At 36.9% G+C, this 144,179-nt stretch overlaps 1 protein-coding gene across 3 annotated transcripts; it reads left to right on the top strand.

Moving 5' to 3' along the window:
- The first annotated feature begins 30,954 nt into the window (after window positions 1-30,954).
- On the top strand, window positions 30,955-105,541 carry LOC308499801 (uncharacterized protein). Of its 3 annotated transcripts, none has more exons than XM_081053631.1 (5): window positions 30,955-31,184; window positions 70,371-70,787; window positions 72,317-72,543; window positions 72,792-72,911; window positions 88,598-90,007. In XM_081053631.1, the coding sequence occupies exons 3-5, from the start codon at window positions 72,362-72,364 to the stop codon at window positions 88,599-88,601; spliced, it is 306 nt and encodes a 101-aa protein (XP_080909757.1). In that variant the 5' UTR covers window positions 30,955-31,184; window positions 70,371-70,787; window positions 72,317-72,361; the 3' UTR covers window positions 88,602-90,007. The 3 variants fall into 3 exon arrangements, 2 of the variants coding, with proteins under 2 accessions (XP_080909757.1, XP_080909758.1); XR_013993637.1 differs by lacking the exon at window positions 70,371-70,787 and adding an exon at window positions 103,491-105,541 and having other exon boundaries at window positions 30,959-31,184; window positions 88,598-88,745; XM_081053632.1 differs by lacking the exon at window positions 70,371-70,787.
- The last annotated feature ends 38,638 nt before the right edge of the window (window positions 105,542-144,179 follow it).

The raw sequence follows: 144,179 nt of genomic DNA, 5'->3' as shown, positions 1-144,179 counted from the left end.
AAAGCTGCCAGCATTTACAGCTGTCTTCCCAGCCTAAAAGGCTTATCAAAGAGCCCCAAAATAAGTTCCATTAATCCAACCACATTCCTTCTCCCCACCTAATTATTACAGCAAGAGGACTTGGTAGAGAAAGCCTGGTCATTTTTAGGAAACATAGTGTTCCTGGAGCAAAGCACTATTTTATGTTCATATTGTGCTTGTATGGTGGACGGTTTGGTCTCCAAAGAATCATCCGTCAAATTGCCGTATTATTAGCCTGTTAGGCAACTACATAACTAGCAGAAGTGCAGTAAAAGAATAGGAGACTGGGGCAGAGAGAAGAGGTAGACCAAGCAGCCTGTACTCATACCACATAGCATGACAAGAATCTGTGAACCATATTCAAATTGAGTGGGCCAACAAAGGTAGTGTAGCTTGCTGGTATTCCATCAAAGAGAGCAGCTTCAGTGGCAGGAGGGGATCACCTGTGGGTGGTGACCCACCAAGGTGGGAGCTGAAGAAGAGGCTGATGAGAAATGTTAAGTCAGAGCTGAATCTTCTCACCAGTAACCATGCATTTAGGAGAACCCAATGGTTTCCTCTGAGGAACACGTGTGGCTTAGGGAACAGGCAGCCGCGGGACAACTGCCATGTGAAGACACTGGTGATTGGCCAGTGTGCTGGAGAAAGAGAGAGCAGCACTCAGCTCAGGAGGATATGTCAGCCTCACCATAGCAGTCCCCTAAGGAAAATCGCCTCTCCTATTTCTTCTCCTGGTCCTTGCATCTAAGGGAAAGAGCTGGGAAGAGGAAGTGTGTGAACAGCATACCTTCTTGCCTTTCTCTCAAACAGGCCTAGCCAGTACTACCTTTGAGGGAAAATGTACTTCTGCATAGATTTTGACAGTTTAGTTTAAAAATGGAGAGGAATGGATTTTAAATACTGAAAGTCACTCATTCATTCCACAAATATTTACTCATCACATGCTATATGCCAGTACTGCTCTAGGTGTATATAATAATTAGTAAACAAAAGATTCAAAGGAGACTGACACAGACTAATACTGAAAATGAGAGGAAAAATTATAAAACCTAAAAAAAGATTTCCTAAAAGGAACCAACAACTAGTGGGAAATGAGTTTCAACAAATTTGGTGGAGAGTTGTTTGAAAAAAAATAAAGCTATCTTATGTTGATATCCCAAGAAGCTGAGACTGTGCAAAAGACTGTTTACCTATTTTTATTAGCACACACGCATTTAATGGATGGATCCCGGAGGGAAGGAAGTTCAGATACTAAGAATAGAAGCAGCAGGACAAAGTAGGGGATGGGGCAATCAGGGAAGTACGAGGCCAGAAGATCACAGTTTTCTTTCTTAGGCTAATCTTGCTATCATTGCTGAGAAACCATGTTAGCTATTAGGGCTTCTAAAGAGAATGAATCCCCACCATCCGTCTTTCATTCCATAGTAACCTAATGAATACCACCTGCATGCAAGATGCTAACGGCGATGGAGCTTAATATGAAGAAGCTATGAAACATGCCTTAAGAGTCTAGTGGGGGGAACAGAGGTCCGCACATAAATTACAATGTCATTATCTTATATTTGCATAATGATTTCTAATGTACAAGATGTTTTCCCATGTTTGATTTCAGAACATTGCTCTCAGGTAGGCCATTCTTTTTTAGATGAGGAAATTCAAATTCAGCAAGACTAAGTAAATTGGCCAAGGCTCCCAGCTAGCAGCAAGTAGAGACCGGAACCACATCTTCTGAATTCCAAGTGTTATTTTCTATGACATCTCACTGCATCCTAGTGTTTATAAAAAGCATTGTGTGATAGTAGTGAATATATAATATTGTGCTAAAGGGCAGGGATGGGCAAACTTTTTCCTGAAGGTCCAGATAGTGTTTTAGGCTTTGTATGCTATAGGGTCTCTATTGTAATTACTCTACTCTGTCACCATAGTGTGAACAAATCGGTAGATGACACGTCAACAAGTGGGTATGGCTGTGTACCAATAATACTTTATATACAAAAACAGGCAGCAGTCCAAATTTGGTGTGTGTTTGCTATAGAGGGTCGTAGGAGGACAAGCTCATCCCTTCTTGGCAGTGATGTTTTGGTAAATATTTAACAACTGGATCTCTAAGGGTAAAAGAATGAGTAATGTAAAGTTTGCCAATTTCTATGATGTAAATACCCCCATCATGGCTGATTTCAAGCTACCAGCATGAAGTCTCTGAATGGTGTGTTGGGAAAATGTGTGAATAAGACATCCCCAACACATCACTGCCTCAGAGTGTCACTGAAGACTTTCTGTGGGTATGGGTAAAATATCAACAGGGGAAAATAGATTATGGGTGGAGGGAAAAGAACAAGGAGTACATCATAAGAGTGGACAAGTGCCAAACATGTTCTGGGAGTGACAGCCAGCTCAGTTGGGCTTGAGCACAGGGTGTGGGTAGTGGGTAAGTGGTTACACCAAGTTTACAGCGCACACAGCCTTAACTGTCAGCCAAGGAACTTGGGATTTATGGAATGGGTCCCTGTGGCCTGTGAAGCTTTTTAACCTGAGAACAGTTATGGTAAGAGCTGTATTTTATTAAGATGTCTCTAGCAGCCATCTGAAATTGGTGCAAGAGAAATTGGAGGGAGACCTGTTAAAAGAATGAACCTTCACTGAGATGCAAAATAGGACAGTAAGAGATGATAAATTAAAACAATCGATCCAGTTTGGTCAGCAAGGTAGGAGAAAGTAGAATAATTTCCCACCCAGAGTAGTCCTAGCCTGTATTTTTCCTTTTCCTCCAAACTTTCCTTCCTATTCATCATAGATTGGCTATAGTCTAGTGGGTCTCAAATTTGGGGGTACACCAGAATCCCCTGGAAGTCTTGTTGAAGGTGGGCCCTGTGAATTGAACCCTCATCTTCTGAAGTCCAAGTATTATTGTTTTCATGACATCTCATTTCTAGTATTCATAAAAAGCATAGTGTGATAAGTAGTGAATTTTAAATAGAAGAACATTGAGCTACAGAACAGGGGCTTCACCCCAAATTTCTGCGTCAGTAGGTCTGGGATGTGTCCTCAAAATATGCATTTGTAACTAATTCCTAGGTGATGTTGAAACTGCTGACTCTGTCACCACACTTTGAGAACCACTGTTCTAGCAAATACTATTGCTCTTCAATATAGATAGGTCTCAGTCACCTGAAACCCAGGTATGAACTACTGAACTCATTCTCTACTCTCTGCCAGACTCCTCTATTTTCCCTCATTATTGTAAGTGAAAGCACATTTCACCTGGTTTTTCTAGCAAGAAGCCTCAACGTTTTCCTTTTCTCTTCCCTTTCATTCCTCCTCCCCTGGCTAGTTAAATCATCAAGCCCTATTGCTTCTACTTACTAAAACTCTTCAACCCATCTACCATTTTTCAGTCCCTCTGCTGCCACCTTAGTTTAGCTGATATACACCTTCAGCTGATATTTCATAGGGACCTTTGGTATGGAATCCTACATACCCATTTGTCTTTTTCAAACATTCTCCACACTATGTGCAAGGTAATCCTATAAAACAAATATGATCATATTACTTCTCAGCTTGAAGTACTTTTCACTTGCCCTTGGAATAAAGCCCCAAATAGGTTACATGGTCTGTAAGGTTCTGTGTGTCACAGACTGCCTATTTCTTCACACTCACTTCAGAGCACACCTCTCCCTGTCTACACTTTCATCACACTGATTTTCTGTCAGCTTTGGGAGCCTGTCATTCTTTCTCTGGAAGCCAGACCTTTGGCATATAGCCTAGAACACTCTTGGCTTCACACTTGGCTTGTATAACTCCTAGCCAACTCTCAAATTTCAGCTTAGGTGTCCCTTCCTCAAGGAAGTGTTAATTTACCCACTAGATTAGGTTAAATAGGCTCATGATACTTGCTTATGGCAACTATGCTTCTCTCATAATGCCCTTTTCACAAGGAAATTACTTCTCTGAGTTATGGACTCCCAACTGGAGTCCAGCACTCCTTAAGGAAGAGACCGTTTTTCTCGTACACCACCTTGTCCCTAGCACTTAGCCTTATGCCCATTGCATTATAAGCACTCAATATTTGTTAAATTGTAGTCCTGCCTTCATTACTTCCTCCCTCTCTTAAAGATTCCTGCAAACATTAGTAGTTTCTTACTCAATATTTATTTCTTAGCCTTATTCTTTGCTTAACAGAGCACTAATTTTATTCAAGTTTCTGCCTTTAATGTGGCCAGAGATGGTGGCATTGCTGGAGAATAAGGGTTCTTGGTAAACATTACAGGAAGGAATTCCAGGATGTACTAAATAAGCAACACAAACAAAACCAAACAAACAGTGGATTTATTAAAAGAAAGGAGATAGTATATTATACTCTTAAGATGGTGGGGGAGTGGGCAGGCCCAGAAAAAGAACAACTGCCCTGAAGAACAAAGAAATTTAGAATTTTATCATCTTTAAAATGAGTGCAAGAAATATTCAAGATTTAGAGGTGGTATCGCAGGCATTCCCGGGCCGGTCCTTGCTGACCATTCCTTCCCATTGGGAGAAGTGGTTTTTGTCCTTATTTGGCCCTTGTCAGGACTATCATGCAACACAGGTAGAGATTTTTCTTGGCTGCATACTAATAATATAAGCCATTATAATACCTAAAGTTCACCTTGAGGGGCAAGATGGTGTCCTGGATCTGCTCTTGGCTACCAGAATCCAGTTCTGGCCAATCCGGTAGCTACACCTTTTTCTAAGGATGACTTCATCTCATTCATTTGTCTCCTCTCACCTCCTCCTTCCTTTCCTCCCCCTTCTCCCCCCGCAGCCCTGTTCTTTCTGCCTACAGTGACAGGGGGACCTCTTTGAGGAGATTCAATGAGGAGGAAGTTATTTTATTTCCAATACTGATGTAGAATTTAAAACAAAACAAAACCATCTACTAAATGTAAAGGCAACAAAACTATTGACTCTCCAGTATGAAACACTCATGCATTCATCCAATCACCCATCCAACAAGTATTACTATATGTGAAACAGGTAGTAGGCATTGGATATCAATAGTGAGCAAACAGATAGGGTTCCTTCCCTTATGAACAAGTAGAAATTGCCCAGGTTGTGTGTGTGTAGGTGTGTATGTGTGTGTTGGGAGTGTATGTGTGTGTTGCAGACAGAGGGGGCATCCTGTGTAAAAATCTGGAATTGAGAGTTTGCATGACTTGTTGGAGGAACTGAAAACAGTTCAGCTTGGTCAGAGCAGAGAACGAGGTAGAAGTGATATGTGGCCTAAAATGTACATTGAGGCAAAACATGAAAGGCTTTATTAGCCATATTGAGGGATTTATCCTAAAAGAAATAATGGGTGATTTGGGAAGAATTTGAATCAAGGCAGGTCATTTTAGCAGGATCCATCTGGTAGTTGTGTAGAGATTAAACTGGGAGGGGGAGAAGGGAAGCAGTGAAAACAGAGGAAGCTAAATTTTTCCCCATCATGGAACACATAAAAAATTGATGTTTTTCTATATATTGTATACACCTAAGGGCATTTGAAGCCTGATTAGGCTTTCAGCTGTTAGAGGGGATGGGCCTGGGGACCAGTTCTCCCAGGCCAGTAGACTGCTCCAAGAGCTGAAGAGCAGCAATATCTATAGGCATTTCAGCACACCTGTAAGCCATTTTGTGCACATCTGTTGGAAAGCTATGATTCAATCTTATCTATTGTGCTTACATTCTCACTTTTAAGAACATCAATGTGAAATGCAAATAACCTCAAAGATAAGGAGGATCTTTGGCTAAATTGCCACTGAGCCTCCCCCTTTCCAACTTCCTACACCCACCTCTCTCTGCCTGGTCCTCTACTTGTGGCTTCTAAAAGACTCAAGTCTTCTAGATAATTATGACTTCTAGATACTTTTCTCTACCTCCTTTCAACTCTGCACAGCAAACCTTCCACGCACACTCCCTCAGGGATCTACTTCAAGAAGATGACAGTGAGAACAACTGTGATAAAACCGATTAGTTTTATCACACTGATGCTTAAGTCAGCACAGTATTACCCTACCAGAATAACAACGCAAGGTGTCAAGAAGGTCATTAATGTGAAATTACATTAGTGGGATTTTCTGATGACTGGAGCACACTAAAATGATTGAGGTAGAAAAGTAGAGAGGAATTGGAAGGAAGGAACGAGGACACTCATAGAGCCCCTAATTGAAGCTTGCTGCTGGCTCAGTAATTTGCTAGGTGGATTAAGTTGGTGCTTAATTTGCATAAAAAAGGAGCTAGGCCTTTCCACCCCTGTGGTGCCTCCAGGATGTATCTCCTTATTAAACAATACTTCGTAGTTAAGAGAGTTTTGTTTCATCAAAAGGCTTCATGGAGAGCTTTAACAAGCATTTAGTAATTCAATTTCAAAACATCCTCGTGAAGCAAGCATTGCACTGTTTTTCTGCCTTGTTCAGAAGGAAACCTAGTGAGAGATGCAGAGGGCAGATGACTTGTGACAGATGGATGTCTTGGGAAGACTGGTCTCTTTATTTCTGTGTTTCACACAGCATCTGAAGAGGTGAAGGTTCAGTAAATGTCTCCATGAAAGTCAATAACATCAGAAAAAATTAAAGATGAAAACAGGGCAAGCAGACTAAATTCTATAGACCAGTGGATCTCGGACTTTGGTGACATAAGTTGTACCACCAGTCCTTATTAGATTTTTTTATACTTATAGCTGGGACCCTTGTACCTGGACATTCTCATTCAGTTTAGTGGGTTAGGATCAGGCTTGTTTATCTTTACATAAGTGTTTCTGAATGATTCTTAATATAGACTGCATTATTTTGGTAGGGCTGCCATAACAGAATACCACAGACTCTGTGGCTTAAACAATACAATTTTATTTTCCCACAGTTTTGAGGGCTAGAGGTCAGAGATCAAGGTGTCAGCAGGGTTGGTTCCTTCTGCGGCCTCTGTCCTTGGCTTGCAGATGACCATCTTCCCTTTTTATCTTCACATGGTCGTCTCTCTGTACTTGTCTGTGTCCAAAGTTTTTCTTTTTATAAGGACACCAATCAGATTTGCTTAGGGTTCACCTTAATAACCTCATTCTAACTTAATCACTCTGTAAAGTCTTTGTTTCCAAATATGGTCATGTTCCGATGTATTGAGGGTTACAACTTTTAACATGATTTTTCTGTTGGAGGGGGGACATAATTCACCTCATAGCATAGACCAAATATGTTTTTCCATTGCTCTGGACTGACTTACCAATTGTGAATGTTAAAGATAGAATAGGCTTTAAGACTAGCCATCCTTGCCCTTTGTTTTATGGATAAAAGAAGCCTAAAGACCAACACCTTTTGGAAGCAGAGTGACGATCAGTACCACATTTTCCCGTTGCAGTCCACAAGGGCAGAAACATTCCAGGTCTTATTCATTATTTATCCCCAGAGCTGAAAACAGTACCAGGTGCTCAAAACAGTACCAGGTGCTCAATCAATATAGGTCAAATGAAATAATCCATGGATGAATGAATGAGTGAATCTAGTGTTATTTCCCCTATAGCACTCTTCCTCATATCATCAGAAGAGGTTATTTTCAAGTTGGGAGAGGGAGAATTCGCTGGGAATTCAGAAAAACTAAATGATGTTCCTGAGTGGCAGTTTGGATAAGCTTGGTGGAAGGTGAGAGGCATTTTTTCTCTGGAGCTCTATTTCATTTTCTTGGAGAGAGATTCCTCCGTATAAGTGGAAAGGAAAACTTCCCTTGGCCAGAATCACCAGGAGATGGGAGTTTCTGCTTCTCTCCTTAACTTTCTCAATACCCGTCCCCCATCTTGTGCCGTTGGCTTGGTGAGAAATGTGTAGTCATGTGTCTAACTAAACCACAGCATATATGGCTTTGTCCAGGGCCAGGGGAAGGTTCCTAATCCCATTTTACGTACTACTGAAGTGAGGAAACTATTTGTAGCTTTGCTACTGAAGATGCCTACTATGTAAAGAAATGAGTACCCAGTAGTCCCTACCACCCCTCATTCTGTGTCAGAGGGGCTAGAGATTAGGAGGGCTTTGAGAGTGATAGCTCCTTGCCACATGGTGGTTATCCCTAAGCTTATACTTGCAAATAGTAGACTTATTGTTCTTATCAATTAGATTCAGAAACAAAGGGTTCTAGAATATCCAATTTATTTAACTCTGCCCATCTCTATTCTATCACACTTCCTTGACACCATGGAGACTAACCACACTTGCCCACTTGGCCTGGCAACCACAATCCCCATCCCATGGCACGTAATAAGTGGCCTTGGGGTTTTGAAGAGGCTGCAATGACCCACTGTGTGGCGGGTGTGCCCTCCTCTAGCCCTTTCACATGTAGTTTTAAAAGCAGTTGCAATAATTCACTACAAACATGCTACAAGGCTTTTGAACCTGAGAAATATATTGTTAATACATGATTTTACAAAAGCAGAGATGTGTCCACTATAAACCTCAACTACCACAGCATATGGAACAAGGATGTTGTGAGATCTCTGGCTGCCTTTCCAGAAAGGTAATGAATAGTTCTAACCAGGCCATGTGACCCTGCTGCTTTAAGAGACCACCGAAGAGGGAGACAGGTTTTCTTTAGTGAGATTTAGTCTCTACTCCATCTTTTATAACCCCTGCCTGGGAATTTACACCAGTGTCCTTCACACGCACATGTCTCTTCTCCCATGGACTCCCCCGTTTGAGGTTTGAGGCCACCAGGATATGGGAGCAACTTCCTCATCTTGGTGACTCCCCCCAGTCCCTCTAACTCAGTGGTTCTCAAATAAGGGCAGCTTTGCTCCCTGCCTCCTCTAGAAGATATTGGTAATGTCTGGAGACCTCTTGGTTGTCATACTTGGAGGCCTGTACTGGCACCCAATGGGTGGAGGTCAAGGATGCAGCTAAATATCCTGCACAGGACAGCCCCCCACAACAGAGAATTATCCAGCCCAACATGTTAACAGTGCTGAGGTTGAGAAACCATGCTGTAAGCAATGACTGCCTCCTCACCTTGTCCACAGTTCATGATCTAGAACTATGTCATGCTGTCCTCCACTTCCACTGGAAGAAGAGATCCCTTCCACTCTCTCCCCGTCTCCTTAATCCCTTCTTTCTTCCTCCAGGGCTTCCCTCCATCACACATCCCCCTCATTCCATCACACATAACTCCTCTTTCTCTTACATCCTTTATCATTCCTCCTCCTAGTCCTCATTTCCTCTTTGTCTATAAATATGGACCAGGTTTTCCGAACTTAGTACGAATCCCCAGAATAGATATTCAATGATTGACATCTCAGAAACTCTTCTTTAAACTCCTTGAAATGCACCCTCTTTTTCTGTACTGCAAAATTTCTCATATGAGTAAAATTGTTTTCTTCCCTCTGTCCTTCCCCACCCCACCATTCCTTATTCTGGTTTCTCCTAACACTTTATTATAGGGCCTCAACTTCAGTCTTCACTGGACATTCAGCATTACTGACCACTTGTTTTCCATGTGGCTCTCTTCTTCCTTGCCTGCTACGTATGCAGTCACCTACCTCTGAAACTGCTCTGCTGTCTCTTTTTAATAACCATTAATTGATGATACACTGATAAAATTCAGAAGTGTTTTTTAACTTAGTTTTCTTGCCACATGGTGTCGATAACACAACTCCCAGCATCTGCTATGTGAATAATGAATTGGCAACAGGTTTGGGGCAGCATTAGAAATCTCTTTCAACATCTTTATAAATCACAAATGGCTATCTCTGCCTTTGGGCTTCACTTTCTGCAGCAAAAAGGAGAGGTCAAAGTTTACTGTGGTTACCTCTCCATCTTTGACCTCTTAGTCACATTCCTTTTCCCCATGTGATTGGTTCATATAACATGGACTCTCAGATTTCATTCAGTAGCATGGTTTCAATTTTTAGTTTTATATGGATAATGCCTTATCTACATACCCAACAACAGTTTTTCTTAGAATCATAGAACTCCTATATTTTTCTCTGAAATTCTTGAAATTATTTGACCTAACTGTGTCTTTGGACTTTTTGCTGGCCTCTGCAGCAGGAGTGTCCAGACTGGTTTGCCCATTTGATTGGTCCCTGCTGAAGTATGACTTGTCCTTTTGGCTTTTATGAAGTGTTTTTCCAACACTCAAAGCCCTGTCTACTTGCTGCTGTCTTGAATTTCCTGCCCACAAAGGCATCTTCCATCTTTCCCTGAACCGTTGCCATTCTACAGGTTGTCTCAGAACTTCGTTATCTCCTCATGGACCACATAAAGATTTCTTGGGGCCCTTCACATCCTATGCAAAGTGTGGTTGGCAGAAATACTCTGGAGTCCTCTTTCCTCCTCCAGCCTTCTCCAATGCTATTACTTCTGTATGACCTTTGTCTTGGTGCCAAATTGTAGGCTGGGATTCCTCTAAAGGGTTGTAGGCCATGCTTCACTGTGACTAGAAGGCAGGCCTTCCACTCATCTAATGTTTCTCAAGTTTATTTCCTCCTGCCTCCCTATCACATCCTCCATCTTTCCAAGATTGGAGCACAGAATGAAGATGGGGGGTCGGGGGATAAAATACAGGCATAGGTTCCATTCCTGATCTCACTCTCTCCTTTTCCCCATCCTTATCCTTCAGATCTGAAGAACTGAGCTTTTTTTGTTTGTTTGTTTGTGCCTACCCTGGCATGGAGCAAGTGCAATAACCTCCACACTCACCTTGGAGGTTGGGTTGGTCCAGACTATTTTAGCCCTTGGTTATTGAACTCTTGTTTCTGAATACCTGTAACACTTTTATTCTATAACACTGAAAAATGATGCTGTACTGTTAATTATATTATGTCCATATCTTACCTCCACAACTTGGTTGCAAGACTTTCAAGGGCTGTAGACACTATGTGATATCATAGAAAGATATTTGGTCTTCATCCCCAGTTTCTGGCACAGAATTTCTAAAAACCCTTGGGATTTCCTAAGTGATAGAGTGATGGGAACATCTTTTGTTCTAAGGAGGTGACTCTTGATGAATCCCTAGAGTTTCAGAATGGGAGATGGTCACCAGAAAGACCAAGCATTGAAGTGGGAAATTTTCAGCCTCGCTCCTCAACCTTCCAGGAGGAAAAAGGAGCTGGAGATTGAGTTAATTGCCAATGGCCAATAATTTAATCAGTCATGCCTATGTAAGGAAATCTTTAAAGTCCCTAAATGATGGGATTCAGAAAGATTCTAGGTTGGTGAACACATTGATGTGCTAGGGAGTGGACACTTCCCCACCTCCATGTTTTATCTTATAAATCTCTTCCATTTGGCTGTTCCTGAGTTGCACCCTTTATAATAAACCAGTGAGTGTAACTAAAGTATGTTCCTGAGTTCTGCGAGCCATTCTAGCAAATTATCAAATCTGAAGAGGGGGTCGTATGAAATCCCAATTTATAACCATTTGGTCAGACTGAGTCCTCAGCCTGTGAGGTCTGTGCTAACTCTAGGAAGTTAGTGTCAGAATTAAATTGAACTGTTGGATACCTAATTGGTGTCTAGAGTATCAGAGAATTGGTTGCTGTGAGAGGACAGGAGAGGTGGGAAACCTCTCTTATGGTGTCAAGTGTATGAGTAAAAACAGCTCACTGTCATATATGTCTTTGTATTTCCAAGGCCTAGTTGTATACCATGCATTTCAGTAATTTTGATAGATTCTGCTAGTGTCAGAGAGAACACTTTGAACCACTGGTGGCAAGTTAGATGGGAAGACATTGTGGTAATTTTGAGTTGAAACTCAAGAAAAGAGAAACTACTAGTCAAACTGTCTTCTCACAAGGGATTTTTCTGTCTTCTATGAATCAATACCATTGTATTTTGTTTAAGAACAGGTGCTTAGCTATCTCAATTCCTCAGTAAATGGAGGTCACAGAGCCTCAGGATCATGATAGAATTCTCAGGTTCATTTGGCTTATGCAGTAACCATGAGTGACATAGAGGATCTCCATTTTAGGAGTCCAGTATTCCATGAATATGGAGTAGAAATAGTGGAAATGGGATGATGAGGTATCCTAATAAAATATAAATAATGATCCCAAACCATGATTTTGAGTGAAACTATCTGATTGGTAAATTACAATGAAACACATTGTTTAAAAACTATTATTGCCTTACACCAATTTTATTAATATCTGCCTAGCTTATGATAAAACTCTTTTTAAAAGCTGTTGGCTGATAAAGCATTCAGGAAATCCACCCTCGCCCCCAGAGTGCATTGCAGTGAAGAAGTAATGCCCAACATCTGATGTGTGTTTAATGAACGAACAGTAAGCTGTATGTCACTTGCAATCTCTACCCAAGGAAACCACAGGAGCCATAGACTGTTTACCTCTGCCATCCATCTAACATTCAGATAATTTTTCTTGATTTTCCAAAGAATAAATGTGACATAAATAATCCTATCTCTTTACTTAAATATAGGAAACTAATAATCTATCTGTCCTTTTCCTTGCTTCTGCCACCTAGCTACCATGTTTTCCTGAAAATAAGACCTCTCTGGACAATCAGCTCTAATGTGTCTTTTGCTCCCAGGTCTTATATAATATAATATAAGATCGGGTCTTATATTAATTTTTGCTCCAAAAGATGCATTAGAGCTGATTGCCCAGCTAGGTCTTATTTTTGGGGAAACACGGTATACATGAGGTCTCCCTAGGGAACTCACCAGTCATTCGACACGTGGAAAGAAGATAGATACAGGTAACTAGATTTGGTGTAAGTAATTTTGTTTCATTTTCTCCTCTGAGTCCCTCTCTATTTGTTGGATCCAAATGGAATATAAATTCTTTGAATTCATTAGAAACCCCACATGGTGGCCATCTGTTGTAGATATAGCTATTGGCTCACTCAATTCCATTTCATCCTGCTTGTCGCACGCTTTGCATCAGTTGTGCTGCGGTCTCCAGAACAGCAGCTTCAGCGTCACCTAGAACCTGTTAGAAATTTAAATTTTCGGTCTGCACTCCAGACCTACAGCATCTGAAATTCTGGAGGTGGGCCCCAGGAATCTGTGTTTGAATAAGCCCTCCAGGTGACTATGATGCCTACTCAGGTCTGAGAAGTGCTGCAGTACGTCTCTACTCAAAGTGTCATCTGTGTCAGTATCACCTGACAGCTTATTAGAAATGCAGACTCTTGGACCCTAACTCAGACCAACTGAGTCACACCCTGCATTTTTACAAAATACCCAGATTATTCACATGTACAATGAAGTTAGAGAAGCCATGCTTTGCATCTTTGGTTGCATATTGAATCACCTGTGGCATTGAAAAAACACCAACACAAACAAAACAAAACAAAAAGGAAGCCCTAAAGGTTTAAATTGACTTGTTGTGAGGTATAGCCTGGAATTTGAATTCTAAATCCTCTGAGGTAGTTCTAATATGCAGCCAAGTTTGAGAAACACTGCCTTATATCATGTTAGAGACTGGGAAACTAAATATTATATTTTCCAGCTGTCTTATATCTTCACGTGACCTAACGTCCTCCAAGTACAGTCAACCCTTGAATAACGGGTTTAAACTGCATAGGTCTGCTTATACCCAGAGTTTTCCCCATTGACCTGCTCAGTTTAAACCCCTGTCATTCAAGGGCCAACTGGTGGTTGGGAATCCGCACATGCCGAGGGCTGATGTACATTATACTTAGATTTTCGACTACACGGAGAGTTGGCACTCATAACCCCCTGCGTTGTTCAAACATCCCCTGGAAATGTAGCTGAGGGTGATTTGGAAGGCACCCGTGAAGCGGAGTCTGGCTGCGTTGGTATGCAGTCGTGGGTTCCCTGCAGCAGCAGTTCAATGGTCCCAGTGTGAACTGCTTCATGGGTGTCGGTAGGTGCGGCTTCTGCTTTACTGGGCTGGACCTCAGACAGGTGCAGTGGGACTAGAGCCTGCAGTTGCCACAGAAGCTCCCTGGTTTCCTGGGTACCTGAATAATGATGGAAGGCACTGGCCCTGGTGAGCACATTCTGCAGTGTAGCTCTATAAGTCATCAGTGCAAGTCAGCCTAGAATCCTTCTACCCATGTTGTAAGCAGTTAGTTCCTTTCAAATCATTTTCCACTAAAGACAGCTACAGTGGTTTCATTCTTTGCTACTGAATTCTGACTGACCCATCTATGTCAGATATAAATTCATGTCCGTGTCAGTCGTCGATTGTTCATGAAGTGGCTGAATGGAGCCATGTTCTGTGTAGCATGAGCCCTTTCTTACCACTTAAAAATTGAATTTTTAGCATCAGAAACAAAAATTAGACATAAGAAAACTACTGTGCAACCCGAACTTATGATCCTAGTTAAGAACAGCTCTTTTTTTAATGTTATCCCAACCCTTTCCACTCATACGCATTCCTCCCAGGCTGCTCAAGTCATATTTGGGGTGATCATAAAATCTTGTGATAGACCCTTGCCCCATCTAAATCTTAAAATCCCTACCCACTTGGAAAGGCAAGACTGATTCCTTCAGTGACTGGCTAGGAAATATAAAATGATTTTTGTTCATGTATTTCAGAAGTCAAAGCCAAGAGTGAGTTTTATCCTATAAGTTCATATGAGTGTATCTGCTTCATAGCTATCTACCAAAGAAAGAGAACCAAATTTAGTTTGATTCTCTAATGATGTTTGTGATGACTACATTATTTTAAAAATGATGTTTGTGATGACTACATTCTTTTACAAATGATGTTTGTGATGACTACATTCTTTTACATAAGGCATTTCTGATTTTTCAAAAGTGTTTTCTGCACATAAAGGGTAACAATGGCCTTTGGTGTCAGAAATTGATGGCCCAGCCAATGGACGGATAGGAAGACAGAAAGTAGGAAAAGGGGAGGGTGACAGGGAGACTGAGCAAAGTTGCCACAGATTATCTGTATATGTGAGACAGGAGTTGCGTTTTAAATACAGTTTTTAATTTTGGGTGTTTTTGGATATCCCCTACCACGTTGGTGGTTGGAAGTTATTAAAGCATTCCCCAAAAGCTGTTTAGATGAAATCTCCTGCATGGGGGTGAGTGGACATGCTGTATAGGATTTTCCCACAGTGACTATTATTTTAAAGAAACAGAGTAGTAGCCAGTCAGTGGGCCACCCTTACCAAGACTGTCCAAAGATATTTTTGTAGATTATCTCAGTGCCTTTCCAAATTGAACTTTGTTTACGGGCAAAGGAGGCAGGGTAGGTGGTTGAAGACAATTTCTTATTTGGGCTTTCCCAAGTAAAGAGGCTTCCTTTCCCCATTATTTTTGATCTTCCTTTAAAATCATCTCCAAGAGCAGCCCCCTATTGTACGCCAGCATTACTCCCAGATGTTGCTGGTGTACGTACATGTAGTTAGTATTGCAGCTACAAGGAAGGTAGATGAAGAGACCTGGCAACCTACACTGGACTGAGACAAATGTGATCTTTCTGAAGTCAGGTTCTCCGGATATATAAACATTCAAGATTGTCTTTATCTACAGTGAGTCCAGAGTAAATCCCATGTAGGGGTTGACATGTACTTGGAGATATGAGCTTGACTTACACGCTCCTATTGTGTTGATGTTTATCATATTTAATTTGTTGTTGGTTTTATGCATTATATTTCACTGGTTGTAAAGGTTTGTGGCTTGCCTTTTAACTTTGGTACAAAGGAAATTTTAGAACACTAAAACATTTTCCAGATAATTTCAAAATGAACTGGGTCCCCAACTAATTTGATTTGTAGGAAATAGAGAACAAAGGCTTGTTAACAGAGGGATTTAAAATATAATTACTCACACGTGCAAACATGTTTAAGTGTCGGCTCTCAACGAAGACATATCATGCAATACTTTTCATGCTCTCGCTGGTGCCCATTAAAAAACAAAAAAAACAAAAACCCTGTGCCATACGCAGGTGTGATTACACAGTCAACTGCCAATTCTGACTGGCTCAAGGATCCTTTTAAAAATGTCCAGATGGATATGAATGTCGAATTTGGCAGTTAAATTATGGAGCCCAATATAGCCCTTTTAAGTACTAAGACACTGAAGCAGAATAGTGATGTTTTCCCCCACCCCTAAACAGATTTCAAAAGAACAGTTTGGTTTTTAAGCTGGGAATTATATTTCCTCATTTCTTTTGAATCGCAGGGTAAACTCCCTTCTGACTTTTATCACTGTTCTTAACTCCGAGATACTTAACTCCAAGTATCTCATGAACAACATCAAAAAAAAAACCCACTTTTTTTTTATAAATAAGAAAAAATAAGTCAGAATGGCTTTTGAGGTAACCGGGTAACTTTAAATGACTGCACAGTGAAGGGGAAATAAAGCAATGACATCTTAGTTTCCCTGGGTAGCCCCCCAGAGTCTGTCATCTGCCTTTCAGAGACAGTTTGCAGGAGGAGTACATTAAAACAGAACAGAGGGTCAGGAAGACATCTCCTTGATTCTTGATGTTACAATCACAAACACGCATGTCTGCCACCCCCAAGAAAACAAGGCTCAGGGGCAACTTGCTATCAGCACTGCTATGGGAAAATGCCATAAATATCACTACTATTTCCTGTTGCATAGATCGCAAGTCCTCAGTGGTAGTGAGGAAACCCCAGATGATTGGTTCACTTTTCAAATAACTTGTGTGGCCGATGGAACGTGGTTTGCCTCATCTAATGTGCAAAGCAGGGCTTTCTTGTAGCAGACAGAGGCATCTGCAACATGTCCCTAGAGGATCGGCTAGGGAAGACCTCTCAACAACATTGCTGAAGTGGGACTCTGCCACATGATAGACCCAGTATAACATATTCCTGGGGTGCCAAAAAAATGTATGCAAGTGGACACTTTGGTCACCGTTGCTCAAGCAGTATTTCATTGTAATCAAGTGTCTGGAAGCTGATGGTAACTACTTTGAGCACCTCTTGTAATTACAGAAGTCAAACGTGACTTGTATTCATTTTTTTTTATCAGTATATATTGAGTATTACAATTTTAATACAGTTTTCCTTTCTTAAAATGTGTATACTTTTTTGGCACCCTCTGTCTAGGTGCTTCAGGCATGGGAAGGGGGTAAAAGAAAGGAAATGGTGTTTTCGTATAGTGCCTGGTTCAGTGTAGGTGTAAGGCAACCATGTGATAATATTTGGAGCGATGACATCAGGGTAAACTGCAGAGTACTCCAAGCTTCCCATTGTCCCCCAGCCAGGTGACAGCCAAACCTCATTGTTGCATCTTTCATATTAGGAAATAAGGTCAGAATGAACAATTTAGATGAACTGTAACAAGCAAAGTGGAAAGAAAAATCAGAGCCCTTAAACATTTGCCCTGGCTCCACTCCGACCCTAAGTAAAACCAGCTTAACTATTACTATTGGCTGGACAAATGAGGAAAATCAAAGTGACATTTGCCTTGTGGGTAACTTTGGCAAATTAATTGGCCCCTCTATGCCTTGGTTTTCTCATCTTTAAATTAAAGATGAATGATTTCTAGAAAAAACGTTTCATGTTAAAGAAGTTTGTGCTCCATATCTGAGTCTTTATTTCTTCTTCATTCTTCTACAGTGAAACAACGGATAGCAAAGCTTCTAGATATAAAACTCATTCAACATACAAAGATCTTTTTGCTATAAAAGGTTGATTTGATGTTATGTAATATCCAATTCCTACAGAAGAATGTACATATGTATATATGTTACATTAAAAAAAAGTGAACATCTATGAACCCACCACTGTCTGTCGAAGTTACATATGTGCTCCCCAACCCTGCCTCCTGCACGTCCCACTGACAAGAGGTATCCACTCTCCTGACTTTTGGGCCTTTATTTTTTGTCTCTTTTCCCAATGGTTTTACCACATATGTTTGCTGAATAACATCTCATTTAGCTTTCCTTATTAAGGGGCTTAAGAAAAAATGTAATCATTCTATGCATTTTCTTCTGCAAATCATTTATTTCATTTTTATTACATTTCTAAGGTTCCTCCATAATGTTGTTTATAGCTGTAATTAACTCATTTTCACTACTAGGTAATATTTTATCATATAAATAGTCTATAGTTTGGCTAACCAGTCTCCATTTGTTTGTTCTATTACAAAGAGTACAGCTGTGGACTCTCTTGTGCATGACTCATATTGTACCTATCCAAGAATTTCTCACCTAATACTGGAATTTCTAGAGTACATATTAGGAGATTATATATATATATAATATATGTATAATATATATAATATAATATATATTATATATTATATTATATATTATATATATAGTATATATAAATATATATATTATAATATATATGTTTTTAGAAGATGATGCCAAATTATTTTCTAAAGAGATTTTACAGGAGATTCTTCATAATGCATGTTGTGTGGGTCCTAGTGTATTAAGGCAATATTTGTACTGTATTCTACAAGCTGGACATGAGCGAAATGGTACTTGTGTAGTACAAACATCTCCACACCTAGCTTCTGTTTGCCTACCTGCCCTAGAAGTTGGACAGCCCTAACCCTAAACTTAGGGATAATGTCGGCAAGGCCAGTGTCCATTTCCTCACCTTCATCTCCATGAACTGCCCTTCGACTGTGACCTGGGGTCCCTGGTGCCTTCCTGCTCTTAGCCCCCTTGGATATGAAATGGGTTATTTACCCTGTTGGTGACAGCTCCCTGTCTGTATTTTCCCTGGTACCTGAGGGCAGTGAGGACCATGTATTCTACTTACTTGGCTTCTTTTAGAATGAGATGCACATTGTCTTTAGCAAAACCTTATTTCTCCTGCCAGTTGTCCCTTTCCTTTTTGCTTAAACTTTTCATTTCTTCTAGTAAATATGGATACATATTATGTTTTGTGATTCTTTGAGCAGTATTTTAATTAATATTGAATTTTAATTTATTTAATTCAATTTAATTTTAATAATGACTTTCAATGAATACTTATTGTAATATTTTTTATAGCCCATCATCACATTTTCTGCTTCACATAAAGACTTTCAGAACGTTTACTTTACACTGTGCTGGATACTGAAGTGAGTGCCATGGTTACAAAGATAAACACAGCAGCGGGGGCACAGGTGACAGACAGGTACCTCCGGTACAGTGTGATGAGTTCTATGTGGAGATGTGAGGAAACATGGTCCAGAAAGAACACTTTCTAGTTGGGACAATGAGAAAGAGGGCCACAGAGGTGTTAATGATCCTGCTGCACTTCAACATCTGGAGAAGTAAAAGAAAGGCAGCTAAGGAGAGCCAGCTCATCACCCCGGCGGTGAGTTGGTGTGAATATACTGGACTTCTGAAACATTCCTCACTGAAACCACACGTCACATAGTAGGCTGCACAAAGGAAAACTGGGATTGAGAAAAATCTGAATTAACAGCCTCCACTTGTCCACTGGTTTTCAGACAAGGAGGATTGTTCTACCCAGGAGGAACAAAAGCTGAATTGGAAGAAGCTGTCTTGGGCTGTGGGTCATCCTGACCGTGTGATTATACAGCATGACCCGACTGACTCAGGAGGCATCCTGGTAGATAGAACCCGTGCCCTTGGCTTTCACATCATCAGTGAGGAATGAGCTGAGGTCAGAGGCTGTTCTCTTAGGGGCCTTCGGAGCGCACAATTGCCAACCAAATTTTTCGTGCTAACAGACAAGTGGAATGTGTAGGAAATGGAAATCCCCAAGCTATGCTCAAGCCAGGACTTTCACTGCCATTCCCACTAAACAATCAATGAGCACTTTCACCAAGTTGAGCTGATTGGTTAGAAATTTTCCCCTTCCCTCTCTTGGAGGGAAAAGAATGGTTGAAATTAGCAAATAAAGTAGCAAATTCATTGCCTGAATGGCAGAGAATGGTGCATGCTCCCAAATTAAATTTATGAAATGAAGACTTTTATCTCTGCATATTTGCCTGGGACAGTTACCACTTTGTTACTTATTTAATTTCTTCCCTTTGAGTCCTGAATCAAAGGTAATGGGACTGAAATACATGGAAGCTTTTACTTTCGAAAATCTGAATTCCAACTTACTTTAAGGGCAGAAGTCAGTTTGTAGTCTTCCATTTTATTCCCCACCCACCACCCCCCATAGCCTTGTTCAGACTGACAAAACAACTACATTCTGTCTGGGAGAGACTGAGTCTCAGGGAGATGTATCCTTTCCTGCATTCACTACCCTGGTGAGAACTGAGCCAGCACACCTTTCTTCTCTGGTCTCCGTTTTTAATTCCTTTTTACCTTTGTGTCACCATTGGGTGAGGTAGTGTGAGCAGGTTAGAGTTAGCAGTTTCTTCCACAGCAGCTTCTTACATCAGGGACCTATAAAAAATCTCTGCAAAGTTCCATGCCTCAGCTAAATAAGTGGTTAAGGAGTTAAGCAAAAGAGGTTTTGAAAAAGAAATTGACATGTAAAATAAAGCCATGTTAAAAATGAAGAATAGGTTAGACTTTTTTTTTTTTTTTTTAAGCACTCTTTTCCCTACCCCTCCCTCTCTTGACTCAGAAGAAGCTAGCAAGTTCATACAGGCAGTATCATATCCCACTAAGGAAACGCATCAAATATTTTAGGATCTTTTCAAATGTGAAAGCATATAATAAAACCTAATGCCAATTTTGCATGTGAAATTTCACCACCTTTTTTTTTCCCTCAAATGGTTTGTCTTAGCATTTTTGCTGTAGAATTAAATTAGAAAGTTGGAGGAAAAAGAGTGAAATATTCTTTACATAGCTCAAGGAATCCAACAGTTATTGTGTTTCAAAATATATCTTAAAAATAATACCACAGTTTTTCACCTCATCTTTCTCAGCTTGTAATTTGCTATGTCACATGAATGACATACTTTGGAGCAAGTTGGGGTCTTACTCTTTTAAGTTCTGATTTGGAGAAATATAAAGAACACGGGCTATAAAGTAAGATAGACATGTTTATCTCTTGGCCCTGCCAGTAAGTAGCTGAGTGACAATGAGATATTATTGAATGTTCCTGATCCTCATTTTCTTCATAGGTATCATTCAGGTCAGGGGTTGACAAATGTTTTCTGTACAGGTCCAAATAATACATATTTTAGGCTTTGCAGGAAAAATGGTCTCTGTTGCAACTACTTACTTCTGCAATTGTAGCAGGAAAGCAGCCATAAACAATAATTAGCAAATGGGTATGGCTGTGTTCCAATACAACTTTATTTACAAAAACAAACTATAGGCTGGATTTGGTCCATGGGATGTAATTTGCTGAACCCTGGTATAAATAACAATGCCTTCCTCCCAGTATGATCATAAGGACTACGGGTTTGCTATATGTCCAGTGATAAGAACAGTGTCTGGCATAACATCAGTTCCCTTATCCCATGCCTCTGATTCCCTTTGCTGCCAATTATCACCAACTTAGAATGTGCTTGGGTAAGGAGAAGTGTTTGTCAGCAGGGCATCAAATTGTTCTGGAGAGACTTTCTCTTTGCATTTGTCTTATTAATTGTGAACGTATTTTTAAAGCTCTGAGCACAGCATGAATGCCAATTGTTATTTTTTTTCCTTCCTGGTGTCAAGGCAAGGAGAGGGAAAAGCATTCCCAAAGGAAGTGAGCCCTTGGCCCAAGGCAGCCTCTTTATTAAATCTTGCTGTAGAGCTTTGAGAAAAGCTGATTGGACAGTGTCTTTTTTTCCCCTTCTGGATAAGTTTTCTGATACTGTGATAAAGAAGGTCAAGGTGGATGTCAGATTTTAGTTTGAGAAAAATGTGAAATGATTGGAGAATTTCTGTTTAAGCCTCATCCCACATGACAAGATGAAGGAGATTTAAAGTAAAATATCGGTTTTAATTGAATTGATACCTATAATTGGTTTTAAGGAATAATTCTATCAATAACATATATTGAGAGGCCTTTATTTTTTAGAAAGTAATACATTTCTACTCTGGAAGTTTGGGAAATGTAAAAAGCATATGAGCTAAACAAACAAACAAACAAACAAACCTTAAACCTTTACTCTCCCAATCTAATATTGACATTAGGCCTTCTACTCCGTCTCGTCTTTTTTTTTTTTTTTTTCCCAGTTACAGTTGACATCCAATATTATATTAGTTTCAGGTGTGCAACTTAGTAGTTAGACATTTATGTAACTTACAAAATGATTCTCCCTGATAAGTCTCGTACTCACTGGGCACCATACATAGTCATTAGAATATTATTAACTACATGTCAATAATATGCTGTACTTTATATGTCAGTAACACACCTACGTATACTTTATATTGCTGTGACTATTTTGTAACTACCAATTATTCTTCTTCCTCCCTTCACCTTTTTCACCTAGCCTCTCATCCCACCTCCCATCTGGCAACCATCAGTTTGTTCTCTCTATCTATGAGTCTGTTTCTGTTTCGCTCTTTTATTTTGTTTTTTTAGATTCCACATGTAAGTGAATTCATATGTTTTTGTCTTTCTCAGTGATTTTTTTTCACTTAGCATGGTACCCTCAAGGTCCATCCATGTTGTTGCAAGTGGTAAGATTTCATTTTTTTCTATGGCAGAGTAATATTCCATCGTATACATGTATCACGTTTTCTTTGTCTATTGATGGGCACTTAGATTGCTTCCATGTCTTGGCTATTGTAAATAATGCTGCAATGAACATAGGGGTGCACATACCTTTTTGAATTAGTTTTTTTGGACTTCTTCATATAAATATTCAAAAGTGAAATTGCTGGATCGTAAGGTAGTTCTGTTTTTTAATTTTCGAGCAATCTCTATACTGTTTTCCATAGTGGCTTTACCAGTTTGCAATCCCACCAGCAGGGCAAGAGTTTTCTTTTTTCACTATCCTCCCTAACACTTCTCATTTCTTGATTTATTGATGATACCCATTTTGACAGGTGTGAGATGATATCTCATTGTGTTTTTTATTTGCATTTCCCTGATGATTAGTGATGTTGAGCATCTTTTCGTATGTCTATTGGCCAACTGTATGTCTTCTTTGGAGAAATGTTTATTCATATCCTCTGCCCATTGGATTATTTGGGGTTTTTTTTGGTGTTAAGTTCTTTATAAATTTTGGATATTAATTGGATTTTTTAATTGGATAATTTGGGGTTTTTTTTTGGTGTTAGGTTCTTTATAAATTTAGGACATTAACCCCTTACCAGATGTATCATTGCCAAATAGCTTTTCCCAATTGGTAGGTTTTCTTTCTGTTTTATTGTTGGTTTCCTCTGCTGTGCAAAAACTTTTTAGTTTGATGCGGTCCCATTTGTTTGTGTGTGTGGTTTTGTTGTTGTTGTTGTTGATTTTTCTTGGTTGTTTGTTCGTTTCCCTTGCTCAAAGAGATATATCCAAAATATATTACTGAGAGCAATGTCAAAGAGTTTGCTGCCTATATTTTCTTCTAGAAGTTTTATTGTTTTTTGGGTCTTTTAGTTAATCAATTTTGAGTTTATTTTTTATATGGTGTAAGAAAGTGGTCTAGTTTTAATTTTTTGCACGTAACTGTCCAGTAACCCCAACGTAATTTATTGAGGAGACTGTCTTTACTGTATTGTATATCCTCGCCCCCTGTGTCATAGATTAAGTGACCATATAGGCATGGGCTTATTTCTGGGCTCTTTAATTCTGTTTCATTGATCTATGTATCTGTTTTTATGCAGGTACCATGCTGTTTTGATTACTATAGCCTTGTAGTATAGTTTGATACTAGTGGGTGTGATGCTTCCAAGTTTGTTCTTTCTCAAGATTGCTTTGGCTATTTGAGGTCTTTTGGGGCTCCATATAAATTTCCGGATTATTTGTTCTAGTTCTGTGAAAAATGCCATTGGTATTTTGATAGGGACTGCATTAAATCTACAGATTGCTTTGGGTGGTGTGGACATTTTAATCCATGAGAACGGTATATGTTACCATTTATTTGTATCTTCTTCGGTTTCTTTCTTTAATGTCATAATTTTCTGAGTATGGGTCTTTTACCTCTTTGGTTAAATTTATTCCTAGGTGTTTTGTTTTTGTTTTTGTTTTTTGTTTTGATGCAATTGTAGATGTGATTGTTTTCTTAATTTCTTTTTCTGATTTTTCATTATTGGTATATAGAAAGGCAACCAACTCCTGAATATTAATTTTGTATCCTGCTACTTTACTGAACTCATTTATCAGTTCTAATAGCTTTTTGGTAGAATCTTTAGGGTTCTATATATATAGTATCATGTCATCTGCAAATAATGACAGTTTTACCCCTTTTTTTCTAATTTATATGCCTTTTATTTCTTTTGCTTGTCTGATTGCTGTGGCTAGGATTTCTAATATTAATATTGTTTTGAAAAAGTGGTGTAAGTGGACATTCTTAAGTTCCTGATCTTAAGGAAAACCCATTTCACTTCTCTCCATTGAGTATGATGGTAGCTGTAGGTTTGTTATATATGGCCTTTATTATGTTGAGATATATTCCCTCTATTCCCACATTGCTGAGAGTTTTTATCATAAATGGATGCTAGATTTTGTCATACTCTTTTCCTGCATCTATTGATATGGTTGTATGATTTTTCATCCTTCATTTTGTTTATGTGGTGTATCACATTAATTGATTTGTAGATATTGAACCAGTCTTACATCCCAGGAATAAATCCCACTTCATCATGATATATGATCTTTTTAATGTATTGCTGAATTCAATTTGCTAACATTTTTTGAAGATTTCTGCATCTTTGTTTATCAGGGATATTGGCCTATAATTTTCCTTTTTGTGTACGTCTGGTTTTGGAATCAGGATAATGGTGCCCTTGTAAAATGAGTGTGAGAGCCTCCATCCTTTAGAATATTTTGGAATAGTTTGAGAAGGATAGGTCTTAATTCTTATTTGAATGTTTGGTAAAATTCCCCAATGAAGCCATCCAATCCAGAACTTTGTTTGTTAGAAGTTTTTTGATTACTGATTCAATTTTGTTAGTAGTAATCGATTGGTTCATATTTTATGTTTCTTCTTGACTCAGTCTTAAAAGAATGTATGTTTTTAGGAATTTATCCATTTCTTCAAGATTGTCCAATATCTTGGCATATAATTGTTTGTAGTATTTTCTTATATTTCTGTGTATTTCTGTGATGTCAGTTGTCACTTCGCCTGTTTCATTTCTGATTTTATTTATTTAGTTCCTTTCTTTATTTTTCTTGATGAATATGGTTAAAGTTTTTCCAGTTTTGTTTATCTGTTCAAAAAATTATCTATGGGTTTTATCAATTTTTTGTATATTTTTTTACACACAATTTTGTTTATTTCCACTCTGATTTATTTTTTTATTTTTTAATTTTAGTCCTTCCACTCACTTTGGGCTCTGTTTGTTCTTTTTCTAGTTCCTTTAGGTGCAAGCTTAGATTTTTTTGTTTGAGATTTTCTTTCTTTCTTGAGGTAGGCCTATATTGCTATAAATTTCCCTGTTAAGGCTGCTTTTGTGTCTCACAGATTTTGGGTCATTTTGTTTTCATTTTCATTTGTCTCAAGACATCTTTTGATTTCTGCCTGGATCTCATTGTTAACCCATTTATTGTTCAGTAGCTCGCTATTTAGCCTCCATGTGTTTATATATTTTTCAGTCTTCTTCTTTTAATTTATTTCTAGTTTCATACCATTGTGGTTGTACAAGACGCAGATTTGGCTGTGTCGGGGGAGGGCTCAACACAGGTACAATGACAGCTGTTTCTCCAGCCCGTGCTTGGGAGTCACACAACTTAGTTTCTCCCTGCACATCTCTGGTACTCCCTCCTCCCCCAAGCCACTCTTCCTTCATTACAGCCCAAGAGTGAGCACCTGTGAGCAAGTGAATCTGTGTGTGGGCCCTTTTAGAGGATGCTTGGGTTTCCAGCAGCCATATATCTCACTCAAATGGATGGAATCCCCACTGGTTTTCATAACCAGATGTTGTGGGAACTCCTCTTCCCACAGTGCTCCAGGCTAGGGAGCCTAGTGTGGGGCTGGACTCCTTGCTCTTCGGGATGGGGGACCTCTGTGGTCAAGATATCCCTCCCAATTTTCAAATGCAACATGCGAATGTGGGGCCAAGCGGTTTCACATCTCCCCCTTTTCTACCAGTCTCATGTGGCTTCTTATTTATATCCTTAGTTATAGGTCTTCTGTTCATCTAGTCTTGAGATGGTTCCCGGGTTGATTGGTCTATAACAAAGTTGTAATTTTGATATGATCATGGGAGTATGTGAGCACACTCTATTATCTTGATCGGAACTAATTCCTTCCCATCTTTTACAATAGATGGGAACTCTCTTCATCTTTTTAGCTTGAATCCTACCCTGTATTCATAGGCTTGCATTTGTGAGCTGCTCTTTTCACAATAACAACACAAAGTGAACAAATTTTCATGCCTTTAAAAAACTTTTTATGGCAACACTTTTAAAGGCTGCAGAGGATTTGAAAGATTGAGATAACACATTGAATGCTGATCTTGCAAGACTGCCTTTAGGAACTTTCACTTCTCTACAGCACCTTTGTTGTAATTGGAGGAAAAAAAAAAAAGAAAGAGAGTGATTGAGATTCAAATCTGTTGTTTGTCTCCTTTTGAAAGTGGTGAAAGGTTGGTGCAGGAGAATTATAAGACAGCATGATTGTCCTTTCCAGAAGGGTCAGGTTAAAGTTGAAGCAACTGAGTATGAGTTTGATATGGCAATAGGAAAGCAGGATGACCATATCAGCTGCCAATCTCTTTTATGTGGGCCATTGCCCCAGCCACCAGGCTGCATGGTGACAATTCAGGAGTTGACAGCATCTGATCATATTGCATAGTCACCATATTCATGCCCTGTCTTGATTAATTATGTTGTTTCATCTTAGACATTCTCTTGTCACAGTACATTCTGTGCTTGTACCAGTGATAATGAGTTACCCCAGGGATAACCTCTTCAGAACAAATAAATCTGTAACTCTTAGAGTACTGAATAATCAGTCCCTCTCTAAAGATACAAAACAATGCATTAATAGCATTCAATACTATTACATGTATGTCTGGATGGGCATGAAATATTATAGGTTAGCAATTAACCCTTTTGTTAACAGCATTAATGAATGAGATTAGAATTGGATTTAAGGATTTTTTAAATGACATAGTCCAGTGACCTTAATTAATCTTATCTGACCGAGATGAATGAAATGTATTTCCAGCACATAAAATGGTAAGCATTGTGGCCTTATAATGTGTAAACTTTTGGCCAGATCTCTGATGTTAAAAAATAAAATAAAATGAGAAATAATGAAATGGACTAATTTATGCATAAATCTCCCAAAACAAAATTAAAGATACCTCAATTCTGGGTCATATAACATCTTTTTTCAATCCTTTTCTAATATTTAAATAAAAATAACTTCCTTGTCCCCAATTATAGATATTGCACCTACCCACTGTGAAAACAACAGATGATTAAAAAAAATAATACAAAGTGTAGCCACACAGATATAACCAATGTTCACATTTTGATTTATAGCCATCTGGGGAATTTTCTTCTATGCATATATATGTAGAAATATGTATTTATTTTCCTAATATATATTAATGGGATCATGTTATACATGCTATTTAATGACATTCTTTTTCCTGGTAGATAGTGTGTCCTGGGTTGATGTTCTCTTTTCCTCCCTTCAGAACACAAGGACTTAATTGCTTTTGTTCCTCTTCAGAGCAGCCCTTACCTCCCCAACTTCTTAAGGTCTCACCCCAAGACTCATTGCAGAAGACAATACAGCCTCTCCAGATTTTAATTTCCTCACTCTCCATGAAGTCCACCACACAGACCATTGTTAAGGATTTCCCTGCTCATTGAGTAAGGAAACAGATGATACAAAAATAACCATCATGGCAGGTTCTATAGATTTGACATACTTAGACTTCCTGGTTTCCCGGTCGGGTGGTCCCTGGGTAGTCTGAAAGGCTATTGTTTGTCATGTTTAATCCTGGGTAGAAAGCTCATCAAACCCCCTCACCTAGCCCTTTTCCTCCCTTCAGCCTCTGAAGATCAGTGATTTTCACGTTATCTGGGGGAAAGTTTCAGTTTCTGTTTTGTTTTCTTTTGTTTTTTAAGCATTTTTTTTGTGATAAAATACACATAGCATAAAATTTACCATTTTGCCATTTGTAAATGTACAGTTCAGGAGCATTAAGTACATTCACAATGTTGTACAACCATCACCACCTTCCACCTGCAGAACCTTTTTCATCACCCCAAACTGAAACTCTGTGCCCATTAAATAATAACTTCTCATTTGCTACTCCCCACAGCTCGTGGCAAACACCATTCTACTTATAGATTCTATCAATGTAACTATTCTAGGTACCTCAGTAAGGAGAATCATACAGTAATTGACTTATTTCACTTAACGTAATATCAAGTGCATTCATGTGATACGTAAGTCAGAATTTCCTTCCTTTAAAGGCCGAATAATATTCCATTGTATGGAATACCACATTTTTAATCCATTCATCTGTTGATAAATATTTGCGTTTCTTCCACCTTTTGACAATTGTGAATAATATTGCTACAAATGTGGGTGTACAAATACCTGTATCCCTGCTTTTAATTCTTTTGAGTATGTGTCCAGAGTGAAATTGCTGGATCATATAGTAATTCTGTTTTTAATTTTTTTGAAGAACTACCATGCTGCTTTCTACAGAGCCTACACCATTTTACATTCCCATTAGTGATGAACATGGCTTCCAGTTTCATTCTCACCAAGACTTGTTATTTTCTGGAGGCTTGTTGTGGTTGTTGTTTTTGATAACAGCCATTCTAATGAGTATGAAGTGGTATCTTATTGTGGTTTTGATTTGAATTTCCCCAGTGATTAGTGATTTTGAGCATCTTTTCACATGCTTTTGGTTACTTGCATATCTTCTTCAGTGAAATGTCTATTTAAGTTGATTGCTCATTTTTTAATTGAGTTGTTTGGGTTTTTGTTCTGTTTGGATGTATTCTGTTTTGTTTTTTTAAACTTCTCTTATATTGTAGATTGATTCTTTTATAAAATATGCTAAAATTACTATCAGTGAATTACTAGATATCAAGATAAAAGATGTTAAGATAAAGTCCTAGGATATCTGTCTGTAGCTATCATGAAGTAAAAATGTATCAATTCCATCTTAAACAATTAGGAAACCAGAAAAATATATGAAATGATGATTGTCAAATATTGGATAAAATTCCCTTTAGGAGTATGATCTTTTCAGAGAAGAGAAACAAACAAGGTGAGCTCTGCTATTGCCTGGGCTACTTTTAGGAGGCAGCCTAAAAGCATGCCTTGAGAGAATCAAACTGATTCTTGGTAAGGTAACTGCATAAAGTCCACTGCTACGGAAAGGAATCCAGCAGAATCCAGCACCCAATAGTGAAAATTATCTTTCCACAATCCAAAAAAGAAAAAAAAAGTACCAGATATGTAAAGAAGCAGGAAATATGATCCATAACTAGGGAAAAAAATATACTGTGAGAAGATAAATTATAATAAAAATAAAACAGAAAAAAATGACATATAAAATCTAAGCTGCATTTTTAAATATAATGGACATAGATAAATTACTATGTCAAATTGCTATAAATATTTCTAAATGCTTACTCCCAAGTTCTGTACTTATTTTTCCATGGACTGGTAATAATTCACAGGCCATCACCTCGTCTGTAGATCACACTTGGCAGCCCTGCCTAGACCAATTTTTGTTTTGTTTTGTTTTTAAACCCCAGCAGAATGAGTTGAATGTGTGGTTAGGGGGGAAAAAATTACATTTGAAAGTATGGCCATGCAAGAGCCTTGTATCCCTCAGTGAATTACATATCTCTAGGAATTCCATACTGAGTGACTCCCACCTCAGTGGGTTTCCAGTACTATGCCAGACCCAGAGGGAACACCTGAGGTGAAGACTGGTGTCCTCAGAGTGAAGTGTGGAAGGGAAATTTATGAGAGGCCTAATTGGCACAGTCATTTTCAGTAAGCAGAGACACAAAGTTTTAGCTAAAACCCTCCTGAGCCTAATAATTTCCTCTTTTAGTATGGACTTCAGAGGAAACTGCACTAAATCATTCTGGAAATAGGTCCTTGGTTCACAAGATGCTGAAAACTAATTATTTGACACATCAAATCGTATGCATATTAGAACTGCAAAGTATAAAGACATGATTAGAAGAGCCACTGCAGAGCTCTTTCCCAGCTACCTCTCTGAGGCAAATGCCCACAGACGCATGATTCTAGAAAATAATGGAATGTTTTATGTCCTGTTCATTGACAACAGCTTTCCCTTACAATCCTGAAGATTGCTGCTCAGCCTATCCTGGTTTAAAACTCATTTGTGGGATGAAGCTGGGAGGAGAAAGGAAACAAAGACAAAATAAATATGTACAAGTTGGGGATATGCAAATGTCATTAAATGCATTCTATTTGTTGTTTTCATTTTGGAGCTTGCTGCAACCCATCTATCAATGTCTTTTTCTATTCCTTTTGTTTGTCATCTATAAAAAGAATATAATGATAACAGTTACTACCTGGTAAGGTTTAAATGACTTAATATATGTTGGCGATATATATTGGCACAATCTAAGTGCTCAATAAATGTTAACTATATGTCTGTCTCTACATCTATAGATGTTTTCTTATCCTTCCATTCATTCAGATCCACTCAAAAAATATATAGTGTCTGAGCAATCTGAAAATTACATAAGTGAGTTTGTTAAATGGAGAGCTCTGGTATAATTTTATAGATGTTGCACTGTTGGACTCATGTGAGACAGGTTTCATTATTTTCTGTCTCCCCAAGGGCAAGGAGTTAATTCCTTAGGTGTGGGCAGTAGAATCAATCTGCCAGGTCAGGTTGCCTGACATCTACTTTATCATCTACAAAGGCTCAGCTTCCCGCAGAATCATTAGTGCCCATCTCCTATGACTGGGTTATTTTGGTCTATTGGCTTGAGAAAAACAGTTATGTGGCAGAGCCCTGAGTGATGCTTTCCTTGGCTGGGTGTTGACACTCACATCTAGACTGCAGAAGAATGACAAGCGATATGTTAATTAGGCTAGCTCAACAGCGAAATATGGCAACTAGTTTTTTCATTTTTTAATTTATTTCAAGTCCACATCCCTTTATCCTGCCATGCAAAGCAGAATCTCAGGGTGATTACAATAAGGGCTTAGAGGACTCCCTGCCAAGACATGTGAAGAGGTGTCCCTGATTTGGGCATTCATATCTGAAACTTTTGGTGAGTGCCTGACCTGGTTACAAATTGTAGCAAGTTTGCAAAACAGCACCTTTCCTGTTTTTACTGGGAGACTGACCTGTGGGTTGCTGAGTTTCTTCACGCATTTCAGTGGGTGCTCCCGGTATGAATAGGGAAACTTCTCATAAGGTGACAAGTATCCACTAGGGATGAATGTTTTACTGGTGACTGAATGGTTTTACTGAATGGTTTTACTGAATGTTTACTGGTGACAGTAAATAAAATTGTTTTGAACTGAATCAGAGGTCTTGTCTATAAAGAAAGGACTCTGAGTGATCCTTATGCTTGGCTAAAGCAGTTTTCTGAAATGAGCATGTAACATTCCCTAGAAACTACTAAGTAGTCATAGTGAATTATTTTCATTTAAAAATGATCATTTAGGGGATAGAGGTAAGGTCTTGTGCTAAACTAGAAGTGGCAAAAAAATTAGATAATAAGGAATTTACTTTCAGTTTTTATGCTTCTTCACTTTCTTGCTTAACGTTCTTTATATTTCTATCAGCAGTCCCTTTTTTTGTTGTTGTCTCCATGTTTTTTCTTGACACTCTCGGCCAGCATCTTGGTTTCAAATATCACCACTGATTTGTGAAAAACAGTTGTCTCTTTTTATAGCCATGGGATTTCTTGTTATGTGAGATAATAAATCTCTATCATCTAAGCCATCTTGGTTTGATATTCTCTTGCTTATATGTGAAAGCATCTTGATTCTTTTTCCTCCAAACAATTATGGGAGCGCATCCTCCTGGTTTTGGGAGAGAGCGAGATCTGTCCTTGGGACGCTCTGTGGCTTTTTTTCTCTAATATGACCTTCCCGCCACTCATTCTTGTTTTCTATTCTCCTTTAATTCAAAATCCCCGGGTGAATCTTTTAAATATGGGAGTGTAACAGATGCTAAAAGTTATCAAGGATTTTTTTGATTTTTTAAAAATTTTGTGGTTACTTTCTTCTTCTTCCCACGCACAAAACACTCTGAGTAACTTCCATTAAATTTGGTACAAATCCACTTGCTGGGGCTGTGACATCAGGAAAATGAAATAGAGTGTTTGTTATAATTTTTTTTAAAGAGTATTTTTAAGGCTCAATCCCAAAAGTGACTTCCATGAGACTCTTCCTGATCTTCCATGAAGACCGAATGTCATTTTCTTTGGAACTTGCTGCTGACACCAAACACTTTGTTCTTATAAAAAAATAAAACATAAAAATAATGTTTCCTATACATTGTAACTCTGTGACAGTTGGGTCTGAGTCTGATGCAACTTTGGACGCTTCACAGTGTTTTGCATATAGATGCTGGCTGAGTGTTAGGCAGATGCATGTTTTTTATTTTTTTTCTCTAACCACTTTAAATGATCCCCAACACAGGGGAATGGTAGAGAAGCAATGAAAACAAGTCTCACGAGTTGGGACATGACACTCAAGTTATGAAATTAGAAAAAAGTAGATGCCAGGAGGACATAACCTGAGCTATAAACAGCTTCAGAGAAACGAAGCAACAGGTGACAGAGGGGGTTGTAGGAGCTTACAAGGTGCTAAGTGTAAAAAGATACAGTTCCTAAAAAGGAAAGGGAAGTTTATCAAGTTTGCTTCTTCGCGGTGTAGTCAGGCAATAACAGGACATACTCTGTGTCTTAGTTCAGGCTGCTGTAAAAGATACCATACTAAGCTGTGTGTGTTCAACAACAAACATTTATTTCTCACAGTTCTGGAGACTGAAAGTCCAAAAATCTAGGCTCCGGGAGATTCAGTGTATGGTGAGAACCATCTTCCTGGTTCACAAAGGGCAGTTTCCTTGCTGTCTCCTCACATTGTGTAAGGGACAAGGGAGCTCTCTGGGGTCTCTTATAGGGGCACTAATCCTCGTGGGGTATCGATCCTCATGACCTAATAAACTCTCGAAGCCCCGTCTCCAGATACCATCACATTGGAGAAAAGATTTCAACGTGTGAATTTTGGGGGGACACAAATATTCAGTCTATAATACGGTGATTCTGTACTAGCTCAGCAAGCCCTCCTCCCCCCACCCCACATCAGACTTGTGAAAAGTCTTGCTGATGAGAGCCCACACTGCCGGCGGTGCCTCTTGCAGCTGTGGAAACTGGGGATTTTAATACAAATTTTCCTTACAGTGCTCCTTATAAGATTTTATTTATTTATTTATTTTTTATGTTTCCTGTACATTGTAACTCTTTGACAGTTGGGTCCGAGTCTGATGCAAAAGCTGGAGGTTAAAATTTTATCAGATTCAATGTCATTATAAAACGACTTTTTTTTGTGGCATTCCCAAATTAGTTTCTTATTCAAAACAGTTATTTCATTCAATCCCTACTTAGTTAAAATGAAGGCTTAGGAGTACAGAGTGAGCATGGTGAAGAGAAAAGGGCCTCTGTGTCTTTCCATTTCAGTATTCTGAGTACATGCTGACATCTTAGTTTTTTCCAGCCATCCTTTAAGTTACTATTTTCTATATTTTCTCTCTATTTACATTCAAGAATGAATCTTCTGAAGAATCTTCAAGTTAAAAATGTTTTCTATTAGACTTGCTTAGGTATCATGATGCTGGCACTCTGGAATTAGTCATAGACAAACAGGTACAATACATACGTGACTTTAAGAAATATTATTTCCAAGAGTCTTAGCTTCTAAATGTAGTGATAATGAGGAACCCCCGTGGCATTGCTGCTACAGTATGGGCACCAAACACAAGCCACAGCCACAGGAATTTTGTCACTCTCTATTACTCACAGGTGTACTCACTTTAAGTGAAACCAACTTAGGAAAATTTACACTTGCCAAACAGAAATGCTAGTGGAGTGATTATCTGCTAAAGAAAAGGATCCTTTGTCATGCCAGTATTTCAAAGAACAAGTTGCTTTAGTATATTTTAAAGTTAGAAAACATGTGTTTCCCCAGGAACTCTGGATTTTCTGGAAACACAATAGGCATATATTCTCTTCATTCTTCTAGCACAGACCTCGACAACTTCGGAAGCCAGGTAGAAGTAGGATGAACAGCTGATGGTCTGTGTGATGTACTGGATGGCTTGTGGGTCCAGAATAAGAAACCAAAGAGGAAGAAAACTGTTCTAGGGTTGAGTTGCTGTGAATCAATTTTGAACCTCAAAAGTCACTTTTATTTTGCTCACAGGGAAATTATATATTAAGCAGCCTTCTCCGTGTAAAGTAGTTTGAGTTTCTGCAAAGAAAGAAAATGCAGTTGGGTTTGGCAGAGTAGCACATTACATATGGGTGAAAGCAGATCATCAGACAATATTGAAGCTGAAATGGTTGCTAGCATTCTCTGAACGAATCCAAATCCTTCATATGGTAGCTGCAATAAGTATAGTGGACATCTTAGTTTTGTCTGCCTAGCATTTCTTCTATCTCCCCAAGCCAATCTTAAAGCTGGAGCCACTTCCAACGAAAAGTTCCAAAGGCGGACAGCTTCATTAGTACAAGCCTTCCCAGGTGGCTCCTCTGAAGGGTCTTGACTTAGGTCCCACTAGCTATATGTAGTTTTTTCATGTTTGGTGGGTTCCAGGGAAAAAACAGTTTATCATGTGAATTGAAAGAATGTTCCACATATATGATTGTCATCATATAAAGCAGGTTTTGGATTTTTTTTTTTTTTTGGTTTGATTTGTATTGCTTTGGCCAAAGGTGGGGTAGGGCAGAGAATGGAATTAGAAATTATGAAGCATAATGATACATTGACAGGCAAGCAAATTTAAATGTAGCTTTGACTGTTAATTAGTCTGCATAATGTCTAAACCACACAGTTCTTCCTTCTAGCTATAGTCCAACTGAAAAAGTAAAAGATAAAACAGTCTCTGGGTTGAGATCTATCTCCCTACCCTGTCTTATATGCTGATTTACGAGGATGTAGAATTTGTTGCACTGGCATGTTATAGAGACATGTTTTATCTTGGAAATAACTAAGATATTTCTGTTAAAAATAGATACAGAGATTAGTGGTGGATAAATCTCATTAAATTTAGAATCTGGGTTGACTTCATATGAGGGTTCCAGGAGTTGTGAGGCTTAATGACAGATTACAGAAGTATTTAGGGATTAAAGAGCTCATCAAATCCAGGGGGGAAAACAAAGCATGGCCTTAGGAAACAAGTACTAAGAATTATGAAATAGTACTAAGAACTTTGAAATAGTACTAAGCCTTTAACAGTTTAAGATTTGAGTATTTTGAGATAAAATAGAAAAATCATAAATAAAAAACAAAAACAAGCATGGCCTTTAAGGACTTTTTTTCCCCCTCCCAATACCATATATTTATACACACACAGACACACACACACACGCACACTCATGTATATGTATATATAAATATATGAATATACATATCATACATGTGTATATGTATATATGTGTATATATGTGTACATGTATAGAGGGTGCGAAAAATGTATGCACATCTTAAGAAAGGAAAAAACTATTAAAATTGTAATACTCAATATATACCAATAATAAAAGATGAATACAAGTCAGGTTTGACTTCTGCAATTACAAGAGGTGCTCAGAGTGGTTACCATCAGTGTCCAGACACGTCTGATTACGGCGAACTACTGCTTGAGCAACATTGACAAAAGTGTCCACTTGTGTACATTTTTTTGGCACCCCTGGTATATTTCAATATAGTTGAATGATTTACTAGATTTCTGATCTTGAGAATATTGCAAAGGTTTTCAGAACCGTAGTTTAAAAAAAAAAAATCAAGTCTTATATATTGTATATAACTGTATATGCTATACCGTTTTTTTCTTTTTATTTAAATTTCACCTTACTCCCTCCCCTTTGGCAACCATCAGCTTATTCTCTATGGGTCTCTTTCTGTTTCATTTTATTTATTTGTTTTAGTTTTGTAGTTTCCACATATACATGAAATTATGTGGTGTTTGCCTTTTTCTGACTTATTTCACTTAGCATAATGACCTCTAGATCCATTCATGTTGTCGTAAATGAAAGATTTTCATTCTTTTTTAATTGCTGAATAATATGCCATTGTATATGTACCATCTCTTCTTTGAACCTGTAGAATGGAAATAATAATACCTAATAAGTTTATTGTGAGAATAAGAATGCTGTGAGATTTAACACACACACACACACACACACACACACACACACACACACACATAGTATTTAGTACAGTATCTGACATAAAGTAAATAATCCACAAATAATCATTTAAAAAACTTAAACAGTGGGAGATGCTCTCTTCCTACCTATTGCCCCTAATGGACATTACATTGTAAAATTGCTCACTGATGCTGTTCTTTTCCACCCTCTTTATTGAAATATTCACAAACATCAAACTATAAAGCAAGAAATTCGCAATCTAAAAGTCACAATATACAAAATTTATCCAAAATGGGTGGAAGTGAAAGTATGAACGGAAGTAACAAGAATAAATATTTGCAAATTTTTACTGCATGAAAAGGGCTTTCAAAAACATCTAATAGAAAACTATATAAAAAAGGACATTAATCTGTTCATTCTTCCATAAAAAACCTGTAGCTAGAGTATGGTCCCTATTTTACAGATTAAAAAATATGACTCAGACAGGTGGAATTATTTTGGCAAAAATCATACAGCTTATAAGTTGCAAGTCCGGAACTCATGTTCAGGTCTTCTGATTCCATGTCCTTGGGGGTAGTTATTGGTGCAACTGGGGGCCAAGGAATCCGTGCAAGGAATCCAAGTGATTAACCAACCACATTGGTTGCATTATGGACCTGTCTCCTACTTGTGGATTTTTCTTTCTCACCAAGGATTATTAAAGTTATATAATCCTCTTCACAAATCTTCAGAAATTCCTGATTAGGTGACAGCTAATGAAGTATACAAGACTTCCTTTTGAATGGATTACAGAAGTTCTAGGATTTTGACAGCTACGATGAAGAGCCAGAATTTAAACAACTCTGCGTTGTCTAGGCTCTTTTGATTACTCATCAGGAGCTCTGCAGGGACAAGGACCACGTCTTACTCATCTTTGCACCACAGGGCCCAGCAGAAATCCTGGCACACAGGAAGCACCTGGGCGGGTTTGAGTACCAGGCTGACAGGCAGTGTGATGACTGATAATCAGTTAGCATCACCACTTAAGCTCCGCTTTCGCTGCGGCTATCAGCTGTCACGAGAAAACATCACATGGTGATTTTTCATTTTTAATTCTGAATCAAAACCACTGACCTGGACAATGAAATGACAGAGCACTCCAGCCTCTATATTTCCCATTTTCCTCTCTTTGTCATTCCTTTGCAGAAAGAGGTGTTTTTGTAGATGCCTGAGCCTGAACCAGAGCTACAAGCCTTGTTCGCCTCAATAGGGAAAATAATTTTAAAGTAAGGGCATTAAATCAGCTTATGTTTTGAGTCTCTTGAATGTCAGTGTTGACTTATACCTTCCCCATGGAGAAGAGTGGCACTGACTGACTGAGTGGTGAGGTGCCCTCAGCACCAGCTTGGAAAGGAGCTGTACTAGGTTGAAATCTGTGCATTGTCACATAACAGTGGCTGCATTTATTAGCCAGTTAGTGTGTTGGTCACTTCACACACATCATTCTATTTAACCCTTGGTGAAGGATTCTCATTATTATTCTCATTTCTAGATGAGGAACTTAGAACAGAGAGGTGAAATTATATGCCCAAGGTCGCAGAGAGTAAATTGCAGATCTGTGATGAAACAAAGCAATTGGACTTCACAGCTCATGCTCTTAACTAGACTGTGTGATTTGGGGCAAGTGAAGGGCCATCTCAGTACCTCCATTTCCTCATCAGTAAAATGAATGGAAGAACAACTACTTCCTTAGATTTAGGAATAGTCATTGAATAATACATGACACTTAGTAGGTGCTTGGGATATGTCAGTTCTCTCCCTTCCCTCACATAACCTGAGATTGAAGAGCATCACCTCTTGAGCAACCCTGTAGAATATAAAGCTAAATTTACTCCAAACCATGCCAGAGCCAATGACAATAAAGCTGATTTATTTAAACTTATTATTTTGTTTCAGTAAAAGACCTGTCTCCAGTTTCTTCAGCAGACCCACAGAGCCAACCCAAACTGAAAACATACACAGCGATTGCACACTAATTGTTGAAACATGACAGACACTTCAAGAACCAAGAAATTCCTTCTTAAAATGGCTTGCTTCTTCGCCAAAGCAGACATGATTAAACGATATAGCAGTGCAGCTGCGGCTTTCAGTGCGCACAGTGGGGCTTCATGCTGCTGGAGTGAATGGAAACATGGGGCCCCGCTTGCCAGCTGGCACTGACACTCCAGGGACAAGATATGCATGGCCTTGCCTTCCAAGTTGAGAGCAATTGCTGGCAGTACACCGTGAGCATGTCAAGTTAAGGGAATATTTTTTTAAAGGCCCATCACTGTTTTTCTTTCTTTAAATGGTAGCCACTGAAAAGTTATGCAAACACTTCAGCTGTGGAATATTTAATCTGACATTTGGCATGGCTCCCTTGTTGATCCAAGACATGAAGTATGCGGTATATGCCTCACAGTTGTTTCATTGTTTACTCTCAAAAGATAAACCAGATACAACAATTTAATTTCCCTTCTCTTCAGTTCTAACAGCATCCATGGGTCCCTAACCGGGGTCCATACTTGATTCCCAAGTAATGGGATAACAATTATGATCCACAAGGCCATTAGATGAATAGCTCATTTAACCAGGTGGGTGGATTTAATCCTTTTTTTTTCTTCTTTTTTTTTTTTGTTGGCCCTGCTGACAGCTTTAGGAGTCCCTGCGGTTATGCTTTTTTCTCAAGCATTTGGCAGGTCTTCTCTTTGGATCTGGGTTTCGTGTGCTCGCATGGAAACATTGCCAGAACTGTCTTCTCATCTTCTTCGTCACTCAGTTTTTAGTAAGAGGAGAACAAACATCTTGCTGGGTTCTTCCACCCATGCACACTTGGCAGGCATCCTGGCTTCATGTGCTCTTCCACTCCAGTGGAAGCTTGTCCACCCTGTTCCTTATTCTTTAACTATCTCACTGACAGATGTGTTTTCCTAAAAGTGGAATCTCCTGTGGCTTATCTTTGAATATCAATCACATGGTTTCTCATCCTCGACAGGTAAAGAATACATTGCCAGTCCTGAAAAACACACCAATACCAAAAAGCTGAGTTAGTGGGCAGTTCTTATTATGTGGAGGGAAGGATGCAGTACTAGTCAACATTCCAAAGGGAAGAACAACCTTTCCAAATGTTCCTCCACTGAATAGTTGGACAAGTTGCCTAATGTAAACAGACATAATTCCTAAGGTCCCATCCTTCCTGCAGGTGGGCCAGTAAGGCCTGAAAGCACTAGAAATCATAGTAAAATGCAGACTATACTTTTAACCTCCTCCATTTCTGGGCTCATTGTTATAACAATTCTGATTTAAACATTAAGTTGCTGTCATTTGGCTCGGCAATGGCATAATTCTGCTTCAGAGAAATACTGAAACAGTACTCATCCTTTAAAAAGAGATGGGTGATGGAAAGAAGAGAATCCAATGATGGAAATGCTAAAAACAAAACAAAAACCAACAGCAAAACTGCTATAGTAAACTTGAGACTGACAAATCTGGACATCTCCTTAGTTCTAATTCAAATTTCTGGGTCCCATTTCAAATAAAAGTATTTCTTTGTTTCTAATGGGAAATTTAAAGAACACAAATATGAGCATTAAAAACCATGTCTCAGTTTGTTCTTTTATGGTTTCAGAGCTTGAGGGATGTAATTAAGTGAGAAAGAAGCTTCTCAACCTCAAAAGCTTTAGCCAACGGATAAAAATGTGCATGAGGGCAGGGAAATGCTGTAAGAATGGGCCTTTCTAGCGGGTATAAAACAGTTATACGTTCCAATGCTCAATTTGTATTAAAAACACCTACATATAAATACTGTTAATGGCAATTTTTCAAAGATTGGACTAACGGGTCATTATTACTTTCTCTTTATAATCGTCCATCTCTGTCTCTCTCTGTTGTATAGTTTTTGACATAAACTATTTGTTTCTTATTTAAATGGGAAGATGGCAATTAAAAAATGCATTCTTTCTACATGGATCTAGTAGAGCACCTTTGCTGGGCGTGTGCTAGTAAGTCCCAAAATGAGTTTATTCTGACTGCCCTCACTATAATGAGGTGCTCCCTTTCAGGAAGCATCTATGGAAAGTTTCCGGCAGCACTTCTACTACAGGGCAACATTCTCAAGCTCTTTGACCACTTTTTCCTAGCCTTTGCTATGTAAGAAGGAATTGATATCATATCCTTATAATGGATCAGTTATAACTAAAATTAGAGATAAACTAAATTCCATAAGCCAAGAATATTTAATAGAAATTGCTTCCCAAAGTTTTCTCAAAATGTTTTCAGTTGTGAAGTGTCTTCAAGGAAGATGGCAAGGCATTTCTCAGTAAATAATTGGCAAGCAGTATAGGGTATTAAATGTTCCATTAGGTTTCTTACAATGGTAACCTTCTATGGATATTAAGTAACTCTTTCGAGTTTGGGATGGCAGATTAGCTGACCCTAATTGACTGGGGGCAGTTTCTGGAAGGCTCTGTTGAGAGAGAGTGGGAGGAGTGGGCTCAGTGGTGACATTCAGACACGATGAGTAATAGCTGCGATATGTCTGAGGTAGCATCATTGGTGGCACTATTGCTTTTGCATTGTCAAACCTAGTCTAGTATTTGACTAAATGAGTTTCTAATAATTTGTGTAGTGATCAAAGTGTCTTTCCCACAATATTTAGTTGGACATTGTCTAAGCCTATCCTAGGGGCAACTGAATCTACGTCTAGCTTCCTGCCTACTTGATTGTTTTTATTCATGTCCAGGAGCTTCAGTGTCACTGGCCAAGGCTGTCTGAGCACTAAATGATCTGCATTAGAGTCTGTAAAGTCTCAGGTAAGGTCTTGGTACACACTTTGGCCTTTCCTTTAGAGAACTGGCATTGAGAGCCTTTGATTCACATTTGATCTTAAAAGAAAGGGATAGGGTAGAAACAAGAGGTTTATAGAACACAAGAATGCTCCTTTTTTTTTTTTTTTTTTTGGTTTTCATCAATCAATATTTTTTTGTTTTGTTTCGTTTCTTTGTTAGCACTTTTTTATTAGTTTCAGGTATACAAAACAATGTAATAGTTAAACATTTATCATTTATATCTCTCACACAGTGACAGTGATAACAGTGATAACCTCCCTTCCCACATCTACTATCCCTCTGATATCGCACAGAGCCATTACATTTCCACTGTCTCTATTCCTAATGCTGTACTCCGCTTCTTGTAACTATATATATTATATATATATATAAAATTTTATAAATATATATAAAATTGTAGTTGACATATATATACATATATATAAAATATATATAAATATAAATATATATAAATATATTATGTACATATATATATAATTGTAGTTGACACTCATTATTGTTCAGCTTCAGCTTCAGGTGGACAGTGCAGTGATCAGGCATCTACATCATCCCTGAGGTGGTCTCCCTAATGAGACAAGTGTCCATCGAATACCCTACAAAATCTTTACATTATTCATTACATTCCCCAAATTGACTTTCATATTCCCATGGCAATCTTGTGGTTACTGACTGTGCTTTCTAGTCCCCTCATCTTCCCCCTTATCCCCACCCCCCTCCCATCTAGCAACCCTCAGTTTTTCCTCTATGTCTCTGAGACTGTTTCTGATTAGTTCATTCATTTATTCTTTTCTTCAGCTTCTACATATAAGTGAGATCATATGGCATTTGTCTTTCTCTGTCTGGCTTATTTCACTTAGCATAATGTTCTCTAGATCCATCCATATTGTTGCAAATGGTAAGATTTCATTCATTTCTTATGGCTGCATAATACTCCATTGTACCACAATTTCTTAATCCAGTCATCTATCAATGGGCATTTTGGTTGTTTCCATGTCTTGGCTATTGTGTATAGTGCTGCAATAATCATAGGGGTGCATAAATCTTTTCGAATTAGAGTTTTTGGATTTCTCTAGATAGATATTTCAGAGTGGAATTGCTGTGTCATAAGGGTCATTTCCAGATTTTTGAGATACCTCCATACTCTTTTCCATAATGGCTGCACCAATCTGCAATCCCACCAACAGTGCACAAGGGTTCCCTTTTCTCCACATCCTTGCCAGCATTTGTTTTTTGAAGAATGCTACTTTTAATAACTTACGTTTATGTTTGCATTTTCTGCAATTCCGTAACACTACCATCACAGGAAGTTTTGAAGCAGGATGATTGTATGAGAGCAGTATTAAAATATCTCTCATCATTCTTTGCCATTCGATTTCAAAATCTTTCCTATTTATATCTAGGTTGCAATGTATTCCATATATAAAGTGGAAACCTTAGAGGAATGAACTAAAACTATATTCTTATGGAAAAAATACTTTTCTTTCTATCATATTGCTGCAACAGAAATTTTATTGGCAAAGAAGGTTGCAATATTCCTCCTAGCGAAAGAATTCTGTGTAATAATAATAAAAAAAAACACACCACATAATCACCTCTTCAAAATCAAGAGAGGAAAAGTGAGCAAATTGGGTAGTGCATTTCCATAACCACAGTTGAACTACATATGTATTAAACTTAACTTATGAAAAGCCTCATTTATAGAACAGATAAAGAAAGTGGTGAATTGTCCCATCATACCCTATAAGGTTTAGGTCCATACAGGACTCTCTAAAAGAGAAACAAATGAAAAATATTTAGAACTTCTAATATTGAAAATACAAGGATTTAATGGAAGATAAAAGTAAAAGCAATTTTAAAAAAACTTTTATTTCTTTTAAGTGTGTTTTTCCAGGACCCATCAGCTCCAAGTCAATTAGTTGTTTCAATCTAGTTATGGAGGGCGCAGCTCACAGTGGCCCATGTGGGGTTCAAACTGGCAACCTTGTTAAGACTATAGCACTCTAACCAACTGAGCTAACTGGATGCCTCTATAAACAATTTTAGCAGTCCTTTTCTACTAGCCATATCAAAACCAACTGTTAGACTATAGAGAGGGAAAAATATGTAATAAAATTATACCAGCTCTTAAACTTTGTAATAGTGTCGATCTGGCACTACAAAATTTCTGGCATTTCTATCAGAAAAAAATGACCTTTGAATCAAAGCAAAGAAAAATTCAGTAAGCTACCATATAACTGAGAGAATAATGGGGCAGTGTGAATTGTGACAAGTAAGAAAACATTCTGGAAAATTCTTCTAAATATCCTTTAGTTTGAAAGGACAAATACTGAGAGAGTTGTGAAGCTGTGGGGAACACCACTGAAATTAGAACCCATCTCTGTGCTGTGTTTCGATGTCATAGATCGCATGAGGAAAGCATGGGCTCTTTCCCCCTCGTATCTTTTGTATCAGAAGGTGATTAACAATGGTAATATCGAGAAATAGTGTCTAGAATAGGGATCATTGAAGAGATGGGACTCAACTCACTTGGAGATATTTCTGCTGCTACATATTACAAGTGTAAGCACATGTGAAGGGGGGAAGCTGGTGGTGGGGGAAAAAAAATATATATATATGCCCCCTCATCAAACAATGGACATAGTAAAGGGAATTTCTTGATGTTGAATTTGCACCAGTATGGCTGGTAACCAGAGTCTACTGAAAAAAAACCATAATATTCTCTCAACTCAGTAGAATGCAAATTTGGTGAAATACTTTCAAAAATATATAGAAAAAGCTTACAGTCATGAAATTCTTTAATTATAATGGTTTTTAATCCCCAATTATCTCCCCAACCAAAGGCTGCTGAAGCAGTCTAGATTTGACAGCCTAGATTTGAAGGGGAATCAGGAAACTTACCCAGATACGGGAGGAAAAGCAAAAAGAATACATCTATGCTATTTATTTAATTATTGTTTGTTAGCTTGTTTATTAGAAAATGACAGTTATAGATAGCCTTGTCTCCTTTTTAATTGGAAAAATGAGAAAAATCTGCAATAAAAAAGAGGAAAATGCTATATTTCAAACAAACTATAGTTTTTGAAAATATGTATTCTAGGAAACTGAAAAAAAGTAAGTAATAAATACTTTCATTTAAAAGGGATAATAGAAAAAGAGAAATGTATGAAATCTAACAAAAAGGAAAGAAAAGATGAAATGAAAAGTAAATAGACTGAAATTTTAAAGTACCAGTCTAGTTATAAAAACAAGTTATTTCAAAATTTTAAATAGTGTTATAAGTCAAAAGAAACCATATCTATATCTATATCTACATATGAAGAGAGAGAGAGAAGATAAGGCAGAGAACAAAAATCAACAAAGCACAAAGACAAATCAATAACATGGAGGACTAACTGGAGGAAATTCTAAAGCATGCAGAGGGGTAGACAAGCAGAAAAAGAAGCTGGAAATAATCAGAGAAACTGTAGGATACAAAATGCAAAAACTGAAATCCTGCATATGAATCATGAGTGCTAATGACGTACTTAAAAAGGTTAAAAATACAAAAGAAAAAAACTGTATTTTAATTAAAAGAAGTTTTGATTATGCAGAGAAAAAGAATTACTCCACTAGGCAAAGTAATTGGAAAGCAATCAACAATTTCTTATGACATTCTGAAATTCAAAGGCAAAGAATTCTAAAAGCATTGAGACACAAGAAACAGATCACCTAAAATGGGAGAAAAAATCATGGTAGTTTCAGATTTCTATACATGTTCACCAAAAGACAACAGAAATAGCCCAACACCGTAATAATTGCTACAAGACTGGAAACTGTTCAAATGCCTATTAAGGGTAGAATGAGTACATCAATTTTATACTCACACAATAAAGTAGTATATAGCATTGAGATTGAACTATTTTCTATATGCAAAAATATAGATTAATCTCACAAAAATAATATTGAATGAAAGAAGCTAAAAATAAAAGAGTAAATGCTGCATGAATCCATTTATATCAAAGTACAAAATGAGGCAAAACGAATCTATGCTGCTAGAAGTCAAGTAACGGTCACCCATGGTGGGAAGAATGGGTGTGATTCCAGGATAGGAGGATTAGTGGGGATTTCCATGGGTGCTGACAAAAATCTGCTTCTTGATCTTCATGCGCTTTATACAGTGTATTTAATTATTCATTTTATGAAAATTGACCAAATTGTACACTTATAATATGTGTACTGAAAAAAATAACATGTTTTAAAATGTTGAAGTAACATTAGAGATACTCATATCAATCATTGACAATGGAAAAGATTCAACGTATAGACACTGTGGATACATGCTTTGTGTAGGAGGGGGCTAAAAATACTGAATAATATTGGACTTTGCCAAAAAGAATTTTAAAGAAGTATATCAATAATTGAATGGTAATAGCAAAATATGTAATAGCACTCCACAGCTTTGCAGAATAATAAAATAGTGAATAAAGAACATATCAAGTTAATAGAAAACAGGAAAGATATAAAAACTGAAAGAAAATGCAGAGTAAGCAGAAACTTATTTAAAAAGGTGTTAGGAATTACTCCAAATATGTCAATCTCCACAATAAAATATAAATGTGTCAAACTCACTTTTTAAAAGCCACAGATTATAAAATAAGATTAAAACATTCACAGTCTAAATCTTGTTTTCAAAATACAATGGTATTTTGAATCAATAAAAGTAACCAGGGCTACTTGGAGAAGTGGTAGATTTCAGACTTAAGGGAGGATAAATAAATATAAGTTCATGATGATGTAAATAATTGAAAGAGGACATAAGAATGAAGAAAATATTACTTTTCCTTACAGAAGAATTCCAATTACTAAATGTACAAGGAATGAGGAAAATAGAAAATCACCATAGAACGACATAGTAATAATTACTGCAGGCAAAATCTATCAATTATTGCTAAAATTGGTGGGTAAAGGCCTGAGAGAAACAGGATATTGCATAACTTCAAAGTATCATCTACCCCTAAAATACAGTGGAGAAACCTGGCAGATAACACCTTCACCAAATGATAATGGTTAACATCATCAATAATAAGACATACTCATACCGGCATCATTTAAACCCTAATATGTTACACTATGAAGTGAAATCTCTCTGGTGTTCTTCCCAATATGCATGACCTTAATCTAATCCTGAGAAAATATCAGACAAACTCAAATTGAGGCACATTTTACAAGAAACCTGACCAGTACTCTGCAAGTGTCTAATTCATAAAAGACAAGGAGAGACCAAGGGGCTACCAAGTACTGGAGGAAACATGACAACTAAGTGCGATACTCAGGATCCTGAATTAGATCCTGGAACAGAGTTAGTGAAAAAACTGGTGAAATCCAAACGAAGTTTATGGTTTAGTTAATAGTATTATAGCAATGTTAATTTTTGGCTTTTGCGTTGTTACAAAAGGGCTATATACGATGTTAACATTAGGGGAAAATGGGTAAAGGCTGTATGGGAACTCTGTCCTATTTTTGCAACTATTTTACAAGTCTAAAATTACCTGAAAATAAAAAGGGTTTTTTGTTTTGTTTTGTTTTTGTTCTTGTTTTTTTAAATCAGACTTTTTTAGGTTGTAGAGACCTCAGTACCCTTTGGATTTCCCTATTATAATTAGTTCATCAGAGTTCCTCCATATTTTTGAGTTAATAATTATAAAATATTCTTCTAGAAAACATAAATTGTAAAAATTGAAGAATAGACAATCTCAGTAGATCAATAGCTATCAGAGTTTGAAATTATAGCAAAAAAAAAAAAAATTGTTTTCTCACAAAAATACCCACCTGCCCAGATTTTCAGGCAACTTTTACCCAAACTTTAAGAAACAGATAATCCATACATTATAAATTCTTGTTAAAAGAATTTTAAAAATAGAGGAAAAATACCCAACTCATTTTGTAAGGATAGTATAACCTTGATAACCTAAATCATAAGAAAAGTATAAGAAAAAATACCTAGTCCAATTACTTTTATGAAGGTAGATGAAAAATATTAACAACATTAGTCAGTTGAATCCAGTGTGAGCATGTGTATATGTGAATATGTGTGTTTATGCTCATCTAACAGGGCTTATTTACAAAAGTACTAGGATCTTTCTAAAAGACACAAGAGCACACTTAAAAGTCTCTATTATGTTGACACTAAAGCCATCTTTCTAAGTAAGACTCTGCCTCACATAGAGTATTCAAACTCTTGGGCTTATACTTTCCAACATTCTCTACTCATGAGCTTCTTATCAAAAGGAAAAAAGAATATATGGTAAAAGATAAAAATAGAAATATAATTAGTACTTCTAACATAACCACTTTGAGAAAAGATGTAGAAAAAAAGCATTTGGCGTCTAGACCAAAAGGTGGCAAGGTCATGATCACCTTCAGCAGGAGGGGAGATTGGGAATCGGGTCTGTCCAGTTGATCCATTGCCAAAGAACACATCACATCAGCACTTTGAGATGATGACTGCACTTCATAGTCTAACTTCACATTTCATTAAATTACAAAATGTAATTCAATATGACTGAGGGAATGAGGCTTAATGTGTTGGCTTCCTACATGTGAATAGACGCAAATTGCTGGCAACCACAATTCAGCTACGCAGTATTGAACACAGAGCCTACCTGATTTTGAAACCTTTTTGTTCTCCTTTAAATTGTGAGATAGCAATTTTATTTCTTTAGGCACATCATGAATTTCCAACTCTGTATTTGCTACAACAATCTATAATCAGAAAAATAGCAGACTATTCTTCCATATTCAGTCTTTATTTCTTTTATCTTTGTCAAATAAAGAACATAGTCTTGGAAACCCTACCGCCAAGGTTCAAATTTTGGCCTTGCCATTTTTAGTTGTGTGACTTTGGGCAAGTCACATACCTTTTGGGTGAGCCTTATTTTCCTCAACTATAAAATTTTCTCATTTTATTAAATGAATTAATATATGTAAAGTACTTAGAACATTATCTGGAATTTAGTATGTGCTTAATAAATGTTAATTCTTTTGGTAGCAGTATCTGAGACAATGCTATTTAGGGGCCTGGCTTCTTCAACAAATGCAGCCTCATTTCCTAAATAAATGGAAATAAGTAGGCCTTAAATAAAACCTGACTGACATAAATTGATTATTATAGAGGATCTTAAATTTAACTTCCAACATTATTTTTGTTAGAGTATAAAAATGGAAAATATTTTAGCATTATTTTTTAATAATTCATGGGTGATTTACGCATCAACAGCTGAGCATAAGGATAGCTGACCTGAATAGCGCCACTGTGGTTGGGCTTGCTGAAACCTGCCTGTCCATGGAATTGCTGCTCCTTCCTGGACTGGACACAATAGGGCCTTATTTCTTTGGAGCCCTGTAGACTGACAAAAGAGCTCCACCTACCTTTTCTGCAAAATCAGCAGCCACATGTTGGTCTGAGAGGTGAGAGGCTCTGTGGCTGAAGACTTAGGTCATGCATGAAGGAGAACTCTGGAAACCAAAAACTAGTGTTTCATTAAACTAATATATCATACGGATTCATTCAGATAAATAGTGATGTTGTGTTACCATACATTGTTTTAGATCTTAAGTTCAATGACAGGCAGTAAGTGATAGTTTTTTCAATAATACATACATGAGAGCACCTCCCTAACTAAAAAGAAGTTTTATTTATTTCGAGCTTTATTGCAATATAATTGGCATACATCATTGTGTTAAGTGTAAGGTATACAACTTGTTGATTTAATACACTTACGTCTTGCAAAATGATTATCACCATAGCTCTGCTAACACCTTCATCATGTCATATAATTACCATTTAAATTTTTTTCTTCAACTGTGGGTTTTTTTTTTTTTTTAATTGGGAATATTGGGGAACAGAGTGTTTTTCCAGGGCCCATCAGCTCCAAGTCGTTGTCCTTCAATCTAGCTGTGCAGGGCGCAGCTCAGCTCCAAGTCCAGTCACCGTTTTCAATCTTTAGTTGCAGGGGGCGCAGCCCACCATCCCATGCGGGAATTGAACCGGTAACCTTGTTGTTAAGAGCTTGCACTCTAACCAACTGAGCCATCTAACCACCCCATTATCATTTAATTTTTGTGGAGAGAATATTTAAGATCTACTCACCTAGCAACTTTCAAGTATATAATACAGTGTTATTAATTCTAGTCACCGTGTTGTACACTAGATCTCCAGAACTTATTCTAAAAAGAATTTTTAATTTAGAAAAGGGGATAATGGTTTCCATAATTATTTTCATTCTTTATTTTTGTACAAAAATCTTTTCTTTCAGCAAATTCATGGTCTGCTAATAAAGTTTTATATAATACATTATTGCATTTTATTTACACACACACACACACACACAGTGGTACCTCGGTTTTCGAAAGTCTCCGTTGATGAACATTACGGTTTACAAAAGCCGTAAGTTTTTTGGATCTGTGGTATCATTAGATAGTAAAATTCATGCTAAATTTGCAGTCTTGGGGTTGATTTTAAAGGTCTGGAATGGATTAACCCATTTTGCATTACTTTCTATGGGGAAACCACACATCGGTTTTCGAATGTTTCAAAACTTGAATGGTCTTCCGGAACGGATTATGTTTGAAAACCAAAGCACCACTGTGTACACACACACACACACACACACACACACACATCTATCATATTACTACATCTTTATTCCTTTGCTAAGGAAAAATGGTATCTCATTTTTGTTTCAATTTGCATTCTTGAATTATTAGTGAAGGAATATTTTATTTCTTTATTTCATTTGTATTTCTTCTTTTGTGAATTTCTTATTTATGTTTCTGCCCTTTTATTTGTATTGGCTTATCTTTTTTAGGTTAAAAATTAACTACATTTTATGTTACATATTATTAATATATCCTTTTTGTTTTTTTTTTGTCTTTTATTGATGCTAATGTTGTTATTTCACATAAAAATATATTTTTTGTTTTGACTAATCTTTTATTATTCCTTTTACTGCTCTGCCTTTGATGTGAGGTTTATAAAAATCTTCTCTCATCCAGTATATACAAGTATATATAATAAGCAAATATTTGTTATTTTCTTTTACTGTGCTTTTAGGAATTTTTTTAACATATGCTTTTATTCTAAAATATATTTTGAGGTATGGTATACTGGAGATAGTGATCAGTCAACCTGTTACTGTATATTAAATAACATAACATTGCATGTTAATATTTTCAAAGATAATTTTGAGGGACATAGCTTTTTAAATAGCAGTCTTCTTATTTTAAAAGGAATATGGTCATTTCAGAAAAACTCAAAAACAGAATAATATAAAGAAAAAAATTATTATGAATTATATAAGCTAGAAGTAATTTAACTTTTTAAAATAGGAATAATTTGATAGAAATATATTTACTTAAAATGTGAAGAAGCGGAGTTGAAATTTTAAAAACTGTTCAACTTCAGCCAAAAATTCTTTAAAACTAGAGCAAAAACTATAACTGTTGGATCCTAAAACTTCCTCCTAATTTAAAAAGAGATTGTGAAAATTATTAAGATATTAGGGTTATTTTATTTTTTAAGCTACATGTTCCTTACATGAGAAAAAGTTTAAATTTTCCAGAAAGCAAAATTTGATCAGTTTTCTCTTTATAAATTTCAAGAGAAAATGTCATAAAATATCCTTTATGTAAACCTTTTTTTTTTTTAATAAAAGAAAAACAAATTTTAAGACACAAACATTTTTGGATGGTTTTTCTGTAAATGACTAAAAGGGAAAGACTGTTCTGTGAACAAATATGCAGTCAAAATTTCAGATCATTTTCAGGAAAAATACAAACCCATCACAAGGAAATGATTCTGTTTTCTGTTATTGGCCCAAGACATTACATATAAATTCTGAATGACTGTTGGTCATCTGCTCATTCCTAAATTACTAGACCAGTGGAGATGTAGTTTTGTGTTTCAGACAACACTTTTTTGAACATTATTTGCTAAAGATCATGCCATATTTGGGTGCTAATTTATATATATATATATATATATATATATATACATACATATATATATATATATATATATATATATATATATATATATTTCTAATGGGCTTGTTCTTATTTATCAGAAGAGATATATGCTTTCTTTTTTATCAATATCAGACTGTACTTCTAAATAAGATGATTTGTATAATGACACATATTTTCTTACTAAAGATATTCTTCCTGTAGCCCTGTTTGCTCTCATATGTACCATTTTGTCAGCCTGCTGCATTGTTGTCACAGTAGGATTTCTTGTATCCCTTCTTGGTTGCAGTGTACATTCTGTCTTATATTCTGAGTCTTTGTCTCTCTTCTGTCACATTTTGTAGCAGTTTCATCGAGACATAATTTACATACCATACAACTCACCCATTCAGTAGTTTTTAGTATAGTCACAGAGTTGTGCAACCATCACTACAATAATTTTAAAACAATTTCATCACCCCAAAAGAAACTACATACTCATTAGTGGTCATTCCTCATTTCCCACCCCCCACCAGCCCAGCCCTAGACAGCCACTAATCTACTTTCTATCTCTATATATTCACCTACTCTGTAAATTTAATTTAAATAGAATCACATACTTTGTGGCCTTTTGCATCTAGCATCTTTCACATAATATTTTCAAGGTTCATATATGTTGCTGCATCAATACTTCACTCATTTTTATTGAAGTATCATTTTGAAGTAGCAATACTTCACTCATTTTTATTGCTGAATAATACAGTAATTTGCCACTTAATGGTGGGGGTACGTTCTGAGAAATACATCATTAGGTGATCGCATCATTGTGTGACATCATAGAGTGCACTTAGATAAACCTGGATGGTATAATCTACTACACACCTAGGCTACATAACATAGCCTACTGCTCTTAGGCTACAAGCCTGTACAGCATATTACTGTACAAAACATGAAATTAAATCAAGCACAAGAAAAAAATGATGCAATCAAGAGACGCTGTAAAAACGACATGTAAGGAGCTGCTGTTGGTGTGAAGCAGCATACTGTTTTACAGTAATTGTTTTTAATAAGTAGAAATATTACACTATATGGTAACAATAAAAATTATAGTAAATGCATAAGCCAGTAGTAGTCATTTATTATCAAATGTTATGTGCCGTACATAATTCAATGTGCTATACTTTTATGTGCCTGGCAGCACAGTAGGTTTCTGTACACCAGCAACACAACAAACACCTGAGTAATACATTGCAATACAACATGATGATGACTACAATGTCACTGGATGATAGGAATTTTTCAGCTCCATTATAATCACATGAGACCATCATATATGCGGTCCCTCATTTACTGGAAACGTTGGTAGGTAGCACATGACTATATTCCATTGTATAACCATGTTACATTTTGTTTATCCATTCATCAATTGACAGATGTTTGGGTTGTTTCTACCTTTATCTTGGCTTTTACGAATAATATTACTATGAATGTTCATGTATAAGTTTTTGTGTGGACCTGTATTTTCATTTTTCGTGGGTATATACCTACTATGTTTCCCTGAAAATAAGACCTAACTGGAAAATAAGCACATGATTTTTCAGGAGGACATCCCCTGAACATAAGCCCTAATGCGCCTTTGGAGTAAAAATTAATATTAGACCTGGTCTTATTTTCATGGAAACACGGTAGGAGTGGAGTCGTTGGGTCATATAGTAAGTCTGAGTAAGTCTATGATAAACTTTGAGGAACTGCAGGCTGTTTTGTAAAATGGCTACATCATTATAAAATCCCCACAGCAGTGGCTGAAGGTTCCAGTTTCTCCACATCTTCACCAACACTTGTTATTATCTCTCTCTATTATTATAGCCATCCTAGTGGGTGTAAAGTGGTATTTCATTGTCATTTTGATTTGCATTTCCCTCATGACCAATCTTCTGTTACTTTCAAATTTTGTAGGAGTATATCCCAAAGTAATATTTTTAGAGAAAAATACTTGTATATGCCAAAATACCATTTGAGGAGAGTTCATAATTTGCTTTTTATTTTCATCTACTTCACATATTTAAATCACTTGAGGCATGTCTTTTTAGTTACTTAATTACTCCCTGTGAAATTACTATTTTCTAATTCCCTTGTTATTTGCTCTTTTTGTTTTTCTATAGAGCTGCAGTGACAAAGAAAATATTTGTGTTTAGAGGAAATGCATGCAGTGCATAAAACTGGCAGTACATTATACACTTATTTTTAAATTTTTAATTGTAACATTTTGATCAAAATGAAAACACACTTACCAAAAAGTGACAAGCTATTGATAAAAGAAGTGTATGTAGGTTCTAGAGTATTCTAGAAGCACAAGAATAGAGACCAAAAACAAAACAAAACAAAAAATACCTTACTGTTTACGTAATGATTTCTATTATCAGAAGCTACATCAAAAAAGATGGAATTTATAATTAAACAGGAACTTAAGTACAGTATTGACTGAGGCTTTTCCTATTTGTAGTGATGAAGGAGTAGGAATTTCTAAAATGGTCAGTTTAGCAGGACTGATGCATAATTGTCCAAGTCTGGGTACACGTGTGAAAGCATCATTCATGTTTCAGAGCTGCACACAGGCCTAGTAGAGCAGGAAAAATGAAAGTCTCTGATCAAGTCTGACCCTTTATTTTATAGATGAGGAAAATCAAGGTCTAGAAAGACTCAAGTCTGAAAGCTTGCTGGTTAGCAAGAAGCAACTGAATGTAGATCTCATGACTGCGTCCAATACTCTTTGAACTATCCAATGTTTTTGAAGGTAGTGAAACACTTCACATTTAATACACTCACACACAGACATCCACTCAGTTTCACAAAATCTCTGTTGAAATGCTGAGGCCCATCTATTGACCCCAAGTTAAAATATCCTCCTCATCATACCCTACTGATAGTTATGCGCTGCAGAACAAAATAAGATTTTAGTTATCTCATTTTCACTTCTAGTCACATCTATTTTAAAAAACTATCTCAAATGAGAATTTGTTTGGGCAGGCGGGTATCATTCCTGTTTATGTTTCAAACAGTTTTACGCATTGCATTCTACTGGGGACTACCACCATTATCTGTTATTTCCCAATTAATACATCTTGTTGGGCACTTATTCTCTGCCTAGAACTGTGACAAACACTCTTCTGGGTGGATGCCCTGGGATGTGTTAACTGACAAAATAATGATATTCACCCATTGTGACTGCTCTCATAGGCCCAGCCCGTGTTATTTCCCCACACTCCCTTCTTTATCTTTCAGTATTCTTCCTTCCAGACCTCTGAACAACCAGTGAAACCATTCACTGCTCCAAGAATCCACATAAAGTGGATGACAAGATGTATTGCTCCAAACTCCGCCCAACAGCAGGACTGTAACTCAGTGCCCTTTTTCTGGACCATCCCTGAGTAGGACTATACAGTAACAGTCTATTATCAGCTTGTACCCACGTTTGAACTGACTCATCTATGAATAACCTCAGTCTTTTAATTTCTCCTGCAGTTAGTCTAAAGACTCCCATGCAGCCTTAGACATGGTCTGAGGGAAAGAAGCCAGTGAAATAGTGGTTGATGATAGGGTAGTCTGGGCCACTTGATTGTATAGCTTACTTGTGTCTCCGGCCTTACTTGTTTTTAATCCTGGATGCACCATTTCCATCATATGGTGGGTTGCTATTGAGATTGCGTGACCTAGGACTTGGTAGATAGAATCCAGCTATGATGGACAGCTGTAGCTTCATGGTCATTTGATCACATAGGTCAGAAGCTCAGTTTCTACCAGGGCTACTAATATAGCAGGAGCTTTATTTTGAATGGTGGATGTGGTTCTAGACTTCAGATGGCCTGACTTGCTCCAGAACTGTAGCGGTCTACATTGTGATTTTCCTATAAGGGCTGGCTATTAGCTCCCCAGATGCCTCTAGTACCATAGCATTGACTGCATTTATGGTGCAATGTGCAAGGCTAATTGTACCATGGCCTGCATTTGCTACTTTGGGTTCCATCTCAAAGCTCTCACCCTTTGTATTATTCCCAGGTGTGAAATATGCGGCCTCTAGAACCAGTACTTCCTTCTTAGTGGAGGGCAGGCAAGACACAATCATCTGCCCTTTACTTAGACATAAAGGAATATCTAAGCATGCCCTGGGCCTCTGGGCTCTTACAAGCTTCACGGATAAGAAGTAAATTCAAATCATTATCATAGAATTTATCTCCCACCTTCAGGAGCAAAAGTGTTTTACAATGTCCTTCTAATCCAATTAACATGCCATCAATACAATGGGCCAATGTAATATTCTGTGGACTGTCCAGATGGTTCTGGTCTCTTCACACTACATTATGTCAGTGGGTTAGAAAATTGACAGAGCCCTGGGGCAAGGCCCCAGACCAGCCCTCCACCCAATTTCATAATCTTCCTGGTGGCTACTTTTCCCCATACTTTTCACACTCTTCAGGTATCACACCAACCAGTGCATTCTTTTTAGCTGATGTTCCATTTCACCTCACCACTGGTAGTAGTATTAGCAGTTGTGCCAAGACAGCACAGCAGGGGCTCTTAGTACCCTACCTACTACTGGTGATGGGGTTTTCATTGCCAGCTGGCCAGCAGATAATCATGTTCAAAAATTCCGTTTTAGAGTCTGCTTCCTAGGACCAGTCTCAGTATCAACTCTCTTTCATCATTTCCCCAGAAAATACACTCTGAGGTAGAGATTTGTATGGGAAAAGCTTGCAGGGGAAATGAGAGAAGCAGGCCTGGGAGATGGAGAAATTGAACTAAGATGTGGTAGCAATAGAGGCCTTAGCTGGTCTCACTGAGATCTATGGTCCTGGGATGGTGCTTCAGAGATCATCCAAATTGAGGCAAGGAGGCCACTGGAATCAGTCATTGGAGGCTGGCTGCCTCCAGGAGGGCTGTGCTAACCGGGGTGAGGCAGCTCTCTTTGTCTAGGGGCAAATGCTTACCTGAGATTCATCTGTGAGCTACCAGGAGCTGACTATCCTGGCAGCTGAGAAAATGACGACCTTGGTCTTGAAAGGGTCATCTGAGTGGCATATGGCAGTATCTACCACATCATGATCCCAGTGTAAAGATCCCAATGAGTACTACAGCAATTTTAGTCTTCTTTGGAATTTTAAGACAAAAATCTTTTGAATTTTATTGAAAAAAATCAGTCAAAGACAAGGAACCTGAAACTTAATGGAGCAAGAAAATAAATATCTGGCTAGGGCAATAAAAGCAAACTCTTTGTTCCGAGATAGCTCAGATTTCTCCTGGTTTATCTAGGAATTAGCCCAGACATTTGAAGAGTGAAATATGTTTTTGAAACTATGCTACCTGCAGATGGGGGAGGGGTGTAGGTTCCTGGGGATGGCTAGAGCTGTTTTGGGATAAATGTATACTCACTGTTCTCCAGCAGAAGTACCAATTGTGTTTGTCAAAGATATCATGAAGTTTCTATGAGTTCAGTCTTTTTCCTTCACCTCTGCTTTCCCCTTAGTTTTCTCTTCTCCATAAGCATGTGCCTCTGTGTGAGTCTCTCCAGCTGTTTTCACATTATAATCCACTACAGATTGGGGCTAGTTCAAAGTGGCCATGATGTCTGTTTTTCTAGGGTGGACACAGAACAATTAAGAGCATATCAAGAAACTGTAAAGAAATAGATAAGTAATGAAATGGAGCATTTAGATTCTAGTAACATTTCGACATTACGAAAGTCAGGGGGACATGATGTGCCAACCGTAAAGACAGACCTATCAAGTACTCAGCAAAAACCTACGGAGCTGTTAAGTGTCATGTTAGGGAGATACTTCCTTTGCCAAAATCTTAAAGATTTGGGTGGGGAGCAGAGGAATCTGAACTATGTAATCTCTACCTCTTTAAAAACGGTGGGAGAAAAACCTGTGAGACATTATATGAGTGTAGAAAAAAAGTCCCACAGATACATAGACATTATGTTAACAAGAAAATGTCGAGATATAGAATTGAGGATGGTCATTTATTTTACACACACACACACACCTCTCTTTCTCTCTCTCTCTCTCTCTCTCTCTCTCTCTCTCTCTCTCTCTCTCTCTCTCTCTCTCTGCAGAAGCAATTGTCTCAATGTCAAAGTACCTTGGCCTGGCCTTTATTATGTAAAGAATACAGAAACAGAAGCCCTAAGACAGTAAATTGGGGGTTGTAAACTGCTGTTCCTTACGTTATATCTGGTCCATTGATATATTGGGCGACATCTAGTATCAGTTTTATTAATATTCTGAGAAATCAGAAACACTAGCACCACTGGGCTTCCCTGTGTGAAGCATGGCTTCACCATTTCTTTCTAGCCGTCTCGCACAAGACCATCCCATTCCATTTAGGAACCTGAATTTGTAACCCTAGGAAAAAATATCAAAATGGCTAGGCAATTAGTAAATGAAGGTGACAAGAGGTTAAGGATGAAATATGTTGTTACTTACCTAAACTTAAGGATGTGATCAAGAAAAATAAACTAAATAAAAACCTTGTTGTATAAGGCCTCTCATGTAAATCAATTAATTTGACCAGTCATCCATACATGTGGTTAATAAATTAGACAATATATTCAGTTAAGGAAAGACAATGTCCTCTAGGTATCCATGTTGTAGAAGTTGTCATTTAATGACAAGCTATAAAACAAGTAAAAAAGAAAAAATAATTAGTATTTTATTCTAAGTAAAAAAATAAGATAGACAAAACAATTATAAACAAGTTCCTTCAAATTGTGATTATTAGCTGGGGCTTATTAACCACAAATACTAAGGGAACAGTTACTGCGTAATTGTACTAGGAACACTCTTATTAATTTAGAACCAATTCCAAGAACTAGGAGTAAGAACGAGCACAATTAACTAAAACTAGAGAGCTGTACTTGGGAGGATGAACTTGGGAAACCCAGGCCCTGTTGGATTGTGGAGACTTCAGAGAATTCATGGGGTCAAAACATTCAAAGTAGTTGCTTTTGAAAGCCTAACGTGAGGTTAAGCCATTGGTTTTGTGTGTTACAGAGGTCGCATCAGGTTCCTGGCAAGGTGGACTTGAATGAAGGAAGCAATTACCTCCTGACATTTGCCACCATATGGCAGGTAGAGATTTTTTCAGGATGCCATCCAACTTCTTCTTGGCACAGGAACTCTTCTAGGGAGAGTCATTTGATACCTGAACCTTGTGATGGACTTCAAATTCTCATAGATGATTACATTATCCAGAGGGGAGGGGGAAATACTACAACCTGAAGCTTTGCAAGTGCCAAGCCACACATACACACAAAAAAGTGGTATCTATAGTGAGAACTAGAAATTTGAACTAGAAATTCAAATGATTGAATTGAACTAGAAATGAACTACAAATTTGAGGCCCAACAAAGGCCATAGAAACAATTAGATTGATATTTACAGAGTTTAGAATGAAGTGGCTAAGAATGAGGGAACCAGGTTAGATTGGCGTTTAATATTGCTTCTGTCTTCTATTATTATTTTCATCATAATAATCACAATTACTATTTATCATGTATTTATAGGCCAGGCACTGTGCTTTCTGCTTTTTCTACTTTAGGATATTTAATGAGCATTTACTGAATGAAGGGATGAGATAATTCTTCCAGACATCCTGCAAGGTTTACAGATGAGAAGTTAAGCATCTTGTTTAAGCTGCCACTGCAAATAGGCAAGAAAGCTAAAAATCAAATCCAGAGTTGCCTCATTCCAAATCCCAGGAATTTGACACTCTGGTGGCTTGCATATGAAGCTGAACAAAGAGTAAAGTTGTAAGTCACCAGTAACCACTCAAAAGAGTAGTATTGAAGTGGAATAAGAAAGAGAGAGTCACTGAGAGGAGCTCAGCAAGGAGAGTCTAAAAAGTGGCTAGAGAGGTGGAAGTAATAGGAGAGGTCACACAGACAGATGGAAGCTCAGTAAGAGGAACATGCTGACCTTGGCTTAGGTGCTTGCCCTCTGACCTCAGACATTACAAACCTGTCTGACATGGGACATGATCTCCCCTAGGATGCTGGCTTGATATCTCTGGCTGTTGCTCTCTATAGGATATCCTATTGCTCAGGTTGAGAAGGCTGGGGAATGAATGAGAGGTTAGGCAGTGAAGCTGTAGTCCTGGGTGCAGGCTTTCCTTGACTCTGAATGCCCATGTGGTTGTGGCTCCCAAAGTCTGGGGTATGCAGGAGGTTTTCTCTCACTTGACACACGGAATGAGATGACAGGAAGGAGTGGTCCAAGCAGCCAACACATTTCACCTCTGCTTGTATCCCGATGAACTTTCAGCTGTAGCCAGCTGTGGGGATTATGAGCCGGGGAACTGAGGACCCATTTGGCATAATGCCTGCAACTCAGCATCACCCCTACCCCTTGCTTCAAAAATTTTCAAACACTTCCAATAATAATCCATCAAATATATTTATTCTCCAGGTGTGGGGGCCCTCTCTGTCCCAGCCACATAGCATCTCGCTTCACCCCATGCCAGTAGACATCACTGCAGACCGTATAAGTTATCATGTCAAGCTGCTAAGCCATTAGGCTATTTGGGTACCAGAGTTGATCTGTTACCAATGCCATCTTCCTAATATTATCCATTGTAGCACAAATGCAAGACTTTGAAGCCAAGCCAATGGACTTTGTTTGACAAATCCAGCTGGTTCTCAATTATCCTGACTAATGAGGCACAGAAACTGCCTGAGAATGACAGAGAAGTCTCCAGCTATATACGCATATAGCAAAGCACATCGTCTAGAGGAGGGCTATAACAAAGCCACAGAAAGTGTGTGTGACCCCAGGTGTAAGTGAGACATATAGACTGGATTTTGAACTTACCCAAGTCATACTAATATTGAACACATTGCAGCAAAAGCAGATGGACTTAACTCCAGAAAACCAAGGAAAACTGCCAGAGAACCCAACCTAACAGATTGCTGTAGCCATAGAAACAGGTCAAGTAGGACATCATGTATGCTTCAGGGAAAGTTCTGCGACTATATATGTATATATATAAATATATATAAAAATACATATAATATATATTTATATGTGTAAATGTATATTTACATATATAATAATATATGTAAAAAAATGAAATTTACACATATGTAAATATATGTGAATTGTATGTGTAAATATGTACGTATATAATTATATATATGTAAATATATGTATATATGTAAATATAATTATATATATATATTTGTATATAAATATAAAACTAAGCAGAAATTATTACCATGATATGGGTGAGGCCATGTATACCAAGGTCTGTCTGGTACTTGCAATAACTGGCTCTTTGGGAAGAGGTCTAACTTAGTCTCAACAATCCCAAATTCCATACAAGAGTTGCAAGGGTTATAGAAAAATGCTGTGTTTTGACTCTAGAGTACCAGCAAAGGAAAAGGCAACATGTTAAAACAATTCTGGGTAAAATTCCAAACATGGGCGCATTTCACCTACTTCATCATGGAAATCTTTTGCAATTATCACCAACAAAATCAAGTGTCTTCTATTAGTTAAGTCTGTTCCAGGGAAACATACATTGTTTCCAAATTACCATGACTTCCTCTGCTCTTGTAACCTACTGTAATTTTTTCCACAGGAGTTATTAAGTAATTTTGTTTGTCTAAAGCTGCCCAGAAAGTGTCCCTTCCAAATATTCTTTTAAATTTGTATTCAGAGTAGAGTGTGTTGAATGATGCCTCTTTGTATGGCCAGCTTTCTTAATCCCATTAAATAATGCAGTAATAGGGGGGTGGTTGGGGCCAGAGTGGGGGTTGTGGACAGACATATGAAAAAGATTTCCAGATACTCATAGTGGAAGGGGATCATTATGGCCTCTCCCAGCAAGGCAGGATTACATGCTGATTTTTCTGCCTTGGCATTGCCCAAAGTGACCCTTGATGGAAATCTACACCCTGTAGTATGTCACAAACTCTGTATCTCTAGACTTGAGACCCACCTCATTTATGTCACCCCATGCCTTTGCCTCCACTGCAGCTTCCAGGGGACCTCAGGTGGGTCCAAGTCCCATTTCAGAACCTTAATACTTAACCTTTTAGTGCCATAGAACAAACTTCTTTATTGAGGAGCACCTGCTATCCCTAAGCCTCAACCCATGTCTCTCATTCTATGATTCTTCTTCTCCTGCCTGGTTGTCCATTTTCCTTATTTTTACCCTCTTCTAAACTTGGACTTGCAACATGAAGATGAGAGTGCTGGGGACCCAACAAGAAGAGCCTTCTGAAAGATTATGTGCGATTAAGTAGGGTAATTTGTCTAGTTATTGCTTGTCATTTCCTATGCTCTGGCTTTCTAGAGATCAACGTAGTCAAGTGTATGGGGAGCTGGCTCTGAGGACAACAATTATAGTAGGTTTGACCTCAGAATTTGAGAGGTTGTGTGGGAAGAAAGCTGTCTCTTTCTTCTTTATGATGAGTGATTATTTGCTGTATACAATGAAAAACTGGCCTAGCTTAGCCTTTTCTCTGGGTTCTCAAACTATAAGTTTTTTTTCTTAAACTATGGGTTACAACCCATGAAATAAAATGAACTTATTGGACCCTGACCAGACTTTCTTAAATAACAGAATAGATCAATAATAAAGGTAGGTTCTTTCACATACATATAGAGAAAATGAGTGTGTACTGGACCAAGATGTAGAATGCATTTCTTACCATAAATTAAGTTAAACAAAACAAAACAAAACAAAAAACCAAGAGCCAAGGTTCTACACCAATACTAGCATACTCATATTCAGAGACCTACCTACAGGTAAAAAGCAGGTAACAAAAATTTTTACTTAGTCCAGGGACCAGTCAGAACAAGGCTGTGGGCATTGTAGATTACTAAAATGTTCATGCCCCATCTAAAGGCAAGAACAATTAAACAAAATCTGTGCAGATCTAAGAGACCACATCTACACAGCAGCCCTTTACTTCCTTCAGGCATCATTTCCTAAGATGTCATTTCCTGAGGGAAACCTTCTGCAAACTAGATGAGGATCCGATTTTCTATAATATTCTAGTACTATGTGCTTCCCACTGAACCACTTATCAAAATTTTACCTAATGATCGTTGTGACTACTTGTTTCATGATTGGTGATCTACAAAATCAGAGCCTGCATCTGCCCAGGTCACTCCTGTGGCCCCAATTCCTTATTTAGTACCTGGCACATAATAGGTACATAATAAATATATGTGGAGCGTATGAATAAATTCTTTAGGAAGGATATTAAGGAGTACAAGTTCAGTAGTACATAGTAAAAACATTCTTTTCAGAAATCATTTCATTTTTTACTAATTTATCTGGCAACAACATACTGAGCACTTACCAGGGTCTAAGTCCTACTCTGTATATTGAAAATAAAAACCAGATTATGTGGCAGCCACTGCCCTCATGGAGACTGACAAACTAATTATTCAATGTTTTTTAATTTTATTTTTAACATTTAAATATTACTGAACATGTGAAGATAATGAGTACCTTTTTAAAGTAAAAGAATGTCTCCCAAAGGATTTGTAAAATGTGGCATCTAGTTTACTCTGATTCTGCTTATTATCTTTATGATTTAATTTTCCATTGGTATGATCTCTTCACCCCTCTGAGTTATGGAAAAAATAAAAGCAACAAAATCAGAAACATACTTGTACAATACCAGCCAAATAAAAATAAAAGAAGGGGCTAATTTGGAATTACAAAAATATCAAGGCATTTGCATTAAATGTAACAGGATCTGAATCCCTTTTACCCCATTAGTAAATTCACTTGGGAAAGAGGCAATAAACACGTCCAATTATATTATGCAGTAGACTTCTAGAATAGGAACCAGGTAAAAGTAGAACTAGAAAATGCAGTTTGGCTGCCAACAATAGTCTAAACATGACTTTTTATGGGTCCTAGGGTCTTACAGAAGCAAAGAAAAATGAGGGGGATAAATGGTTTCCTTGGCCTTAGAAGAAGAGTATGATGGTAGAAATAAGTTTGGGTCTTAATCCTAATACTTCCTCATTACTATGTGACTTTGGACAAGTTACTTAAACATTGAGACTCAGTTTCCTCCTTTTCAATATGGGAATATTGAAACCAATTCTATAGTGAGGATTACAGATAATATATTTTAAATATATAACATATTGCATAGACCATAATATTAAGTGAGAACTTTATCATTCTGTGGTCTCCACAAAAGTAGCATAATTTCAGCTAATTTCAATAATTAAAAACAAATGAATTCAGAAAGGGAATTACAAACAATATTTTATTTTTACTTTGATTTGCTACAAATCCTTTGCATATTTTAAACAATTGTATAAAGGGAAGATATACGTTGGTTTGGAAGAGCTATTTGACAATATCAAAAATATTTCTGAAACCTACACTGAAAGCCTCAACAAATTTAAAAGGATAGAAATCATACAAAGTATGCTTCTCAAACATAGCAGAATAAAATTAAAAGTCAAAACACAGAAAAGAATTTGGAAAAATGTATAAATATCTGGAAATTAAATGGCATACTGCTAAATAGCCAATAAATCAATGAAGAAGTCACAAAGATTAATAGAAAACACATTGCGATGAATGAAAATGAAGACACAAAACTTATAAGATGCAGTTAAAGAAGTACGTAGAGCGAAATTCATCACTGTAAATATCTGTATTAAAAAAGAATCTCAAATCAATAACCTAAATAGTCACCGTAAGACACTGGGTGAAAAGCAAACTAAACTTAAAACAAGTGAAAGGAAAGAAATACTAAGGATTACAGTGGAAATTAATTAAATAAAGAATATATAAAAAACAAAGAAAATCAAAATGAAAAGTTGGTTCTTCGGAAAAATTTAAAAATTGACAAGACTTTTAGCTAGATTGATCAAGAAAAACAGAATAGAAAGAAAACTCAAATTACTAAGTCAGAAATAAATGAGATGTTATTATCAACTTAATAGAAATAAAAAGGTTTATAAGAGAATACTATGAAAAATTGCATGTCAATAAATTAGATAACTTAAATAAAAGAAACAAATTCCTAGAAAAACACAACTACCTAAATAGACTCAAGAAAAAACAGACAATCTGAATAGATCCATATCAAGAGAAGTGATTGAATGGGTAATCAAAAAACTACCACAAAGAAAAACTGAGGCCCTAATGGCTTTACTGATAAATTCTACCAAATACTTAAAGAATTATTGGTAATTACTTACAAATTCTTCCAAAAAATAGAAGAAGAGAAAACACTTCCCAAATCACTGATACTAAAACCAAAGGCAACACCAAAGGGGGGAGAAATCTACAGACCAATATCTCAGAAATCTAAACAAAAAATTCCTCATCAAGACACACACAAAATACTAGCAAACTGAATCCAGCAACATATAAAAAGGATTATACACCACGGCCAAGTAAGATTTATCACTAAAATAGAATTGGCTTAACATCTGAAAATCAAGTAATGAAATATACCATATCAATAAAATAAAGGGCAAAAACAACATAATCATCTCAATAGATGTAGAAAAAGTATTTGATAAAATCCAACACCCCTTCGTGATAAAAACTTTCAACAAACTTGGCATAGAAGACATTTCCTCACTTGATAAAGGCCATGTATAGAAAGCCCACAGGTAACATTGCAGTTATTTGCAATTGACATTTTGTATATAAAAAATTTTGAAAGAATCCATGCACAAAAAAATTTATACTTTGCCATCCGAAAATAAAATTAAGAAAATCCCATTTACAATGGCATTAAAAAGAATAAAGTGCTTAGTAATAAATTTAACAAAAGAAGTATAAGACTTGTACATGGAAAACTTACATTGTTGGAACAAATTTTAAAAGACGTAAGTAAATGGGAAGACATCCTATGTCCATGGATTAAAAGACGATATTACTGATCGATATATTCAGTACAATCCCTATCAAAATCCCAGCTGGCTTCTTCGCAGAAAATGGCAAGCTGATCCTAAAATTCATATGAATAGGCAAGGGATCCAAACATAGACAAAACAATCTTGGAAAAGGACTAAGTTGAAGGATTCAAACTTCCTGATTTGAAAATGTATTGTAAAGCAAATGTAAGCAAGATAATTGTCATAGTGATATAAGGACAGACTGTATGGATCAATGGACTAGAATAGAGAATACTGAAACAGACCCTCACGTTTATACTTAATTGATTTTGCACCAGGAGGCCAAAACAATGAAATAAGGAATGAAGAGTTTGTTTCAACAAACTGGTGCTAGGACAATTGGATATTTTCATGCAAAAGAATGAAGTTGGACCCCTACTGTATAGTACCTTACACTTTACCAAGTTAACTCAAAATGGATCAAAGAGCCTAAATGTAAGAATTAAAACTATACACTATTAGAAGAAAACATGGAGGTAAATTTTCATAACCTTGGCTTTGGCAATGACTCCTTAGATATGATACCAAAAGCAAAAATGAAAGATAAAATGGTTAAATTCAACATCAAAATAGAAAACTTTTGTGCTTCAAAGACCACCATAGGTAAAGTGGAAAATCAATCCGCTGAACGGGAGAAAATATTTTTGGATCACTTATCTGACAAGGGACTTAAATCTAAAATACATAAAAACACTTACAACTCAATAATACAAATGTTATAAACAGGCAATGAATCTGAATAGACATTTATCCAAAGAACATATACAAATATCTAACAAACACATGAAAAGATGCTCAACATTATTATTCTTCAGGCAAATGCAAATCAAATTAGTACATGCCTCTTGACACACACTAGGTTAGCTAATAAAAAAGATCATTAACAAGATTTGGTGAGAATGTTGTGAAATCAGAAACCTCAGATACTGCTGGTGGGATTTTAAAATGGTGTAGGCAATTTGGAAAACAGTCTAATATATTTTTTATTAATATGGTTCTACTTTTAGTACATGTTTTTTAAAATTTTTAATTTTATTTTTAAATTACGGTTGACATGCAATATTATATTAGTTTCAGGTGTGCAACATAGTGATTATATATTTATATAACTTACAAAGGGATCACCTTGATAAGTTAGTACCCATCAGGCACTATACATAGTTGTTATGATATTATTGACTATATTCCTTATGCAGCACTTTATATCCCCATGAGTATTTTGTAATTATTAATTTGTACTTCCTAATCTCTTTCCATTTTTCACCCACCACCCCAGGTTTTTTTTAAATGTTAACTATAAAGTTACTATTTGACCCAATAGTTCCAGTCCTGTATATATACCCAAGAGAAATGAAACCATATATTCACACAAAAATTTATACACAAATATTCATAGTTGTATTATTCATAACATTCCAAAGGTAGAAAAAAACCAGCTATCCTTCAACTAATGAATAGATAAATAAAATGTGTATCCATATAAGGGAATATTATTCAGCCATAAATAGATATGGAGCACTGATACATGCTACAATGTGACTTAATCTTACAAACATTATGCTGAGTGAAAGTGGCCAGACACAAAAGACCATAGATTTTATGCTTTCTATTATATGAAATGTCCAGAATAGGCCAATTCTTAGAGACAGACATAGATTAGCGGTGGACTAGATATAAAAAAGATGAGGGGATTGAGTGCTGATGCCCAAAGGGTACAACGTTTCTTTTTAGAGTGATGAAAATGTTCTCTGAATATACTAAAATCATTGAGTTGTATACTTTAAATGGGTTAATTGTATGGTATGTGAATTGAATCTCAAAGAAGCTGTTACCAAAAAATTATGTGAAAAACATGCATTTGTTCTTCAACTTCAAATTCTGGATATCCATCCTAGAGAAACACTTACATATGTTCATTATGAGTTGAATACAAGGATATTCACTTTAAATTTTTTTTAATTACACCAGTGGGAAGGATAAATAATTTATGGTAAATCTGTACTATGAAATACTACACTTTCCAGGATCATTAAAGAGAGACACAAATATCATTGGAGAGAGAGAGAGAGATTTCTGTATTAATCCAGGTAAACCTTCCACATTAAGTAAGAAAAGCAAGTTGTCAAAAAATATGTAAAGTATGATCCCATTCATAGAAAAACTGGTTTCATATACATATATGTATGTAAATACTCAGAGAAAGGAATGATAAACGTATATCAAACTATTAGCTGTCATTTTTTCTGGGGTGAAGATGTCAGTAGATAGATGGGAAATTCTATGGGAGAACCTTCATGATTCCCTGTATAAACTTCTGTATTGTTTGCATCTTTTCAACAATATGCATTTATGTATAACCAGTACAAAATAAAAACAAATAGAAAACTATGGATGATGAATGAATACATGGACCAAGTTCCAAGGCACTTCATACCATCACATTGTTGTGATGGTCTCGTTGAGCAGAATAAACCATAGTATCAGTGCAGGATACCCCTGTTGTTGGCTACCCTTCTTAGAGCAGCATTATAGTCTATGTGACTTTTTTTTTTGGTAGGACAAGAGAGATGCATGCTTTGATGAATGTTTTGTCGGCTGCATGCTCTGACCTTTGTATTTGCTATTCCCTCTGGAATGCTTTTCCTACAAATATCCACATCCAGTCCTCCCCACTGCTTTAGATCTTTGCTCAAATATTTTCTTCTCAGCCAAGTCTTGCCTGCCTACCCCACTTTGAACTTCAATATTCAACTCATCCGCCTTCCCTGCTTCATTTTCCTCCATAGCCTTTCAGCCATCTGACATCCTGTAGCTTCACTCACCTGCCTAATGTCCATCTCCTCTCATTGCAAGTTAAGTCTATGAATGCAGAAACATTTGTCAAATGTTTTATGGCTGTAACCAAGAATCTAGAATGATATCTGGCACATAGTATGTACTTAATACATTTTGGCAGAACTAATCAAAGAATGATTTAATAATGGCATTTGAATCAAGAAGACTGTGGTCGTAGGAGCTGCTAACACATCTGGGAGAGGAAAGGGTTGTTTCTCTGAACTCTCATCATCAAATCTTGTTTATTGAATGAAATGACAAAAAATCTATACATAAGTGGCAGCAAGAAGACTCCCAAATTTTCTTCAGGTAGCCAAAACCATTCACCTGCTGTTTGTCCCTGAGACTCACAAAGAGGAGAAACATGAGAACAGAAGTGCCATCTCCCTTTCTCCCTACTTCTAATCAAGCTGAACCAATCACAGAATCACAAGTAAATCTGGAATTTAATTGGGCACCGGAGAGTTCAGGGATTTCAAAGCTTAACTTCCAGCTCATTAGAGCACTGTGTTGCCCATCTGAGGTTTGACTTGAGATTAACATAGCTTTATCTCTATTGTAGTAAGCTGATTTTTCCATCCATCCATTAATGTTTCCTTCTCAGTGAGCCCTTATTTAAATCTACGTTTCTTTCTTTTCCATCACCATTCCTGGGTATGTCTGAACATGAAAATACTTTCTTTAATTTACAAGTCCAACAAACCAGATACAGTATAGCAACGGGGTGAGTTCCTGGATAATTCTTTACATTCGAACATACTAAGCTTGAAGGTATGAAATATTAAGCTGTTTTTGAAAGCACGCTGTATTTTTTTTTTTATTATTTCAGTTCTTTGTCCACAAAAGGACTATCTGAATGTATAGTGCAGAACCAGTTTGGGAAGAACAAACACAGAAGAAAGAGGAGCTTAAAGAGGATTATCAGCAAAAGCGCCCTAAGGAAGAGCACCTGTAGGTGGGATGTGAGGTGTTCATTGGGTAAGAGTTGGAAAACCGAATTTCTCCCTCATAAATCCACAGGGATTTTATAATAACAGAAAATAATATGGCGTTCTAGTCCTAAAATCATGAGGCACCAGTTAGTCTCAGACATGTCTTCCATATCTTCCAAGGTGCACTGAGTTTAGGTATTCCAAAATGGGAGAAAGCTAAATCTATCCTGTCATTGTTTAAAACTCCCCAAAGAGACTCTGAATTCTGTTAGACAAACCATTCTTCTTATTTTAGAGCCCTAAGCTCTTCAAATCTCATCTACATCTCTCTTGTGTTCCTTTCAATTTAATGCCTCTTTTATAGTGCTTGGAGTGGAGAGGCTGCTCCTTCTTGGTCAGTTTCTCATTGTCCCCCAGCTCTACAGTGGGTTGGGCATAGTGTTCTGTAAACATTTCTAAGAACTATTATAAAGTACTAAGTCTGCCCTGCCAATCAGATCCTAGAGGAGCTGAACGTTCCTCACCCTATCATAACAGAGCACATGTTGCCTGCAGGTCTAGCTATTAAAATGACAGAGCAATGCTCCTAAACAGGTTGGTTGGTACACAGGGGCCCCATGACTCACACTCAAATTAGTTCTAACAGACAGGTTTTGGAAGTGAGGCCAGTTAGAGTCTGACTAGGTGTATAGCACATGCTGCTCAGCCCTGTCTGTGTGGCTCAAAAGGAGTCTGGGGCCCTGTGTCTGGGTGAGGTGGACGTGGGGCAAATGAAGAACATGGGGTTAGAATAGGGGCAATGATTTCTAATCCTTGGTCAGTTGTGTGGATCCTAATGCCTCATTCAGTGAAAGTTTTAGATCAAGTTTGGGGAGGTAACCTGTTGTTTGGGCTGGTTTTTATCTTTTGGGTTTTGTACATATTTGAAAGTAATAAACACAAAAATCGGTATTTTTCTTTCATATCCTATCTCGTCCCATTCCCAATTTCAGTAGATTCCACTGTGTCAGCTGAATGAATGAAATACACAGTCTCTGTCCCATATTTCCATAATCATATGTTTTTGCTTATACTGCAAGGTAGTAATTATTCCAGTAAAACAATGAGGAAATATTAATAAAGATGAAACTATAAGACTGATACTACCAATGGCAGTATAAAGATTTTTTTTTTCTGTTAGTGAAGTGGTTTGCATTGTGCTTTTTGTCCAAGTCCTCAGAGATAATTAAAATTCTTTGAATCCACAAGTGTCTCATGAAATGTGTTAATCAGATTGTTTTCTGATATGTAAAAATATCCTGGCATGGTGTTTTAAATGCATGCTGCACACCCCTAATCAATTATCAAACAAAATGCAACAATTTCTCTTTGTCTATCACTTGTGTCTGAACAGACAGCATTAGACTCAACTGCATAATTCTGGTTTAATTTTCATGTCTGATACTATAGTAGTGTTGTGAGGCATTTACTTAGCAACAAGGGTAAGTGTTTGTTTTGAATGTGCTTTCCTTTCTTTAGCCTCTTTGGAAGTATGCCTAAATTAAGAAGCACTCCATCAGTTTCTTCAGAAGAGCGAGCATGTGTTTGCACACACACATCCACCTCAGCTTGTTCTCTCTCCCTCCCTGTGATTTTGATGAGGTGAGGATTTGTGCTAGCAAAATTCTGAAGTGTGGAGAAATTGTGCTGCACTTTTATTAATGCAAGATGGAACATTTTACTAAAATATTGCAGAGAATATAATTTATGTCTGCTCAAGCTTTGTATTCATTTGCCAGGGCTGCCATAACAAAGTACCACAAACTAGGTGACTTAAACAACAGAAATTTATTGTCCCGCAGTTCTGGAGGCTAGAAGTCTGAGATTGAGGTGTCAGCAGCCCTCCTACAGAGCGCTGTGAAGAAGAACCTGTTCCATGCCTCTCCCCTGGCTCAGGTAGTTTGCTGGCAATCTTGGGTGTTCCTTGGCTTGTAGATCTGTCTTTATCTTTAAATACCATCGTGTGTGTGTAAGTTTCCCCTTTAAGACACCAGTCATATTGGATTAGGAGCCCACCCTACTCCAGTATGACTTCATCTTAACTAATTACATCAGCAAGGACCCCATTTTCAAATAAGGTCCCATTCTGAGATACTGGGGATGAGGATTTCAACATATGAATGGTGGAGGGACACAATTCAAGCCATAACAAACTTCAAATAAATAATAGGCTATATAATTCAATGAATATATATTAAGTTGTAAGTTCAAAATAATAGAGGAGTTGTTTTCTTAAGATTAGTGTGATTTTTCTTTTTTCTTTCCAACTCCTAGTAACTCCTCCAGGACTCTTCTGTCTTCCTTTACCAAGCACTAGGAAGAAGAGTTATAACTGGTGGCAAAGGCCTTACTATCCACTGAACTTCGGTCCAGCCTTTCCCAGTACAATATATAAAAAAGACCTTATTACCAAGTTCTCTTCAGTTGCTGTTTCTTTCACCACTCCTGTTAATTTTGATAAACATATGAGAACATATGCTTAATAGAATAACACAGCCTTTATTGGGTGTCTGACAGTAAGCCCAGAGACCTTTCAAGGTTTGCTCATCCTTACAGTGCATTAAGTGAGAGATTTAAAACTCAGGAGGGAAGTCAGGCTTGAAGACACTACTTAAGGAGTCATCAGTGTATGGATGATATTGAAAGAGAAGTAGCTAGGTGAGATGACTTCCAGAGTAGTGTAGGTGGTGCAGCATCAGGACCCAAAGGACTGCCCAGTCCCCTTCCAGAGACCACTTATTTATCTGCCCCCTATCATGGCAAGACTCTCTAGTCTTTATCTCCCATTCTCTTCTCAACCCACTCTAAACAGACATCTATCCTCACTACTCTACTGAATCTGCCCCTGTTACGATCATCATTCCTTCCTTGTAACACAAAACAAATGGGTTTTAATGAAGGAACACCAGGCAGGAAAATTGGGGAGGATTAAAGCAGTATTACAGTGACAGGACTCCAAGAGAGAAAGATCAATGCCAAAAGAGTAAAAGTAGTGCTGATGAGGGTTTCCACCATATTTGAGAGCAAAATGGAAACATCACCACTTGGGTCTGACTTCTCAAATTTCAACTTCTTGCCTATGTTTCTGTTCACCATGAGCTCCTGGGTTGCCTAAGGCCAAGTTCCATTACCAGTCTGAATGTCTTCAAATTGGGCCTCCCCAGTGCTGTGTCAGCCTGATACGCCACCTGGCATGTTATCTATTGCATGTCTTTTCAGATATATTCTGCTGGCTAGACTGAACCTCTCTCACACCTACAAATAGATATATTCTTTTCCTAACATCTCTTATGCATTTCTATTCCTAATTCCTGACTTCTTTAATTTGTGCATCTTTCAATAATTAATGAGGTTTTGGTCAGCCATGTCTTTCAATATGGCATATACAATAACGAATCCAACTTAGGAAACTTTATTCTTTACAGCCTCTCAGAAACATTCGACTCCGCCAAGTGATAAGATTTGCTGACATGGTGCCATGCTCCTCCACTTCCATGGAGACTTTCAAGTGTCACACTCTACTGAGAACACAAATTCCTCCAGTTCAGACATGTAGTTTTAAGAGATTCTTATATGATCTTTGCTGCAAACACCTAACATCTTTAATCATACGGATGAAATCTGCAAGTTTCACTGAACTTAAGAACTTCAGGTAATTCTTGAGGAAACATGCATTTCTGCCCTAGACACTCAGATCCTGGAAGTAGTTTAGGTCTTCTCTTTCTCTGTCGGTATCGTAGTGATGGGCAGGAGCTGCATTCTTCCTTCCTTTCTTCTGTCCTTCTTTCCCTCCCTCCTTCCTTCCCTCCCTCCTTCCTTCCTTCCATTTTTTTTCTTTCCTTCCCTTTGTTTTCCCCTTCATCCCATCGTTACCCTCTCTCTTGTCTCTTCTTTCCACAGTAATTTAGTACCTACCATTGGCAAGCTTGATGTTCTATTTCAAAGACTGAGTTTAATGTACTACTTTGCTTGCCTTGAAGATGAAGAGATAGACATTGATTCACACGTTGTCAACTCCAGGTGAGTCTTCTCTTGCCATTATCTTTATGTCTCATTAAAACACTTCTGCTTCTTTAAAGGAAATTTAAACAGCTGTGAGATTCCATCTCAGCTCACATTTTCATGGCAAAAAAAGCAATGAATTCAAATGAGTGCATGATACATTCTGTGAAAATAAAATGCACTTAATGTACTCCATATCTTAATTTGAGCCGCAAATTTAGGTATGGTTTCTATACATTCATGAAAACTTGAGTTTTCAATAAAATTTGAGTGCTTATGCAGTGATTCAAGCTGCTAATAGGGTTACAAAACATAGGAAAACACTTCCTACCTACAAGATATACACTAAAGAAACATCAAGCCCTATTCTGTAATCATTACAACTAAGCTTATGTTACTTTTCCTTGTGTGTCATTTATAGTCACTAAATAATAAAGTAACTTCAGATCTGGCAAACAGTTTTCATCGAACACCTCAAAATTTGAGACATTTAAAGAAACAAATTCAGAGCTTCCTGTTCCTTAAATAATATGAATTAATTTACCTGAACCCATTTTCCCAAGCATATACAATACAACATTGTTCGACATGCATAATTGAGATACCAGGAAATGTAATAAAAATTCCCAGGTGGCAGGTAATTTGAAAATCAGGACATAATTTCATAAGTTAGAGCTGAAGCTTTGCAGGTTGATTAACCCAGGAAGAGGGGTGTGGGGGAGATCAGGGGTTAAGGTGTTGCTGATTCAAATACCCTAAGAGCTTTTATTTTAAGATGCTCAGAGTAATAGAATAAATCCCATAAGCCCATGAGAGGAGAGCTATAAACCTTGAAAGGATGTATCTCAGTAAAATACCGGACTGACAAATCTGTTCCCAGAGGCATGGAAAGGAAACAGGAAAGCTTATCTATCGCTGCCTAAGTTCCTAAGTAAGAATTTGTATTTGGTGTCTGTTCCACGCACAAATGTGAGGTTCAAATTTATACTACTCTCAAAGTTCTCAAGATTTATGAATCCCTACACTGAGAAATTAAAATCAATATGCGCCAGTATCAAAGATAATTCTGAGGCATATGTTAGACACAAAGATAACATGTGCTTCATGACTCCCACAGATAAAGTGACTCCCAAGTTGAACTTTCATAAGTAAATGACCCAACATGGATGAGAAACTAAAGACACACAGGTAGCAGCATTCGAAGATCAGTATTTTCACATATAGCATATTCTAACAGAAAATATAAAATTGTGGTCAAATAATTAAGGTAATAAAAAGAATCAAACCCATACGAAATACAGAAAAAATAAATAAAACCAAGCAGATTAAAACAAACCAAATAAAACCTCTAAAACTAAGCAATAAACAAATAGCTTATGGAGCATATTAGAAGCAGCTAAAGTAAAAATATTGAACTACAAGACAGGGCTGAGGAAATTAAGTGAAATGCAATTGAGGAACATGAGGAAGTAAAAGACATGACAGAGTCTGTGATACAAAGTGGAGAATGAGAAGGTTTAATATTTGTCTTCTAAACATGTAAGAGGAAAAAGAAAAGAATGATGAAGAGTCAAGTATTAACAAGACGATGGCTGGCAATTTTATAAAATTGATGCAAAATGTAAATCCTTAGATCCAAGAATACAGTTTTAAGAAAGATAAATAAAAGAAAAACTATGGACAATAGACTTCTCCTAGTAACACTAGAGGCCAGAATACAATTGAATTATATCTTCAAATTACTGAGAAAATAAAATTATAAACTAGACAAACTATCAAACAGAAGTAAAAATATAATAAGAACAACTTCAGACAAAAGAGACATGGGGACTTTACCACCCACATATCCTTGCTAAAACAATTATTAAAAGATTTACCCCAGAAAGAAGAAAATTGAACCCAGAAGGAAGAAGAGGGTTTCCAAAACCAATAGTGGGCAAAACAATTGGCAAACATAGGGTAAACCTAAACACATGTTAACAATATAAAAAATGAAAATAATTATGAACAATCTGAGGTTCATAAAAATAAAATTGAAGTAAAAACCTGAAAAAAATGACATTAAAAGAAGGGATAATCTGAGTTAAAGTTTCTAAAGTCTTTGTAATATTTGGAAATGTGATAAAATTATGGATTCACTTTGGACTTTGTTAAGACAGACATGCATATTTAAAATGAAAAGGTAAACCATAAAACTATAAAGATTAAATGTCTAATTCCCTAACCAATGAGAAGAAAGAAAGAGTTATGGAAAATAAATCAGTCTAATGCTTGTTTTTAGAGAAGACAAAGAAAAATATGTAATATAGAAAGCATAAAATAAAGTGTTAGAAATAAAAGCTATCAGGAGCAGAATAACCTTAAATGAACTAACCTCATCATTTAAAAGACAAGGATTGTCAGATGGGATTAAGAAAACAGAATCCATCTATTTGATATTTACAAAAGCTATAGTCTTGTTCTGGTTGTATTAATTGCCTCAGGCTGCCACAACAAAATACCAGATTGCGTGGCTTAAAACAACAGAAATGTATTTTCTCATAGTTCTGTAGTCTAAAAGTCCAAGATTAAGATATCGTCAGGGTCAGTTTCTACTGAGACCTCTTTTTCTGGCTTGTAGATGTTCACCTTCCTCCTATGTCCTCATATGGTTTTTTATCGGTGCATACCCAGAGAGAGGGAGAGGGAGGAGATAGAGAGAAAAAGGGAAGGGGGAAAGAGAAAGAGAGAGACAGAGAAGACAGAGACAGAGAGACTGGGCGATTGAGATGATTATAAGGGATTAGCTCAAGGGGTTATGGAGGCTGAGAAGTCCCAAGATCTTCAGTCAGCAAGCTATAGACCCAGGAAAGCCAAAGGTACAGTTCCAGTGTGAGTCTGAAGGCCTGAGAACAAGGAGAAACAATGGTATAATGCCAGTCCAAGTTCAAGTTCAGGGACAAAAAGCAGAAGGTTGATGCTGCAGGTGGCAGACAGGCAGAGTCTTCCTCTGCTGGTGGGAGGACCTCTTTGTTCTAGTCAAGCCTTCAATTGATTGGATGTGCCTACCCATATTAAGGAGAACAGTCTCTTTACTAGGTCTACCAAATGTTAATCTCATCCAAAAACACCCTCACAGATATATCAAATAGAAATTTGACGAAATGTCTGGACACCCAGGGACCAATCAAATTGATACATAAAATTAACTATTACAGATTTGTTTCTGAAATATACAAAGAACGCTTAAAACTCAACAATAAGAAAATAAACAGTCCAATTTAAAAATGAGCAAAGATCTGAATAGATACTTCAATGAAAAAGATATACAGATATGCATATGTTAAGATGCTTAATGTCACTTGTGATAAGGGAATTGCAAATTAAAACAACAATAAATAGTAACGCACACCTATAACTATAAATATTTTTTTAAATAACTGGAAAGAGTAGTTGCTAAAGAAGATGCAGAGCAACAGGAACTCTCATTCATTGTTGGTGGAAATGGAAAATGGACAGCTAGTTTTGAAGACATTCTGGCAAATTGTTACAAAGCTAAGCAGTTTTACCACACAATCCAGCTATTATGGTCCTAGATATTTATCCAACTGATTTGAAATGTATGTCCACACAAAACCTTCACACAAATGTTTACAGTGGCTTTATTCATAATCCCCCCAAACTAGAAGCAACAAAGATGCCCTTCAATTGGTGAATAGATAAAAAAGAAATGTGGTACATGCATATAACAAAATATTATTCAGCACTGAAAAGAAATGAGCTATCAAGCCATGAAAAGACATACAGCAGCCTTAAAAGCATATTGCTAAGTAAAAGAAGCCAATGTGAAAAGGCTACATACTGCATGATTCCATTATATCACATTTTCTGGAATAGGCAAAACTATAGACAATAAAATGATCAATGGGGTTGATTCTGTAACATAAAAAGGATATTTGGTAAAAACTGAAAAATATGAATAAAATGTGAACTATAGTTAATAATAATTTCTCGGTATTAGTTCATTAGTTGAACCATTTTTCCCAGTTGTCTCACTGAAGGCACTTTCCAAACTGTAGCACAGGGAAGTAGGAACGATCAGAGAGCAGGCCTGAGTGGAGAATGCAGGTATTCCAGTTTGGAGCTGCTGAGGCAGCTGGAATTTGTGGGAGCAAGGTACCAGGAGGAGAGAGTTATATAGAGAAAGAAACCCAGAAATCTCCAAAAAGATCCTCTGAACAATTTAGCCAAATACTATGCTGTGCATGCACAAAACAAGACTCTTGGGACGTTTGGCACAGAACAGCTTTTGGGGGATGATGAATAAAACAAGGATTCCAAGAGTGACAGTGCTAGGACACATTGGAGTCTGACAAGTAAGAGTAGAGACACTTCACAAACAACTCAGGCACTCAATTGAAATTTGAGAAATGTCATGCCTTAGGAGTACAACTACTCTAGCCCCAGAGTAATGAATAGTCCAGACTCTTCCTAAAATCTAGAATATCAAGCTTCAGTAGGATCAAGCTTATAATCCACGATAACGTTCTTCACAAAGACACAATATAAAACAAACTGTAACCATTGTTACCCCAATAAATTTTAATAATAATAATAATAATAATAATAATAACCTCTGCAGGAATTAATGTGACATACAGCATATTCTTTCATTTAAAAAAAAAGTGGCTCAGGGGTAAAAAATATCTAAAGACATGGTTCTCTGCCTTACACCTGATTGGCTCAAGGTTCCCACAACTAACAGAAAGGGATGTGTTTCTAGGTGGGCTGTGGTGTGGTTATTGACATATGAGGCTGATTAGAGTCGAACAGATAAATAAAATCCAGCAATGATTTAAAAAAAAAATAAAAACAACTGTCAACAATGTAGCATTTATAAAGTTGAGCATATAATAAAAAAAGAACTAGATATGTAAGTAAGCAGGCAAGTGTGACCTAAACTAGGAGAGAAAACAGTCAATAAAAGCAGATGAGACAAATGTTGGAATTAGCACCAAAGACTTTAAAACAGTGATTAGAAGTATGTTTAAAGGATTAAAGGAAAAGCTGGCCATAATGAGAGGATGGCTGGGCAAGCTCAGCAGAAAAACAGACATCACAAAAAAACCAAAACCAAACCAAAACAAGACAAAAAACCATAAATTCTAAAACTAAAATAATATAATATCTAAGATTTTTAATAAATTACTAGATTGGCTTAAAAGTACAAGAACTGCAGAAGAAAATATTGGTGAAACTGAAAATAGGTCAATAGAAACTATCCAAATATATATATGTATGTGTGTGTGTGGGTATATATATATATATATATATGTGTGTATATATATATATATATATATATATACACACATATATACATATATGTGTGTATATATATGTATAATTGGATATATATATGTATAATTGGAAAGTAGGGAGAGAGAGTTTGGGGCAGAAGAAACATTTGAAGAAATAATCAGTAAAAGTTTTCCAAATTTGATGAAAATTATAAACCCATATTTCCAAAAAGCTTTAAAAAAAACTACTAGCAAAATAAACACAAAGAAAACCACACCTAGGCATATCACAATCAAGTAGCTGAAAAACAATAATAAATACAACAATCTTAAGAGCAGTCACACAAAAAAATAAAGGAAAAACGTCTTTAAAATTATGTCAGCTTCTCATTAGAAACAACGTAGCCAGAACATAATGAAATAACATTTAAAAATGCTGAAAGGAAAAACAAAAACAAAAAAATTTATCAACCTGGAATTCTATAGCCAGTGGAAATATCCTTTGTAAATGAACACATCTTAAAATAAACAAAAGCCTAGAGAATGCATCACCGACACATCTTCACTACATAAAACATTAAAGAAACACTTTCAAGCTGATGAGAAATTATACCAGATAAAAATTCAGACCTTCATGCAAAGGTGAAAACACTGTAAATTCTAAAAAGACATATGTATATATTTGTCTGAATGTAACAGGAATAGCATTTCAATTAACTGGGAAAAGGATGGAATTTACTGTTACTTGTGTGTTATTACGTATATAACACTAAATTACATATTTACCTCATTCCATACACAGACATGGACTCCAGATGAATTGAAGACACAAATTTGAAAAGAACAACTTTGAAAATATTAGAAGAAAAAGTACTGTCATTAGGAATCATTAAGAAATCATTTACTAATTAAGATAGAGAAAAACACAAACCAAAATGTAAAGAATGACAAATTTTATTACATTATCATTAATAATAAATAGAAACTTCTTTTAATAATAACAAAAGCTTCTTCATGACAAAAAGACTTGTCACATATTGGGAGAAGATGTTTGCAACTCATTTATCAGAAAAAGAGTTAAGTTCTAGAATACATTTTTAAATCTCCTAAAAAACAGTAAGAAAAATAGTCAATTTTTATAATGCATATCACAAAGGGAAAAATAATAATACCCCATAAACATGGGAAATATGTTCAAACTCACCAGTAATCAGGAAAACACAAATTAAACAACATTGAAATACCATTTTAAACTGCCCCAAAACATAAAAATAAAATTAGCTTGATAATATCAAGTACTGGCAAGAATGTGGAGAAACAGGAATTTTCCACGTTGCTTGTGAGAGTTTTATTATGACAACCACTCTGTAGAGTACGTTATTTGAAAATACAAGTATGTAGTCAGGTTCAAGATGGGTATGCCCCAGTGCTCTGCCTTTTCCTTGCTGGATTTCAACTGCATGGGATTCTCAAACATGAGAACAAAGAGATATGTACCGTCTAGCTTGCTGCAGTAGTTTTCAATAGCTAAATTGTGGAGACCAGCTACCTGCCCTTCAATAGGAGAATGGGTAACAAAATTGGCTTGTTCACACACTGACGCTATATGTAGGAGTCTAAATGAATAAATTTGATCTACACATTTCAACATGAATAAATCTCAAAAATAATATGGAGAGATAAGCACAAATTGCAAAAGACAGTGATATTTTGTATGAAACATAAAACCTAAAATATTACACGAAATTCTTTATGAATGTTTACTATTAATAAAAGTAGAAATCCATGGATAGGATTGGTGTACCAACTTCAGGATGGTGTTTTCTCTAAGGACGGGAGTGGGTAGAGATGGGGGTACACCTCTGGCTATCGCTAAGACATCTTATTTCTTACAGAAATAGAAAGAGGAATACAAAGTAAAATATTTAAATGATAGAATTCTTTAAATCTTGGGTTCATAGGTGTTTATTATTTCCTATATAATTTCTTTCATTTATTTCAAACATTCTTTTTATATTTTTTATTAAAAAATACCTATTGAAATTATACAAATTCTAACCTTACATAGCTTGATGAATTATCACAAAGGGAACATGCCTGTGAGTCTGAAGAATACTCTGCTTAGGTTCTTTTCAGAATCTATAGATGCCCTTAGGAGCAAAGCAAACCCTAATGCCTCACCTTCCTTCTCTTGGAATACAGCCCCAATATTTTTTACTAACTTTTCTGTGATGCCTTCAAATATTTAAAAAATGTTGTATAGCGTTTCTAGTTTTTCTTTCAAATTACTAAACTTATCTCCCCTGAATTAAGCCTATCCTTCCAATACAACAAAACTTTCATTCACTCGTGTGTGCACGCGCGCACACACACAAAAATAGCAAATGCAACAACTGAAGACTCTAAAGGGCAATATTTACTGGGACTTAAGTATTATGCTAAATGTTATTATGAGCAAAAATAAAATAAAATTTTAGCCTAATGTCAGAGCTATCTATTGGGGAGGAATTAACAAGGATGGACAAATAATACCAAAAGTATAAGGTGCTTGCCGTTGGTGGTTGATAAAACAGATGAGAAGCACTCTGGACTCTTAACAAAGCACATGAAGTGGTATCTGGAAGGAAGATTTGTCCCTAAAATAATAAGAGCCCTAAAAGTCAGGTGAAATGCTGAAGGACCCTAAGAAAATTAGGCATGACAGATAAGAGAAGACTCACCAAGTTTTACCATGGACATATAGCTTCTGATTCAAAGACTACATTCCAGCCTCCCTTTCAGCAGGGTGTGGTCATATGACCAAGCTCAGGCCAAATGAATGTGAATCAAAGTAATGTGCAAAGATTGTGAAACATGCTCTTAAAGAAAAGGGACAGACCCTTTCACTTGCAGGCCAGAGCCAGAGTAGCTAGTTTAGAGCACAAATGGAAGATGACAATTGAGGTTGGCATAGCAAAATCTCAGGAATCTGGGTCCCTGTCTCTATTACTGTTAAGTTCAGACTATACTATGAAAGAGAAATTCACTTCTATCCTTTTTTAGCCATTGTTATTTTTGGATCTTTGTTGCAGAAGCCAAGCTTATAAGCAAACACATACACAACCCAAATTGCCCACACTTCTTTTGTTATGATACCACATTAGGTGGTAAAAGAATGCAGTATATAAAGGTAAATATCAAAAATAGAGATAAGGAACAGGACACGATTACCAAGTATCTTTTAGATACACCCATTAGACCTACTCCTTAGTTTTCTGTCATTTCACAATGATGCTCTGAGGGCCTGTTTCTGTTCACTGCTTAGTTTCATTGCTAGTATGGTTATTTCCACGTTAATGAAGAGGACATTGGAAACATCTTAAGATTTCTAAGTGTTTTTCTTTTTTCCAGTCTTACTTTTTTTTTTTTCTTTTGCTTAGTCTATAATACAATGGAGAAACTCAAATTTATTTTTTCCTAAAGTAGTGGATAGTATGACTTTGCTTTGGATCAGTTTAATGATGGTTTTTTTCTCAGATACATCTTTTAATATTAATCAGAAAAATCATTACAGTTATTTTTTTCATTGTGAATAAAAACAAGGAATCCTTTCTGCAGACTGCTATCTGTAACTTTCTGTGTGATTCAGAGTCTGAATAGGGGTTTCTTTAACTGTTTCTTTAACAGTTTACAAAGCCCATGGTCTGTCATTGGCACCTGTTCTCCATTTTTCACTTTATCCAGACTGACCAAAAGATAATGATTTTTTTTCTTCTTTTTGCTAATGGTCCTTGATTACTTCTGCCAGTTGGTTGACAAGTTGAGGATGTGGAAAATACTATCCAATTAAAATCTGGCTGGAGTCAGATTTTATGGGCAAAAGAATTCAAAGGTCAGTCCCAGTGTGAAGAACACTTATTGCCATGAATAATGCTTTCCACCTAGTCTAATGCACTCCCTTCTGTTGTGCAGGTACCTAGATATGACCTGAATCTTAGGAGAATCAAAATCCTTGTAAAATTCATCTGGGTTGAGGTGACACGTTCACCAAATGTATGAAGTTATTCAGGCTAAAACATTCTTATAAAATGATCTTTCCCTCTAATATTTTCAAGCCAAGAACTATATTATTCTTATAAATAAATTAAAAGAAATGATCAGAAAATTGAGAAAATACTCATGCTTAAAAGCAACTGCTCTTGAAATGTCCATAATTCTTTTTTTAATCTTTGTTGAAGTGCATGTCTAAACATCGTTGATTAGAATAGTGTTCAATGACTCTAATGACTTTATAATTGTAGGGAAACCATTAACAACAAATATGTGTTTGCGTTACCAAGGAGGAACACTAGAGTTTAAGAATATAAGATTCTGGGATGAGGGATTTGTGGTAAAAGGAGACTGTGCTTGGACTATGTGTTACAAACCCTGATCATTTCATTCCCAACCAGCCCTGCTAGATTGGGGTAAAGAACCAAAGCGTTGTTCTCTCAGTAGTATGAGCTTCACTGTTTAATAAGGCCCTCTGTTGTTGTTTTTTTTCCTTTTATTATCTTTTGCTTCTTTTTCTTAAAAGATTCTATTGTTCACTGGAGTTTAGTATAAAATCCCATCAATATTATTGTTTCATTTTTCAATATTAAAGATTGGTGTGTAATCACCTCCTCAGATTTGAATTTGAAAGCTGCCAGCACTTTTGAACAGTTATGTTTTTATTGCTGAAATGGAAACAAATGCTGTGGCAAAAATATTCTCTTTCCTTCAGTTGCTGGCAAAAAAAAATTGCAAAAGCAGCTATGAGATGAGACAAAGTTCTGTAAAGGAAAAGAGCATTCAAAAACCCAAGCATTCCAGAATTTTAATTTTTTCTTAGTCAAAAGCAACATTTCAGAACAAATAGGAATTCCCCTGCACCCTTTAAGGTTTAATTAATCATTTTCGTAGACTTTAATTTTAATTTATAGCCTGACAGAGGATGAGAGAGCATATGTGTTTGCAGTCATATGAATTTTATTTTATTGTCCACCAAACATTGCAACCACAACTTAACATGAAGAGGGTCTTCCTGTGAATCAAGAAGGACAAATTTGCCATGTAAAGATAACCCTAGTATCTTAAAAATCAATCAAGTAATCAGTGGGAATTTACTACGTTCAGTAAGCCACACTCATCTCGTATAGGAAAACACAGAATCCTTTGTTCATGAAGGAAGTAAGGAAGAAATATGACATATATTAAAAATAAGAGAATAATGACAAGTCAAGGAGCCAAAGAGCTGTGTACCCAGAGAGCACTGTTTTAATCCAACTTACTTTTCTTAGTTAGACTCTGGAATGATATCATCAGTCGGCTTTGAGGGATTTCTAAGAAATAACTTGAATGAAATTCACTATAGTAAAGTTGTTGAAAACGTCCTTTGCTTTAAATAAATAAATAAACAAACAAACAAACAAACTAATGAATCATTGAAATAACATAACAAACAAGAAAGTGTTGTGAGGTATAGATAAATGTGTCAAAGGGATTAGAGAAAAACAGGGATATGCAGGGAAATCTTTTTGGAAGAGGTAAGACTTTAGCTGTGCCTTGAAAAAAGAGGTAAGTTATGAATATTAAAAGGGCACTAGAGAAGGCAAGTCTGGAAATATGGTCATTTGCACATCATCAATTCAACAAATATTTATTAACATGTACCATACTAAGGAACAAACACTGAAAATACCACAGCAAAAAAACAGGCAAAGTTTCTGTCCTCAGGGAACTTACATTCTAGTAAAGAAGAAATAGCAAGATAAGACCACAAAATATTTAATTTTGGCCATTTCTTTCTTTCCTGCATTTCCTAATCATAATGTCCCGCAGAACAATAGCTATTCATATTGCTTAAAGGAAAACTAGAATTGTTATGGCATGAACAGAAGAAAATAACAGTAAATATTCATTTTTGTTTTCTTTTTTATTTCTAAGCCACGAAAATCAGGAGAGGCTATGAGGGGAGTTGAGTATGGGAACTTGTAATGTGTAAAGTACACCCCCCATCCCCACCCCCCATCCACACACGCACACAGGAAAAAACTAGAATATAGATGAGGTATATCTGTGCTATAAAGAGAAAGAGAGCTAATGAGGTGGTACCTTGGACAAGGTCAGTCAGGAAATTGGGGGAGTCAAGGAGAGAGGAACCTGTTAACAAAAAGGGAATGCCAGTAACTGACAGTGGTCAGAAGTGGGGACCATTTGGAAGCTAAACCAGTGGTCTTTGGTCAGGGAGTCCCTGTTGGCCCTGCAGAGAAGGCAGCTGTTCTCATCATGGTAAAAAAAAAGTCTATCCGATTGACAGCTTCTCACCTGTGTACTGCCATAATTATACAACTAAAGGATGTCTACCTCTCACTTGATAATTAGCTGAGACTCTGTGAACTGCTCAGGACACTTTAACATCTTGCCACACTTAAAAGAAGGTGTGAGTTCTGGAACCCAGAAGGAGGGGTGGTGATGTAGAAGGGAAGATCCCATCACTAGTTCTACGTTGGCTGCATTGATAGGAAACCCCTCCTTGTTACATACACATGGGCCTCTATGTGCATGCGTGCACACAAGCGTGTGGAGGTAGATATGGCTGCAGGAAGGGTTGTTTGATTCAACTAAGGTGTAACTGTGAAAAATTTTTAATTGACCCCATAAAGCTTGGAAGTGTATATGGGATAAAGAATAGTTAATTTCAGTGTTTTCCAAACTGCCTAATTGTAAAAATCACCGAGGGCAATTGTTAAAATGCCAGTTACCAGGTACCTATTCCTGCAGGTTCAGTAGCTTTGCCCTAGACCTGGGAATCTGTGTTTTTTGATGAGTTCCCTGTGATTCTTATAATTATGTAGGTTGGGGAACAATTCCTCCATTAGGCATGGCTAACAGGTTACACATTCTCCCCTTTCTAGCACCCACTGAAGACCTTATCTTGATCTTTGTACTCCTTTCTGCTTCTGGATTCTTTACAACAGTGTTCAAGGCAGTTGTTACCAATCTCTCAGAGTCACCATATAAGAAAGGACAAAACCAATTTATCGTCCCATTGTAATTAACAGATGATAGTTTTGTGATGTGAAATTCACATTTTTTAACTGCTCATGTAAAGCACTGAGGCAGTTACCCAACAAATCATGTCTTGGACTATGGTAAAAGGCATACTCTTGCTGGTGGTGACGCTAGTTGTCAAGATCTAGAGGCCCTCTGGAACCTCCGTGCAGGCATTGACCCTGCACATTCCCTGATGAAAATGCTGGAATTAATAGTCTGAGGTATGATGTGTTCGGGGCTATAAAGAAAGTTTCACAATATGCTTGCCTATAAGACCACAGGGAGCATGCCAATAGAGCCAGCAGCTCCAGCTGACTCCAGAGTGAAACCACATTGTTTGGAAGGGGGGCTTATTAGCTAGCTAGCCAGTCCTGTAGCTACAGTGACTAATTAGCTAGTACCCTGCTGGATTTAAGCTGCCATAGTTTCTATTTGTCTTTCCAGTGACCGTTTTCACGTAAGCGGATACTGTTTTTCCAGCCAGCCTAACAAATTGGTTATGGCTCAGTTTGGAAGGCAGACAGACTTACATTCCAATCCCATTCAACTGCTTTGCATCTGTGTGACCTTGGGAAAATTTCTTAATCTCTCTCATACTATTTTCCTTTCTGCAAATGTGGGATAAAGATACCATCTAACTCATGGGTTGTTTGTTAGAACCTAACCAGATAATGAATACAGACTACCTAACCTGTTGCCTGTCAGGTCAGATTGTCTCACCACGTAGCAATTTCTGTCATTCTTCCTAGTCAGAAAATTCCCCCTCCTGTCAAAACCTGACTATTAATTGTGTGTATGTGTGTGTGAGAGACTTTCTTATTCAGGCTCTTTGTGTTATGTTGTGATGCCTATATAAAGTTTGGACTGTAGCGTATTCCCTACTTTACTCAATCTGAACACCCTCATATGATCTCCTTTCCACTGATTCACTATTTAAAGGCTTTTCATAGGGCTTTTCCTGACTTTGGGAATTATTTCTGGACCCCTAGAATTGTGTAAATTGCTTTTACCTAGCAAAAACACTAATAACTACCATGTGCGTTTTCTTCACGTAACCAGGAAACCAAATTGCTGCACATTGAATCGTTTCCTCGGAAAAACATTTGTTGAACACAAAACTAAGTCAAGTCCCTCCAATACATGCTCTCATAACTTTTTGCAAAGCACTTTACATTTTGTAGTGTTCTATTCATTTTTGCGAATATTGGTTTAAGAGTCATCTTTTAGTTTTCAACCCCACATTAAACTTAGCTGGAATGGGCAATAGTATCACTTACTACCAACGTATCCCTAGCCTTGAGCACAGTACCCAGCACAGAATAGGTGCTGGGTGAATGTTAAGTGCCCTGACACTGCTGGGGCTGGCATACGCTCTGGAGTCCTTTTAGAATTTCTGTGTGCCAGACCCCTGGCTGCTGTTTGCTTTGGTTTCTAATGGCCTGCACCTTGACTTGCTTTGAGGGACTCCCCTGGGGACATCTAAGTGCCTGGGGTCTTCTATCTCCCCAGCCCATCCTTAGTGAGTGGCCCAGCCCAAAGGAGAAAAGCTTTGAGGTGAAAGTCATCCTCCCAAGTTCCTCTGTAGCATGAACCTGAGGTCCCCATAAGATTTTTGCCTATGCAAACCATGCCTGAATCCCACCCCTCCTGGGCTCCTTCTCCTTATCTGCTTCGCTGCCTGCATTCTTTTATAAGTTCCTCTTGCATGTCTTCAATAAATTACTTGCACACAAATCATCAACTCAAGGTCTGTTTCTGGGGAACCTAACTTAAGACAGTGAGTAAACTGCTTTTAGGAACAAACTGTCCCTGAAAAGTAGGAAATTTTTATTCACCTACTATGTTCTTTCCAAGCTTATAAAAAATAAGGGCACAAGGGTGAGGTTTGCGTTGCATATGTTCTATCAGATGCCAGATATGAGTCGGAGATTCATCAGTAGAATAGGGATACTAGAATAGCTCTTTCTAGGTAACAAATAATTGTGTGCAACCAGGGCAGAAGAAAATGGGAAATGATATGGGCTTTTTGAGATAAAGTGAATCTCTATCAATAGCATCTTCTATTTGCTGATACACAGCATACTTGAGAGTGCTGTTTTCTTGGTAAATGGGGATTTAAAACACTTGGCAGTTAGCCAGGTAATGAAAAGAAATGCATATTTTTCTTAGGTGTGCCTAAACCATTTTTGAAAACACTTTGAAAGACTGAGCTATGTAAACCTGGGAGGAAATGGCCAAAGAAATTTCAGCTTTGTAACTGTGAAGTGTGCATGAAAAGGAGAAAGGAGATTTTTGCAAGCTGTCAGAAAAGACATGGGTTGTGCATGAGTGTGATTATAAGTGTGAATGTTTGCAGGAGATTATGTCCATGTTAAACTAGTTTATTTTTGACAGGCAAAAAAAAAACACACAAAAAACCCCCCAATTTCTTTAATGTGAAGACATTTCAAATAAGGTCATGGAAGATTTCAGAGGGATAAGGCATGAACTAAATCAGAACAGTGCTTATTCCCATTACCAATACCAAAAACAAGAATAAGCAATAAGACCTCTATACATATCAATAGGTATATAGGCATTCATTTAAATGAAAAATCCAAACATAACCCACTCCATTAGGCATAGCTAAAATTACTCACTTTGACCCTTGCGTTAGAAAACAAATTCTCCTGGATTAAAACACTTCTTTGTCCTAAAGAGTTTGGCATAACTCCAAATTTTTTTCAATCTGTGAAATATTCTGTGGGAATGTAACTTTCTGGATGGCCAATTATCCTTCAACCACTAAGTCAAGATTGGTTTGATGCGAGCCCAGGTGTAGAATTAAAAAAGCTTGACTATAAAGATGGCTTCCTGTGACTTTGAAAATTTGTATTTTTGTAGACTTTGTTCCATACAATGTCATTCTGATTAGATAGAATACCCAGCAGGAAAACTTTTATTTAGTTATGTAATTTTGTTTATTAATGCTATAAGATATATAAATAATTTTGAAACATTGGGGAGGGGGAGGGCGGAAGAAGAAATAGAAGCAAGTATTTACAAATTTTTTGCCTAAAGAACTCTACTGGAACTACTAAGAAACTAGAGAATTGAACTCTGGGATCATACTTTGAGTTTTGTACTTCAGTGTCCAAGAATAAATAGACTATTGGCTTCTTATTTCTTTTGGAATGAAAGTCCTTTTCTATTCACATGTGATCTCTTTTATCTTATCACAGGCACAGGTTCTCCAGAATAGCCAATCATTATCCTTTTTATAAGATCATCTGTCTTACTTTCTTTAGTCTTTTATTTTTTATTTTCCATTTTTGAGTAAGGGAGTTAGAATCCCTTTAGAGTAAAACTAAATGTTTTTGCTTTCTTGAACAGGTGAGGAAACTGAGGTCCAGAGAAGTGAAGTTGTTTATCTGTGTTCACACAACTTTTTAGTGGAAGAATCAGGGCTGCAACTCAAGACTCCTGATCCCAGTCCTAGCTCTTTTTACCAACCAGTATTGCTTCTTTTCAGGACTTTGAGGTACTGTTCTATCCTATCAATTTATCACTATTTGTTTATTTAATACCTGTTGATGAACTTTTGGGTTGTTTCCAGTTTGGGTTTATAAATATTTCTGTATAAGTCTTTGTAAGGCCTATACTTTCATTTATCTTTTCTTAAAATTTGTTTTATTTAATTCACTTATTCAATTACAGTTGACATTCAATATTATATTGGTTTCAGGTGTACATCATAGTGGTTAGACATTTATATAACTTATGAAGTGATCCCCCTGATTAATAGCCACCTGGCACCATACATAATTATTATATTATTATTGACTCTATTCCCTAAGCTGTACTTTACATCCCTGTGACTATTTTGAAACTGCCAATTTGTCATTCTTCATCCATTTGCTTTAAATGATTTCGTTTATCTTGTAACTACCTAGGAGTGAAATTATGTATGTTGAACTTTTTAAGAAATTGTATTCCCAAGGGGTTGCACCATTTTATATTCCCAACATCACTGTATGAGAATTCCCAGTTCCTTGAAATTCTCACCAACACTTGGCCAGACATTTTAATTTTAGCCATTCTAAATGGTGTGCAGTAGTATTTCATTGTGGTTTTAATTTGTATTTTTCTTATGACTAATGATGCGGAACATGTTTTCATGAGCTTATTTTCCATCTTCATATGTTCTTTGGTGTAGTATCTGTTCAAATTTTTCGCCAATTTTTTAAAAAACTGGATAATTAATTTTCTTATTGAGTTTTGAGAGTTATTTATATAATCTACATACAAATTCTTTATCAAATACATGATTTAAAATATTTTCTTCCAATTTATCTCTTACTTTTATTTTCTTAAGAGTATTTACCAAAGGTTCAGTTTTAAATTCCCTAAAGTCTAATTTATCAAATTTGATATTATGGATAGCACTTTTGGTATCATAGCTGGGAAATCATCAACCAAACCAAGGTCACAAGATATTCTCCTATTTTCTTCTAGATGATGCCTTTTTATTATTTGGTTTTCCTTTTAGTCTATGATTCATTTGAGTTAATGTTTGTATGTGATACAAGGTATAATTCAAAAAACTCATTCATTGCACATGAATATGAAATATTTCTAACACCACTTGTTGAAAAAATATTGGTTCTCCATTGAATTACCTTTTCTGAAAATTAGTTGTCCATATATGTGGGTCTATTCCTAGATTCTATTCTACTCCTTTGATATATTTGTATATCTGTCAGCATCTGCCATGTTGATTAATAAAGTTTCATAATAAATCTTAAAACCAGGTAGTGTTATTCTCCAACTTTGTTTTTTTTTTTTTGTTTGTGTGTTTTTTAAATCATTTTGTCTACAATTGATCTTTTACATTTCCCTATGAATTTTAGTATCAGCTTGCTAGTTTCTATAAAAAGGACAAACGATATTCAGGTCTTATTTTTATGTCCATTCTGACAATTATTGCCTTGTAATTAGGGTATTCAGATCATTCCCATTTAATGTGATTATTGATGTGATTAAGTATAATTCTATTATCATGTTATTTGTTTTTCTATGTATTGCATTTATTCTTTGTTCCCCTTTTCCTCTTTTTGAGGGGGTTAGTTGAGTATTTTTTAAGATTCCATTTTATATCCTTCATTGGATTGTTAGCTCTAAATCTTTGTTTCATTACTTTAGTGGTTGATTTAGGGTTATAGTATACATTGGTAAGTTATCACAGTCTGCCTCTAAGTGATATTATGCCACTTCATGTATATTTTAAGAAGTTTATAATAGTACACTTCAAATTCCCCCTACTCAGCCTTGGTGTTATTGATGTATTCCTTGTCTTTATCCCTCTGTATGTAGAACATGTATTTTCTCTGCTTGTTTTTAAGATTTTCTCTTTATCAGTTTTTAAACAATTTTATTATGATGTGCCTGAGTGTAGTCTTTTTTTTCCTCGTGTGTGAGTGTGTGTGTGAGTGTGTGTGTGTGTGTGTGTGTTCCTATAAAAATCTCACCATTACTTCTTCAAATGTTTTTTTATCACTGCTTCTCTTTCAGAAACTCCAATTGCACATCTATTAGTCCACTTGAAGTTGTTCCACAATTCACTAATATTCTTTTCATTTTTTTTGGGGGGGGTTATTTTATCTCTGTGTTTACAGTTTTCATGGCTATATCTTCAAATTTGATGTTGTTTTCTTCTACCAGGTCTAATCTGAAGTTTATTCCATCTGATTTATTTCTTCATTTCAGTAGTTTTAATCTTTAACATTTTAATCTGGGCCTTTTTTTTTTTTTTCTATTTCCACGTCGCCACTTAACTTTTTGGGTATATGGAATATAATTATAATAACTGTTTGAAAGTTCTTGTGTGCTAATTCTGACATCTGTTTCAGTTATGTTTCAATTTTGATTGAGTTTTCTTCTCATTATGGGTAATGTTTGCCTTCCCTTTTTTTATACTAGTATTTTTAAATTGTATATTAGGGATTGTGAATTTTAATTTTCCAGGTATTGGATTTTTTTTATTCTTATAAATAGTCTTGTGATTTATTCTAGGACACAGTTATTAGGAAACATTTTGATCTTTTCAAGCCTTTCTTTTTAGGTTTGTTATACAATACCAGAGCCATGTTTAGTTTAGAGATAATTTTTCTCTACTATCGAGGCAAGACCTTTCTTATACTCTCCCAGGTCCATGGGACGTACAGTTTTCTTTTTTTTTTATTATTAATTTATTGGGGTGACAATCGTTAGTAAAAATACATAGATTTCAGGTGTACAATTCTATATTACATCATCTATAAATCCCATTGTGTGTTCCCCACCCAGAATCAGTTCTCCTTCCATCATGATATATTTGATCCCCCTTACCCTCATCTTCCACCGCTCACCCCCCTTACCCTCTAGTAACCACTAAACTATTGTCTGTGTCTATTAGATTTTGTTTCTCCTTTGTTTGTCTCGTTCTTTTGTTGTTTTTGGTTTCTATACCACATATCAGTGAAATCATAGGGTTCTCTGCTTTTTCTGTCTGACTTATTTCGCTTAGCATTATACTCTCAAGATCCATCCATGTTGTCACAAATGTTCCTATATCATCTTTTCTTACCGCCAAATACTATTCCATTGTGTATATATACCACAACTTCTTTATCCATTCATCTATCGAAGGACATTTTGGTTGTTTCCATGTCTTGGCCACCGTAAACAAAGCTGCAATAAACATTGGAGCACACGTGTCTTTATGTATAAATGTTTTCAGATTTTTTGGGTAGATACCCAGGAGAGCGATTGCTGGGTCATATGGTAATTCTATTCGTAATTTTTTGAGGAACCTCCACACTGCCTTCCATCGCGGCTGCACCAGTCTGCATTCCCACCAACAGTGCATGAGGGTTCCTTTTTCTCCACAGCCTCTCCAACACTTGTTACTATTTGTCTTGTTGATGAAAGCCATTCTGACTGGGGTGAGGTGATATCTCATTGTGGTTTTTATTTGCATTTCTCTGATGATTAGTGATGTTGCTTTTTTTTTTTTTTCATATGTCTATTTGCCATTTGTATGTCCTCTTTGGAGAAATGTCTCTTCAGGTGGTCTGCCCATTTTTCAATTGGGATGTTTGTTTTTTTTGTTGTTGAGTTTCACGTGTTCCTTGTATATTTTGGATATTAGACCCTTATCAGAGGCACTGTTTGCAAAAATCTTCTCCCATTCAGTTGGTTGCCTCTTTATTTTGTTGATGGTTTCTTTTGCTGTGCAGAAGCTTTTAAGTTTCATATAGTCTCATTCATTTATTTTAGCTTTTACTTTCCTTGCCTTTGGAGTCAAATTCATAAAATGCTCTTTGAACCCAAGGTCCATAAGTTTAGTACCTATGTTTTCTTCTATGTAGTTTATTGTGTCAGGTCTTATGCTTAAGTCTTTGATCCATTTTGAATTAATTTTGGTACATGGTGACAGGTAACAGATAGCAGTCCAGTTTCATTCTTTTGCATGTGGCTATCCAATTCTCCCAGCACCATTTATTGAAGAGGCTGTCTTTCCTCCATTGTGTGTTTCTAGCTTCTTTGTCAAAAATTATCTGTCCATATTTATGTGGTTTTATTTCTGGGTTCCCAATTCTATTCCATTGGTCTATGTGTCTGTTTTTCTGCCAATACTATGCTGTTTTGATGATTGTAGCCCTGTAGTACAAGCTAAAGTCAGGAAGTGTGATACCTCCAGTATTGTTCTTTTTTCTTAAGATTGCTTTGGCTATTCAGGGCCTTTTGTTGTTCCAAACAAATCTGATGATTTCTTGTTCTATTTCTTTAAAAAATGCCATTGGGATTTTGATGGGGATTGCATTAAATCTGCATATTGCTTTCGGTAATATGGCCATTTTAACTATGTTGATTCTTCCAATCCATGAGCATGGAATGTTTTTCCATTTCTTTGTGTCGTGTTCAATTTCTTTCAAAAATATCTTATGGTTTTCAGCATATAGGTCCTTCATATCCTTGGTTAAGTTTATTCTTAGGTATTTTATGCTTTTTCCTGCTATTGCCAAAGGAATTGTTTTTTTATTTATTGTTATTTCTTTTTCTGAGATTTCATTGTTAGTATATAGGAATGCAATGCATTTTTGTACGTTGATTTTGTAGCCAGCAACTTTACTGTATTTGTTGATTGTTTCTAATAGCTTTTTGGTGGAGTTTTTAGGGTTTTCTATATATAGCATCATATCATCTGCAAACAGTGATAATTTAACTTCTTCATTCCCAATTTGGATGCCTTTTATTTCTTTCTCTTGCCTGATTGCTCTAGCAAGGACTTCCAACACTACATTGAAAAGCAGAGGTGATTGGGGACAGCCCTGTCGTGTTCTTGAATGTAGAGCAGAGGGTTTCAGTTTTTCACCATTAATTATGAGATTAGCTGAGGGCTTGTGATATATGGCCTTTATTGTGTTAAGGTATTTTCCTTCTCTACCTATTTTATTCAGTGTTTTAATCATAAATGGATGTTGTATCTCGTCAAATGCTTTTTCTGCATCAGTTGATATAATCATATGCTTTTTGTCCTTTTTTACTTATTTATTTATTTTATTTTTTATTTTTTTATTTTTTTATTTTTTTATTTTTTATTTCTGATTAATTAATTAATTAATTAATTAACTTTATTTTGTTTATGTGATGTATCACATTCATGGATTTGCGGATGTTGAACCATCCTTGTGCCCCAGGGATGAACCTTACTTGGTAATGATGAATAATCTTTTTAATGCATTATTGTATTCGATTTGCTAGAATTTTGTTTAGGATTTTTGAATCTGTATTCATCAGAGATACTGGTCTGTAGTTTTCTTTTTCTGTGATATAGTTTCGTTACTGGTGATCGGTCTGTTCAGATTTTCCAGTTCTTCATGGTTTAGCTTTGGAAAGCTATATGTTTCTAAAAACTTGTCCATTTCTCCTCGGTTATTGAATTTGGTGGCATATAGTCCTTCATAGTATTCTTGGATGATCCTTTGTATTTCTGTGGTGTCCATGATAACTTCTCCTTTTTCATTTCTGATTTTGTTAATTAGTGTCTTCTCTCTTTTTATCTTAGTGAGTCTAGCCAAAGATTACCCTTAAGTTTATGTAAAAGAAGGTTTGATATTTAGAGTATTCCAGTTTCTTCAGCACACTTACTTTCTCTATTCCCATATTTTGGTTCAGGCCTTTACTCTCCCCCTTTTTATGTTTTGGTTGCTACAAATTGTCCCTGTTGATGGTGGTCGAATAGCCTCCTTTAATATTTCTTGTAGTGCAGGTCGTGTATTCGAAAATTCCCTCAACTTCTGTAAGTCTGGAAAGGTCTTTATTCCTCCTTCATAACTAAAGGATTTCTTTACTGGATATATTATTCTTGGCTCATAATTTCTCTTTCAATAGTTTGAATATTTGGTTCCACTCCCTCCTGGCTTGTAGAGTTTCTGCTGAAAATTCTGATGATAACCTAATGGGCTTTCCTTTGTAGGTTACCATCTTCTTTTTTCTGACTGCCTTGAGGATTCTTTCTTTGTCGTTGATTTTAGACAGTTTCAATACAGTGTGCCTTGGAGAATGCCTGTTGGGATTGAGGTAATTAGGTGTTCTACTTGTTAGATTCGAGGATCCAGTTCTGTCCAGAAGTTTGGGGAGTTCTCATCAACAATTTGTTTGAATATATTCTCTGTTCCCTTCTCTCTTTCTTCTTCTGGTATGCCCATTATTCTTATATTGCTCTTTCTGATGGAGGCAGAAAGTTCTTGTAGAGTTATTTCATTTCTTTTAAGTGTCAAGTCTCTTTTGTCTTCCATATGTGTAATTTCCAGGTTTCCATCTTCTATGTCACTGATTCTTTCCTCCATCTGGTCAACTCTACTACCTAAGCTGGTTATTTCATTCTTAATTTCTTCTATTGATTTCTTAATCTCCAGAAATTCTATTTGGTTCTTTTTAAAAATTTTAATCTCTTTCGTAAAATGCTCATGTTGTTCTTTGATTGTGTTTCTGAGTTCATTAAACTGCTTTTCTGTGTTTTCTTGCATCTCATTGAGTTTTTTCAGAACTGCAATCTTAAATTCTCTGTCATTTAAGTCACATATTTTTATATCTTTAAATTCCTTTTCTGGAGACTTTTCACTTTATTTCTGAGCTGTCTTGTTGCCTTGGTTATTCATGGCAATTACTGATTTATTATTTCTCTTCCTAGACATTACAGGAGTGGCTTCTGCAAAAGGTAGATGGGAAGAGGTCTTTGTTTTGTTTTCCAGTACTTGTTGATAGAATGTTTTATTTTCTCTCCGACTGCAGCCTTTTTTCTCTCTCTCACACAGTAGTGCTATGTTTTCTCTGCACTATTTCAGCTTCTCACACAATAGGGGGATCCCTGGGAAACGGGCTTCTCCTCTGTTTACAGTTCGCCTGGGTCATAGGGAGCCATGTCCCTGTGGGGATGCGGAGATCTTTTGAAGTTCCAAAGCTCATTCTGCACTAGATTCAGAGCCCGTATGTTTCAGCAGTTCTGTTTACTCCTGCAGTGATCCACCTAGATAGGTGGGGCCAGGGGTGGGGTGAGTTGTGAGAGGTGGTCCAGAGCAATGGGGCGACCACCACCACAGCCGGTCCCACTTCCACAGCACCCACCCCTTTGCGGGAATTAGTTGGGCTGCGAATCTGTGTCTGCGGTCCACAGTTCTCAGAACAGCAAATATTCTGCTCTTTTGATCTGATACTGCTACTTTATTGCTTCTAGCACCGGGCAGGTGGGGGCAGGGCGAGCTCTGGGAGGGTAGGGAGGGAGCGGTTAGTCTCAGTGCCTTAGGCTTCCATTCTCCGCTCGGCAGTGAGGGCTTAAACCACCGTTTTCAGCCTTCTTCCCTCAGTCTTTGCTCCGAGCTCTCTGCTGAGAGCGTTGGGTTCAGCCGTGTTATATACTGCCCCCTCAGCCCTGTGGGTCATAAGCGGAGCCCTAGCAGTCCGAGTCCTTCCCTCTCCCACAGCTGTGGTAGTTCCGGGATGCAGCGAGCTCGGAGCACTGAGCTAGGTCTGCGTCTTGCGCCAGCGCGGCTCCATCCCCGCACTTCTCCCTTCCCTCCTCCCCAGCTCGCATGATTCTCCCACCTTTAGTTCAATTCAGTTGTGGGCCTCTTCTTCTTGCCTGTCTGCTGTGCAGGGAGTCCTTTGTGGAGTTATTGTTGTTCGATTAGTTGTAAATTCCAGGACAGCTTTACAGAGGCTCACCTCACGCTGCCATTTTGATGACGTCAATCAAAGTTTTCCATACTAGCTATTGGAAACAGGCACTTCCAGTCTCTGTGTGAGCCACGAGTACTGTTCCCTCTAATCCTTGTGGGTTATTTTTCCCCCAGTCTCAATTACTTTCATCACATGCATGTGCTAATCAATACTCTGCTGAACTTGGGGGTGGACTCTGTGTAGTTCTATGGAGTTTTCTTTCTATGTGACTCTTTCTTATCTATACTCTCTCTTATGACCTCCAGCTGCCTTGGTGTCCCTAGACACTCAGCTCTCTCTCTCTTCAACTCTTTGCTGGACTACACCTGGTTTTCCTTTCTGTTCAATAACCATGACACTTTCTCCAGGTAGTAAGCTCGGGCAGTCAGAAGTCTCACCTCATTCAGTTCTCATTCCCCAGGGACCACCATCCATTGTCTAATATCCATTGTCTTGGAAACCAATGCTTATATGTTTTGTTTACTTTTTCACTCATTTGAAACAAAAGGGAAAATTCAATCCTCAAAACTCCATTTTGGCCAGATGTAGAAGTCTGGAATGGTATTTAATCCAGTTTTATCTCCATTTTCCAGATATCAAAAGTAAGGCTCAGGGAGGGTAGATAACTAAATCAACAGCACACATCTGATAAGGGCTGTGGCCAGGATTTGTAACCAGGTTGTCTGAATTCAAAGCCTTTGTTATTTTACAGTACGCTAATTCCTGAAGACTTAAAATCTAGGCATGATATAGAGATCAAAATGGAGACTTAACTGCAACATATTTTTAACCAGAGGACCCAATTCTCTAACCATTTCAGCTAACAGAGCATTTACTGTAGGTCTTTGAGTAACTTTTTAATACTGAGCTCCCCTGCAGGAGTTCATGACTTTAACTAATTTCATATGTATTACTCTGCAATGCTTGATACCCTTTCCTAACTGACCTTTCAGAAATAAATAATGCTCTATTCCTGTATAAAAAGCATTTTCTATCAAATCACTTCACACTTCTCCTTGTCTTCCCAACATGCAGTGAGTGAATGTGACCAGAGGAAACTGACCATCTGCAACATAACACATGGTTCCTTTTTCTACAGTGACTGGGAGACCACAGCTCTTTCTCCAGATTTCAGAGAAAACAATGCTTCTATGTAGACATTCAGAATAATGTGCACAATCATATTTGTTGGAAAATATTCTTGGTCCTTCAGCCTCCCCCAGCAAAGGCAAAAGCAAAGTCTCTCCAAAGAGTCTCATTTCTTTTTTCTCACCCTAGGGTTTTATTGATTTATTGAAATGTATAAGAATATGCAAATTTCCTGAAAACTCCTAGCTTCATATTTAACTCATGTTTATTCAAAAATCTGAACACCTTTTAATAGATACTTTGTATAAATTATCTGCTAGTTCCATAGCTGAATTAAAATGAAATGGTGAGTGAGCCCAGTGGCCTTTATATTTTTGATTATTCCACTTGGTGAGCATTAGAATCCATGAGAAATGAGCAAGATTTAGGAGAAGTGCAGCTAGGGACATAGGAGAGTAGAGGCTGCACATAACTAAGAGTTGTGAACTGTCAGCACATGTATGAGGTTACTGTAGATATGGCCTCTTATAAAAAGGCAGTCCTGGAGGCATTCCTCATTTGTATAAAAATAATTGAATATGTATTGCATACTACTTGGAGGAAGAACTAAAACCAATTTGGAAAATGACTGAATTAGGCTCCTTTCTCGCTGTGTGACTTCTCAAACATCTTAATTTATATCTGCAAGAGGTTTGGAGGCTTGTTGTTTGGGGAATCTGCCTGTACAACTGTTTTATCTTGTTGACAAGTTGAGAAATTTCTTCTTGATTCGGCTTAATTGTATTTTCTTTATTTTGTACATTATTGTCATTTTGAAAGACACTGAGCTGCTCTTGACTGCATTAATTGGAAAGATTCATTTAAGTAGTTTCCTAAAACAGAAATACGTATACCTGCTAGACATTCTGGTGCAGAGAAGATAAATAATTCAATTTGGAATTTACTGATGTAGATTCAATGGTTCCCATCAACACTAGGTATCATCTTTTAGAGTAGTGGCATGTTTTATTCTGTGTACTGAATTAATTTCAGGGACTTGAATACATAGGTCATTGAACACATACCATGTTTCCCCAAAAATAAGACCTAGCTGGACCATCAGCTCTAATGCGTCTTTTGGAGAAAAAATTAATATAAGACCCGGTCTTAGAGCTGATGGTCCAGCTAGGTCTCATTTTCAGGGAAACACAGTAGAAACTCTTATTTCGAAAAAATAATCTTTAATTTGCATATGGTTTTATAAATTTGAAAATACAAGTCCACATACCTAAAGGAAATTATAATCCAGTGCTGATGAAACAAAATATATAGAACAATTAAGTGCTGAAATATATCATGCTCATTATATTGGCAATAAGTTATTAGGAGGAAAATCTATATTGTACAGAATAGTTGAGGGAAGCTTTGTGTAGGAGAAAAAAAAGCTGGGTAGGTAGAGAAGAAGAGAGTTCTTAAAAATGATGACAAAAACATAGGCAGAGGCCAGGACTTGGAAATAAGAGCAGAATGCATGAAAGAAGTGAGCTGTTAAGGAATCCTGTTGGTGAGTGCTGGGAAATAAAGTTGCTGTCCTAAGATGAGGGGCCTGAAAAGCCAAACAAAAAAATTATAACTAATGCCAAAGATACCAAGAAGCCACTATAGATTTTTGAGCAGATGACACCTGTTAGTACATTTTTAATGAAGAGTAGCCAGGCAGTGATGTGCAAGGTGGGTGAGGAAAAAGATAAAGTGAGAGAGACCAGCTTGAGACTAGTGGAGTTGTTCAGCTTAGGAGGACTATATCAGGGATTTGAGAAAGAACAAAAGAGGTGGAAAGGACTGGTTAATATTCTGAGGGAATAAATAAGGAGGCTTGTATGCCCCACCTTTCATTGTTCTCCATAACCCCATGGGAGATTTCATGGACAGGTAGTAGAATATATAGGTTGTATATATGTATTACGTTGGTATAAAAGTAATTGTGGTTTTTGCAATTATTTTTAACATTTTAAACCACAATTACTTTTGTACCAATCTAATATCTGCCCAGTTTTCTCATGTCATCGTATGTAAATGTTCAGCTACTCAGCCTCTTTGGATGCCATCTCTATGATTAACTGAACTTTTCCCAAGAAGTGATAGAGTCTGGCATGTTCTTTAAATTCACGAGGATTAGAACATTGATACGTTTTTTCTTCCCTTCTGAGAATAGAATGAAAATTTAAAAAGGTAAAGATGTGAAACTAGAAACAATAATGACAAAATAAAGGAAAAGGAAATTTTTAGGAAGGAAGGAAAAGCAATGGGTAGTCAGAGAGAAAATAAAGGAAAAAAGAGAAGAACAGAGATGATAAAAAGCAGGTTGCCCAGCTCCTGGGAGTTTGAATTACCTTGGCTATGATGTAGTCTCTAAGTGACATCTCTGGTCTGCCAGAAGAAGGATAGAATTCCAGAGCTTAGAAACCTCCCCGACTCCTCTTGATTCTTGAGAAATCAAGTGGCTTGCTCAAAATTAGATGCTGAAGATTATTGTAAACAGGATGAGAGCATAGGTCTATAACTCCTACTTAGGTCTCTATTTCAGCCCCACACTTCCTTTCCTGAAAGGATTTGGAGGCTTATTCCACACAGTGTTTGGGCCTATTTTAGACAACTACTTTTTGGTTACTCAATTAGGGTGTTTAGTCCATCCTTCTTCAAGATGTGAAGGATGCATGACATATAAACTATATAAGAAAAGGTGCTATAATAAGAGGGAAAATATTTAAAGAAAGAGAAGAATGAGAAATAATAATTAAAAAGAAAAGCATTACCAAAACAATCTTGAAAAAAAAAAAAACAAAAAAACGAAGTTAGAGCTCTCACACTTCCCATTTTCAAAACTTATTACAAAGCTAGAGTAGTCAAAACAGTGTGGAACCTATATAAAGACAGACATATAGACAAATGGAATAGATTAGAAAGCCCAGAAATACACCCTCACTTATATGGTCAAATAATCTTTGCTAAAGTTGCTAAGTTCATTAAATGGAGCAAAGGGCAGTCTCTTCAACAAATGGTGTTGAGGAAACTGGATATCCACATGCAAAAGAGTGAAGTTCAGCCCTTATGTGATATACAAAAATTAACTCAAAATTAATGAAAGACCTAAATGTAAGACCTAAAACTATAAAGCTCTTAAAAAACAAACAAACAAACAAAAAAAAAAAAACATAGGGGAATATCTTCATGACATTGGATTTGACAAGCATTTCTTGGATATAACACCAAAAGCATAGGCACAAAAGTAAAAAGGACAAATTGAACTACATCAAAATTAAAAACTTATGTGCATCAAAGAATATAAAAGTGCAAAAAGGCAACCTAGGGCATGGTAAAATATTTGCAAATCATGTAACTGATAAGGAGTTAATGTCCAGAATATGTAAAGAACTCCTACAACTCAGCAGCAAGAAAAAAAAATAACCTGATGAGAAAATGGGCAAGGGACTAGAACAAACATTTCTGCAAAGAGGATACACAAATGGTCAATAAGCACATGAGAAGATGTTCATGACTAATAATTAGGGAAATGCAAATTAAAACCGCCATGAGTTATCATTTCATACCCATTCAGATGGCTATTATAATTTTAAAAAACTCATAAAATAACAAGTTTTGGTGAGGATGTGGAGAAATTGGAACCTTTGCGCATTGCTGGTGGGATTGTAAAAGTGGTGCAGCTGTTATGGAAAACAGTAAGGTGGTTCCTCAAAAATTAAAAATTGAATTATCATATGATCCATCAATTCTACTTCTGGGTATATATTCAAAAAAATTGAAAACAAGATCTCAAAGTGTCCATTGACAGCTAAATGGATAAATAAAATGTGGTATATATTTGCAATGTAATATTATTCAACATTAAAAAGTAAGGAAATTTTGGCACATAATACAATGTGGATGAACCTTGAGGACATTATGCTAAATGAAATAAGCCAGTTACAAAAATACAAATACTGCTTAATTCTTCTTGCACAAAGAATCTGGAGTATTCAAACTCATAGAAAAAGAACATAGAGTGATGGTTGCCAGGGGCTGGAGGGTGGAGAAAATGGGAAGTTGTTATTTAATGAGTACAGAGTTTCAGTTTTGCAAGATGAAAACATTCTGGAAATTGGTTGTACAACAATGTGAATATACTTACTATTACTGAACTGTACACTTAGAAATTGTTAAGATGGTAAACTGTGTTACAAGTTTTACCACTATAGAAATTAAATTTTTAAAAAGGCATTCAATGCCATCATTTATTCATGTTTTTGTGCCCTCTTCCCAGAAATGTTTATGCAGTTAGTGTATCTGAGAAAATTAAAATTAATGCATTTGTTGATATAACGTATTTTAGCATTCATGAGTAGATAAAATATGGCTCATTTGCATAAAAATATAAATAACTACTTTATTTTATATTTTTATTTCATGTTTTTAATTAAAATACTTAAATTGGTGTTAAGGTAAAAAGCTTAAATATATATGTAGAAGTAATGTGATTTCAATAATTATAACTAACATATGTTATTTAAATATCATAAAGCATATTCAAAAGAATTTAAAGAATATAAACTCTGCAAATTAATGCGCTGAAAAGTAGAATTAAGATTACTTATAATCAAGAAAAGATGTTGGAGAATTGAAGTAATTTTTTAGATAATTTAGCTAAAAAAAAACACACTGCTATTGAAAAGGATTGTTTGGACTGACTAATCCATATTGATAGTCTATATTGATCAAATTCATTGGATAATTGTCTAATTTACACTTCATTTTAACTCTATAGCCAGAGAAGAGTTTAAACCTCTCACATTAAGCAGCTCAATTTTAGAATTCCAGCTTTTGTTTATTATCCCGCTTTCTGTAATGAGCAACTACCTGACATTATGAGATGATTTATCTCTCCATTTCTTTATATTCCTTCCTGGTGAACAAGGATTCTATCATGTACAAGGGATAAAGACACTTTTCTCAAGATGTTGGGACACAATTCTTTATTCACAGAATCTGTTACATTCATGTGCATGAGACAAAAGCTGTCATACAACATTTCTCCCATACTCTTATTCCTACCTCATCAGTAGCATTCCTCCAAATTGGTGTATAAAGAGAAGAAGAAAAAGAAGAAAAAAAAACCAAAACTTCCAGGAATAATTATCTCCAACTGCCTCTTTGAAAGAGTACGGAAGGCATTGTCTAATATTATCTAATACACACACCCTTTTCTAAGATGAATATTGCATGATTGTCTATCCTCACAAGTTAATAATGTCATTTAAAATTTGAACAGGGCATTCTTTTTTAAATCTGCTAAGATTATTCTAAATGCACCTAAGTGCATTTAAAGTGTAAATAAAATTCAAGAATAAATATTTTTTTTTGAAAACCATTGAAATTTAAGTGGAGACATGTTCTATTAGGTGTCTCAGAATCAAGCTTGTATCTTATTTTTTAATTTGAGAATTTTCCAAAATTAATGTCAGACACCAAATCACAGATCCTGGAAACTCATAAAATACCAAACAGGATAAATTCCAAAATGATAACATCTAGGCATATCATATTCAAACTGCAGAAAATCAAAAATAAAGGAAAATTCTTGAAAGAAGCCAGAGAATAAAAATACCTTACTTATAGAGAAGCAAAGATGAGAATTACAGCTGACTTCTACTCAGAAACCTTTCAATCAAGAGGAGAGTGGAGAAAATAGAAGTGTTGAGAGAAAAAATAAATTACCAACCTTGAATTCTGTATCCTGAGATATTATCCTTCCAAAGTGGAGAAGAAATAAAGAATTTCTCAAATAAAAATTGAGCCATGTGATAGGAGCCCCTCCTTTCCCCTCCCTCACAGCAGAGGCTGTACCGCCCTGTCAAGGCTTATCTTCTGTTTACATGGTATTTCCCCCGCTTATCCACAGGGTATACATTCCAAGACCCCCAGTGGATGCTGACCCTGTGGATAGTACTGAATCAAATACACGTGAGTACTGTTTTTTTCTATACATACATACCTATGATAAAACTTAATATATAGAGTAAGCACAGTAACGATAACAATTAATAATAACATGAACAATTGTAACTATACTGTAAACAAGTTATATGAATGGCTTTGGGGCAAGACTTATTAGGTAAAATAAGGGTTATTTGAACACAATCACTGTAATACCAAAACAGCTGATCCAATCACCCAGCTGGCTAAGTGATTAACAGGCAGATAGCATATACTCGGACAGCCTGGATACAATGGAAAAAGGGATGGTTTATGTTTCAGGTAGGACAGAGATTTCACCATTCTCCTCAGAGAGACATGAAATTTGAAACTTATGAGTTGTTTTTTCTGGAATTTTCCATTTAATAATTTTAGACCTTGGTTGGCCATACAAAGAGAAACCACAGATAGGGGAAACTCTATGTTCACTAACCCAGTAATAAGACAAGTATACCTAGAAAACCTTCCCTGGAAGACGGAGCAACCCATGGACACCCATTTGACTAAAGACCTCAAAGGAGAGAAATGAAATGTTATATTAAGACAACATTCAACAGATTATGGCTGCTGAGTTTGGTTTGTTGGTTCAGAGTTGTATAACACAAGTTGGGAAGCATACACACATAATCTCTTTGACATGATAACTTGTGTCACATTGTGATGAAAAGCCTCCTTATACAGAACCAGGAAGTTGTTTGGGGGATGAGATACAACTGTCATACGCAGGGCAAGGCTGTCTTGCTATTTTCTGTTATTCGTTCTGTCCCTCTACCTTAATCTTTCCTGACATCCTACCTCTTAAAAGTGCAGTGGATAGTCCTGTCAGTTCTTCCTACTTTCAGCCAAAATCTTAGATCAGCCATGTACAACTTAGTGCCAATAATCAGACATGGTGTTCATTCATTCACAGCAAAAACTGACTGAGTGCCTCTCTAATGCTTGTACTGAACTGTGGAACAGCATGCTTTGTTTTCATTTTGGAGTTGGAAAACTTGGGGGAGGTGCAGAAATCTTTCCATGGGCCCCTGAAATCACAGCTTGGCCCACTCCTGACAATCAGTGTTAGGTGTCTATAAGGCAATGAATGGCCTCTGTTTATTTGGGACAAATTTCCCGAAAGAAGTTTCATGTTTATGAAAAAGACCCAGTCTTGTAGACCTCCAAGATGTTTTGTTCTTTGTAGAATTGAATTACCCACAACAGAGTTTCTACAACAAATAGGTCAAAGACCTGACTTCAGGACTAGGCAAGAGGAATGAGTGCATCGTGGAGCACATTATCTGTGTATAAAGAACTGCAGTCTCTAGACTCTCTCTCTAATAGCTCAGGGATAAGGGAAACAATTCAATTCTACAATAATCCTCACAGCTGTTCACAATCATGGAAGCTGGTTTTGGGCGCCAGCTAGCACTTTGTCAGTCTATTTGTTGGTAGTTGTGTGGTGTCTTATTTGTGTTGTTTTGTTTTACTAATAAAGCATCTTCTTTAAAAGAAAAAAAAAAACATAAGGAAGGGACACATAAAAAATGAAGATGATGTTGATGATACTAACAATGATGATGATGAAATAATAGCTAACCCCATTTACCACTCACAATGTATCAGGCATTGTTTTTTGTATTTTGCATGTTATAACTCAGAACAGTTCTCTTAACAAACTTGTGAAGTAGATAATATTATCATATTTAATTTACAAATGAGGAAACTGAGGTAAAGTGAAATATGTTTATAGTACATAGCCCACAGTACATAGTGGATTATATATTTAAGAATTGATTTCTCAAACATTTCATATAACAAAATAAATTCTAAGAGATTTAAACAGGTAAATGCACAAAATAAAATCAGAAAAATAACTAGAAGAGAATTTTTTAAAAAAATTTTGATGTCATGTCTGATTATATGTTTTCTCGGCATAAATACAGTAGAATAAATCATAGACATATCTAAACACATATTTTCAACTTCTAAGTATCTAAAAACATATAAAATTAAGAAGCAAAACGTTTTTAAAAAGCCAAAAATATTCCAAATTGTTAATACCAAAAATAAAGTGTTTATAAGTCAATAAGAAAAACAGTAACACCCTGAAAGATAAATGGTTCAAAGAATAGGAACAGAGAATTCAGAAAAGAAAAATCAAACATTGCTAGTGCTGTATGAAAAATAATAACAGCTATTGTTTAGTTATTACTCGGAGCCAGGCACTGTGCTGAATACTTTCATTATCTTATTAGATCTTCAAAACAACTCTGTATGATATGTGTGCCCAAGATCACAAAGCTAGCAAGTAGTAAGACTGGGAATCCAAGTCTGACCAACTCCAAACTCATTATTTAGCCATAAATCTATATAGTTCCTCCAGTGGTGTGCTGGTACCAGCTCATTCCCATTCAGTAGAGTCCACGGAATGTACCTCTTCCCAACTCCATGTTCAGTCATGTCATGTTGGTACTTTGAAAGAGGCCATGGTAGGAGTATTTACACCACAGAAACTGGCATATTGCTACAACATGCCCCCATCTCTCCACCCCAAAAGCTAATTTTTAAATGTTTACCAGCATACCACTTCCTGTCTTCCTAAAACAACCTGGAATCAGATCATTTTCCAGGACCCGAACACGGGAACTTTATCAAAGTACAAGTAATACTGTTGAACTGTTTTCCCTTATTACTCAAAGAAATGTAAACTAAAATGAAAGTTAAATACAAATTTGCAAATATTGCAAAGAACAATGATAAATTAAGATGCCAAAAGCACGTAAATTAGTTCAACCTTTCTAGAAGTATCTGGTGCCATGTATCAAGATACTTTAAAAAGTTATTACGTTTCAATCTTATAATTCACTACTGAAAATCTAGGGAAAATAATCAGTAATGCATACAATGACTTGTGCATAAGGATGTTCATTTCAACATTGTTTAGAGTAAAAACTTACCTCAATAGAGAAACTACCTCAATAGCCAACAGTAAAACAAGAATTAAATAATATGCAGCAATCACATGATAAAATATAACAGAGCTATTAAAAATTTGTTTTCAAATTCAGAAACATTGTAAAACTATACACAAAATAATCTATATATTATTCAAAATACATATTTCAATACATATGTGATATATAATTATTCAGATACATAGGTCTTTTGTACTTGAGTTTTGCATTTTTCTTCACATAAGTCCTGCATATATTTGATATATATCATGCATAATACATTATATGCACATATTTTATTTATATGTATCTTATATACTTATATATAATACATAAAATGTATGTATATAACGTGTGTGTGTATATATATATATACTGAGATGCATTTTTAAAACACTAAACAAATGGAAATATATATCATGCTTACAGAACTGAAGATTAGTACAATTCCAGGAGAATTTTTCTTTTTTGAACTTGATTAAATTATTCTGCAAGTTATCTGTAAAATTATGTGGGATTATGAATGATTTTCTCATTTAGGAGTTATATTTTCCAAATTTTCTATAATAAGCATATATCACATCTGAAAATACTCAATAATAATATAAATGTTTAATGTAGATTTAGTAAGTATATAATAAGGTTTTTAGAATATATGTAGTCTCTTATGTATGTGGATCTTGTGATGAGGAAGACATGGAAGGTATAATAAAACAAGAGTCGCAACTCTCAGAGAAAGAAATTTCTTCTGTGAGGGGACCTGGAGAGTCAGAAAAGTCGTCATTATCCATACGTAAAGTGACCATTTGAGTAACACACTGCAATCGGGATAATAATCTGTTGACTTGATACTGAGGTGGTGAGCCTTCTGCCCTTTGGGTGTCCTTTATCATTACTCATTATTAGAAGCTAATTGGAAACACCCCAAATTCAATAAGGATTCATAGATCCCACTCTTTCAGAAACTATTGTCTTTGGTGTCTAGTTTTGTACTTTCTTAGGGAAACTGCTTCTTTCAGCTTTGGGAGGCTTAACAATAAAATGCCTCATAATAAATAATGAGAGCCATTCCAAATCATGAGGGTGGTGACAGTGGCCTTAGGATTACTGTCTAGATTAGTTTGGTTTTTCCTAGGATAAACATTGAAACCAAATGTAAGTTTTGCAACAGCGGCAACCTTGAATACCGGAAATAGGACGGAATTTGAAATCCAAAGACCCGGTTTGAGTCATACACCCCCCCCGCCCCTGCCTAACAGAGTGATGTGGAATGAGCATGTACACTATACATTTTCCTTTTATCATTCATTCATTAATTCAGTCAACCAACATTTATTGCTCCCCTACCATGTATCAAGCACTGTCTCAGCACTAGAAATCAGTAAAGAAGAGCTACATTTTAGCTGCAGACTCAGACAACAACATCAAAACAACCAAATAAGGATTAATAAAATTGTAAGATAGATAAAATTGCTTGCAGAAAAATAAAGACAGGGTAGGTAATAGAATGTATAGGGATGGAGGGGAGCGGATTCGAAAAGAGGGTTGATGAAACGGTCAGAGAAAGCCGTTCTGAGGTTGTGATGTTTAAGCAGCACTGAACCCAGGGAGTTAGCCCTGCAAAGACTAGGAGAAGATCTTTGAGGCGGGAAGTACTTGTAACGGCCCAGAACTGAGGAAAGAACAGCAAAGGAGGTCAGTGTAGCTAAAGTGATTGAGTAAAGGGAGAAAGTGGTAGGAGTTAAGATCAAAGTGGTAATACCAACCTCACCATCAGAACTATCATGGCAATGAAATGGGGAGAGAGGACAGCCACAGGGTAGCTAACAACTCTCTCTACAAATGCTAGAGGATGGCAAGGAAATGGATCCCTGGTGTCCTTGTCATTGTCCAAAGCCCTATGGGTTAAGCAAAGAGGAGAAGTTCTGTGTTTGGATAGAAGAGAATTTGGCAGCTGAGATTTTCCTTTCGAGGTCTCGCCAGCACCAGTCCATTTGGGGCTCAGCAGAGGCCACATTGTGTTCTACACAAGGTGTTTGTTTCCTGTGCAGAACCTGTCCAGGTCAGCAGCTGGCCAACACCAATAGCTAGTCCCTTCATGCATTAGGCATTTGGCACACAAGTGTGCACTTCTGCCACTCATACTTGGGATATCATGTACAAGAACAAATATCTGATAACACAAAAAATTGTTAGAGATGCTTTCATAATGCACGGCACGGTATAAAGGGGATGTGTCCAGGAAAGGTTCATGTCTAAACATATGCAGTTGTACAAGGACAACACTTATTATTTTACCTTTATCATGCCCTTTCCATCTGGGCTCAACTGCTTGTGTTGCATCAATGTAACCATCTGCTTACCATTTGGAGAGGTATGATCACTAGAGAATGATGTGGGAAACCAGACTCAGTTATAATCGCCCTTTCCCACAGTCTAAAAGGGAGTAAGACTCACTTGGTTTAGCATTTGACAACATAATGCAGGGTTGTCAGACTTGCCTCTCTCCTCAGATCATCACCTCCCTTCTGCTACTCTGCTATTAGTCTTGACCTCGTTGCTCTTTCCCCTGTCACTGCTGCACTGCTTGCCTCTTTCTGCTGTCCCAGCTAATGATGTATTTTCCTGGGGCCAGAACTGTGGGGAAAAGAGCCTGCTGTGCTCATTTTCCAGGGCTACAGTTGTCTCAGTGTCTTGGTGTGGAAATACCTGCCAGTCCGAAGGCCTCCAGGCACCACGGTCGAAGAACACATACTCTTTCATAAACCTTGGGCTCACAAAGTACATGTGAAACCTACGCAAGTTCAAGTGGACTTGAAAGCTTTTCAAATATGCTTTCCTGTTGTTAATCTGCACATTTCATCTGCACATCTGGCTTGGAAAATCACAAGCCACAAGATCAGCTCTTCTTAGGGTGACTGGTTTGCCACTGTAATAAAGCCAAATGCAAACATTGAAGAGGCTGTAAGAGGCAACTCCCCTTTCTACTGGCTGCCCCCTGGACAGGAGTTCTTCATTATGGGGATTTGTTGAGTTTCAGTCACTTGGATAATATTTAAAGTGGTATCTCAACAAAGTGATAAGATAAAATGTTAGTCACAGTTCCTAGACACTCCAACATACACTGCCTAGTGTGTGTAACTGAACTTAAAAGAAAGCCAACTTCGCCATTAGCCATTCATCTAGACAAAGCTTTTGGTGCTGAGCCAGAAATTACCTAAGACTGTTGATTCAATCTTGTAGGTCTTACTGATCTTCTCAGATAGACAATGGACAGATAACAAACTGTGGGCCACTGGGTATTAGGTGCCAATTGGGAATGTTATCAGAAAACTTCCTTAAAACGGTTATTGGGTAAATCATTTGGATGATGCTTTCAGCTCCATTTTATCTTCATGTTAAGAGTTGATGTGTTGATTTCCCAATCTGGTTTTCCACCAGATTTTAGTTTAATAATAAACATAATCAGATTTGTTTGTACATTGGAAATTCCCCGAATCCAGAGTTGTTGTTTTCACTTTCTTTTAAAAATCAATTAATTATTTTTTAATTACAGTTGATATTCAATATTATATTACTTTCAGGTGGTTAGATATTTATGTAACTTACAAAGTGACCACCCATCTGACACCATATATTTATTACAATATTATTGACTATATTCCCTATGCTGTGCCTTATATTCCTGTGACTATTTTGTAACTACCAATTGTACTTCTTCCTCCCTTCACCTTTTTCACCCAGCCCCCCACTGTCTCTTCCTGTATGGCAAACATCAGTTTTTTCTCTGTGTCTATGAATCTGTTTCTCTTTTGTTTGTTCATTAATATTGTTCTTTAGATTCCACATATAAGTGAAATCATATGGCATCTGTCTTTCTGTCCGACTTATTTCACTTAGCATAATACCCTCTAGGTTCACCTATGTTGTCATAAATAGTAAAATTTCATTTTTTATAGCTAAGTAATATTCCACTGTGTATATATAACACATCTTCTTTATATAAAGGTCTATTCACGACCACTTAGGCTGTTTCCATGTCTTGGCTATTGTAAATAGTGCTGCAATGAACATAGGGGTGCATATATCTTTTCAAATTACTGTTTTGGATTTCTTTGTATAAGTACCTAGAATTAGAGTTGCTGGGTCACAACATAGTTCTATTTATAGTTTTTTCAGGAACCTCCAAACTGTTTTCCATAGTGGCTGCCTCAGTTTGCAATTCCACCAATAATGCACTAGGTTTTGCTTTTTCCACATCCTCGCCAACACTTGTTTGTTGATTTATTAATGATAGTCATTCTGACAGGTGTAAGGTGATATCTCATTGTGGTTTAATTTGCATGATTAGTGACTTGAGCATATTTTCATGTGTCTATTGCCCATTTGTATATCCTTGCTGGAGAAATGTCTATTCAGATCCTCTGCCCATTTTTTAATTGAATTATTTGTGTGTTTTTTTTTTTGATATGAGGTTATATGAGTTCTTTATAAATTTTTTATATTAACTCCTTATCAGATGTATTATAGGAAAATATCTTCTATTCAGTAGGGTACCTTTTCGTTTGGTTTATGGTTTCTTTGGCTCTGCAAAAATTTTTAATTGGCTGTAGTCCATTTGTTATTTTTGCTTTCGTTCCCTTTGCACAGGAAAAATATCAGAAAAAATATTACTAAGATCAATGTCGGAGACTTTACTGACTATGCTTTCTTCTAAGAGTTTTATAGTTTTGGGTTTTATATTTAAATCCATTTTTATTTTATTCTTGTACATGGTATAAGAAAGTGTTCTAGTTTCATCTTTTCCATGTATCTGTACAGTTTTCCCAACACCATTTGTTGAATAAACTATCTTTATCCCATTGTATACTTTTGCCTCCTATGTCATAGATTAATTGACCACATAGGTATGGATTTATTTCTGGACTCTTTATTCTGTTTCATTGATCTATGTGTCTGTTTTTATGCCTGTACCATGCCATTTTGATTAGTATAGACTTGTAGTATAGTTTGATATCAGGTAGTGTGATACCTCCAATTTTTTTCTTCTTTCTCAAGGTTGCTGTGGCTATTCAGGGTCTTTCATGGTTCCATATAAATTTTACCATTGTTTGTTCTAGTTCTGTGAAAAATGCCATTGGTATTTAGACAGGGATTACACTGAATTTGTAAAATACTTTGGGTAGTATGGATATTTTAACAATGTTAATTCTTTCTATCCTTGAGCACCATATATACTTCCATTTAATTTTATCTTCTTCAATGTCTTATAACTTTCCTAGTACACGTTTTTTACTTCCTTGGATAAATTTATTCCTAGGCATTTTTTTTTGGATGAAATTGTCAATTGTTAATTTCTATTTCTAATAGTTCATTATTAGTGTATATACATATACATACCTATCAATAATCACTTTAAATATAAATGGATTAAATGTTCCAATCAAAAGATGTAGGGTGACTGAATGGATAAAAAGACAAGACTCATATATATGCTGTCTGCAAGAGACCCATTTCAACTGAAAGACACACACAGACTGCAAGTAAAGGGATGGAAAAAGGTATTTTATGCAAATGGAAACAAACAAACAAAAAAACTGTGGTAGCAATATTTATATCAGACAAAATAAACTTTAAAACAAAGCCTATAACAAGAGACAAACAAGGACACTACATAATGATAAAGGGATCAATCCAACAAGAGGATATAACCCTTGTAAACATTTATGCACCCAACATAGGAGCACCCAAATTCATAAAGCAAATATTGATGGACACAAAGGGACTGCAACATCCCATTGACACCAATGGACTCATCTTCCAGGCAGAAAATCAACAAGGAAACAGAGAACTTAAATGACACCTTAGACCCGATGGATTTAATTGATATTTTTAGAGTATCTCACCCCAAAGCAGCAGAATGTACATTCTTTTCAAGTGCATAGGGATCATTTTCCAGAATATACCAAATGTTAGGCCACAAAACAAGTCTCAATAAATTTAAGAAAATTGAAGTCATATCAAATATCTTCTCCAAACACAATGGTATGAAACTAGAAATCAATTGCAAGGGGGAAAAAACTGAATAAAAACACAAACACATGGAGGCTAAACAGCATGCTACTAAACAATGAATGGGTTAACAATGAGATCAAGTAAGAACTCCAAAGATATCTTGAGACAAGTGAAAATGAAAACACAGTGAACCAAAATCTATGGGACACAGCAAAATCAGTCCTAAGAGGGAAAATCATAGTAATACAGGCCTACATCAAGAAACAAGAAGACTCTCAAATAAACAATCTAACCCTACACCTAAAGGAACTAGAAAAAGAATAGCAAATAAAGTCCAAAGATAGTAAAATGAAGGGGATAATAAAGACCAGAGCAGAAATAAATAAAATAGAGTATAAATAAACAATAAAAAAGATCAATGAAACTAAGAGCTGGTTTTTTGGAAAGATAAACAAAATTGATAAACCTTTAACTAGACTGATCAAGAAAAAAAGAGAGAACCCAAATAAATAAAGTCATAAATGAAAAAGGAGAAGTGACAACTGACACCACAGAAATACAAAAGAATGTAAGAAAATGCTATGAACAGTTATATGCCAATTAATTGGACAATCTGGAAGAAATGGATAAATTCCTAGAAATATAAAATCATCCAAGGATGAATCAAGAAGAAATAGAAAATCTGAACAGACCAATTTCTACTAATAAAATCAAATCAGTAATGAAAAACTCTCTACAAACAAAAGTCCTGGACCAGATGACTTCACAGGTGAATATTACTAAACATTCAAAGAAGAATTAACACCTGTGCTTCTCAAGCTATTTCAAAAAATTCAAGATGATGGAAGGCTCCCAACCTCATTTTATATGGCCACTATTACCCTGATTCCATAGCCAAAGACATTACAAAAAAATAATAATAATAATAATTATAGACCAATACTCTTGATGAACATAGATACAAAAATCTTCCACAAAATATTAGCAATCTGAACTCAAAAATACATTACAAAGATCATACATCATGATCCAGTGGGATTTATTCCTAGCTTGCAAGTTTGGTTTAATATCTGCAAGTCAATTAACGTGATCTACCACATAAACAAAATGAGGGATAAAAATCATGATCATACAAATAGATCCAGAAAAAGCACTTGACATAATCCAGTATCCATTTATGATAAAAACTCTCAGCAAAGTGGGAATAGAAGGAACATAACTCAACATAATAAAGGCCATACATTACAAACTCACAGCTAACATCAGACTCAATAGTGAAAAGCTAAAAGTGTTTTCCTTAAGATGATGAATGAGAGAAGGATGTGTACTTTCACCACTTTTACTCAATATAGTTTTGGAAGTCCTAGCCACTATAATCAGACAAAAGAAAAAGAAGACATGCAAATTGAAAAGGAAGAAGAAAAATGTCATTATTTGCAGATGACATGATAGTACACATAGAGAACCCAAAATATTTCACCAAAAAACACTAGAACCGATAAACAAAATCAGTAAAGTAGCAAGATATAAAATTAATATTCAAAAATCTGTTTTTATGTATATCTGCTATGTCTCCCATTCTTGGCAGGTTGGCCTTGTACAGTCAGTGTCCTGTGGAGCCCAGTAGAGCACTCTCCCCGGTCACTTGAGCCAGGTGCTTTAGGAGTGTCCTTTGTATAGATGTGTGTGCCCTCCTGTTACAGTTGAGGCTTGATTGCTGTTTGCACATGGTGGTGTTGATGCGCAGGCTGACTGGCTGTGAGATCTGGCCATGACCATAGCAGGGTCTCATTTGCCCCTAAGGGACTCTGGTGTCTGCCAAGACCAACTTTTGGGATTTATGGAGCTAATCAGGTGGTGTTCTGTTGTGGTCTGAGGCTGGCCACCCATTGTGTTGGTTCTGGGATATCTTGGGAGAACTCTGGTACAGGCCAAAGTCAGCTACTGCCTGTGCCCAAACTGAGATTATCTGCTAAGAGCTACAAAGTGATCCACATTTAGCAGCTGCCTGTTCTGGGCCCAGAGGCATGTGGGAGAGGCCACGCTGTGAGTTGAGGCTCGCTGCCACCAATGCCAGGCCTGGTGCCACTCAGATAAAGGCACAGCATACACTGAGGTCAGCTGCCACCTGCCTGAGGCCTGCAGACCTTGGAGAATTTTTAAGAAAGCTTGTAGCATGGACCAAAGCTGCCCTTGAGTCATAGTACTGAAAGAGCCTAGGGCAGTGTGCAAGTTGGGTGAAGCAGGGTCTCAGGGAGTCAGCAGGGAAGGGCGAACAGTGTTCTCCATGTTAATGCAGATTCAGATTTTGCATCGGCCTGCCCTTGCAGGCTGCATTGGAGAAGGGCTCCACACAGGGACAATGGCAGCCCTCTCCCTGAAGCTGCACAAATCAGTTTCTCCCCTGTATGTCTCTGGTACCTCTTGAGTTGCTGTCCCTTCGCTAGAGCTCAGGATGAGTGCCTGTGTGCAAGCGAGTCTGTGTGCAGGCGTTTTAAGACATATGGTTTTCCCGCCGCACTCATTCTTTTGGAGATGATATAGAATTGCTGCTTTTCTTCACAACCAGCTGTTGTGAGAACCACTCTTCCCAGCACTGGGAACTGGATTCCTGGGCTTAGGAGTGCAGTGTGAGATTTGGACCCCTCACATTTCTGTGGGGACCTGTGGAGCTGATATCTCTCTCCCAACTCTCAACTGCCACACGTGGGTATGAGACCAACCTGTTTTGCGTCTCTGCTCCTCCTACCATTCCTAAAGTGGCCTCTTCTTTATATCCTTACTTATAGGAGCTCCATTCTGCTACCCTTCCAATTGTTCTCCAGGTTGATTGTTCTATAATTTAGTTGTGATTTGATTTGGGCATGGGAGGAGGCAAGCACAGTTCTTTCCTACTCCTCCATCTTGACTAGAAGCCCCCACAGTTGTTTTTATACAGGTGAAATCCAATAAAGTAATTTTTAAGAGTAGAATTAAAGGTCTAGAGATGGGCAATATTCTAACAAGCTACATGCTTCCTAAGGAATAAGAGTAGAAGAGTAAAGGGCCCACATTTTAGCCTGCTAGTGTGGACCTCCCCATGTGTTCACTGACTATGTTAGTCCCTCCCTCAAGCATTTTTTTTATGTCAATAGTTTGTGGCTACTTTGTCTTTTCATTCTCATTTTGCTTTCATATGTTATTGCTTTCTTACAATTTTAGTCCCCTGGTTGACAGCAAGACCACCAAGAGTCTAAGCTCTGAATTTACAGGTGTAACCCTTTAGTCCCCTGGTTGACAGCAAGACCACCAAGAATCTAAGCTCTGAATTTACAGGTGTAACCCTCAATCCCCAATCTCTTTAGATACCTTCCCTTATTGAATTCATTCCAATAGCTATTTGTCAAAAGTCAGCTGATATTAGCAGTGAGATTACAAAGATGAGTAAGTTCTGGTCTCTGTTATAGTAGGTCTTAGAGTCTCGCAGAAGAGATAGACATGGAGCAGATAATTTTAATAATTTCAGTACAACATATTAAGTACTGACCTAGAAATCTGCCCCCTGTGCTATTGGAATACAGAATAGAGTGCCCATAGCTCAGCTCGGTTGTTCAGGAAAGACTTCCTATGAGAAATTATAACTAAATTGAGTCTTAAAGGACAAGCGATATTAAGAAACATGGTAAAGGTGTCCCAGATGGAGAGATGAGTATAACAAAAGTAGAAAGTCATAAAATAGCATAGGGTGTATAGGGGATCATAAACCATTGGTATTATTTGAGCATAAAGTGTGAGTCAAGAAGTAGCATATAATGAAATTGTAGAGAGGTTGGTGGGGAGGTGCCAGGCCCAAAAGGCCTTTTTGTGTGAAGCACAAGAACCTGAGTTCTATAGGTTATGTGTAGTTCCTGAATGTATTTAAATGGGAAATTATGTGGTTCAATTTAAATTTTAGATAGTTTTTCAAAGGTTTTGAAGTATGAATTCCAAGGGGATAATACTGAAGACTGAGAGATGAATCATGATGTTATTGGGTCCAGTGTAGAGATAGATGAATGGAGATAGAGGCAGAGGGTACAACTGAGAGATTCTGGACATGGGATTGATTGAGTGATTGAGTGATTGATTGATTGATGGATGGATGGATAGATTGAGGGTTGGTGAGGTAAGAAAGAAGGACAAGTTAAACTGAACTCAGGTTTCTGCATCATGTTGGGGTGGATAATGAAGCTATCAATTAGATCAAGCACTATAGGTGAATGAGTGTGTTTGAAGGTATCATTTGAGAGGCAGTGGAGCGCAGGACATCCAGGGTGCAACAATTCATGGATACTATATCCAGTAGTGATCAGCACGTATAGAGATGTCAAGGGTAGGATTTTTAAAATGCAGAAAAAGCTCATTCAGAGGAGCTTTGCTAAGCACTCTGAAAAGAAAAAAATGAAAATATCCAAAGACAAATCTCTGATTTGGACATGTTATGTGTGGTACTTTCTCCTCAGCTCCTACTCTCTCACCCCCCTTGACAACGTGTAGTCAAGTCACAATATCAGTCGAAATTTGTTTCCTATAAATCCAAAGTTCCATTGACAGTACCATGAAAATATATTCTTGAATCATCTCTTGCCAATTTCCAATTTTTCCCATACAGTGTCATGGAAAGCTGGTCAGAAAGCAATTTGTATTCCACCTTGTTATGATTTTCACATCTTTAAATCTCTCTGTGATTCTTTCAGTGACTTACTGACTTACTTACTTACTTACTTTATTTATTTATTTATTTATTTATTTATTTATTTATTTATTTATTTATATTTCACTCAAGAATTAGAGCTTACAAATTTTTGAGACTACAGTAAGAAGCAGTTGCATTTGTTTGTTCACTGAAGAAGGTCGTTGGTCATAGCCTTTTGTGTCTTGGCTTTTCTCTCTTTCCTACCACAATTTCTTTCTGATAATTTTAGTAATTCTATTTGAAAACAGAAAGCATGCTTGACAAAGACATATTAAGGTTTACTGCTAAATGTATGATTAGGCAGATGGGAAACTACAATAGTTTGATTTAAGTTAAAACTGCCCTTTGGACCAGCACTATCAAATGAAAATACAATGTCAGCTGTAACATGTAATCTTAAATTTTCTAGTAGTCACACAAAAAAAGTAAAAATAAAGAGGTGAAATTAATTTAAAATATATATTTTATTAAATCCAATATATCCATAATGTTATCATTTACACCTTTAATCAATATAAATATATATTAATGAGGTCATTTTTTTCATATGAAGTGTTAATAATCTGGTGCGTGTTTTACACTTAGAGCACATCTTAAATCAGAAACTAAATTGTCATCAGATGTACTCAGAGTTCATAAGATTAAAGTTTGAAAACTAAACTTATGCACCTAAATTGTTCCAAACATACTTAAAATTTTCTTAGTCACACTGTCTGCATTTTATGTGTTCGTGGTCACCTGTGACTATTGTGTTGGCCAGAGCAGGTCTAGACCTTTATCCTTCCTCTCGTCCAGCTCTTCTAATGTTGTAAATGAACTTGAGGCAACTGAATATCTGGAAGATATTTATGAAAGTTGTAAAATCACCAATGCTTTTGAGATCTCACCTGTAAGCTCTAGTTAATGGAGCTATCAAAGTAGCTCAGTCAGGCTCCTGAAGATCTTTAAAAGAAGGAATAAAGATCTTGAGTTGGTGAAATAACAGAAAGCAGAAATATTTGATGAAAACAGGCAGGAGGTTCGGGTAGGTCTCCTATAAAATAAATTTGTGTCAATTTTAAAACATTGATTGTATTGTGAAATCCTTTTACACTGTGAAAGTAGCCTTGAAGGTAAATTTCAAACTTCAGTGTAAATTGTAATTTTTTTCTGTTGTTGTTTGTTTCTTTGGTTGGTTGATTGTTTTACCTTACATCCAAATATATGATCTTAGAAAATTCACCAAATTTGTACTTAGAAAAATGCTCCATTGTAGCCTAGTTACCCTTAGAGGTTAAGAATTCTTGTCAGTACAGTGAATCTGGCCTAAGATTAAAGCTGATCACCTCCCCACCAACATACCCACACACTTACACACGCATACACTCATATATGCACATACTTGTACACTTAAGGACATGTGTGGCTTCAGAGCAACAAACTTCCTTAAGATAAGAAGTGTTTGGACCATGTTGTATATTATATCAGAGTTTAGCAGTCAGAAAAATTGTTTCTTTGCCATCAAATATTTAATTTCTGACAAGGGTGGAAGTGTGAGAGGTGAAGAAACAAGATGTCATTTCTTTCTTCTCACTCATTGAACTCCGGTGGGTGAGTCTGGAAAGAGTTTAGCCTGTACCCCCACTGCAATGCGAGCCAACACACGGGGTCTGGAATGGGAGCGAAGGAAAAGGAGATGATGGGTGGGCAATTCCAGGCTCCTACAGGCACCCACTGCCTACCCCTCTTTCTTCTACATCTTTTGTGCTCAAGGTCCATCTTCTCTTGGTGATTACAGACCTCTTGTCATAGGAGTCTTGTGTCACATTCCAGGAAAAACTGCCCTTTCATTTGTTTCCCTTTTTGAAATGTTTTGGACTAGCTCTCAAGAGTCTGATGTCTGTTGTCTTCTCTCCCCTCCTCTAACTCGTAATTTTCTAATTTCTTGTTTTGAAAGTTTGAGCTCACATTGTATTTAACATTAACATTTAGACAAAGAAAAACATTTCAGCTTTTTTACTGTACTTTTTCTGGTTTTGAATACCAGTCAGTTAAACTTGGTAATCGCTTATGGAATACCTGCTCTGTGCTAGGGACTTGCTAGGGACTTTGGTTTCAAACATACTAGTATATAACGTTCAGTGTGATAAAACAAACTGGGACGTGCTGGGCTTTCTTCCATGCACAAACCAGTGTAACACGAATACTTAGATGGCCGTATATTCCTAAAAGGAAAATTGGTAACAGTATATATATATATATATATATATACATATATATATATATATATATATATACACACACACACACACATATGTATACGTATACATATATATGTATATATATGTGTGTATATACTAATACATACATATATGTATATATGTGTATACATATATATGTATATATATGTGTATATATGTATACATATATATGTATATATACAAAATATACAAAATTTTATACATATGTATATATACAAAAATATATATGTATAATATAAATTTATATATATTTATATAAATTTTTCTTTGTTCCCAAATGTTGTAGTGGTAATGTTGTTGTTCGTACTCTGATCCTATTACACACTAGGTGGACATTTTATGAGAACAAAGTCAAGATTGTATGGAAATCACAAAAAGTCTTGCTGGCTTTTGCTTTGGCTCTCTGGCTGTTTCCTCTTATACGTAGTGACAACTTGGGTAAAGTCTTCATTTAAACATATTAAACAAATTCACTAATTTATTTTTAATTCCATCAAAAACATGGATCCTGAGATTAAATATATCTTACTCATAGAAAATATTTTTCCATTAAATACCTAAAAACAACCAGGTAGGGTAAAATGGGACCCATTGAAAACGTAACATGAGCACAATTTCACAGTAAATCAGAGATTGCATTGGGTGGGTAGGTTGGGAGGTAGGAAATGTCTGACTGGAGTCTAAGGAATACAAGGAGAAAAGAAGAAAGAGGAAGGCCCTTCTGACTAGAGAAATAAGCCCTAGAGAGGAAACAGTCTCTGGAGAGATATATATCCATTTAACCAGCCTCTGCTTCTGTCATTTCTATCACCCTTTTCTAAATTCTCCTTGCCAAAATATTCACGCCTACTTCTGGTGTGAGACTTCTGTGAGAATGTTATTTTTACCTTCTTATTTTTACCCTCTGTGAGAAGGTTATTTTACTTTGAGTGTCTTGCACAATAGCTGTCACTGCTTTGAAAGAGACAGACAATTTAAGTGGCCACCTGAACCATCTAATCCACAGTCCTTTCCTGACAAGAAAAATATCACTGATAACTAACAAAGTAATCAGAGTAGGAATCAAATAAAAGTAAGAAAGAATTGGAGATATTGTGGGGTGGGGTCGGGTGGGATTGACTTGTAGGACTTAAAGGTATGAGAAGGGAGAGCATCTTTTGTGATGGAGCTTAGACATACACTGGATTTCCTCAGGACCTGACGTGCAACTGAGAGAAACATACAGCTGATGAGGAATACATGATTTACTGGAGAATTATGATTGTGTGAATCAGCCCTGAATGGCAACGTTGAAAGAAGGAAAGAAATTGTAGCAGCGTTGTGGGAAAATACTGGATTCTGAAGTAGGAGTGCAGGTCCTACCTAATGTGGCTCCTTTCCCAGCTGTTTGATCCTGGGAAAATCACTTAGCTCTCTGAGCTTCAGAACCTTCATCCACAAAATATTCTTATAGCTGACATGACACTTTAGATTTCTTCAACTCTAAAATTTTCTCTTCTTCTTTTATGTTCCTAAAACCTTAAGAGGAAGAGTTAGGGAATTATTTTCTAAAATCTAAAATAAAAGGCTTGGATTTTCACCAATGATCATTTATATGGCTGGGGAAGGAAAAAAGGAGGTGAGTCTGTGTTGAATTAGCTCTGTGGATGCAATAAACAGTGGTGTCGGGGATAAGCCTGTCTATCACGGTCTTTAAAAATAATAACATTGCCTTATATTCCTATTCCACGTTGTCCTTTACAAAATGCAAATCTTTTGCCTTGTTTGATATTTATAATAATTAGAGGAAACAGGCAGGAAATGATAAATCTATTGCCTTGTTTGATATTTACAGCAATTAGGAGAAATGGGCAGGAAAGTTATTATTTTTTTCAGTGACATTACACTCAGAGAGTTTAAATGATTTTCTGAGACACAGAGCTGGTTAATGATAGGACTGGGACTAGATTTCTGGTCTCCAGAACCTTCAGTTGGGCATCTGCCTGTACTTTTTTCATGGTTTTCCCAGCATTAAAATCTGTCTGAGTTGTCGCATCCCCAAATGATGTCAAAAGGAGGGCGAAACTTCTTAGATTAGAGAGCACTTTTCTTTGGTCAACTCATAATTGCCTTTTAGTCAGGACCCTCCAGAATAGGGTGCAAACCCCCTAGGAGTGTACAAGATGATGCATTAGGGTACAGGGGGACAATGTAAAGAAAAATTCTATTTATTTTGCATCACTCTCTTAATTTCTATTTCTGTGTGTTTTTTAAGGTACTTAATGTGTTAACACAAAATATCAGCATAAGTAGCATATGAATATAATTTATAAGTGGGACCATATATTTTACTGATTAAACCATGATAAAAAAAATATTTGGACACTGTGTTTCAGAAAACAGAGGGAAAGGTCTGGAGGATGAAAGAAGCCATATGGCTGTTCCTAGGAGTCCCTCTCCTTCTTATCCCTTACAATGACTGGGGGAAAGTGGGAAGGAGTGTGGAAAAGACCAGGTTCAATCAGAATCTTGAAGAAAATCCAGGAAAGTAGACTAACAAATGGAACTGCTCTGGCTGAACTGGGGCAGCTGGTCACATGCTTCCACCAACACAAAGGTCTCTTTGTTTTTCTCTCACACACTGCAGCTCTTTGTCAGTCATAATCAACAATTCCATTCAGCTGTTCTTGCTGCCACTTTTCTCCAGTCTTTCTCATCTCTTAGGCAATAAATATAAGGCAAAACCTCAGAAGCCTTTAAAAGATAAGGTTGAAAGGGGAAAAAAAATGTCCTGATCAATGAACCTATGGGTCTTTTCTAATGGAAAACAAAAGTCCAAGCTACCCAGAGTAAACAACTGGGCAATTTTGATATTATTTGTAACTTATAAAGTACTTGCCAACTGATTTTTGATGTCCTTCAAAGATGCTTATACTATACTGGGAAGGTTTATAAAATAGGAAAGAACTGTGGTGAGGAGGAGGATAGTTATTGCCTCCCACTTTGGGGCTCCAGAAAGGTAGTGTACCCAGGATTACTGAATTAGTAAAATGGAGTGGCTTTAATATGAAATAAATAAACAAATACTCTTTATTGGCAAGTTGGAGGTCATCTTTAGGGTCAATGCTTGGGACTATTTCAAGAAAGAGAGAGCCATAGAAGGGATAAAACATTTTCTTTATGTGTTACAATAATATAGCGTGAAAGGAGTCCACCCAAGGATCAGGGTCATCATATGCCTGTGTCATTAAACTGCTTTCTTTGCCTGTCATTTTGGTAGATATTAAAGGCATCAGCTCATTGTTATTATTTTATAACAAGAAGAGACCATAGACATCATCTCGTGCAAATCTGTTTGGTATAACACAGGATTGCCAGGAAGGCATCTGAGGATGTCTTTTGTATTTAGACGGTGTGCTACTGTGGAAAGCACACTGACTCTTTAGGGTGAAGGGAGGATAAGGTCTTTGGTTTCTTGTTCTATTTCTGTCACTAAATTCCTTGGGCAGATTTCTTAATTTCATTTTATAAAGAAAAATCCATTCTCATGAGTAGCATTTATTCAACAAACATTGTTGTATTCGCTATGTGCTAACACATCTCTAAGTGGCTGTAGATCTATGATTAACAAAATACTATCCCTCGAAGGGTGTACAGTCTGATTAAGCAGATGAGACACACATAGTTAATGTTAATTATTAGTATAGAGCAACATATGAACCAAGACAAATAAGTGTCAATTTTAATAAGCGCTATTGTTTTTCTTAAAGGGAATGAGAAAGCTCCCTTGTTTTGCAAATAAATAAACAAAGTCATCCTAGTTTCTCTCGGGTATCCTCTTTTACTTTCCTTTGTTCTGTCTGCCATTTTGGCTCCGTGGCCTGGATCCCACTGGCACGGGAAGGAGAAGAATATGGTATAGTACACAGCTTAAAAGCACAGAGGTGGGCCTTCTGTATCTTTTCCCCATCCTAGAGCATGCAGCGGGACATTCATCAGTGCACCTATAAAACCACATAGGGAGGGACTGAGATGCAGAGAATGATGGTAAACACAAAAACTGGAAAAATGCATTGGCAAATCAAATTGAATACCGATTGTAACAAATGATAACCATTGTGTGTGTGTGTGTGTGTGTGTGTCTATTGTTTAAATAAAAATTAAGATAAGTTAACAAAACTGAAACTCTGTCCCCTTTAAATAACGACTCCCCATTGCCCACTCCCACCAGGCCCTGTCAACCAACATTCTACTTTCTGTCTCTATGATTATGACTACTCTAAGCACCTCATCTAAGTGGAATCACACAGTATTTATCTTTTTGTGACTCGCTTATTTCACTTAGTATAATGTTCTCAAGTTTCACCCATGTTGTAGCATGTGTCAGAATTTTCTTCCTTTTTAAAAGTGAATACTATTCCATTGTGTGTATGTTTGTGTGTACGCGCGCACACACACACATACAGGAAGATCTGACAGTCAAGTTTGCAAACTTGTTGCAACGATGTTGCTAAACTTTTTTTTATACTAGAGAGATTATTCATTATGAATTTGTACCAACTGGCCAAACAGTTAACCAAGTTTACTATTTGGAAGTGCTGAAGAGGCTGCGTGAAAAAGTTAGACGACCTGAACTTTTCACCAACAATTCATGGCTCTTGCATCACGACAATGCACCAGCTCCCACGTCACGGTCTGTGAGGGAGGTTTTAGCCAGTAAACAAATAACTGTATTGGAACACCCTCCCTACTCACCTGATCTGGCCCCTAATGACTTCTTTCTTTACCTAAAGATAAAGGAAATATTGAAAGGAAGACATTTTGATGACATTCAGGACATCAAGGGCAACACAATGACAGCTCTGATGGCCATTCCAGAAAAATAGTTCTAAAATTGCTTGAAGGTTGGAGTAGGCGCTAGCATCAGTGCATAGCTTCCCAAGGGGAGTGCTTCGAACGTGACCATAGTGATATTCAGCAATAAGGTATGTAGCACTTTTTCTAGGATGAGTTCACAAACTTAATTGCCCAACCTTGTGTACCACATTTTGTTTATCCATCGATGGACACTTAGATTGCTTCGCTTTAGATATTGTAAATAATGCTATAATGCTGCTATGAACACGAATATGCGACTCTCTCTTTGAGATCTTCCTTTAATTCTTTTGAGGAGAGACTCAGAAATGGTATTGCTAGATCATATGGCAATTCTATTTTTAATTTTTTCTGGAACTGTCATACTATGCTGTACAGAGGCTGTACCACTTTAAAATCCCACCCAGAGCAGGAAGGATTCCCCTGGAACATACACGCTGTCAACAGACGCGAGTTCCAAATAGTTGGATAGACAGATTCTGCTAGCGCCACGGTTATCTAGGTAGGGGGACAGGTTTGTGGTGCCTCCTAATCTAAAGTCTTCCCGAAATTCTCCTATCCCATTGCTTTTTCATATCTATTGTTGGTGATAGAAATCTGCTTTCCTTCTAATTGTCATTTTCTCTGTCTGAGCTTTTAATATTTTTTTCTTTTTATACTTGATGTATAAAATGTCAATTCAATTTCTAAGTATGTATGTATTTGTTTTGCTCAGTGATGTGTGTGCACTTTAAATCTGAAAAATGAAGTTTTTCTTTAATTCTGGACAATACTTTTTGCCATTTCCTTTCCATATTGCTTCTCTCTCATTCCCTCTATTCTCTTTTCCTGGGGCTCCTGTTGGAAATATTTTACCTTCTGTCTCTGTCAATGCTCTTTTACAAATCTGTTTTTTTCTCTGTACTGTATTCTGGATTAATTCCTTAGAATTGTCTTTTAATTTACTATTTCTCTGCCTAACTGTTTTTGTTTAGTATTTTAGGGAGGTGTTATTCCTTTACCACTTTGAGCATCCCTGATACATTAATTTTAAACTAATGTTCAAATTGCTGTATTGTTTTTATCTTTAGGTAAACTCATTTCCTAATTGCTGATTTTATTGGCATTTGTATTTCTCTTATGAGCAGTATTTTTACTTGAAGGTTTATCTTGAGCAGCACTACTGGTTTTCTTCTTCTTTTTTGAAAACCAGCTAGCTCTGTCTACCAATTTTGTGGTTGCTTCCACCCTTTGCCTCAAGACGAAAAATTCAGATTCAGGTATTCTGTTGAATATTCAGGGTATCTATGCCAGAAAATATTGAAAATATTATACATCTAGTCCCTAAGCTAGTAAACAGCATGGCTAAACTCCTGGCATTGATGCGGTATTTCTCCCTCTTGTCTCCCAATGCACATAGCTTTATGAAAGCTGTAGCCCAAGATAATGGTGGGTAGCAAATAGTTTTATTTCAGCTTCTTTTATAGGTGAAGTCGACTAATTTCAGGAAGTAAGCCAGTCTCCAGTCTTATATCCCTCAGCATTACATCAGGTAATTTTAGTTTTCATTATCCCACAGGCATCAAAATTTTCAGTGTCCTTTGCCGGTTTCCAGACCGAAATCCCCTAATGTCTCCAGTCCAGTGTCTCTCAACTTCAGCCTATCTTTTCCCTATATAATTTGTGTTCCTCTTCTGGTCCATGTCTATCTTATTTTTTAATGTAAGAATTTAAATAAGATTCTTATATAAGAATTAATAATTCTTATTAATATTTTAATAAGAAAATGTCTATCTTCTTTTTTTAAATCTATCATTGTTATGTTTGTAACATTTACAGTGTCTAAAATTGGGAATTTACAATGCTATTCTGATTAGGAATATGAACTTATTTTTAATGCTCTGTTTTAATTCATTATGTAACACCAAAGATAATACAAGTAAGTATTAAAGCAAAAGAGAAAAGAGAATGAAGGTCATGGAAGCAGTGTAAAGACCAACATCTCAGTTATTTTTATTCTATCTCCACTCTTTCATAATAGCTAAAGTAGAAGAGAATTGCACAGCATTCTCTAATTAACTGTAGAATTATATAATTTGTCTGTCATACTAAATGCCCAGGAGAGCCCAATGACATAATGAGAGTCCATGCCTAACTTGTTCTCCCTCAGGGAAACTTTCACTTTGGTACTAAGTACTTTCTTATATTGCAAATGCTTTTAATCCTTATGCTGTATTTAGGGATTTTCTCTTTCTAAGTCCTTCCTGTTACAAATTATATAAACTAAGTAGGAAAAATGGCAGAGACAGAGTAAATTCTTTAGGTACTGACAGGCTTAGTTTTCTCAATGTAAGCAATACTGAATATTTAGATTTCTTCTCTATTTCTTCTAAACTCAATGGAAAGCTAGTATTATACATTTTTGGCTTAGCATGAAAATGCATTTTGGGGTCTTTTTTTTTAAGCAGTGGATAGAATGGAATTTTAAATTTTCAAATAGCGAAAGAGTTTATAGATTAAAAAGTGAGTCTCTAGCCTACCTCAACACAGCTATTTCTCTCTTTGGAGGCCACATTTTCCACCCCTCACATAAATAAGTGTATGGTATCTGTATTTCTATGCCTTACTTTTCCAATTAATATTTTTGGAGGGTTTTTTCAATATTAACATATATAGATTGACTTTCTTTTTAATAGTTTCAGGGAATTCTGTTTAAGGGTATACTGTAATTTATATAATTTGTCTCTTATTTATAGAAATTAAGATAATTTCTAGACTTTTGCTACTATAAACCATTACACAATGAATATCCTTGCAGATATAATTTTGCTCACATATGCAAATTTATTGAGAACTGCTGAGCCGAACTGCCCTCTGCTGAGGTTACATTGACATAAATCTTTAAAAACAAATGCACCATTCTCCTAAACTCAAAACACTGAAAATTTAGCTCTGATGCTTAAATTTACAAGCAATTCTATATTTACTTTCTTCAAGTTTATAGCCAACCATATTTTCGCATGTGGGCAATTTATAATTGATAGTTAATTATTTTGCAAACAATTTATTTAAAAAAATAAAATACTGGCCAAACATACAGATTTTGGTTGTAAATTTTGGGGAAATATCAGAATTAGGATTAATCCCCAAAATATATCTGTGCTTTAGTGCTTGATCAATCCCTGGCTTCATTATCCATTTTTATGATTATGTATTTTAGAACTTCCAATATATTCTGCAGACTTTAAGAGTGAATTGATAAAACTATTTCCCCTTTTGAGAAGGCACAGAATGACTATACTACACCATCTTTGGGGGATTTCTTCTTCACACAATTCCTGTCATCCTGGCTTCCGCTGCTATCATGGAGAATGAGCACTGGCCACAAGTCTGAGGGAGCTAAGCCATTGGGCTGTTAAGACTCCTGAATCAGTACCTCCTCCACCAGCAGTGTCCTAATCAGGTCCTCACTCAGGAAGCCCAGATGCAGGACTCTCAACAAGGTCGTTACCAGGTGTGGCAGGATCTCTGGAAACAAAGAAGGTGGGTAAGTCTTCATGCTCTGGAGCAGGAAGCAACAGATACCTTCTAAGGAGAGTGCAGGTCATGCGCTGCTGGAGCTATGACATCTTCTGAACAACTCTTCACTCCCTATGTCCTGGCTGGGCAGCTCCTAAGGCTGTGTCCTATTCACCCTTAATTCTCTCAATAAATAAAATAACTTAAGCATAACTTATGTTCCTTGCAACCTGAAAGGACTGACTCAATACCCTTAGCAAATAAAACAGGATCACATTTGGTCAATCAACAAATGGCAATTGAGTGTCTTGGATGTGCAAGGTGATGGAGACCCACCAGTGATCAAAATAGATAAGGTGTCTGTTATCAGGGAACATATAGCCTAGTGAAAATGGTCAGGAAAAAAAAAATGAGTAAGAAAGGTAGAAGATATTTTTAAGTGCTTTGCAACGAAGTTGAAGGTGGTGATGGGACAGTAACTGGATGATTATTTGGGATAGGGGAATCACGTAAATCTCTGTGAAGAGGTACCACTTAAGGTGAGGCCTAAATGACAAGAATAAGCCATTTGAGAATTAAGGGAAGAGAGACCAGCTAGTGGAAAAGCCCTGAGGTAGTAATGTGCGTGTTGGAGAAACAGAATGGCAGTGTGATAAGGGAGAAGCTTCTGAAACAAGGTTGGAAAGACAGGCTGGGACTAGGTCAGGTAGGGCTTTGCATGCCCCAGTAAGGATAGTCTCATTTGATGAGAACCCTTGAAAATATAATAAGCAGGGGCTGACGTGGCATCATTTATATTTTTAAAAGCTCATCCTGTAGTGCATCGGTAAGGATCGGGGGTGGCAATAGTCAGAGCAGGTTGACCAGTTATGAAACTATCACAGTAGTCCAGTGCAAAATGATAGCATCTTAGGGTCAGATGGTTGCAGTGTAGCTGGGGAAATATTTGGGATCTGGAATATATATGCTTTGTAGGGAGAATCATTAAGATTTATTGATGGACTAGCTAAGAGGAGAATGAGTCATGAATGAAAAGAATCAAGGGAAAATACGCATTTCAATGTATTCTGCAGAGTGGGAGAGTGAATTGATAAAATTGTTTCCCCATTTGAGAAGGCTCAGAGTGGCTGTATTACCATCAACCATCTTTGGGGGATCCCCTCTTCACACAATTCCTATTATCCCAAACTAAATTTTCTTGGGCATTTTAAACCAAAGCATATTCTTTCCTTTTCATTGAATCCCTAAGTCCCACTGAGAAACTAGTAGCAAACATATTGACTGGTAAGCAGTAAGTATTCTCCCAATCTTTGCTTTCTGAATCACCAACAAAAGATTTGCTTATGTTGAGTATGTTTTAGTTTAGAAAATATTTTATCATAAGCCAGGCATTTGGAAATTTTTATTTTATGTACCTTATCTCCCATTGACTCTAATATGGTAGAAACAAGAGTGGTAAAGACAGAGAGTTGGTTCCTGCAGGACTAGGAGAATTTCCATAATTAAGATGATTTGAGTTGGTGTAACAGCCTCTCCTTGCCCACATTGTACTATACTGACTTATTGTGTGTGGTCTTTTCTCCTATGTCCTGTGAGAATTACATGAAAACAAGGCCCAAGTGCATTTTGTTCAGTGCGTTTATATGTATTGGTGGTATTGAGTGAGCAAGTGAATGAATGAATGAATGAATGAATGAAACCTGATAATCTGGCCCTGAGTTGGCTCTTTCCTTGAACAACAAAGGTTCTCTAACTTGTCTTCTTGCTTAGTCTAAGAATGACTTTTGCCCTAAATAATTTTTTTAGGCTGTTGTTTCTACATCTGGGTTTCTTCATATTTTATCCCTGAGCTTCCCTTTTATGTAATTACTCTACTTTTTTTCTGCCAAGTTGTGGTGGACATCCATTTAAAATAGACATCCACATAGGATGTTTGTGGAAATCTTACCTTAAGAGAAGGTTTGCTCTCAGAAACTTGTTAAGGTAGACACTTGAAGTTCTATTGTCATTTATATATTGGGATGGGGGAATGCACCACTCTACTTGTGATTCTGTAAAAGGCTTTACAAAGTCTTTCAGTTTCATGGCTCACATGAAGTCATTATGTTCTGTCCACTTGGGGACCAGATATCATATTTAAAAATGCTTCCCACAGAGCAATTCAGAGAAAAGTACACTGCATCATTTAAGTACTAAATATTGACTATTTCTATAATGAAAAAGTACAGGGAGTTCCATTTATGTTTATCTTTGTATTGCAAATTGCCACAACCTAGTCAAAAAATTCGGTGTGATGGTAGGATATCTGCCAGTAAATGAGTCTGTTGAAAGGGCCACACCAAATTCAACATCAGGGTCAGCCCTGACCACAGCCAGTGGTGTGAAGAGGGCTGACAGCCACATAGTCAGCACTCAGGCTGGAGGGGAAGGCATGCAAGGAGCTAATGGAAAAATCCAACTTCCCTCTCTTCCAAAGATGATGAGCAAAACCAAAATGAAGCTTTCCTTGGTAAGTTTTAAATAACTCCAGTTTTCAGAATGGAAGTATTTACTAGGCTTTTTCATCTTTGTGTCTTTTTACATATGTTTTTTCTGTACAACAAATGCCTTTTAAAAGGCTCATGGTAAGCAAACATTACTAACCTAGTAATAATTACTTGGTTCTATTGTTTTCTGTGAGGGGTTTAGTTAGTACTGTATTAGTTTCCTAGGGATGCTATATGAATGTACCATACACTTAGTGGCTCAAATAAAAATTTATCATGTCACAGTTGTGGAAATCAAGTTCTGAGATCATGGTGTCGGCAGGGCTGGTTCCTTCTGAGCGCTATGAGAGAAAATCTGTTCCATGCTCTTACCCTTCCAGTGGTTTGCTGGTAATCAATGGTGCTGCTTGGATTATAGAAACATAACCCTGATCTCTGCCTTCATCTTCACATAGCATTTTCTGTGTGTGCTTTCCTCTGTGTGAAAATTCCCCTATTTATAAGGACACCAGTCATATTGGATTAGGACCCACCCTAAAGACCTTTTCTTAACTAATGACATCTTCAATGATCCAATTTCCAAATAAGGTCACAGTCAGAGGTACTAGGGGTTAAGACTTCAACATAAGAATTTGGAGGAGACACAGTTCAACCCTTAACAGTCATCAAATACTATATTGCAGTATTCTGAAAGGCCAGGTCTGTGTCATACGACCCCTAGGTCAGGCACAGGGACTTAAACTTAGTAAGCATTCCATCAGTTATGGTGGAATGCCCTAGAATTGGGGCATAAAATCTCCTCAACAGATCTCTGTGACCTTAAGCCAAAAAATACTATAGAAGCAGTACTATGGGGAGTATTTGTTGCACCAAAATTTCCTTTTTAAAGACAAGGCTTCCTGTCTATACAACTCTTGGTTGATTCTAAAGTTCTTAGATGCCAAACAAGGCTTTGTTTTCTCATGGAAATAAAGTAGGACCAAATAACTCCAAAGGCAAATGTAGGGGGGGAAAAACAAAAAACAAACAAAGAGAAAAAAATAGTTCAGGATCTGCTGGAAAAGTCTTTTCGGAGATTATGGGGACCTAAGGCATCTCTAATCCATAGCAGCATTAACTTGGTACAGAACAGATACAAAAAATTGATAGATGAAATTAAAAGGAAAATTAAGACACAAAAAAAGTCAAACAAACAAACAACATCAGTTTTGTTAATGGGCAAACACTCAATGACTATTAAGAATCAACTGAAAATTGTAGCTTGAGTTAAAAGTCAGTGTGGTGTCTCTTAATCTCCCTTAGGGGGAGGCTGGTGCTACTATTGAAAGTCAGAATAGTGGTGCTACTATTGAAACTACAGAAAGAATGTCAGAGCTTGGCCATTGGGCCTCATTGCGGCCATCATGGGCCCTACGTACTTTTATCTTTATAGGTCTCTTGTTCCAAACAAAAACCAAAATCAAAAATTATATTTTTTGACAGTGTTAGAATAAAGATTAATTGTAATAATAATATATGAATGGTATATATTAAAATATTATTTTTGACTTAAGTGTTCATTTTCGCCTTCCCATTTTAAAAGCAATTAAAACATTTTTGTGGGGCCCTGACAGTATTTTGAGCCATAGTCACTGTGCCTAATGAATGAGTTAATCCTGCCTGGCCAGACCAGACCTGCCTCTGGAAGGCAGGCCTTGCACTTCCACCCAGGTATACGATTTACCTGGTGGCAGACAAGAGAAGAATGCCCATGACCTCTCATACCCTCGTCCATGAAGCCGGCAGTGAAGACATAGGTGTAGCCTATTTCCTGCTTATGGGGCTAAGTAATGCCTCCTACTGATGAGGAAGGCCCAGAGCAAGCCCTGTACTTTACTCAATTCCATTAGAATGAAAGAGAGACACCATTCCCTCTACTGCTGTTGACTTCAAGCTGCCTCCTCCTTCCTCCTGTTCTGCTCTCTTCATTCCTATACGCCACAAAAATAAGTCAAGCAAAGAGGCAGCAGAGGGAGCTTGGGCAGATGAAGTGGGTTTCAGAAGTAGGAGGAGAGAAGCAGGGAATTGGGAAAGGGAAGGTTTAGAGGGAGATTTTCCTAGGATCCTGCAAGACAGTCTCAGTTGGAGGATGAAAAGGGAAGGGGAAAAGGAATCACGTGTGTGAAGGGGATTTACTCTGTTCTGAGCACTTTGCTACCCATTTTCCTTTCATTATGATGTTTAATTCTAAGAATGGTACTGGCCAGGAGCATCATTGTCACTGCCTCTATTATGGATAAGGAAAAAGGGCTGGTAAGTAGCAGAGTCTAGGTTGAGGTTAGGCTTTTCTAGCTTTCACGTTGAGATGTGGGATTTTACTCTGATATGGTTGTCAGTTCAATTCCAGAAATTTATGGAGACAAGAGTGCGAGGAGGAGGAGGAAAAATTAAAAACTGGAAAAAAAAAAAGAAAGAAACCAATTCCCATGTAGGAGACATTTGCCTTTGCAGATTGACTCAGAAGATTTAACTATCACCCTATATATCTCTGTAGCTTCATTTTACCCACAATCCACCAACAGCACCTTTTTGACATGCTGTAGATATCTTGTAAAAATTCAGAATTGCCTGTCAATAACCTTTTCTGCATTAAATACTGGATTAAGGGCCAGCCCTTGTTTTCCACCACTGGACCACAGTTGTCTTTCAATTGTATCTTTTATTTAAATACCTTTGCTTCAAAAAACTCTGCTCTGATACTTAATGGAGCTTTACAGTAACAAACACTTAAACATTTTGCCTGGCTTTGTGAATTCAATTAGGGACTCCTTAGTGCATCACTGCCTTTTTTAAAACAAAACAAAACAAAACAAAATAAAACAAAACCAGCTGACAAGCCTTCTTTTCTCCAAGATTCTATTTGTGTGTTATTTAGACCTCAGAAAACCAATTGCTGGATAGGCTTCCTTGGATACCATAATTTACTGGTTACTAAACACAGAGTTACCGGCTGTAATTTGGTCAATTTTTCATTATTTGGTTTTCTTTGTAAATGCCTTTACCACTCTTAAAGAATTTCTTTCAAGCTCTTTCTCTTCCTTTTAAGAACATAAATTTAATGATTTACCCTTGTGTAAGGTACAGGTTGCAGAGACCCTTTCTATATCATAAAACACAATATACTTATTCTATTTTAGGGGTAAAAACACCTGTAAGTGTTTTTATTTTTCCTTAAAAGTGAGACACTTTCTGATGTGCAGATACTTGCAAACAGATCTCAACAGAAAACAATTTAAAAAATTAACCTGTGAAAGTCCTAGGAAGTGAAACATACCACGCAGAAGAGACAGAATTGTCCTGACGTTACACAAGTGTGTTCCCTTTCTTCTGATCTTCAGGAACCAGCATGTGCTCCTCTGCTTCTCAGTAGGAACTCTCTGCAGAGTCAGACAGCGCTCATTAGACACTACACATGCCGTAGTTGTTTCTCCTCCCCCTACACGTTATGCTTCTCTTTCCCCAACATCCCTAGGATGCTTTTAACTATCCAGTCCAATTCTGTTGTATAGATACTTCTCCAAGTATTGTTGACTGCCACCCAGGGAGTTGTGATGCTTTATATAATTTTTGCTTAAAAGATTTTCATTAGCACGAATCATCGACAACCTCTAAAATATTTGTTATTAAATATATAATATAATAACATAACATAATATAGCATTGTGATATTGTGATTTATAATAAGAAATATACATTTGGTTATTCATCCCATTTCTGGCACAGAGCTCCTAAAACTCTGGGAATTTCCTAAGCATAAGAGCAATGAGAGCAACTTTTATTAAAATATTTGTTTGTCTTCAGTTCCTGAAATCACTTCAGAGCATAAAGATGAAAAACGGATCTTCAACCACATCTTGGGTTTATGTTAATGGGGTGACTTTTGAGAAGTCCCTTAGGATGGGGACTGATTGTCAGGGGAACCAACCTTGATTAGAGGGTTTTTTTACTTAGTTCCACCTCTAAACCTCCAGGGAGATTAAGACAATTGCATTGATGTAACCAAATCTGCCTATGTAATAAAGTCCCTATAAACCTAGAAGGGCAGGGTTCAGAGAGCTTCTGAATTGGTGAACACGTGGAGGTCCTGGGAGAGGGATGGGTCTGAAGAGCACATGGAAACTCCACGCCCCTCCCATATACCTTGCCCTCTGTATCTCTTCCAGCCAGTTGTTCCTGAGTTATGTTCTTTTATGATAATGAACATATGATATGAATATAATAATGTATATTCACCTAAATCTATAAGTATTCTCAACTACTACCTGAATCTAACTTTGGTTTTTATTTATTGACTAGCCCTAACTTGCTTGGGTATTCTTGAGAATAAAGCTGACCATCCAAGCATCCATAGCCAGATAAACCAGTATAATTCCAGTCACAGATGAAGGTTTTGAAAATAGTACCAACAGATATATACATGGCTCATTATGTTCATTCTATTTGAAGTCACATCTCAACCTATTTTGGTTTGACTTTTTGGCAGTGCCTGACCCTTCCCCTTCACCTCATACAATATGTGGTAGAACCTATTTTATTTAAATGAATTAAAATTGTGTCTTGAGAATTTCATGAATCCTTGCTTAAGGTTATTAATAGTATATTTAATTTATCTAAATCTCAGAGTGTTAGTCAGTATACAAATTGTATTTACCATGGTGCTACCAGTATCTGAAAACTTACACTAGCTCAAAAGATGAGTTATCAACCCATCCATATGATTGGTTTAGAAACACTAGATCAGCAGAAAGTCAGAGCTGTATGCTGGATTTGCACCATTACTCACTTTGTGGGGGACACTTGCTCCCTCCCCATGCCACCCTCCTCAGCTCAACCCTCTCAAGCTTTCTGTCTCACATGCAAAGAAAGATATGTTGTTCAAGATTTGGGGTCTGGGGAGCACTTAATCCCAACATCCTAGTAGACTACCTGCTTTAACCAGTCCCTTTAAACTCCTCATTTCTTCCTCTTCCCCTTTAGAATGAGTGCCTACTCGGGTAATCTTTATTGTAGGTATGTAGGTTTCTTGAAAGTGTCTTGTGCTTTAAACGTGTATGGAGAAACTATATTTTTAATATCAGGCAAACCTGAAAGAACTAAGAGAAACCACTTGTGTTACCTAAATCCCAATTTGAGAACATTGAAATTAAGAAAAGAGAGTTATTTGCCTGCAGCCAATGAAGGGTTGAATTTTCCCAGAGACAATGCTTTTTATGAAAAACAGACCTTGTGGAAAATGATGGAGATGCATACACTTTTAGGATGTCTCTTGATTTCCATTTAGGCCTAATCTTTTTGTTTCATTAAGCCTGGACATGCGAGCTTAGATTATTTCCATGACTAAATTAATAGTTATTTAAACAGTTTAAGTTGATTCTCTTCAGAGATTATTTACTCTAATTTAGCCTGTTTACATGTGGTAAGGCATTATTTCAGTGTGTTCTTTTCATTTTCTGAAGTTTTTTTTTTTTAACTAGGGATAATTTTATTTATTTATTTATTTTTTAATGAAGAAACAGAAGAAAAGGCTTGAGCTTCTTTAGAAAAGCGTCACATTAATGATGACTCCCTTCAGCAGGATGTACATGGTGATGTGAGTTTAAATTTCAGATTCTCCATCAATGTCAACGTTGGAGAATATGTTTGCTATCGGGGCATCATGAAAAGATGGCACCCCATCTGTGATCCACTCTACCCAGAGAGGATTGAAGTGTCGTTCACAAGAATCAAACTAATGGAAAACAGAATTTTGGTGGTGTTGGAATATACAGAAAAATGTGGAGCCTAAAAAAAATATTTCTCCCATCAAGACAGCACTGAAGAAACTCATTATGTTCCATCTGCCTATTTCCAATTCTCAGTGTAAAGTAAAAGCAAAGGCTTAAATTTTTTTCTCCACTGCAAAATAAATATATTTCAGAAAATCCTTATCTAGAAAATAAAGCAATTAAGAATTGTCTGGCTAGGAGAATCTGGCCCTGCTTGACTTAAAGCAACAATTTCATAATTTGCATCAAGACACATGAGCATTGGGCTTCTCTGATCAGCCAATGTGCGGAGTGACTTGACAGTTATATAAATAAATAAATAAATATTCGAGCCATCATAAAATAGCCTTTGTATTTATAAATACAGGAAACTGTATGGGTGTTAAATGGTTCTGCAAAGCAAGGCTTGAGCAGTTGGTATGCTTTGAAATTGGGAGACTTTAGGAAAATTAAATCTACCAAGCACCATCATCATTTGTTTCAAAGCCTTAGTGTGTATTAAAATTTCTTCAGCATCCTCCTTTGGAAATACAAAGGAGGTTGAATTAATTTTTATATAAGCAGCACCTGTAGGCTATCATCTAATATTATGGCAACTTTAAAACTTTTTTGAGCAAAAATAACTGTTTAGAATGTTTAACTTGTCCTTTAAAACGATATGTGGAAGTTTTGATGCCTCTGTTAATGTGTGGCACATAAGAAATTACTAATTGCTAGCTAGTCAAGTTTAATTAATTAGATATTTATTCAGTGGCTGTATGTGCCTAGTCCCAGGCTATGTACTATTATAAAAATTAACATTATATATGTTGCCCTATTTATGCTTCCTGGGAAGCAAGATTTTGGAAGTAATTTGATGTGGAAAAGCTTTTCTGAAAGCATTAGATAGCATGTATTAAGGTCCCAAATTTATTTTGATCAAGATCTAAAATATGATTCAGGCTAAGCAATAGAGATAGTTAGGAATTGAGAAGCTTGTGTTATAAGACCTATGTAGGCAATATAGATGATTTAAGAATATTTGTAGACCCAGAGAAACTGGTAGAATTTTCACAGGTAAACATAGCTAAACCAGAGATAGATCATTCATAGGAGAGAACTATCAGTGAATTCATGAGTTATATCCCCAATTATCCTGCTTCAAAGCATACATATATCATGCAATTGTAAGGTTAATGAATCAGTTAATACCTTTCAATGACTTGTAAATAGTAGACTATCCCTTTCTTGATACGTATATTATCCTAGTGGTCAGCTTGTTCAATAAGCTGCTATTTTTCTCACCAAGGGCTGTTAGCGCATGTAGATGATATTAGATGCTATTTCTTTATACTAGCTCTCTATGTACTTTTGAGCTAGTAAAATTAGCTACATAATTTGCAGGGTTCAATGCAAAATGAAAATGGGGTCTTCCTGTTCAAAAATTGTTGAGAATTTTGAGATGGTGGAAGCAGAGCACTAAACTGAGCGTGGGACTTCTAAGCGAGGGGTCCTATACAGCTGCACGAGCCTCACACCCATGAAGCTGGTCCTGCCAATGGCAATAGCCAAATTAGGGTAAATGGACTATATTTAAGGCAAAACCTTTACTTCTAGGCTCAATCTACTAACGTGCTCATCATAGATCAGTGACCAGTTAATGGTAATTAATCACACTAGTGTATATGTGTGTGTGTGTGTATGTGTGTGTATTTGTATAAAGTAACACATATATGTATAAAGTAACAACATATATATGTATAAAGTAACATATATATAAATTTGTACAATACTTATCTAACATTGTATTTTCACAGACACATATATGAATAAACATGCAAAATAGAGTTCCAAAATCTTTTGGTATGATAGCCTTGTGCAAATTAACTAGAAAAAGATCAGTTGTCACTCTCCATAAATGATAATTGTACATCATGTTATACATCATTCAGCAAACGTCCTCTGAGCACATAGTCTGTGCCAGATACTGTCTGTGCTCTGAGGATACAACACAGGACAAAATAAACAAGAGGCCCTGCTCTCAGAGAGCTTTCATACAATTGAATTTTTCAAAGTTTGACTAATTTTCTCAGCCTTTCCTTTGTATTTTTTCTTTCACTTTGAAACCCCTGATTTTATTAAGACCAGAAGCAAAAGTATCAAAACTTAACTATTCTTACCACTATTTAGAACTTAGTAGAACCAGGCTTCTCTGGGAAAGAATGTGCTGAAAGGCTGTGCTTGAGAGGTTTCCAAACTGAAGACACTCCTTGGAGCCTTTCCCATGAGGCCAAAAGGCTCATTTGCTTACAGTGATCCATGGGGAAAGAAGACAGCCCCCTTATCTTGGGTCAGAGGAAAGCTATTACAATCCTGAGTGACACAGATTTGCCCTAAAAGTCAACAGCATCCATCTTAACAACTCTTGCTTTTCAACCTTCCAAAGAATTTACTGGTCTTGGTCGGGTTTGGCCTTTTTGTGCCACATTCCATTCCAGAACCCCAGCTAAAATGTTCTCAAGGGCTGACCAGAGATTTCTCCTCCTTTCTCTGGGCTGGTACAACTTGACCGCTGCTTGACATCAAGGTCAACTGGAGACTGGGAACAGTTATGTAACTGTGTTATAAATTGAATTAGAGCTGTACATGAGCCCAGACCAAGTAACCAGGGCAGCTCCAGGCCAGAGCAGCAACGTGTCCCCAGGAGACAGCATTGGAAGAACTGCTTACTGGTGAAAGGAAATAATGTATCACAAGCAAAGAAAAACACAACTGGTCAAAACACAACCAGTCTCTTCCCAGTCCCTTCAAAGTCAGAGCTGGTCGCTGCCCTGTCATGTGGAGAGGCAGAGAGAGGCATTAAGTACAGAGGGAGATATCTGTGAGTGTAGCAAGCAGGCATTGAAGAAACAACAGCATGCGTAGTATACACACACAAGGAATGCGAAAAATAAATTACATTTACTATCAGAAAGACTCCAACCATAGAAGAGAAATAAGAAGGCTTACTCATGGGGAGGGAAAACAAAAAAAGCCTCTGGCAGTCATCTGTGTATTGGAGCTTACTGCAGGCCCATCCTCCTTCCACCAGGGACCAGTTGTTCTGGACAGAATACATGCACACAGGCCTTAAAGGCTGGGGCTGAAACATCTTTTGACAGCTTTGACCCAAGGCATTCTTCCCTAAATTAAGATGTCATGCTAGAAAGGGGGAAAAGTAGCATGTGGATTTTCTTCACAAGCAAACGAATACAGAAAAAAGAAAAAAGACCCTGGGATCATATCATGACCTTGGTCTTTGCTAACATGACCATCTTTAGAAGCAGATGAGGAGAGGCAGAATAATGGAGAGCTGAAAGTTTGGACCGTGTAGCCCATAACTCCATCTCTGACTAAGTGCTTGAGATGTGGCCAGGTTCTTAAACTCCTTCTAAGCTCCAGCTTTCTCAGCTGTCAAAGGGGATAATTACAGTATCTACCTCAAAGGGCTTTTGTGAGATTCAATGAAGTCAAACCAGATAGTGTTTGAAGATTAGTCACATAAAGATTTACAAATACTAACAATAATAGCTAACAGTTATTGAATGTTTTTACTGGTTTACATGTATTAACCCATCTAGTTTTCACACTAATCCTGTGACAGACACAGAGAGGTTTAGTAAATTGCCCATGGTTACACATCTAGTACATGGCAGAGTCAGGGTTAGAATTTAGGCAGTGGCTTTAGCATTCATGTTCTAGCATAGGATTATGTTAATGAAGAGGTTTTAATATCTGTCAGATCAAGTGCCCCAGAGGTGTTTATTGCCCATACATATTTCTTCCACTAGAATCAGTGTTCTCTAGACATTTGTTCTACTCTGCCTGAATGCCAAAGTGGCAGTGTTCTCATGTGTGAGCACGGGCAGAGGATATTCTTTTCCTTTATCCCTGGAATAAGGCAAAATGACTATCAATACATAGTAATTCCGGTGGCCAGATGGCATAGCAATTAAGTTCATGAACTCTGGAGTCCGATTGTCTAGGTTTACACCCCAACCCCAGCACTCATTAGCTCTGTACCCTTGGGCAAGTCACTACCCTTATGTAGCCTCAATTTCTCTTGCTATAGAAGAGAGTGAATAATAGTTCTTACTTTCTGGGCCTGTCGTTAAGATTAGATGAGTTAGTACATGTAAAAGTACTTAGCACAGTACTGGCAAATAGTGAGTGCTCCATCCATATGAACTGTTGTTGTGGATTTTTCTGACGTTCGCTGAGCCAAACCCAGGGATACAAGTCTATAAACAAGAGTGACGCAGACTGTGAAAAGGGCGATGGAGGAGACAAACAGGGCAATACCATAGAGACTGAGAAAATGCCTCTCTGAAAGAGGTGACCGTGAAGCTGAGACTTGACCCGTGAGCAATTAGCAGGCGGAGAGAGTACCCAGAAGAGGAAAAGGAAGTGCAAAATGCTCAAGCAGAAAGGAGCTCACTGTGTTCATGAAACAAAACGAAAGCGGGAGTGGTTTGAGACATAAGTACCTAGCCAAGGTACCATAAGTACCTAGCCAAGCTAGGTACCTAGCCAAGTACCTAGCCAAGGTACCATAAGTGGTTTGAGACATAAGGAACAAGGACCTTGGCTAGGCTGGAGCCAGGGCTCTATCCTGGTTCTGATGAGTGGAGAAAGACAACGTCCCATCTTCTACAAGCCTGTTCACATCCATTGATTTGCACTGGACCGAAGAGACATCCTAGCATTAAAGCCTGTTCATCCATTGGGATTTAGTCATCAAATGTGTCAGAGAGATTGAGCTGGCTCCAACAAGGGAAGAAAATCTTTAAAAAATGAACTCAAACTAGAATTATACAAAAGTATAGAGTATTACACAATAGTGAAGGATTCGGATTAAATATGTTAAAGGACACCATAAATCATCTTGACCCGGCACTTTTGTGTTATGTTGGCATCCCCGGGAGAAAATTGGGTGCGTCTATTGAAAAAACTATAGCATTTAATACTGTGGCCTATTGGGACTCAAGCATCCTTACTGCTTGGTACTGGTGTGGAGACATTGTACTGCTCTTTTCTCTAAAATTGCCTCTCTGGCCATCGTTATCAGCTACCCTTGATCCCCAGACCTCAGTGGGTGTGCTTACTCTCATAAACCAGCACACATATAGATGGTTATTAGATTAGATTTTGATTTTTTGAGAGCTAAAGACTGCTTAATTCATCTTGGTCAAGTAATGTTTGTTGAATGAAGGGATTTATTTCACACTCCACATTTTATTTACAGATCCCTTTCATTATTTTTTTTAATTAAAGCCTTATTTATTTATTTATTTATTTATTTATTTATTTATTTATTTATAAGGAGGGCGCAGCTCACAGTAGCCCATGTGGGGATCGAATGGTTACCTTGGTGCTAGCAGCACCACACTCTAACCAACTGAGCTAACCAGCTGCCCTCATTATCTTTTTTGACCTCAAATACCAGATGAGAATGGAAGACAAGCTAAGTATTGCCCTTCTTTAATAGATGAATAAAACTCACTTTAGAAAGGTTAAGGAACATGCTCAATATCTCTCTACTAGGAAATGGCAAAACCAGAGCTTGTATCCACATTTTCTACTGCAAAATTCTCTCTTTTTTCCATGGAGTTAAGATACTTGTTATCCACCTATTGGGAAAGACCACCATAATTCGCCTAGGAACAGCCTGAGCTTCTCATGGCAAACACCATTGAAAGATATTTACATTTTATTCTCAACCACTCATTTTTCTGTTGCTTTTCAAGTCAGAACATGATGCTGACTACTAAGGTGACATAGCACAGAGAGCTCAAAGCTAGAAATAAAGAGATTCAGGCTTTTTTATAGGGATTTCACAAATGCCAAAAATAAAGTACAGGGTGTGTTATTTCACTTAGGGGAGCTTACAGTCTAACCTTTTCATGGTTTAGGGGCCTAAGGAAGCAAACTCCTTCTTTAGTTGCCTGAAATGCTGGCCAGGGGAATGATGGGCTCTCCAGAGGTAAATAGTAGTCCAATGGAGCCACATCCCTCCCAGAGTATGTTTTCTCATTGTGAACTCATCAGGTCCTAAATTGAGCTCTACAATGACCTAACAATTATTTCTTACATTACTGTCTTCTCTTCTGCCTGGTGTGATCATTTCCCAACTCTATAGATCCTTCCTGGCTCCAGATAGAGAACCTTTTCTAAACCCTAGCACACAACCCCCCACCACCAATGCCCTGTCTAGACCCTACACATTTCAACCCTGAAAGTAGGAAAAACCATGGAGACATGTTAAATGTTGCATTGTCACCTGAGGCTTTTTCTTTTTATAAATTTTCCACAGAGATTGAATGTACACTTGGAGCTTAATTGGACAACAGCTTTTCTCTTTCTCTGTAGGATCCTGCTAGTACTTTGAGCAATAAGAAGAAAGGTCATTGCCAAGTATGTTTGGTGCATTTGGGGGAAAGTGAGAAAAGGGGCAGAAAGGTCGACTCTTATAAGGTGTGATTTAATCTTAAAAGTGCTGATTCTGCTCTTTATAAAAGTATCCATTTGGCTGGATTTCTTTCTTGCTGACAAAAGAAGCAATTGCTACATATACAATAAATCGGATTAAAATTCATTCTCTGTTCCTGTCAAGGTAAAGGATACAGACCCCAGGAACCGGAGCGCATTTGGATTTCTAGTGTGTGCACATGATTGTTTATGTGATGTCTGGTGCCAGGACCCACAGAAGGCTCTTGTACTGCCCCGTAAAAGTAGAGAGAATGAAAAGCTTTTCCTTAGGCATAAAAAGTTTATTTTATTTCCTATTCTCTTTCACAGTGGTAGCTATTCCTTTGTAATCTTCTTGGCATTTTGTTGGCAGCCAAAAATGACAGAAATAATATCCCTTGCTTACAATGCGCAGTTCCAATTCATTTTGTGTAGCTCAAGTCGCCTCATGGAATAAAGGCAGCAGTTACAAGGCCTTATGCAGAGGTATAAAGTATAGCAAGTTCCTTTAAGCAAGTCCTTAATCAGAAAGACAAATCAAGTTAAAGCCTTTCCTTTCCTTTATCTTAGCAGAGTATTTAGAACACAGAAAGCAGCAAGCAATGAATACAGCTTTAGTAATTATCACAGACATCTCTTCTTTTCATTGTCCAACTAAACAACCTCTTTCAGGCCACTCAAGTAGCATTTCATATAATCCTATCTGCAAGGTGTTATCTGGGCAGCAGGATATCATGAGTCACAAACACAGGTCACAGTGTCGGGACACAGATAACCAAGTGTCTGAGAATGGATGCAGTCTCCCAGGATCTGGGACAGGTGTGAGCAGACGCCAGCAGCCCGGGACTATTACGTCAATGGTTTAGTTGAAGCAGGCAGGCAGGTAAACAGGACTGGGCATGTGCAGACCCGAGTCTTCAAGAGAAAAGGTGACCTCGAAGCCAGAAGGCACAAATGCCAACAGATAAGGTAGTTTGTGTTGCACAATGTCCAAATAGATGAGCAGGGATCAGGGGACACGTGTTAGCCAAAAGAAAGAACACAACCAAGACATGAGAGAGCCTGGGTCTCTGTATCAGAAGCCACCTCTCTGGAACCAGAGACTTTCAGATGCTGTTTCTGTTAAAGAAACAATAGCCTTGTGCAACTGCCTAGAGCCTTCAGAGGCAGACAAGCAAATCGGGGCACTGATATAGGATATGACATTGAGTGAGGAAATGCTGTCTTGAAAATGCAAAGCACTAATTGATGCCTTCTTTCCATAAAGCAGTAACTAAATTATGGAGAAGACTGAACACCAAAATACCATGCATGGCTTGCTTTGAATGTGGACATTTTTGTCGGTGAGAAATTGAGACCCAGATAAACGCACTGACTTAACCGAGGAGGCAGAGCCAGAAACAGAATCTCAGGTTTCAAATCTGCTATTATTCCATTATTTGGCACTATGGAAGACTTGAGCCAGCTAGATTGACCCTGTTCCCCCAGAATTCTTTAGGATCTGTATCTAAAGGAGGATCCACCTCTGCTCAGAATGTTTTGGCTTTATTTGTGAAGGGTTTCTTTTGCACTTGGCGGGAAG

The sequence above is a fragment of the Rhinolophus hipposideros genome, assembly GCF_964194185.1.
Source record: "Rhinolophus hipposideros genome assembly, chromosome: 7".
NCBI classification, from domain to species: Eukaryota; Metazoa; Chordata; class Mammalia; order Chiroptera; family Rhinolophidae; genus Rhinolophus; species Rhinolophus hipposideros.
This window is presented reverse-complemented; position numbering and strand designations above follow the sequence as displayed.

What these genes read in the sequence shown, in the direction of transcription:
- LOC308499801 (XM_081053632.1), top strand. Translation starts at nt 72,362, where the DNA reads ATGGTGCCATGCTCCTCCACTTCCATGGAGACTTTCAAGTGTCACACT. An exon ending in ACTGAACTTAAGAACTTCAG is followed by an intron (nt 72,544 to 72,791) that starts GTAATTCTTGAG and finishes TTCTTTCCACAG; the next exon opens with TAATTTAGTACCTACCATTG.